This window comes from Haemaphysalis longicornis, unplaced genomic scaffold (genome assembly GCF_048455015.1).
Source record: "Haemaphysalis longicornis isolate Haplotype H1 unplaced genomic scaffold, Haemaphysalis longicornis Haplotype H1 scaffold_13, whole genome shotgun sequence".
NCBI classification, from domain to species: domain Eukaryota; kingdom Metazoa; phylum Arthropoda; class Arachnida; order Ixodida; family Ixodidae; genus Haemaphysalis; species Haemaphysalis longicornis.
In genome coordinates, this window is record NW_027526233.1 from 44,876,538 (window position 1) to 45,020,716 (window position 144,179).

A 144,179-nucleotide genomic window follows, 5' to 3' on the forward strand; every position below is an offset into this window, starting at 1 on the left:
AAGTTCTCTTTTTAAACGAGCAGGTGGAGGTTCGAGACCGACATTGCGATGTTTTTTTAGCTTTATAGGAATTTCTTGGTGATCGTGATTTTGTTAGTTTTTTTTATACTCTGGTTTTTATTATATCAGAAGATCAACGCGCAGTATTTCTAGAATGGGTTGAATTACGTTTAGTATAGAGTGTGATCTGTGTAGTTGGGCTGGGTCAGATTAGGTTTGTTGCAGTTTGGCTAAATTTGGGTAGGTTACAACGCGTTCGGTTAGGTTACGTTAGGTTCGGTGGGGTGATGTTATGTTACGTTGGAACGTACTATTATTCAGGAAATTATAGGCCAGCCAGCTGTTATAAAAACTGCCATGAGAATTCCCCGGTGGATATTCTCACATTTACCGTGAGATAAGACGCAGGCTTATTACAGAAAAGTAATAAAAGCGGTCCAAAAATGACACCCTCAGGAATACCTACGATATTTTTAATGTAACAAATACACCAGATATGGTGACAGTTAAATAACTGAGTATTAATACATAACTGAGTATTAACTCTAAATGAAGGCCATATTTCTATAATATTTTGGCCTTCGAAACAAAATGTGATGTATAACAGATTAAAAACTTTTGTGAAATCAATAAAAAACAAAGCAACAAAATTACACTTATCGAATTCGTCATATCTCGTCAGAGCAACTAAAGAAAGATTGGTTTGATAACATCTCCAAAGACCAAACTCCTGCTTACTTAATAGGTTAAATTTGCAAAGGTGGTTTGAAAGGCATTGTTGCATTCAATTTTAGGTACTTTACTAAAACATTAAAGAACGGAACTGCGATCGCAATTTCCTAGTAATGCTTTGCCACGCTCTCTTAAAAAAGGGTTCATTCTACTTTATTTTCATCTCGAGATGAAAAGACAACTGTTTTGATAACCCAGTTAGCAATCTGAGCAAAAGCGAAATATATAATATCAGAAAGCGCTTTGATGTATAAGGCATGAATGTCATCAAGCCCGGGACCACAGAATCTAACATTCGGCATGGTAGATGGAACTTCCGGCACAGTGGTAGGAAACAGATGAAATTATTTCAGAGTGCGGGGCTGGTTATCGTTTAGCCAAATTATGTTCGCAGCTGCGGGGACAAAAATGCGTCAGTATGAACTTGAATGTAAACTTCTTCAACAGAATTCATCCTGAAAACATTAGCAATGTCTTTGGGGTTCCTTAGTATATATAGTTGCATCTCGACATATTTCCGCAATAAATTGTTGGTGGTGGTCCTCTTCAAAAACGACTTCGTTATACGCCAGTGTTTGGCGGTATCACTATCTCCTTCAGTTTTGCCTTTTAAATAGAATGCACGTGTCGCGTGTTTTTGTACTGTATTGAATCAGTTGCAGTATTTTTTTCAGCGTAGAATGAGCGAGCTGCTAAAAGGCCTGTTTTTACTTTTTTTGGTAAACGTTTTCTTCCTTCTGCTAGCTAATAGTCCTTTTCTGAGCCACAGCCTTCGCGTGTAGGGAAATTAGGTCGGTAATTTGCACCCGAAATTAAAGAAGAAATGCATTCAGTAACAATATTTCTTAACACTCACTGTAAGACGCCTGCAAAACTGAGGAAAAGGTCATTCTTGTGAAATCCCACCCGCACTTGCGTTTGTTTATTTCAGTTCGTGTTAGACAAGAATGCTTGCAGTGTGACATTATAGAAGGAGGCCATAGAGTCAGAGACTGGGCGGGGACCAATTGTTCTTAAGCAAACAAAAACTCAGGTGTAAGCAGACATCTGTATGTCACATGTATCGATATCGAATACCGTATGTGCAAAGCAAGAAACGTCTCTGTTAACAGAACATGGAATAACAAAAATGAAATGCAAAATATTTCTAGCACGCCCGATCACGCTATACATGCAAGAAACACATTACTCAAAAATACATGCATAAAAAATTAGATCCCGTTCTACGCCTGCAAAATCAGCTGACGCAGCGGAGCTGACGCCGGTAGGCTAGGGGCAACATCAATCAAAGGCTCACAACGCCAGTCGCCGCGGTCTGCATGCACTCCATGCTGACCCACGGAGGTCCGGTAGTTTATCGGTGCCTATATGTGAGGCGATATCGCGCCACGTGGCCCAGAGCTCTACCCAAGATCGCGCACCCGAATCCGGTGGCATCGTCTCGGAAGCAGTTAAGGTGGCGCTAAGGTGGCCCAAAGGTGGCGGGCCGGCGGTGGGTGCGCCGAAGGAGCCCAGCCCCTTACCATCGTGTACGGCTGCCTTTCCTTTGATTACGGCAGTGAAGTTATTTATTTATTTATTTATTTATTTGTTTGTGTGTTTATTGATTTATTTATTTATGTGTTTATTTATTTATTTATTTATTTATTTATTTATTTATTTATTTATTTATTTATTTATTTATTTATTTATTTATTTGTTTGTTTGTTTATTTATTTATTCGCATACTGCAGCCCAATTAGGTTAGTCCAGACGTTGTTATGTGCATAGAATACAATCAAACTATTCTGCACAGAACATCACAGACATAATTAACAGCACATAAAACTCACGTACGCTTTCTGAAGTTTAGACACAGCAGGGAACAATAAATACAACACAGACTGTATAAAATCATACAAACATTCACACAGCACAATCAATTTAACTATACAATTTTTTTTTCTAATGACAATGACTTCATTTCGCTTAGTAGCTAATTCTATTACTCAATTGTTCGGGAAGAAAAGCTGTACTTAAATCGGTTGGTATGTGGTTGGAAATGTGCAACGTTGAGCTTGTGGCTTCTTGTAGTAGATTTCAGTTTATTAGGAGTCAAATAATTTTTTCTGATAAGTAGCGCGGATATTTGAACGAATATGCAAAGGTTTGACACATTCGCTATCGCCGCGTTCGGACAGGGGTTTCAATTCTAGTGTAGCAAGGTGGGATTACGGTGACAAGTTCCAATCGAATGGGCGGCAACTGAAACACACTAGTTTCTTTTGAACTGATTCAAGTCTGTTAATTTCAGGTACTGTATAAGGGTTCCAGATGGTGCGGGCGTATTCTAGGATGGGGCGGATCATTCATATATTAGCAATTTTGCTTCAAGTGTAGCTTCGCACAGTATACGATTTGGGTGGACTGCTTGGTTGCATCTATATTCAATGTACTTTGGCCGTTTCATGGTAGGTGTTAAGTTGACACCGAGCTACTTTTATCCAAAATTCCGTTGTAGGGAAGCACCATAACCGAAAAATGTAACAAGGAAACACAACTACACGCGATGAGAAATAAAGTGACAGTTTCCGTAAAGTTTATATTTATTTGCCGTTTGTCGCACCACTTACAAAAGTATGAACAAGAACCATTCAGTCAAATAGGATACTCACTCATGTTAATTACGCTGTTTGAAGTTTTAAGTTTATTTCCAACATTACAGTGTTGGGGGTCCACCAGGCGAAAAAGCGGTCAGTGACCACTTGAAGGGTGCCTGGAAGCCTGTAAACACAGCAGCTGTTTGGCAACGGTAAAAAGCATACACATGCTAATATATACGTGATATTAACATATCTATACAGATGTAAAAGCACACCTATATACGAACAACAATGCATAAGTGTACACACTCTTAGATAATATTAATCATGACATACATTAGGTAACAATAGAAAAAATGCATAGACACGATAAACACAATTCTGAAATATAACAAAACCAGCTGTATAATACACAGTCGTCATCATAAGAACATTTTTGCAGATGAAGGATTTGTACCGTGTTCCCCGCTTCGCTAGCCCGCTCACGGCTCAGCGGAAAGCGCATGCGCGTTCGCTCCTGCTGTGTTTAGCTGCTAAGCGGAACGTCCAAACACCAAACTAAAACTCTCTAATAGAGGAGGCGTCGGCGCGTGAACTCACTAAATGTGAAGTAACAATACGATTGGGGCGAACCGGAACGGGTATGGAAAGAGAAATGGCCCTGCGATCTGAAATGCCCTCGGTAACGTCGCAATCATAGCCGTCATAACCGATGGAGACTAACAAAACCAAAATACGAAACAGCGGCACAGCTTGTGTTTTCATCGGCGATATGTTTTAAACCAAAAGCTTATGAAAAACAGCACCTTGCTTATGTCCACATCATCACCGGCAAGTGACAACGAGGGCCCCGGAATACCGGGACGCGTGATTCCAAATGCTTCGCTGCACAGAGCACCCACTTGGCATGTGTGATGTCACTGCGCGCGCTATTCTTTTGAACGCCTGCTAAAACGAGCCTTCCGTTCGAGCTGTGTGGCCTTGATGTAGAGTACTGAGTTCTGGCACTGGACGCTTGCGTTCGAGTCTCAGCAGGTCTATCTCAGTTTTTTCAGTGGTTACTTTTTCTTTTCTGAATTTTTTTTCTAAACTCAAATGTATGGGTTGTTTTTATTAATAGTGATTTGGTAGGTTTTAGGTCGCTTTAGGTTTGGGGCGCAGGCAATGTGGATCTTAAATTACCGTTCTGCGTCGCACAAACAGACATGTCACGCGGGTGCTCTGTTCAGCGAAGCCTTTGAAAATACGCTACCGGGACCGTTGAAATCGCCGAGGGAGATCAAGCTTGAAAACGACAAAATGCGCTTGTGCGTGAATTTAGTTAATGCAAGGAGCTGAAATTACGCCAAATATATTAGACTTATTTCCTAAAAATTCCTTGCATCCCACGGATTCGGTGTCGGCAAATTATAAAAAACTGAAAACTGCAGGTCAGACCGCAAAACTAATGCAATGGCTCCGCCTCTTCCATGTCGTCGATCTGTTCTATAAACAGTAAAATCTGGGAAAGTTTTTCCGCTGATCTAAGCGTTGGCATGGAACCATGGCACCATTTTGCCGATAATGAAAGTGGGTGGAAACCAGTGAAAGAAATTGGGAAAATTTGTTTATCAAGGTTCTGGCACTGAAGGCCAACCGCAAAAATATTTCAACCTCTTCAAAACGTATATATTTCGTACTGTCCGTTTAAAAGTAATGTGAGATACAGGATATGGCAGGGAAATACGTGTATCCGCGGCACAAACGACCATCAACAATCGGATATTTTTAAACCGGAATTGAGGAGAGCGCCGGAAATTGAGCGAAACAGAAAAAAATTGGCAGTGGCTTAGCTCGGCTATGCCAGGGTATAAGTAGTGTAAGCTAAAGTTCAGCTGGGGTTTCTTAGGTTCCCTGATTGTCCAGGATTAGCTAATTATGCTTCCTGCTGCTAAAACAATTTCCAATCCAATCCAATCCAGTCCTGTCCAGCCCAGTCCAGTCATTGCTCCTCGCGCATGCGCAGCACGGCTCTTCAGGAGCCACGCGAAACGGCTATCAAGCGACTCCTGCATAGTGTCACACTTTGCTACTGCACTACGGAGGCGCAGACGCACGCGACGGCTTCAGTGCGTTTGCCGCCGCTATGACGTCACTCCTCTGGAATCCGAAGACCGTCGAATGTGCAGACCCAATTCTCTGCACACCCATTCTGCAATTGGATTATATTTCAATACACAAAATTCAATTTAATCCAATCCAAGGCAATCTAATCAAACCAAGACAATCTAATCCGATCCAATCCAAACCAATCCAATTCTCCCCGCGCTTGCGCAGAACGGCCGTTTACGGCCCACGTGAAACCGCTCACCCTCGGCCAGTGCAGCTTAGGGCAACGTTACTAGAATAAACTCAGTTTGAAAGCTCCGCCGGAGAGGCGGGCCTTGTGGCGGGCGCAAGAACTAGTGGCGCTGTAGTCGAGTCTTGCGCTACTCTCGGCGCGTCGTCTGCTACTGCGGCGAGCCGCCGCAGCAGCCGTCCGTGGCGGGCCGCCGCCCCGACGTACCGCGGTGGCTTTCTAGTACTGCTATTGCTAAATTTAAACATATATCATCTTCCCGGTCGACAAGCTTAAACTTCTTCATCCTTCCAGTCGACGTTACCGCATCCCATTTGTGCACTGTTTGAGTAGATATGCATACGATCGTCTGTATGCGCATTGACTTGCATGCGTTGCTCATTGGCTGGCTAAGAATCGACGGTGGGCCTATATTGAGCAGTGTAGATTGCGTTTAACTTCCATATACGGGAGTTTCTTGGCGAGTGAGCATTTTCAGCGTAGCTTGGATAAGTACTGAGCTGTCTTATCTCGACGAAAAATGGCCCAACGCGTTTGTAAAAGCCGCGCCTTTATGCCTGTCCAGCAACACGACAGTTTTTTGTGAATCTCGTCAGTGCGAGGTTGCGTTAACCAGCTTCCGATGTAGAGTTCTTACGCTCAACTTTTATATGCGCCGGGCTCGTCTCACCTCCTCCGGCCTCAGCGCTGTTTGTGGTGCATACGAGACATTAGATCACCGAAGATGAAAGTTCGCCTACACTTCTGACGCTCGGTTCATCTCTCGCAGATGCACTCGACTTTTGCAAAATCACGTTAAAGCTTTAATCCACAATTTAAAGGTGCGGATTCTACGCCTAAGTTCATAAGGATCTTTGACCACCTTCTTGATGTTTTGAACTCAAGAAATCCCTCCACCTGATCGTACAAGGCACCTCTGCGAAAGGCGAATGAGGATTCAATGAGGACTTTTTTAAAGGCTGAATTGTACATAACAGGACTTTAACATGCACAAGGAAAATCAGCTATTGAGGGCCCCAAGAAAACCGTATTTTTAGGACTCCCCATACGTATGAAAAGTGTCATGGCAACTTTTGACAGGCTTGTGGAAACAGGGAAGCTGCAGAATTTGCTCACGCACAAGATGTCTCATAACCACCTGAAAGCATTTTTTGGTTGCGTAAAAGGAAAGGGGTGTCAAAAAACAACAACCCCACTACCTTCCAAAGGAGCTGCATAAGGCAGTTGTTTAAGCAATTCCATATTAGCCGTACGCGATTAAATATGATCGAATACGCATTCGAGGGCGTAATGCGTATTCGCTTGAAACATTCCAAAAGTCAGGTACTCGGTGGAAGCAACAAAGGGGTGTATGATTTTTATTCACCCGGAATTAATTCGAAAGGCCGTAGAAGGTGAGAGCAGCCCGGCGCACATAAAAATTCAGCACAGGAACTCTGCACCGGAAGCTGGTTAACGGGACCTCCCACTGATGAGGTTCACAAAAACTGGCGTACTGCCTTGCGGGCCGAACGACCACCCTCACGTGTTTTGCCTGCAGCCAGGCAAAACAAGTGTTGGTTTGCCTGGCGAGCGTCGGCGTCAATTGCGGGCGCCTCCTTCACTCCAGATGGTTTTCATTAAGATCGTCGGTGCAAGTGCGCGTGCTTTGCAGCGACCAACATTACTAGTAACGTTGGCAGCGAGTGTGTACGCTTTGCTCGTCGGTCATTTTTGGAACTTTTTTCGGCCATGCGAAGGAGCTTGCACGAAGACACGTACGTCATGTACAAAGCGTAGTGAGGAGCAAGAGATTCATCACGGTTCGGCATGCCGACTTGCTTTGCGCCGGGGTGCAAGAGCGGCTACCGCAACGGCTACTCCACTTCATGCCACTTATTCGGGCCACCAAAGGACCCTACGGAATTCAAAAGGTTTGGCAAGCTTTACATCGCAAAGATAAAAAGCTAACTGCGAAGTGCAAAGTATGTGACATTCATTTTGAAGATGACGACATTGTAAAGCACTAGCGTCATGTTGTTGCCGGACTAGAAATTTTGATAGCACGCGGAAAGTGGGAGCTCGCGCCCGGTGCCATTCCACGTTTGTTCCCAGTACTTCCACCCAATATATCGAAGCCGAAACTTTCGGGATCAAGCCGCAAATCACGCCAAAAACGCACGATATCCCGCAAAAGTCCAGTGCCTAGCCCTTCGGCGGAGGAGCCGCCGGAAGTAGAACAGCAAGACGAAAGGCAAGCGATTATTAGCAACGCTGCCGTGACTCAGAGTTGCCCTGGCCTCACACTGACAATTGATAAATTGTCAACTGTCACGCTGGCTTCAAAGATGTGGATTTTCGAGAGTTTTTACGACGCGGCAACGAGCAAAAGGTGTGGAATATTTTACACTCGCCGGCTCGTGAATAAAATAAAATATAAAATATAATATAAAGTAAAATAAATATAAAGTCACTATCTTACAAACGTGTTGGGTCGTTTTTGGTCGAGATAAGACAGCTCAGTAGTTATCGGAACTACGCTGAAAATTCTCACTCGCTAAGAAACTCCCGTATATGGAAGTTACACGCAATCTACACAGCTCAAATATAGGCCCACCGTCAAATCAGCCCACCAATGAGCAACGCACGCAAGCCACTGCATACAGACAACCGTATGCATATCTACGTAAACCGTGCGCAAATGTGATGCGGGGTGTCAACTGGAAGGATGACTAATTTTGAAGTTTGTCTACTGAAAGTATGATAAATGTTTAAGTTTGGCCATAGCACTACTAGAAAGCCGCCGCGAGCAACTCTGCGGCGGCCCACCGCGGCACGGCGGCACGCCGCCGCCGCCGCAGTAGCAGACGACGCCCCGAGAGTAGCGCAAGACTTGACTGCAGCGCCGCTAGTTCTCGCGACCGCCGTTTGGCCCACCCTCCTCCGCTGGCGGAGATGCGGAGCTCCGAAACTGAGTTTATTCTAGTAACGTTGGCTTAGGGCCCTATTCTCGACTGCACAAATTGCCGGCAATTCAGGCAATTTTCCGGAAGTCTTTTCTGATTGGCTATCAATTTTGGTCACGTGCTTCCGGTTGACAAAGCCGTTGTGTGTGCTGTAGTCATTTTGACCTTTCATGTTGTTTACGGACACCAGTTCTAAAGTTTGCCTTAAGCACCCCCTCGCCCTCTTTGCAAGTCGCCGCCTTCACGTTTTCCAGAAAAAAGACGCAAGATGCGAAAACGCAAGAAAGAAACAACATCTCGGCCAAGTCATGCCGTTATTCATTCTGTACTGATATGGGTTGGAGCTAAACTCACCAATAAATATCTCTCTCTCTCTCTCTCTCTCTCTCTCTCTCTCTCTCTCTCTCGCTCTTTCTCTGACATTCTTTGCGACGGTCTTCGGTCATATGAGAGAACGCTTTTGTCCGCCCACGACCGAAGCATGCAGCCCTCTGGGGTATATTTTCTTTGTGCGGCGGAATAAAGCATGATTCGGTGCCCTGGCTGTTTTTACACTCCTAGATTGCTGCTACCTGACGTAGCGTTTTGGGGGGATATGTGATGCCATCTATGAAGCGAAAAAGTGCGCATCTGAGTTGGCGCCGACCTACTGAATCCGCTTAAAGACCGCCAGGTGGTCAAAATTAATTTAGAGCCCTTCACTATAGCGCGCCTCATTCCCACTGTAGCTCCGGCGCGTTAAACCTCATAATCAATCAATGAATCAACCAATCAATCAATAGGTCGCATGGGAAGTGGCCATAGAAAGTTCGAGCGTAATGCTTCGCACGGGGCGGGTGACGCCTAGTCACGGCGACTCGATTGAGCCCGGTAGCATATTCGAACATGCGCAGCCGGGCCTATATAGAGTTTCGTAGTAACTATACCAGAGAGGACACTGCGCCTGGTAATCCATGTCATCGGAGGGGGGGGGGGGGGTTATGGGAAGATCCGAACTTTTGGCTTGGGCTTGGAATGGCAATTGGATCCTAAGCGGTTTTTGGGATTTGCTTTCTTCACTATGCATTATTAGCACGTCTTCGAGCTACGACGAAGCCGAAATCCCCCCTGTTTCGAGTAGCTGTGCTCGGTGAAACAGCAGGCAGTGCGTGATCGTACCTCACGGTGGTCATGGCGAAGTCGAAGGACGTATGACTGAGCGGGTAATATTCCGCCGCAAAATTTGTAGCTGACGAGAAAAAGAAACAAAACGTACTTCGACGAAGACAAGATATGAGAGATACGGGCGCCCGTATCCGTTCTATGCTGCCATCGTGCACAACTGTTTAACACCACATTTTCTTTTTTCTTCAAGCATTGGCCAACTCGCTCAGCAGCAAGTTTTGTTAAACTGTAGCAGATCGTCGGTGCACCGGTTCACCACGAAGGCGACGTTCTCATTGGCACGCTGCAAAAACTTTCCAAACTCTTCATAGCAACCTATTATTTGAAAAAGTGGTAAAATAATAAAATAGGAGTCTCTAATGAGTCCCCCCCCCCTATTCACATTGTTCCTAGCTACCACCTTGGCATGCAGAATAGCAGGCACAGGCATTCCGGCAAAAATATGCTTTACGTCATTTCTCCTTAGTTTTAAAACACCCTGTTTTATATTCCACTTGCATAATTGCACACTATTCTTCGCGTTTTTGTGGCGCTTTGATTAAATTAGCGGGCACTAAAACGTTTCAGTCCAGGCCAATAATGAAACTAAGGCGAGCGCATTATGCAATGGTGGCCCATAACACACATACGGCCTTGATGTGAGCCGCATAGACGCTAGCGACAGATTCCTCTCTAGTCTATGCAGAAAGAAACTCTATACAGCCAGGTAAACGCAGCCGCCGTTGTTTTTTTACTCGCTTTGCCCTTTCTCCCAGCTTGGTCACTTACTTTCGCCGTGAGAAGAGCTGTGTGGGGAACAAAACGGCAGATCACTTGGTTCAGAACACTCTGCTTGAGTTTTTCGAGAGTCGTGTTTTTTTATAAGGCAACGTATTTGAACGACTCTACGAAATATCTCAACGCATATTTGAACGGGCAGCCAAAGGCTTGGGTCAGGTCGAATACAAAACATAATTATTGAATAACGAAGCAAGACAAGACGCGGAAAAGTAACATATAAGAATTACGCAGCTGCCGAAAATGAAACAAAATCAGAGTCTACAGGGGCCATGAAGCCGAAGAACTAGTTCAGTTCAGTTCAGTTTTATTCCCTGAAGCATCTGGACGACTTCCTGGCTAAAAGGTGCTCGAGCAGCTTGACAAAGGCGCAGGAAGCCCTTACACTATTTCGTTCTATTTAAGTTCGCCTATTCTGTTAAGTTCGCCCTATTTAAAAGATTTGGTGTCTTATCGTGCCCTGAAGGCTTGTCCAACTGGGAACATTGATTTATCCAGTGACAAATTAAACAATTTAAGCCAAAAATTTAATTCACCCGCTGCATCGCCTGTTTCGTGATGTACACTATGACGCATGCGGAGCCGGTATCTAAAACGAATGTTAGTATAATGACCAAAGCTGCAGAAAACGGCGAAACGCTATCTGTGGCCTTGTTTACCGTCCGTCCATGGCATACGATACCCCTCAGGGCCGCTGCGTGTCCGCACTTGCTGAGTTGTTGACTGACATAGTACCGGATTGCTCTTGTTACGGTTGACCGTAATCGTCCCGTGAATCACTCAATATGCTGGACAAACCTGGAGACGCAAGAACCTTTCGTTGGTGCCACGTGGCCAGGGTTGCGTTAGACAACCCAAAGGCGCCTAAAGGCTGTGTAGCGATGTTCGCCATAGTTGTCGCCGTACGAACAAGTGCTTCTATGTTTACATGTTCGTTTGTAGCTTCCATTATTTGTCTTCCTTTTCATACTGCTACAAACATGCTCTGAATGTAAGCACGAACTAGCTTGTTCTGCAAGCGTATATTCCATTTTTAATTTACGTTGGATTTCGTCGGCCTCAGCAAATCGCAATAAGCCGCCCATAATACGTCATCAGTTCAGCGTTGGAAAGTAGCTGGGGTGTCGCTTGGAAATTCTCTGTTTTTCTCATTATACGGCTTATCTGAGTGCAGTTTGCGTTAAAATGAGCACGCCTTTATTGGGATGCTGCGTGCGTGTCTGGAGCAGCTGCTCGGCCCGTTCCTTGCGTACCAGAGTCTTGAACGTTTTCGAAAGCTCAGTCTTGAATAACTCCCAGGTCGTCAGCGTACGTTCGTGGATCTCGAACCAAATCCATGCGGAGTCTTCAAAGTAGAAACACACTTACGTTAGTGTTTCGTTGTCATCCCATCAGTCAAACGTTCGGACCCCCTCGAGATCCTCCAGCCATTCCTCAGGATCCTCCGTAGGTGACCCGTTAAATGATGGTGGCTCCCGGGGTTGCTGCAGAGCAGCAGTAGTGCTCGCTGCCTTAGTCATGATGGCAGCGTCGTTCATGGTACCAGTCGTGACGTCTTTGACTTCAGTGTACCTGGCAATAGTCGAACCTCTGGCTTTAGGCCTTGCTGTCGGCGGGTGGCACAAGTTGGGCTTCGTTGACGTCTTGAAGGGGGTTTATGGTTCATCTACCCAGAACCTCTACCAGATCTCACAAAGCCAAAGATGACGCTGTTGGTTTGAAGGAAAAACAAGTTTATTGGAGCGAACTTGTGCTCCCCTAACAACTCAAATAATACAAATGTGGCGAAGCAGCAGTCAAAAAATTGACGAGCGCCGGCGAGTGTCGGCGAATTTAATACCACACAGAGTGAATACCACAAGCGAATCCAACGCCACGAAGCCGCGGCTCCACAAACGGTGAAAAAAGACACAATTAAAAGCACTTAATCACTGCATTTATTAATTCAAAGAGACATTCTTTGGTAAGGGTAAATGAATGCACGATCCATGAAAGGTGGTTCTTTGAGTTGTATTGCACTTAATCACTGCCTGTATTAATTCAAAGAGACATTCGTTGCTAAGGTTAAATGAATGCACGATCCTTGAACGGTGGTTCTTTGAGTGTTATTGGTGGAGCACAGGAGTGGGAACTCCTTTTTTATAAAATGAAAGGAAGCTTAAACCCGGTGTTAGACGACCTCACTTCTGCGTCTCTGCCGCCGCCGACGGAGGCGACGAAGTGAGATTCTATGGGTTGGTGTAAGCTTCCTTTAATTTTTCTAACACCTAGCGCATCCGCAAGGCGCGCACACGGCCGCTTCACGTGCCGTGGGCAGAGCGCGGAGCGGCGTGAGAGGTGGCGTGAAGCTATCTCGTGGCATTCAGCGAGAATTCAGGGGGGAAACACGCAGGGGCGCCCGGTGACTGCCCCGTCTATCTCCTACGTCTCCGCTTGGGCTCATTGCTAACTCGGTTAGGCAACGGGCCGTCGTTCCGTTTCTCTATTCTTTCCAGTTAGTATTGCTATCAGTGGCAGTCACTTTTTTATATGTTTGCGGGAGTTTCTGTGTGCACCAACGGTCGCGACAGAACCCTTGGGGGTAGAGGTAAAAAACGTCGCTTTAAAAAAGCGCCAGTCGCTGATATCGTACCCACCAATGAGGTTATAGGTGATGAAGAATGCAAAAAAGGAATCGATGCATTCCTCACGGTTATCTTTTTTGTATGAGCACAATCCCCTTACACCACTGGCACGGCACGCTGCAGGCGGTGGGTTATAATGGGTTGAGAAATCACCACTTATTTGTGGATGCGCCTATGTGTGCGATATGGGCCAATTTATTAGGAAACCTGCGGCGCTCACAGCGGCCTCAGCCTGGGACAGGGTGCCTGTACTCGTGCGAAGCGCTAATCGATAACAACGAGCCTTTCGGCGAAACTCGAACTGCCAACAAAGTGGTCCCGGTCAGGTGCAAAGGGTGACGCCTCTACATGCTTCTTGCTCGGCCTCCCATCGCCGCTGTAATGCGTAGTAAACAAGTGCCAAACGGCCCTCCACGAAAGAGGCAGCCAACCCAACGGTACGCTGTGTTTTAAAACGCGCTGGAGGTCAGCGCATGCCCACAAGTTCTGAGCTTGGAACCCATATAAATGACGTCGCGTATATCGGAGCCTGTTCGCTCAGTATCCGCTATTCTTTCTACTGCGATGTGCCACGTACAGTACCTTCGATGTCAGAGATAACGAATTGCCTTAGCGGGCCGTTAAAACTAAAAGCTAGGATTAACAGCTCAACCTTCACTGCGCCTGCGTCATGATTGTGTCACGTGTGAATGTACTGACCGCTGCGGATGTGCGGATGTGGCTCCCGTGTATTCACAAGTGCATGGAAGAGTCAGCCGCAGCAGCCTGGGAAATTTCAAAGTTTTGCCTTGAAGCACTCGGTCCGGGATGGCGGTAGCATCTTGCGACTGCGACTACTCCCGTCTTCCACACGATATCTGGCTCCGAATCCTTTCTTACGCGGACACCGATGTGCTACTCGCCATGGAAGCCACCGCGTCTTGCTTCACCGACATTGTCAGACATGAACACCTTCTGTCGAACATAGTCTGCGCTCCAAGTTCCGACGATGGGACCTTCCAGCGGTTCTTCACGACTCGCACGACGTGCAATGTGAAGGTTCTGGACGTGTCCAACTGCATTGTTGCCGCACCGGACGTCATATTCTCCTGGGTGAGGACCTGCCACGCACTGGCGGAGCTCCGCTGCGTCAACTGTCCAGTGCCCTACAGTACCTTGCTGATGGCATTAATGGAATGGCTCCCCCAACTTAAGCGCCTAGACTGGTCTTTCTTCGGGAAGAACCTCAGCGACGGCCTCATGCGCCGTTTCACGGCCGCGTACAACGAGAGGGCGGTACCGCAGTTGTGCAGCACGTACGTGGAAGTGGCCTGTCAGGGCGCGGACAACCACGCACTCCTGAGTTTCCTGCTGAGGCGTTGCATTGTGCTTCAGGAGTTGCACCTCCACGGCCTTTACGGCGACTTCACCATAGCCACGGCCACGTGTATCGGCGCTGCGACGTTTCCCACAGCCTCGGATGCGATCTTTGTGTACTCGGCAGAGCTGGACGTGCTACGGGGCGAGCAGCCGTATTTCGCCTCGCGATACCTCCGCTTGTGGCAGCTTCCCTCCAACTGCTCGGACAGAGCCTCTGCGTGTGCGAACCAGGTATGCCTTAGAGCGTCCACTGCCGGCGCCAGTTACTCGCGTTCTCGCGCCAAGTCCGAATCCGTCGAAATACCTCGCTTCAAGCCTGTGGTCGTGACACTAAGCAACGAAGTCGGTGTTCAACATAGATTGTCGGAAGTGGCGCTCGAGATGACTTGGACGCATATCGAGGTGCTCGCACTAGAAATGTTGCCTTATCCCGCGTCGTACACCGCTTCTTACGCCGGCTCCATGTTCAGGACACCCCTCATAATGTTCCTTAATTCCTTCCCAGTTCTCACGGAGCTGAACGTGAACTCGTTTCACTTCGCCGGCGGCATGGACTGCTGCCATGTCTTGGCTGCGATCCCTGTGAGGCTTCGAGCTCTGTCCCTCGCGCCATGCGGCATCAACCGGGCGTATTCTGTAAGAAACTTGGCAAAGGTGTCATCAAAGCTCGAGGAACTGGACGTGCGGGTGAACTGTGATAATGTTAGCCTACACTGCACCTTCTGTTGCCAGCCTTTCCGAGTGCGCGGAGCTGATGCGGCTCTTCTGCAGCAGCGCAGTTTACTCAGACGCTTTACTCTTTTCGGCGTTCTGAAAGTGCGGTCCCTTGAATTCATCGCCAATCTCCGCACGTCAGAGCTGCGGATTTCCTTCATGGCGGATTGGGACACAGTGTCTCTGACATATAACGGTTGCAATGTGCTCAGCTGCAACGACAATTTGCGGTCACTTGTTCTCAGAGACAGCGCGGTGCACCGTGGCCTCGAGTTCTACCAGGAAAAGCTTGACGCCCTCAGCGGCCTACATCACCTCAGCCTCGACCTGAGCACGCCGTCTGAGTGCGACAAAGTCCGGTCGTTTTTTAACCACATGACTGCTCGACTTCCAGTGTTGCAGACACTCCACTTGCACTACGTCGGTGGTGATAACTGCGTACGGACCCTGACTTGGTTGCGGCAACCAGCATGGTACCGGGAACCGAGTGAAGATGATAGACAGCCTGCTGGAGCTCTTCTTGCGGATAGGCCGTGCATCGGCTGTTCGATGGCCACGTTTATTGGCCTGGCCAAGCCTCGACATCACAGGAAGAATTGCTTGTAGGTCTTTTTTGTCGATTATTCTTCAAATCTTAATTTTACATCAGATAGCGCGTACGTACCGTTTTTAGCATCGCATTGACAACTGTGACATACTCGGGCGCTGTAGTTATTAGTAACTCGATTTCGGTGCAATAATCCTTTGTTTAGAAGTGTGCCATTATTTGTTTCGTACATCTGAGGGCCGTCCTTCAGTTTGTGCACGCAGCTTTTGAAGGCGTGGCCAATATGTTCTTGCTACTATCGCAATCATTTTGCCACTTTGTTAGCGGGACGTGTTTTAGTACACATATCTGTGGACAGCGTTTTTACCTTTGAGACTATAGCTTTTATGCTGTAGTGACAATGAGAGCGTTTAATTAGTATGTTTATCTTGTATTGGTGTAGCGCCAAGTGCGTATTATACGGGATGTTCCTGGTAAACGGATAGGCATCGTTTTCCAATCGTTAGCATGTAGTGTAGGTTATCGCTATAACAAAAATGTATTTTGATGTGTCACGTTGCTCTTACATGTGTTTTGTTGGAATAAACAGACTTAAAGGGTTGTTAGTTTACCGTAGTTCTGGAGCGCTAGAAGTGAATAGTGTAAGTATTCCTCACAACTACACAAGAACTCGATTAAGTCCTGCTTTTTTTTTCGTGTTCTGGGAGCGCAAACCTGGTCTTCCGCTTTGCTGTTGGGTGTGAACGCCGAGATAACGCTTAGAAAAGTGCGCGAAAATTTCGTTTCGTGCACCTTTTCAACACGTGTATACGTGTACTATGGATAGTTTAGTGCCCGCAATGGAACAAAGCGATTTATTGATTGACACAAGTGATGAGGCGCGCCGTAGTTGAAGGCTACGGATTAATTTTTACCACCCGGGAATCTTCAACGTGCGTCTAAATCTCCAACACACGGGCGTTTTCGCTTTTCGCCTCCATCAGAAAAGCTGACGCCGTGGCCGGGAAGCGAACCCGCGTCCTTGGCGTCAGCAGCACAGCACCTTAATGGGAGAAAACGAAAACATGGTCTGCGCCGACTGGCCGGCTAGCTTCGCTTGTCGGACTTGCAATGCTCATTGATCAAACCAATGGCAGTTGTATGTCGTTCAATGTGTGGCAGATGTCATTAGTCGGCTGCGCTAATCGCTGCTGTAGCTGTCTGTTTATCCTAAATGCCACTAGCAACGCAGGTATGCGCAATCTTCACTTTAGGTTTGATCTTGTCAGATTGTTTTTAGGAAAGTTACGTTTTTTCTTTTTTTCCGTTGTCTAGCTTTCCGAAATTCTCTTCGAGCAATTATCTCAATTTACGCTTTCTTATCGATTACTTTTTTTTTCGCCAAACGCGTTCTTGTGGAAATGCAAGTCGTTAAATTGTTTTTCGCTGTTTTCGCCATTCTATATTCGTATTTGGAGCGTTTTTGGCGGACATTTTTTTTTTTGCTTAATTTTGCGTTTGGGTGGAGACGTACAGCCGCGGACAATTCAAATACGAGCTGCGGAGCGCCTGGCCGAAGATACCGGTGCCGTCAACTGGCATTGGCCGCGCAAAACGCACGGACATGCGCAGTTGAGATAACGGGAGCGAGGCTGCGTGTCCGATATGTTTCGCTCTGTCCACTTGCATGCTTGCCTTGTCGCCATGCCGCAAGTGAAAGCAATTGTTAGCGATGCGGCGCGAGATAGTATCTTCGGCCACTGTGTGCTCAGCTCACACGAGCGCCTGGTCCCCGTGTGCGCCATCGTCACATTGCCGACACAGCTTTGCATGTGGAATGCAGTAACGTAAGCAAATAAGAATGGACATCTTGGTCAAGTCTAAAGCATGCTCAGTAATACCCGATCCACAAATTTCTACAAGCACTTAGGTGCCTGCCAAAAAAAACGAAATAAATTGGGCCGCCAAAATTGTCGTGCAAGGGCAACGTACCTCTAGAATGGTTAGACGTGCATGTCTACTGAATTTTTGTGAATATTAAAATTCTGCCAGTAATTTCCCGAGACCACACAGTGCGTGCAGTTAATGTAGCATGTGATTGAAGACGAGTTCTGGCGGTATATCTTTGTTTGCTACAAGTACCGAATAAGCCAAGTGGCTCAGTCATGACTCCGCCGAAGAAAGGCGTATTCTTGTTGGCGGCCAGCTCATTGTTCAATTCCCGAGCCACTGCACCACGAACGCAAAACGATGCAGTGCCATCAGAAGTTAGGTGGCATGCATTTATTTTTGCGTCCATTTCTGTGCGCTGGTTTTCTTCAGGAAAGCATGATGAGCTCAACAGTATGCCTTACGAGAGTGTGCATGCGTTTCCCACGCAAGTACTGGCCGCAGCTGCAAGCAATTACGCGCCGCATTGCTCTTAACGCGACCAACACCTTCAGCTGCAGCGGCGGTAGAACTTGCAGTGCTTGCAGCGCTCTTGCGGCATGGCGACAAGGCAAGCATGCGAGCGAGAAGAGCACAACATATCGCAGTGGGACACGCAGCCTCGCTCCCGTCATCTCAACTGCGCATTCCCGTGTGTTTTCCGCGGCCACTGCCAGGTGATGGCACCGGTATCTTCTACCGGGCGCTCCGCAGTTTTTATTTGAATTGTCCATGACTGTACAAGATGGATATTCTTGACTTTGTCGGCTCGTTTTTGGGATCATGTAATTTTATGATTCTTTGAGCTTTGTTGTTTTGCAAAATTCTCTTCGACCAAGTGTTCCCATTTACGTTATTATAACGATAACTGGCGTTTTAACGCCAAACCGGAATTTAGGGGGGAACTGCAGAGCTTTGCACAGTTTTTCTCCGTTTTTTTTTCCCTTTTTGCATTCACATATTGCAGTTCTTGTGGAATTGCTTTTGCGCATTCTTGGGTTTTCGCGGAGATGTATAAGGTTCATATTTTTTACTTCCTCAGATAAGTTTTGTGAAAATGTTATTTTTGCAATGTTTATAATTTTAGTTATTCAAATTTTGTTAGACCAATTATCTGCATTTACGCTATTATAACGATTACTGGTATTTTTTGCCAAATCTGTCGTTTTGTAGAAGTGCAGGGTGGTACGCGGTATTTCGCCATGTTTTTTTTTGTACTTTGAACGTCGTTTTATTGCGTACTGCTTTTGTTCAGTCTGCTTTTGGGTGGAGACCATTCCAACGAGGGCGCCGCCATCTTGCGTGCGCAGCGCCCTCACGTAGCTGGCCGATTCGCTGGCTTGGGCGTTTGCTCTGCGGCGCATGGGCGCTAACGGCGGCGCGGTGAAAGTATATACACTTTACGTGCTACAGAGGTCTGTTCGCCGGGGGTTTATCCATAACATCCGTTATGGATGACTGCCGCGGCACCAGTGAACGCAGGTATTTTTTTTTCTTTGTCCGTGATCTAACAAGAAGTTAAGGAGTACACACAGCACAAGCAGCGCACACGCCAGTACGGACGAACGGCTTCAGTCGCGGCAGCGGCGACACGATACTCCAAGTTTGACTAGAGAAAGAAGGTCATCCCCGGCGGGGAGGCGAGTCGGGGGAGTGGGTCGTCACGCGGTCGTCGCCGTCGTGTGACAAGCGCGTCGGCCGACATCGCGCTGACAACGACACCCCGCCGACTTCTCACTTACGCAGACGGTTGGCCAACGGTCGGCACGGTGTGGCATGGCCGCCGATCGACAGCTCGCCGATACCGTGTTTGCCGACCAAATCGGCCGATGGTCGGTCTAGTGTGACCGCTCCTTTAGAGTGAGGAAGAGCGACCATGAACAAAACTTTTGTCGCTAGGACGCAAGGGAGAATACAGTGAGACCCAGTTAATACATAATCACCCCCTATCTAAAGCTCCATTGCTGCCATCACGTTTGTATTAACGTATTAAGTCTGTGCTGTCAGCGTGCGTACATATTTTAGTGGACCCTCTGACGTGTCGGTGCGGTTTGTTTACGTGCTGCGCGCCGCGCTGTCGTTGGGGGTTGCTTCGGCAGCGGCGAAGTCCGTGCGGCGTCATTTCTTCAAGGTGCCGTAGGATCCTGACGGATGGACGGCGTCGGAAAGCGCGATTCCGCGGGAACTCTTCAAGGTTACGTGGCAGATATACGGCTGTGACATTCATTGATAGCCTTCAGACATCGTCAACTGTTACGAACAGATCCTGAACGGTCAAACAAAGGATACCGTGAGGCAGGTCAACCCTGACCGAGAGTGCGGTGCCCCGTATTTCCCCTAACAGACCTGAGCACCTGTCGAAGCGAAGGTGCCGAAGTCACGCAGAAAACCACCCAAAGGGAGCGTTGCGTCCTGCCAAAGGATGGGCCTTTGTTCGACAAATGACCGTATGGATGGTGTAGAAACCCCCGAGGGTACCATGGAAGGAGCAAAAGACGACGCGCCGAGACCAATCTCAACGCAACCCCAGCCCCACCACCTGGTCGGCGTCAGCAACGACCCGCGCCGCGGTACTGCAGTATATTATCTCTATGTCAGTATATTATCTCTCTGCTGCGAGGTCGCTCTCTTTTCCAACTGACCTTATCTAAAAATGCTGCACGGCACTATTACAACAGTGCGGTAGCGCTAACATCACGCACTTCCGTCGTTCTGAAGTGAACATGATGCCCTTTCCAACTCGCTTGCGGCCACAGAATTTCTAACTAGCTTAAGAAACTTTATGCTTGCGGCTTCTTGTAGCCAGTTCAGTAACAAAGCCTGCCAAGACACATCAAAAGCCAAAATGGCGGTTCCCAAGCGGCTTTGGAGTGTCAGGTTGAGACGCATCATACGGGAACGGGCCCACAGTTGCGATGTTACAACGGGGTTCCCAATCCATTATGCCTATGGAAGCTATGCCGGGATCGATGACCAACAACGTAACAGCCAGGAAAACGCAACAGTGAGGAACGTAACAGCGGTGTACTACTGTATATAAACCTAGGAGTGTCCCCCCGCTACAAAGGGGCAGCCGCCAAGCCACCGTGATCACGATACACCTTGACCAGCCGGTGGCATTCGCGCTTCATGTTGCATGGAGGTTGGGGTCGACGTAAAATTCGGGGCGCGTCAATCTTCGGCGTTCACCAGAAATAATCGCCGTGAGATTGCGCTGCACGGAGGTTGGCCTGCAATAAACTGTTAGGGGCCGGCAAGCCCGTTTTTTAACTCAAATCGGTACTGCACAGCAGAGACTCCCGTCCTCCTTCGTTCTTCATCGGCGTAGCAACAGCTGGTGAGTTCACAAGTAGGCACACGGTTGCATTCGCCGCCAATCGTCGTGAACGTGGTGTATACGCTCCGTGCTCAGGATTGCTGACCATGGCGCCATCCTCAAGCCCTGAAGAGAACTCTGTAACTGACGGTGTTTTTTTTTTCGAAACGCACTTAAATATCATCAAGGCTTCCTATACCTGCATAAATCACAATTTCAGCCAGCGCCGAGATACGGTGGGACCCATAATAGAAAGTTAGATCTTTTCAGTGGAGGGACACGTCAACAGCAAGCTGTGTCTAGTTATCTACCGAAAAGGTGCACAGCACCCGTCAGAGCTCGGCTTCTGTAGTGAACCTGCATCGTGTCTCCAGCGACTGCTGTAGTGCCCTCCCGGAAATCAAATTCTCTGTTCTTGGGGACTGAGAACTCAAGGTCGCGGCCAAAGGACATCCGAGTAAGTCCTAGTCGCAGCCAACCAGAGTGACTTGGGGAAGCGGAAAGCGATGTGCGGGGACCTGTTGTGTTCGAACTTGGCTGTGGGAACATGTTCGTTCTCGCCGACACGCACAACGCGGACCAGCTCAAGGCCAACGCCCTCTGGTTCATTAAGAGAACACTACAGATGTCATGGAGACAGACGGCTGGAAGGCAATATGGTGGGCGACAAACGAGACCTCGTCGCACCAGTCTTGCGTGCACTGGCGGTGCCGCATGCTGCACCAAAGGCTGCATTTGTGAGCAAATGACGATTGACGAAAAGCAGTGGCGAATTGTGGTGCGCCACTCCAGACGGGTCAGTTGTCATGTCTGTGTTATCTGCAACAAGTTCGATTGCCAAAAAAAATTTTAAGAAAATGACATCACCTTTTAACTCTCTTAACTTCAACATTTCAAGCGCATTGTTAAAGCTATTCATACCCTTCCCCAACTAACAAATATAACTGTTATTCAATTCAATGCTATTCACCAGTTCAGTCATGCGCACGCTCAATTTGGTCCTGTTAAGCGTATATATTTGTTGAACAGATATCAGCTCACCATTTTTCTTTCCACCATGTTTTCCGGCACTCATGCGCGTACTGCCACCATTCCACTCAAGTAATAAGAGTGACCATAATAATAATAATAATAGGGTACACGCAATAGTATTTGAAAATGATAGGATCACCACGTCTTCAAACAAGACATATAACGGAAGAAAACACGAGAAATGAAGTTCAAACCGCAGAACAAGAAATAGAAATTTCCTCCTCTCACCTACCAAGCAATGATCATCATAGATCTATAATTACCCAGGGCGAGACAAAGGCGTGCCCCATAGGCGTCCAACTTCAGATATCCACTGCGTACAATGCAATATTTTTTTTCCGAGCTGTCATATCTGAGTATCGGGAATGCGCCCTTACTTGCAGCCTAGTCTTTAGGAAGCCGTTTTGTTACTATGGGGATCAACTGGTTACCTGCTTTCGGTATTCACGCCCTGCCAACTTTACTTCTTTCCCTAATTTTCAGTTAAGACGTCTTCCAACGTATCGGCTGTCGAATCCGTGATGCTGGGTTCATATTACTATTGATGGTATTATGCAAAAATATATAATTTTGATGAGTCGACGTGATTCGTTAGGAGGAGGGAAAAGAAGGTGAAAAATTCACGCTTCTCCACGAAGAAATCATGACGAGTGGGCGGATCACTGGGGGTTGTTCTTACCATAAATCACCCGTGGCATTGCCGACTCACGCATGTAAATGATTGACAACGCGTGTGTATAGTATATACAATTCCAATCCATCCCAATTCGATACAATTAAGTTTAGTCGAATCCAATCCAATGCTCCTCGCATTTGCGCGATACTGTGCACACGTGACGCCAAGCCCCGGAAAAGCGATGTCCTAAGGTGCTTCGCCCCTAACAAACGTGCTATTGAGTCTAACTAAAATTTTAAAAAAGAAAAAATCAGTTCCACTCAACGTGAGAGCATCCAAGGGCGCGGGCAGGGATTCGCCTGAAGGGCTGTGGCGTCCTCTCTTGACTAGCTTCAATAACAGCCTGCCGTTGATACCTAAGCTAGCGAAGAGAGGGGGCCACCGTTCTCAGAGGCCTATGATGAGACTCTAGATTTCGGTTTTGTCAATTTTGTGTAATATTTCAATAATTCATGAGTCATTTTGCTGCTTCGCAATCGAGTGTTACTCCAAACAAAATCGCCGCCGCATGGTGCAGAGTCTGCCCGATTTGCGGTTTCTCAAAGCTAAACAAGTCTATGGGTGCTCTACATCCCGCCACTTTGCTCGGGCAAGCTCCAATAAACATACTGAGTTGAAAAAGATATTTGGGAATCTTTCCGATGGTGGAATACGAAACAGGGTCATGCGCAGAACACCTCGACCACAATAGCTCATTGGTGATTTTAGATAACTGGGGGGTGGGCATAGTGCACTGCTTGAGATCTTCGACTTAGAAACGGGTTTTGGCGACATTTACTGCGGGTTACGGCCGTGACTTAAGCGCTCAAATAATAAAAAATATTGTCTGTATCTAGAGCGCCGTCCGACGGCATTATAAGCAATCCACAAAAGGGACCTCTCCCAGCGTTATGTAAAGAAATGCTGCCTCGAGTACTACTTTGGTCTCCCTTGCGTTACGTAATATTACCTAACCTGACATAAGAAAACTAAGAGAAATCGAGAATTTAAAGCACCAAACACTAACCTACACAGGAGTATGGTAGCCACCATAACAGGAGGAGGAATAGGCGTTTATTAGAGTCATGGCCTCCGCAGTCAGCTGCCGGCGCGCCGTTGCTCCGTCCATCCATTCCAATCGCTCGGAGAGAACGCAATTCCGAAGTGGCTGTTCCGCTGTTTTCCGCCGCGCCGCGGGGCGCGGTGCAGATGGATCACATGAGCAGCCGTGTACGCTCTACAGCACCCTCGAAATGGCTTTTGACAGCTGTTACACTTGGCGCGGGAAAAAATAAACGGCCGCAGCTCCCATAGGAACCAAGAGCAATATATAGCACATGGTGATCGATGCATTTATGTGAGCAACAATGGCAACCAGACGGTTTTATTTCACTAGCACGGTGCCCCGCTATCCTCTCGACCAAACCGGCAGAGACTTTCCTATAACGCCACAGTTCAGAAATTTCCCGCGATTAAATGACGTTCACCTCACTAATCGAATTTGTTATTTCTTACGCTGGCGCACGGTCCTAATGCAGTTCTGCAAAGACGAGGCTATTTATTCGAGAGTAGGCTGCGATTGCCTCGTCCCCACGACACGCGGCCCTGCTCTATTTCAGCCTTTGAGTCGATGTTTGTAGGAGGTAACACCTGCTGTCTTGTTCATACACGTGCTACACTAGCGTTTCGGAGGCCTCTCAATCGAAGGGCATTTGGCTCGAACGACACCTTTCAGCTGCTACACGACGTGTTTCAAAGGCATCTGACTGAAATCAGACCTTTCCTATTCTCAAAAACTTTTGAAACTTTCAGTGAAAAAGCTAGTTTTAATATTTTTGCTAGTTTGGTTTTTATTTCTCTGTCTAGAATTATAAAGTATCTTTGTACTCTGCATACCAGCGCCGCGAAAAATAAAATCTACGACGGGGTCGGAAGCCTTGTTGCCATTTTCTTTTGCGTGTTCCTGTAGGTTCAGTGTTGTCAAGTCTTGTTGCCCCTGTTATTGTTTTTAAAATTGATGACATCATCGTACATAATTTATTCCGTTTAATATAAGTTTTCTAGCTTTATATCCATGATTGCAGGGGCTGAGATATCACGTGCGTCGCTATAACCAGCAGAAAAACGAAAGCGTGCGTGCGAACCGCGCCAGTTTTGGAGCGTAGCAGCAACGCACGTGTTGGTAGATTTCTAGGAAAGCCGCATTGGAGACCGGCTGCGTACGAAAAGTGGCGTGTAAAACAAAATGGTTGACGGCATCTGGGTGGCTGGTTTGAGACAGACGCGGGTGCAATTCCAATCGAAAATCGATAATTTATTACAGCTGAGTACCCGCCGATTTCGCAGTATTAGCGATTATACTGTATATTCAGTTATTCGCGTTATTATATCAATTCTTCCTTTCAAGACACGGGCGGTACAGGATTAACCAATGCGCTCTTTATGGTGGCAAAAAAAGTATGGGATTACTCGTAAAAATGTCGAATTATTTATTAACCAGCACTACTGTCAGCTGTTGTTGCATGTATGGCCTTCTCATTCATTATCAGGGCCACTGCGTCCTGCAAGCGCCTTCACAATTTTTGTAGTGTACCTCTGCTTACCATGTATTTTATCTTAGATACTGGCAAAAAGGCCGAGCAACTGGGCCCCACCCTGTCCGGCGAATATTCTTCACAAGACTTCAGAAGTGCCTCGCAAGGCTGATAAGCAATAATCCTAGCTTAGTTTGCGAAAACCCCATTACTTCCGTGCCATGAATAATTGGAAGAAGTCATAGGAGCATGGAATCATAAATTAGTAGTACGTTTTCAGTGACTAAATTTCTATGCTCAATGTTTAGCAATGACTGAAAGAAGTAGATGCACTGGAGTTGTTCAAGCATGTTGTAGTCAAAAGATATTGCGATGAGGTTTCACATTTCTTGCGCAAGAAAGATAACATGCACGAGAAGGTGTAGCGCTTTCATAAATATCAAATGGGTTGTGCAGGCCTGCTCATTACATACAATTGCTAAGCCACATTGGTTGGTATCAAATTATGGTGAGTAAGAGATCAAGCACTGGAATTTTAGGGCACCGAAATAGGTTACAGCTGTTTATTTCACATACTCAATACCGCGAGTTCTTTTGCTGGGTAGCATTTACATACTTGTTCACAAACAAAAACACGGAGCGATACTCCAGAAAGCAGTACTTTGCACCTGAGCCGCTTTAGGTGCGATTAACATATGAGCAACAAAGCTATACTCACAGAATTATGTACACAAAGTGATCAAAGGTGATATTACAATATTACATAGGAAATTCCTCAAGAGTGCGTGAAATCACACAGCAATAAACACTACATAAAAAAATATCAAAAGCCTGTGCGACTACATTGAAACGATGCAAACAGTCAGCAACAAAGCAATACACACAAACAGTAAAGAAGAAAGTGATCAAAAAGCATTGTCAACAGTAGGCAACCAGGCAGTACACACAAAACACTAAACAACAAAGAGGTAAAAACCCTTATACAAAAAACCACAAAACATTGCACGAAACCACCCTTCAAAATGCCCTACATGAAAAAAATATCACAAGGCTGTACAACTGAGAATGCAAGCAGTATTAAGGAGCACTGTTACCATAGTTGACACTCGAGACAGTTCAGGTAGGCATGATCTTACTCTCTTCCTAGTTCCGTCTCGGGGAAACTCCGAATGCACTTGATGGGTATCACTCAATTCGTTACGTTTTGTACTGCAATATGCTAAAGCCTTTGTGACACATTGTTCTTGTTTTTATACTCGTATCATCTATGGCATGGGGCATGGAGGGACAGACACGGGTACTCAGGATGGTGACGACGCTCTGCTGACCACGCCGCCAGGCTACGATCCAGAGATAGTTGTTGATGAGGTTGATTACAGTGACCTGGACCCACCGGACAACATTCCTGGCAGCAGTGACGAATCAGCTGTTGCAGAGGTACCAGCTGTTCAACTGGTACAATTGCAGGTCCACCAACAAACGCACCCAGCAGCCATGCAACACCGCTAGTGCAGCTGCCCAGGCAAAAGCGCAAAACCTCCTCTGCTGTACATTTTGGAGCTCTTCTCGACGGGCACGGTTACTCAGTAAAAACCTCAAAGCTGCGAGGACCAGAGTGTTCGAGCTGTGCGAGCCGCAGCTCAAAATTCAGGAGAAGTTGTACAACTCCATTTCGAGGTATTTTGACCGGCACTAAGGAGAAAATAAGCGTTGCTTCCCTGTGTGTTGTAGAACTCAACAACGGTCACCCTCACTGAATTGCCAGTGGCCTGCACAGCAGGTGTATAGCGTGCAGGCTGATCATACAGTGCTTCGCGTGCCTGAAATTCGGCACACCACTGAGGCAAAACGGTATTAATAACAATGCAGCATGCATGAATGGAAAAGCCTGGCATGGTCTAAGTCACACTCTATGCGTCTTAGCCAGAACCGAAGAACTCTATGCGTCTTCGCCAGAACCGAAACCTTGTCTTCGTCCAACGAATTGTATTTTCAACTATGCGTCTGGTCTTTACGAGCTCGCAGTTCAACCTTCTCTGCTCGGCATCCAGCTGGCTCCTGTAGCTGAAGGAATTGATAAGGTTAGGCGCGAGGGGAAAGGCTTGATCCCACAGCATCAGGAGAGGCACAACCGTGCCGCTGATGTTGACTAGTGGCGTCTGGAACAGTGGCCGGCTAACATGGCAAGCCAGGTCCGATCGCAGGTACAAGAACGAATCGTGGCACTGGCCTGGTGAGTCCACCTTCACGAACCTGAACCGGTATGGGTGGTCCACGGGGGCCAGCAGGATCGTAAATAAAGTTATGTCTATAGCGAGCTCGCTGCGTGCAAGTGGTCATGAGTCGTGTATGCGCATTCCTTATATATTTGACTGAAAAAATGCGGCTTAAAGCCGCCTTGTTTAGCGCTTAATAATAACAGCGAACCATCTGGCACTTGGCTGTGAGAAAAACTGCGTACGTTGGCAAAGCATTGCACGCGCTAAAGAGCTGCTCAGCAACTCTTACCCTAAATAAGTATCTTGGGGAAAAATACTGAATTCGGCCGCTAGGATGGCTCTGTTATTAGCGGAGTTTTATTTACTTTTCCTAGTTAGTTCAGAGTGAAGTAGTAAACGTTGCAGAATTTCCCACTTGTGCCCGTCTACGAAGGAAATATGGGTGGAGGAAACGGCTATAACTCTTGTTTTATCAAACCTATCTCAAAGCAAATAATATGAAGGTCGGCAGCTCAGATGATTGAATTATTACGCCGAGTTTCTTATGCTCGTTACATTTAGTTTGGGGTGAAGTTGCAAACGTTATACAGAATTCCCCTCTGCTGTCAATCCATGGCTATCTCCGTACAAAGGATATATGTTAACAGAAAACGGATGTAACTCCGCTTTCACTGATACGATGCCTACACAGATTATAGAAGTATTCGTCGCTAAGACCACTGTACCATAACGCTGAGCTTCACCCACTTGTAACACTTAGTTAAGAGTGCTGTTGTAAGCGTTATAGAATTCCCGACTTCTGCCAGTACACGTCCGTCTATACGCATGGGAGTATGGCTACAGGAAACGGATGAAACTCTTCTTTCTTTGAAACTATGCTAAACAAATCGTATGGCGATTGGCTGCTAAGAAAATTGTATCATTACGCCGAATTTCATAGACTTGCCGCAATTATTTCAGAGTGCAGTTGAAAACGTTACGGAATTCCCGTCTTTTGTCAGCCTGCAGTCTTTCTACGAAGGGAGTATAGTTGCAGAAAACGACTGCAGCTCATTTTTTACGTAAACCGCCCCGAAACAGATTACACGACAATTAGTTGATAAATAATTCCAAGGAAGTTACGTCTGCCGGTTCATTCAATATAGTAAGTGGGTGGATAACTAGTTATTCAGCAATACAGTTTCGCCAGTTTTCAACCTTCAAAGGGCTATAACTTTTCTATTCCTTTCGGTGTGGCAATTAAAAAGGTGAAAAGCATAATTTAAAGCCCACATCTATGACGCAGGATATAAATAAAACTGAGCATATAACAACTCACTAGGGATAAACTTGCGGTGTATCAATGCACCTCGCGGCTTTTAAATGACGCCAACACATTTTGGTGCTCGCTTCTTCGGGGCTTGTAATAATGTTTTGTGCGCATGGACTACCAGATAAAAAATAAATTCTTTACGATGAGCATCACACGAGGTTGACGGGCTGATCGAGCGCTCACGCCTCCAAATGCGGGAAACCGGAGATCGTAAATCTCGAGTGCTTTGCGTTTATGTTTCGTACCAATCTCATTACTTAATTCTGATGCACAACGCATTCGAGATGAAGGCACCAGTAGTGGTTCCCCGGATGGCCCTATCCACCACTTTTTGCTGGTCTTGAGTGCGTGAGCTGGTCAGCTGGTCCTCCCACTGCTCCAGTGTTGGGTTTGGTTGGGGCGTTAATGATGGTGATTGTCGGAACTCCCAGGCCATATGGTAGAGGGTGTAGGGTGTGGGGAAGTGTTGACAAGTCAGAGTGTATGTTGTTGGGTAGATGGCATGGAGTAGTGTTCCCTGGGGGTACGTGTTAGTTTACAGCTGTCTGAGGGTAATGGCGTCCTCTCTGGTCATGTTGGGGTGTGGTGGGGGGTAAATGCGGCGCAGCAGTCAATAATGTGCGAGGAAATCTGTGTATCTTCTTGGAATGTCATCGCTGGAGGTCATGAATCTGTCTGCCAACGAGGGGAAGGCCTGGAAGGTATGCTCGCGGGCAGCGGCGCGTGTCCCTTCATTCCCCTCGAGGGATGCGTGGCCTGGGGTCCAGACTATGCGGAGTTCGGGTGGGCTTTGTTGATTGTTCAGGATGCGGATGGCTTGACAAGAAACGCGACCTGGTTGGTAATTGCGGCAGGCGGTTTTGGAGTCTGTGATGACCGTGAGGTAGTCTGAGCCCGTCGTAGCAGCGAAGGCGATGGTAATTTCCTCTGCAGACTCTGTGTGAGGGACTGGGATTGTGGCCGACGTGAGTTCTGTGCCATGGTTGTTGACAACGCTGATGGCATGCGCAGACTTTCGAGGGTACCTTGCAGCATCTGTATAGCGGACCGCTGGTTTGTTGTCTCCGTAGGATTTTCTGAGTGTGATGACCCTGGCCTTTCTTTCTTCGGTATGCATTGAATACGGGATGCATATTTCTGGGGATTGGAGCAACGGTAATAAGTTAGCGTAGAACCAGGGGGATACGCTGTTCACTATATGCTGTCTCCTGTGCATCGTAACCAAGCCGACGTAGGGTATGACGACCCGTTTTGGTGAGTTTAAGTCTGTCGAGTTGGCTGATTTTGTGAGATTCAGCGAGTTCCTCCCAGGTGTTGTGGAGAACACGTTTCATTAGCTTGTCGGTAGAAGTTGTCGGAGGTAGACCAAATGCAAGCTTGTAGGCCTTCCGGATAAGGACATTCAGTTTGTCGCGCTCGCTATTCTTGAGACTGAGGTATGGAGTGCCGTAAGTAAACCTACTGATGATTAGGGCTTGGGTCAAGCGTATTATGTGGTGCGCTTTGAGACCATGACGTCTGTTGCTTACGCGGCGAATGTGATAGGTGACTTGAATTACTTTTTCTTGAACGTTTTGGATGGTTGTGAGGCCTGCTCCGTCTCTCTGTAATTTTAAGCCGAGAATTCGTAGGGTATTAACCAGAGGTATGGGGTTACCATTGACTGAGAGTTCAAGGTCGGGTATGGGGGCGGGTGGGCGACCTCTGCTGCGTTTTTTGAGCAGTAAAAGTTTCGATTGGTCAGCGGCACAGGAAAGCCCGCGAACCCGGAGGTATTCTTTCGTAATGTTTATTGCTGTTTGGAGTTCGTCTTGTTGTCCTCCTACTGAGCATGTACGCGTCCAGATAGTGATGTCGTCTGCGTACAGCGCATGACTGATGCCTGGTATCTTGTTCAGGAGTGGCGATAGCCCTCGCATTGCCACGTTAAAAAGCAGTGGAGAAATGACAGAACCTTGGGGGGTGCCTTTTGGTGGTGTTTTAGAGTTGCCGTGCGGAGTTGTCCCACTGCAATTGTGGCCGTGCGGTCGGTGAGAAAGTCGCGCACATAACGGTAGACTTTCTCTCCGCAGTGGGTAGATTGCAGGCCTTCGAGTATAGCTTGATGGGTGACATTGTCAAACGCGCTTTTGACGTCAAGTGCGAGAATGGCGCTGTTGTATATGTTTGGCTTTCGCCCAGGACTTTCAACACAGGACATCCATTTTCAAATTAAAGAAGAATTATTGGATAACCTCAGCAGCCAACTGAAGGGGCAATTTTATATTTTTCGAATCTACGCTCCCCCTGCCTTTGGGTATCGCGATCGTGGAAAAGGGGGTGCTTATTGAGTAATTACGGTAATTATCAACACAAAGAGCCATCGTAGGTAAATATTAGACAGGTCGACAAAATCAATAATAGTTAGAATGATTGTAAGCACAAAGAACTTTTCAAAAAATCCCACCATCTCCACAAAGTGAGTGATGATGAGTGGGGCGAAGCTCCAAAGATTATCGGTAAAACCGTGAAACAATCGCCCACACATCAATAAAGACTCGACACGTTGTTATGGTGGGATTTTATATACACTTATAGACACGTTGTTTATTGTTTACATAACGATTTAATGATGTACACTTATATACACACAAGATGTAATCATGTACATATCGATGAAATTATATACGAGGACTACATTGCTGATTACAAAGCTGTGGTACGCGTTTTCCTTTGAAGATTACAATTGCGCGCGCCCTAGTATGCAGCGGAGCAACGGAGACGGAGGAGCACAGGTGTGTGTCGCAACGCCTTCTAGAGTTCCTGTATATCAAGGGGAGCTATATAGAGGAACTCTACCGCCTTCAGCGGCGGCGCACCATCTAGCGGGCGACCTATGAACTATTGCACAGCTGCTCCTGTAGCGGTCGCTTCGAGATCTAGTGGACATGGCGCGCCCATGGGCTTGCCCCGAGCAAGAGGAGCTTCGCGCCTAAAAGCTTTTGACGCACGAAGACACTCTGTGGGATCTGAACTTCGCCCCTAAAAGATTTTCACGCACGTAAACACTCTGTGGCTTCGCTGCCCATTACCATCACACACAACTCTAGTTTAGAAGACTACCCAGAGAAACGGCGTTACTGATAAAAACAAGGCCAAAACGGCCGACAGAACTACCGTATATACAAAAAACATTTCTAAAAATCGCCTTATTCATGTCAACGTGTCTAGGCAAGGAACTAGGTATTTCCATATTATTTAAAACAGCAAATACACCAACAAGCATATCAATGTCCTTTTAATTTCGAATGCGGTTACGCTTACTTGTTAGAAAAAATATTGCAAGAAAGACTGAAAAATTCTTCACTTTTCAAGGAATACGGCTCCGAAAGTAGCGTTTGTTGCGCGGACGTGGGTACGCAAAGCCATGTCACCGCCTTCTTCATCTCGTGTCTAGTGTTTGCTGTGGTGTTTCTTGAGCAGTCGGCAGCTCGCTTTTTATGTATTCACGACGTGGGACCGTTCGTCCAACAGATGTTACGTAGGCTTCTCTTAGGAAAAGGAACAGTAAGAGTTGCTGTGCAGCCTGTGCTCTTTCTTCCGTTACAGAGAGGCTGAATGGGACTCGGATAGAGGAGTTTATCGAGGTGTGTCATTAGGCCCAAACCCGTCCGAGGAAAACCAACTTTCCCACGATTGCCAGTAGATCTCAATCTATTGTAGGTCATCTCGGAAGAAATGAAACTCAATTTTGCAACTACAACCAGAAGCCGAGTTTCATTTACTTGTCATAAGTACCATGAAGGTGTAAAGGATTAGAAAATTACCGCGGCTGTAAATATAATACATGCGTAAACGGGAGGATTATAATTACAAGTAACTTTTATAACATGTTTTATCAGCATGATCCCGAAGCAAATCATGAGACTTTTCACTGCTAAAATGACGACCCCGCCGAGATAACTTTATTGCAGCAAATATTGGGGATAATACGAGCTCTCGTACCAATATTTCAGATAACATCTAGCCGGCTTTTTCAGTCATTCCAGCAACATCATGACGGCGCCGTGAGAAAGGCGGCCAACGCTTGTTTGCAATGATAAAAGTCAGGCCTTTCAAGTTTTATTAGCTCCCTAACCAAAACCTCTGCCGATTAAAAAAAAAATCAAGACTGCCGGGCTCTGTTTCTTGCACTAGTTAGGACTGCGCCCTAGAGAACCCCATTTTGTGTCTTGCACTCGTTTGATTTCGCTACCCACCACATTCTGAGCGTTGATTGGGTGCGAGGGCTGAGGTCCTGCAAGCAATGCCAGGTCTGCCCCTCGGTTAGGTATCCGAGTTTCACTCCGCTTAATTCAAGGCGAGGCCAGTATTTCTACACCAGCGGCTAAAACGTTTTCGCTTGTAGACTAGCCGTGATGAGTCCTCGAGACCGGAACTTTAGGCACGAAAACTACAGGTTTTAGGCGCCTATAATAGGCATTGAGAAGTGTCATTTAGGCATATATAGGCACCAAATACTCCCTTTTATATATAGGCCAAATTTCTTTTGCTTTAGAAGTATATTTTAGCACTAATTTTTTGCTTGCAGTGAAACCGTGGACACATAATTTGCTGCGGGAAAGTAATCTAATTTTCTTCTCTAATTTTCTTTTCTAATCTAAAATACGCAGCAGAAGAGCTATTATTTTAAAATTTACGTGACATACACGGTGATTCAACAAGAACAGAAAAGATCGAAAGCCTTGAAAAACCACAGAAATCTCAATGACTTGCTTCTTGAGGTTGTACCCACTTTCAGTCGGTAATTGTGTGGGAAAAACGTCCACTGAATTTGGGGGAACGTTCTTGTACTTCGGGACTTTCCATGATTTAATTCCATCTGGAATATAACACTTTTTGCTACTCAGAACATTCGGCAGTTATTTCAGAACCTGGAATCCAGCAATTTTATGTCAGGCAGAATTAATCAACCGGTCCTTCGGGGATGCTGGCGGATCTGTCCTGCACCTCCCCGATTAACTTGTCATTCTTAGACAGAGTGGCGCCAAATCTCCCAGCTGCTGAAAATCTTTCTGGTAAGAATTCGAAATAAGCACACGAATGCGCTGTGTCACGTTGAAGTGTAACGTGGGGCAAATACTTTGGGCTGCGACGCATTTGTCCATTGAAAAGCTGTTGATAAAACCGGAGTGTTTATGGTATAGTTTTCCGCCCTTAGCCGAGTTGTTAAGGGGGAACGACGGGCTCCGGTAGAAGACGCGCAATCGGTAACTGACGCCTGGCGACACAACTTGGCTTCGAATAAAGATCTTTACTGCAGGTATTGATTCGTTGACGGAGCAGGACGAGCTCCTCAGCTCTTCGCAGCACAGATGAATCCCATGGACAGTACACGGAAGTGCAATAATTCTGTAGAAATTACTGAGCTATTCTGTTCTACAGAAGCGGATGACTTGTGAAGCTGCAGGAATAGCACCATTCACTCACAAAGCGCTATATACCAATTATCGACATCACACAGCACGCACGATTCTTTGGAACTAATTCCCTTAATGCGAGGTTCCCAATGCCCTTAAAGGTCACCCGGCCGTGGCAGATGATGGGTGTCACGACTACACTACTTGTAAAGTGCTGAGATCCCCGTTTCTAAGCTCCGTTTCTTGTTCCGTCTTCGCGCTACGCGTACTGCATCGTGCCAGCCGCCGGTTTTCCCGTGATCGGCGGCTGACAGTGCCCGTGTTCGTGGCATCACCTTAAAACTTTGGTGTCTCAGATCTTCCCGTGGTATCCCCCAGAAGGCGTCTTGGAGCTTGAGCGGCATGTACGCGGCTGTGCCGCGTTCGTTTTTTGTTTGCTGTCTTTTTATTCCGTTAGCAATAGATAGGGCACGTCGGCAGAAGTTTGATTGATTGATTGATTGATTGATTGATTGATTGATTGATTGATTGATTGATTGATTGATTGATTGATTGATTGATTGATTGATTGATTGATTGATTGATTGTAGGGTTTAACGCCCCGACGCAACGCAGGCGATGAGGCGCGCCGTAGTGGAGGTCTCCGGATTAATTTTGACCACCTGGGGATCTTTATCGTGCGCCGAAATCTCGTACACACGGGCGTTTTTTGCTTTTCGCCTCCATCAGAAAAGCGACCGCCGCGGCCGGGAATCGAACCCCCGACCTCGTGCTCAGCAGCGCAACGCCTTAGCCACTGAGTCGGCAGAAGTTTTCCCTGTTGGTCCGTGGGCACAGCACGTCATAAGGACATCGAACAAAAGAGTTTGCGCGGAACATGGCGACGTCAGTGAGCTTGGCTGCGGTGTCGCTGGGAACGGGTTTCTGGCGGCTCGGCCGAGGTTGCGGGTTCGAGGTGCTGGCAGCTTGGGCACGGTGTGGGCTTCTCGCCGTGTTTGGCACGACACGCAGATTTTTCTCGTAAGCGGCGTGGCATGCTCAAGCAAGAACAGTGCCTGCAGAACATCAATTCAAAAATCTAAGGAAGGCATATATAACACAAAAAAGGCATTTTTAGGCAACAAAAAATCCCATATATTCAAAATAGGCCCGAAGAAGCTCATATAGTCAAAATAGGCACTATAGGCACAATTACTATTGCTGAAATGCTCCCCTTCCCTTAGTTCGTGCTTATAAGTTAAATAGGCTTGATACGGACAAGAGGAAAAACAGACATTTTGCCTGAAGTTCCGGTCTCTAGTGATGACTGTCACTTATGAAGTGTTATAATGGTTCTTATGGCGGTATACATTCTTAGCGTCTGGTTGTTATTTAACAAAGCACGACCGAGTCTAACTTGTTTTCTAGTACCCGCCGTGGTGGCTGAGTGGCGAAGGCGTTGTTGTGCTGAGCACGAGGATGCAGGTTCGATTCCCTGCCGCGCGGCCACTTTTCTGATGGAGGCGAAAATCAAAAACGCGCGTGTCCACCAAATTTCGGTGCACAATAAAGATTCCCAACTGGTCTAATTTTTTCCGGAGCCCTCCACTACGGAGCGCCTCATCGCCTACGTTGCGTCGGCGCGTTAAACCCTACAATAGAAGAATTGATCAACTTCTATAGGCCTTATGCCAAATCTGCTGCCCTCTCGCGGCCACCGCGAGCGCGACCGCCATGTTTAAGGGCTCAACTGGAAAGCGGGGCATCGAACTGCAGCGCGTTCCCGGCGATCTATCGTTTCCTGTCGTCCAGGATGCCTACATACTGTTGTGTGCCATGTTGCACACAAAGTGGGAACAAGGATGCTCAAGGGGCAAAGGTAAGAATGCTATAGAAGTCAAATTATTAATGTTTATTGCGTGCCGCGCGCGCGTGTGTGCGTGCCGCGCGTGCGTGTCGCGCGCGCAGCGAATCGTATACCCGTGTAAAATTCGTTCATGTAACAAAGACAACAACAAATTATGTCCGTGTGATATGAAAAGGGTTACCAAAGAACTGCCTGCTTGTCTCAATATGCCAGAATTACCTCGCGCTAACGCAGCGGCGATTGCGGACTAAACTACTTCGGTGATCGGCGCGAACGCGACCTCGCGCTAACGCAGCGGCGATTGCGGACTACTACTTCGTTGATCGGCGCGAACGCGATAGAAGCTATAAAAAGAATTACAGCGAATGCTGAATGGAACGGCCAGCGCTCGTGCGTGTAATACTGATAAATCAGCGTTCGTGCGTGCTGGTCCGGTGTTTGAAATTATTTGATCCCTTGGAAGGCAGGAGTGTCAACTGGCTTGATCATAGAGGGTGCAACCGCTGTGTTTACATGCTTTGCGAGTTCAAGGCGAACGTCGCTGCTACAGTTCATGTCCGGACGTACTTTATGTACTGTTTGAAAGATTCCGTTTTTTACATTCTCACAACGAAGAGAAGTTTGCACGCGATGTAAGCATTCTGCATTCACACCAAATGCAGGGCAAAATGAGTTCGAGTGGTCGCGTGAACAAACTCCGTGCCGAACACGAACCATCGCTTGATCCGCGATTTTTCTTGCCATGAATGACGATTATCTGGCCAAAAGCACACGCAAAAAAAAACGCTGCGCAAAAAAAGATACATGGAAAAAGACGCAGTTTAGGTACATTTATTGTATGCCTTAGTTCTGCAATTAGCGCAATAAATGATTATTGAGCATTTTCAGTGCATAATTGAGGAGGTAAAACGAAGGGGAGGAGGGGGTAGCTGTTTCGTAGACATTGTTCTCTGGGGTGTACCACCGTTGTACCCTCTCATTTTATCAAGTATTTCTTTGCTACCTTCCATAGGTAAACCTATCGTATCGTACTTGCGATTACAAGCTAGCACGCACTTTCAGTACGGAAAACAAGCTAAAGAGGTTGTTTTTTCCCTCCATGGCAATCATCACATCATCTCATTTTTGCAGGTGTCATTCCACTGCATTCCTGATGGTGCAGAAGCTCCGGTAGCAGGCACAACGCACAGCAACAGCAGGACCAGCGACACTGAAACCAAACAACAGACCCGTGAAATTCAATACAGGCACAGAAACATTACCTGTTCAAGAACTAGACTAGTGCTTACAAATAAGAGAGGGGGAGAAAGCCATCATTTAGACCTAAATTTGAATACGGTGTGACGTGGCCTTTAATGCATACTCTTGGGAATAAACAGGACGGCTGGTAGTTGAAGCATTTATGACGATTATAAAAATAATTCAAGATGATTTACGTAGTGTGCAACTAGAGCACCATGGTCTTTGACCATGTTAGAGACTACAGTACCTGCCCTGCATAACAAGACAGTTCTTAAACACTCCATAAGTAGTATACACGTTAACAAGTGTGGGTAAAATAAATTAACAGAGTATTCACACAGACAAAATAAATGAAACGAGTGCCACAAGCAAAGGTGACGAACATATGACAGCCTTTTTAATGACCCTCGCACAAACAATGCGCTTGCGCATGATGCGTTCAGGTGTGCTTTCACGCCATAGAAACGGCAACCCGCAGTCCATAGCGTTAATCCTATAAAAATTAATCACCAACTGTGTTCGATCGTTTGTTTCATTATCGTGGCAAGAATTCCTTAGTATTTATTTTTCATTGAAAACGCTTCCATCAATCGAAAAGTTACTCTGCACCGGGCTGCAGCATTGCAGTGCTATTTGATTTCTTAAAAACGGGATTTTTTTTTGCGAGCGACCCAGGATTGCTGTTACAAAAACAAGCGCAAAGTTGAATCGCGGAAGAGCGAGATTCGTCAATGTTTTTTCGCTTTCATAAGGACGATTTACCGCACTGTTTGTTGCAAAACACGATACCCCAGCACTACGTGAACAAACAAGAGCCGTGAGCCAAATATTTATTGCATAAAATAAACGCACAAGAAGTGAAACGGAACACGCGGCTGCCCGAGCGACTGATTTTTGAAAACTTCGATTTGCGTGCGGCACCATTGATGGCTCGGTAGGCTTTAGAATCTAATTCATTCTAGGCACCATTAAAGAACTTCTGCGCAAACTCAAAAGTACATACAAATAACAGCAAACCAAGAGTACTAACCCGGCGCACCGTTTAGTCTTCATCGTCGGCAGGCAAACGTACGATTCGGTGGCGAACATGTAACTGCGCTCCTGGTGCCGTTGCGATTGCGTTTTGGACGCGTAATATGTCTCCGCGATGCCGGACGGGAACCAGGGCAACGCAGACAAGTCCACACACCATTCATCAGTCATTACGTGCGACAACACAGCATGAGACGTGCAGCGAGTCACCAAGAAGCGATAACACGCACGCGCAGCACCTTGTAGCACACGTATTCCCGACCGGCGCTATCCTTAAACGTCGAAGCGAGGGTTCGATTCGGCTGCGACAGAGGGCAGCACTTTTGCATAAGGCCTATTCGGAAATAAAAGAACGCTGGCGCTTTAGGTAATCCGCCTCACAGAAGCATGAGGCGCCCTCTGCGCTTCATGGCGTGGACACGATGTGGTCACGCTAGAAATTAAATTTCAACGAAGGGAATAGATGCGCCGCCAGTTTTCTGGCCTAGCGGAAACTGGTCTAAGAGAGAAGCCAAAAATTAGGTAAAATAAAGGTAGTGCAGATAAGAGAAAAGTAGATAAAGCTAAATATGATATTAAGATAAAGATAAACATTGAGCCGAAAAAATGACGTAAAATACAGGTAGATTGGGTATTCTAAGTTCAGAGAGCCGCAATTGACTGCTGTTGCTCTGGTCCTAGGTATCACGCATTCGTGAGTCCGAGCTTGAGCGGGACAGCCCACACTCCCACTGCTCCGGGGTGGGGGAAGAAAGGCAGTTTGGTGATCCGAGCGTACGCATTCGAATTGGTACAGCGTATTGGTAGTATAGCAGCTTGGGAAGTCGTAAGGGCATGGGTGCATATGTGATGAAGTATAAGGTGTTGCAATATGTTTGCGTCTGGAGTATACGTCATAGTCGGGCGTCGCAAGTGCTGAGAAAGGAGTGAGGAGTGGGCAATGGCGGGGCTTCTGGTGATGTGGAGGCTGAAGGGGGGTGGGGCAACTCGCCGACACCCGTTGGGAATGCCCGGCATGACCTGGGGTTCACAAGATTTGTATCTGGGACCGAGTCTTCATGGAAAGATGTGATATTCTTACTGTTACAAAGTTCCGGCAAGCATGCTGCGAGTCTGTAGGTATGGTTATACGTATTGCTTTGGGGAGGGTGGTGGCGGCGAGATCTATATGACTGTGTTTTAGGCGGTAGTGGTGTTTGTATCGGCGGTGGAGGCGGATTCGAGGATGTTGCTTTGGGAATTGCGGGAAACCATTGCGTGGCCGCGCCAGCTGGTTTAGGAGACGAACGCGTGCTTGTGTTGGACCGACGTGTAAGTAGGGCGCATATTGCATGGGATAGAACAGGCCTTAATGTGGGTGTTGACACGGGGGGACATGCACACTCATGCGTCCAATGAAGTAAGAACTAAATCACAGAGGTTTGTCGAAAGACAGCGGACCCTGGCGGGATGTCTCCCTCGACCCCAACGGACGACTTGCTGACCGACTTCCTGTGCTTCTAGGAGTTGAGACAGCGAATTGCGGAGGCCGAGTCGGAGTAGGTGCGTAGTAGGGGGTAATGCCGAGAGCACCAGAGAAATTATTGATGAAAGTGAGAGATAAACAATTGAAGGCGGCTCACGTTAATTAGTAAGACATGAAGGTATCGAAGCTGTGCGCAATAGTTGCGTCTTCTCTCCTTTTAGCATCACGGCGTTGATTAAGCCTCGCCGCTGTGCGAGGGCCTACAGCGTGATGTTCGTCTTCCTCCATCCCACACGGCTTGCGGCGCACGTGGACTCGTGGCCTTCATTAGTGACGCGCGCTTATCGCCGCAGCGGAGCCTCCTCGCCTTCCTTACTTATCTCTCTGCTGCCGCCTATCTCTCCCCGTTATTGGGCCGCTACTTCGTGCTAGGTGCTTGCGTTTGGGTATGTGGTTTGCCCTGTAGCGCTTAAGGGCAAAACTGGCCACACCGCGAATACTGCCCAAGGATAGCCTAGTGTAGGTTGGCGCTACAAAATACGCCCACCTTCGCAGTTGATATACTAAGCCTGAGGAAACAGCGCAGCTGTTGGTCGTCACTATTTTGAAGTGGAATTTCTTAGGTCAGCCCCCTTCTTGCGGCTAAGCCCCTTGGGGGCGGGCGCTTCTCGCATAGTGATGTAATGTGCGCAGAAGCGTGGTTCTTCGGGGCCCGGCATTTTCATGGTTTAATGTTTTGTGCAATCAAATAAAACTTTTCGACTCAACGTATGTCGATGGTAAACATAGAAAGCAATCATGTTCCATTCTGTCGCCGTCACCGCGCAAGATGATGATACTCAAGTTTAATAAAAGTAAGCTAATAAAATCTATAACAGGTACAACACAAAACATACATGTATTCGTCATCTTTCTCTGTGTCTCCAGCTGCGACGAAAAAAAGGCGCCAAGTATCACTCCTAGCGCTAACGTTTTACCCAAGTCAACATTACCAGACCTAAATTTCCATCAGTAGTTGACAATGTGCTAATTACCGTCTTTTAATGAGGTAGTCGGCTAAAAAAATGACCATGATCACCCTACAGTGTGCGGTGTAGTGCACAATCTCTCTATTGGCGGTGAGCGCGAACACAGGCGGCGCTGCGAAATGCGCCCCGGTGACGTCAGCTTAGGGATTCTCGCATTTGTCGTCTGCTTCACTCAGGATCGCTCTCCCTGCTGTTTCTTTGCACTCAGTCAACGTCTGATGCTTGATCGCACGAGAATTGGCGTGTGGGTCACTTATTATCATAATAATAGGCTTAAAATCGCATACTCTAGCAAATGGTGTCAATTAAAGTACAGTTTTGGATACCGCTGCGGGAGAAACATTGCCAGCGCCACCCCATTCCTTGCGAAGCCGGTCCTGTGCGGAGCGCGAAGAGTCGGAGCTAGGCGTCAGCTTCTCCTGTAAACATTCGAACAAAACGAACAGTCAGCTGCTAATAACCGACAACAGCGAAAATGGAAGAGCAAAACAAATTCTAGGCCTTCAGGGCTGTCGGCTTTGGCAGAAGGCATCACGATTCCCGGTAGTCATATGTAAGGAAAAACAGTTTTTGCAACCTTGCCGAACGCTCGAACGCGTTTTGTCACATCACTTTACGTTGTCAAGGCATGAAAGTTTGCCGACATGCACTACAGACTGCAAAAACTGTAGGTTGAGTTCCAAATAACCCAGTGTGTATATACGCGCGTGCTGATTCTATACCAGGCATCTAACCAGTATAGAGGTTTATTCAGCAAAACGAGTCACGTCTTCGTTAAATTTATAGTAACACATATATGTTTGTTAAGACCTGGAGGGATATTTCGGAACATTTTGCACAGCCATATCTTCCCGATATTCGGATATGCGTTATAGGAAAACTGCTCTTAAGAGGAGGCGGAGGAGTAAGGGCAGGAGGGGAAATCTTTGTTTAACAATTAAATCGATCTGTTTAGTGGGCCGGGTCCTCAGTCCAGGACAAGAGAGTAAAAGAAATTTTCTTTAAATCATAGAACGCCATCCCGAGTAGAATATGATTTGTTGTTCGCGCCTGGAAGGGTTGAAAAGCAATAAAGAGCTGCTTGGAATTCTTCTTCGGTTCCGAGTCTTGTAATATATGCAAGTATACTATTTATTACGTTAGTTAGCGAGAATATCGTGCCTTCAACACCGTAATCATGTCATCATTGTTCGAGTTGAGAGTCAGTTCGTTATGATAACGATGTAATTACGATACAAATTCGGAGCACAAAAGCCGCCTTCGAGTACTGTGGACCACGTTGTGTAGTGCGCGATCGTGGTGGCGTAGCTCAAACCTTATAATTGTGTTTGCATCTGAATAAACAAAGCACGCTGCGGATATGCACCTTCTTGCACGCAGCCGTAATGAAAGCCAATTTGTGAAGAAGGGAATGTATGCCATACAAAATGAAGGAAATATCCGCACGACCTTTGTGACGCTCCCAAACATCCCGAAACCTCCTAATAAGAAGTTGGTGACGGCGCAGAAAAATTAATGCGTTGGGCAGAAAAAAAAAGCAAGAAACATTAATCCGATACAAGACAACAACGAAATAAACAGAAGAAAGCCGCTTTTGTTTCCTGCTATGCGATGAGCGCGTAGAGGCCCTGCTTGATAGGTAGTATTAGACTGTTGAGTCTTCATAGGAGCATCTCAAAAATACTGCAGAGAAGTCTACGCATTTTGAATACTTATCGAGAAGCTCTGATCGCTGATCCTCGCGAATAAGCAAGAAAGGACGAGTTACACACGATCTTCTGACCGACACTCTGAAGAAAGTTGTTCTCCATCTCTTCGTGTGTTGCAAACTTGTGGAGGATACAATTTCAAATTATTCAGATGCGTCAGAAGCTGGCACAATAACTGAGTCGCTAAAAATCACCTTTTTAACGCACTACAGCAACGAAGCGGGCGATTTCTAGCCCAGGCACTGTTTCCCCTAATAAGCGGAGTGTAGCAGACGACAGCGGCGCGAATCCCTAAGCTGACGTCAGAGCCAGGGGGCGCCACTCAAAGATCTTACAGCCAATAACAGCACCCGCTGGGTGCTGTTATAGAGAATAATTTTGTGGCTATAATACTTGAGATTATTTTAAAATGTACGTCCAACACTTGTAAGAATAGCTCCCTAAATTGGTGGCCATTTTTCTGGTGGAGGGAGAAAGGGAAAATGCCCATGTGTGGAGATTTCACTGCACAATAAATATCCCAAAGTTGCCAAAGCTAATCCAGAGCCCTCCTCTGCGGTGCACTTCATATCCCATGTGCAGCTTTGTGTATTAACAGCCAGAAATTTATGATCAATTTAAATTGATTTTGATGTTTCTAAATGCAACTATTCTCAGTTTAAGCTGCCTTATTTAGTAAAATATTTTCTAACAATTGCATACCTACCAAAGGTTTACAGAAAAGCTTTCATTGGTTATGCACCTTTTCATCAAAACAAAAATGTCATTAAAAAAAGCAGAAAAACCTAAATATAGAAAGTAGCAACACTAAAGCTGCTGATAAAAAAGATGCTGAATGTTTTATCGCTAATAATTTGCTGGTTTTACTTCTAGTCAACTCTAAAAAGGGCTATAGACGGGTTTGCGCTTCCCATGAAGCACCTCGTAATACTAGACGAAACTAATGGGCACTGACGGTTGGCTTTTCATTTTCAACATTGAAAAATGACCCCATATCCACCAGCAGGAATAATGCAAGGCACCATGCACAAACTAGACTCATGATAAAATACTGCTATAGCAACAATGTCATCATATTTCAACCATGGGCTTCACCATGGAACACATATGGAGCTCATATGCATTGTTTTGTGATGTTTACAGTTCTTGGTATTGCTATGTGGGGTCATTTTTCATGAAGCAAAAAGAATAATGCAAAATAAAATAAGTGGCAGTGGGGATCCAACTTGTATGGTAGAATAAAGCCACAGTAGGGAGGGAAGTATACATATTGCATTTGGTCTACCCTAATATTGAGCTTTTCTGCTCACCTCAAGAATAAGGCACAAAACATTGCGGGCAGCTACCGTGATTGAAAGTTTGATGCAATGCTGAGAATCCAGGGGTTTTAAGGTTCAAAGAACTTTTGTGCAGTTGATGTGCTGCACGCCTACTTGCTTTCACTGCATAACACGTTTATGTTCTGCAGTGAATCTCGAAGGATGGGCGCTGCAGTTCATCAAAATGAACATATAATTGAATTTTTAACAACGTTTTGAATAATCAACAACCTCTAATGAAACAAAACATCTGTTCTGAGATGTGGCCCTAATATTAGAGTTTATAAATGGATGCTTTAAAAATCGGTGGGACAAAAATTCAAGTATATTATCAGCTGTCGTTGAGCAACAATGGAATGTCTCATAGAACGGAGCTTGGAAAGCACGAATGTTTCATACCGTAATTGTGTGTCATACTGTGCCATATGTGGCTGCACACCTAGCGCCATTTGTGAACCGAGGATGACGCACCCTTTTTGTACCCTTTTAGGAGGGTGCTTTTCCAGGAAAAGCTCCTACAGATTGGGGCGCTAAGTAAGCACCCTATAATATTTTAGGCAGACAAAGGTGTTATAAGGCACCCGTCGTCTGGGTGCATCACAAAGGGTGCTCCTGCGGCGACAGAATCCAAGCACCCTAAACGGTGTAAAATATTCTGTTATGAGGGTGCTCCTGCGGCGACAAGCTGAACGCACCCTTTTGGGAGTAAAAATGTTTAGTGTGTGGTTACGTCGGGCTCCGCAAGATGGCGGTACTTGTCCGTGCTAAGCGCAGGTTATGGTTAAAAATGTAAGAAACAGCGCTAAAGGACAGGACGTAGATTAGACGACAAACACGCGGCGCTGACTAACAACCAGGTTTTATTGCTTGCAGGCGGCTTATATACACATCTACACAGCAATGGAAAGGGAAAAAGGAAAATACAGATAGCAAGGGAGGAGGAAAATACACAAGTTATTGTCACATGGTCATCGATAAGTAAGGCCCAGTTATACATTTGAAAGATACGCGATTTCATTTTCATACATTTAAACATTTTTAAACATGCACCATTTACATTTTTAAACATGCACCATTACATTTTTAAACATGCACCAACCAGCCCACTTGCTCCCCGTTCTAAGATGCAGGATATGGGTTGGACATTCCAAGCTCTAGCCCGCCGATACGCAAAGTAATGCCTCTAGTCCAATGCGAGTGCTTTTAATAACAACTTTGATGACACCACTGCTGAGAATCGGTTGAAACAAAGCAGGCGGCGCACTTCGGTGTTATATTTTTCTTCGGCGTGCGGCCGCAGTGGCACGAGCCGCGCCATGTCCGTGGCGTGATCAGCCATGTTCGTGGCAATTTCAGTGTTGCAAAACGAAGAAATTGACAGCTGAACTTTTCAATGAATACCGGCTGTACGATGGGTCAAAATAAATGTTCTTTATAGTTCAGACTGCTGTGTCCACCTGACTGCATTCGGAGGGAAGGAAGTTCATAATTGCTTGTATTTGATATTTGGTGTGTGCCTGGCTGTAAAGTTTAAAGTGAAGTTGCCAAAATGTTCATTAATAGAGACCTCAATCATAGTTTATGTTTGTGAATTAGTTTTAGTCTCAGGATTCATGCACAGAATTTTGCATATGTTCTTGTTTCTTTTTTTATGTTGCTACATTTACTGTCGATTGTAAAAGTTTGTTCGGAAAACATGATTTCTTTCGGCTTGACCCTCAAGATTTTTGACACAAATGAAATTGTGCAATTTATGGTCAATTGAACTTATAAATGTGGTTATCTGCCTTTTAAAAAGTTGTGACGACAAATACCAATACAAGTTTACTACGGGTGCACATCACATGGGATATTGTTTTTGGAAGCCACCACCAGAAAACATGATTGCAATTGTAGTGGGGGTCCAGTTCTGTCTAGTTGTATCCCTTGAATGCTAATGTGTAGCGAGCACACTGATAACTGTTTTCAGTGGTCCCTCTAGTGCACCAATGTTGTAATCGTCATGTGCAAGAAATTGTAAAGTTCTATTATTTCTTCTTTTTTCGTTCAGACTAGTACGTTTTTTCTTTCTTAGACGCCACGTTTGACGCCACGAGGGATCAATGTATGTATAACTTAAAATTGTGCCATTAGTCATAAATTGTTGCATTTCATTTACTTACAGAGCCTCCAGACATACACCTGTCACCATGAATTGCATTAGGACACCATGGTTCGTAAGCCTCCAAGGCCCTGGTGATGACACGCGCAGCACCATGGTATTGCGCATGCCATCACCTTAAAAAAACAGTGTGAGGATGCTCAACACCCTTTTTAAGGGTGTTGAGCATCCTCAACACCCTTTGTTAAAGGTGTTGTTGAGCTGAACACCTTTTTTTGTTCTTACACCCTTTTTTCGTCCCTACACCCTTTTTTGCGAGAACACCTTTTAAGGGTGTTAGCCATAGGACAAGGTTTTTACACCCTTTTCGGCCAAAAAGGGTGTAAAAAAGTTGAAGTGAGGTACGGCTGCGTGCAACAAGGTGCATATCCGCAGCGTGCTTTGTTTATTCACATGCAAATACAATTGAAGGTTTGTGCTCCGCCACCGCGATCGCGCCTATGACAACGCTGTCCACAGTACTCGAAGGCGGCTTTTGTGCCCCGAATTTCTATCGTAACCATTATTATCATAACGAACTGACTCTCAACCCGAACAATGATGGCATGATTACGGTGTTGAAGGCATCATATACTGGCTAACTAATGCAATAAATAGTATACCTGCATATATTACAAGAATCGAAACCGATTAATATCTCCAAGCAGATCTTTATTGCTTTCCAACCCTTCCAGGCGCAAAGAACAAATCCTATTCTACTCGGGATGGCGTTCTATGAATTGAAGAAAAATATTTTTAATCTGTTGTCCTGGACTGAGCACCCGGCTCACTAACCAGCTCAGTTTCATTGTTAAATCAAGTTTTCTCCTCAACCTCCTACTCCTCCTCCTCTTGAGTGCAGTTTTCCTATAACGCATATCCGAATATCGGGAAGAATTGGCTGTGGAAAATGTACCCAAATATCACTCCAGGGCTGAACAAACGGAGTGCTATTTTATCTTTAATGTAGACGTGACTCGTTTTGTTCAATTAACCTCCTATTGGTTAGAAGCCTGTTATAAAACCAGCACTCGCCTGTACACACAGTGGGTTATATGGACCTCAACCTCCAGTTTTTGCAGCCTATAGTACATGTCGGCAAACTTTCATGCCATGACAACGTAAAGTGATGTGATACAATACTTTCGAGCATTCGACAAGGTCGCAAAAACTGTTTTACCTTACATATGATAACCGCGAAACGTAATGCCTTGTGCCAACGCCGATATCCCTGAAGGCCTAAAATTTGTTTTGGTCTTCCACTTTCGCTGTTGGCGGTTACTAGTAGCTGGCTGTTTGCTTTGTTCGAAAGATTGCCTAATACAGAAGCTGACGCCTAATTCCGACTCGTTGCGCTTCGCACAGGGCCGGATTCGCAAGGAAGGGGGCGACGCCAGCAGTTCTTATTCCGTAGCGGTATCCAAAACTATACTTTAACTCACACCTTGAGCTATGCTGTATGCGATTTTAGGTCTGTTATAAAGATGAAAAGTTACGCACGAGCAAAATCTGGTGCGGACAACCATCAGACGTTGACCGAGCGCAAAGAAACAGCAGGGAGAGCGAGCCCGAGTGAAGCAGACGACAAATGCGAGATTCCCTAAGCTGACGCCACGGAGGCGCGCTTCGCAGCGCCGCCCGTGTTCGCGCTCACCGCCAAAGGGACTCGCGCCGCTGTCGTTTGCTACGCTCCGCTTGCGATTGGCAGCAGTGCCTGCGCTAGAAATCGCTAACTTTGATGCTTTATTGCATTAAAAAGCCTATTTAGTAGTTAGGTTATTTGTGCCAGCTTCTGACAGATCTGAATAATTTCAAGCTGTATCCCCCACAAGTTTGCAACACACAAAGAGAAAGAGAACAACTTTCTTCAGAGAATCGGTCAGAAGATCGTGTGTAACTCCTCCTTTCTAGCTTATTCATGAGGTTCAGCGCTGAGAACTTCTCGATAAGTATTCAAAATACGTAGGCTTCCTTCAGTATCTTTGAGATGCTCTTATGAAGGCTTAAGAATCTAATGCTACGTACCAAGCAGCGGGCCCCAACACGCGCATCGCACAGAAGGAAATAAAGCGGCTGTCTTCTATGTCTTTCGTTGTTGTCGCCTTGTATCAGATGAATATATATATTTTTTTTTGCTGTGCCCAACGCAATAATTTTTCTGCACCGTCACAAACATCTTATTAGTGGGTTTGGGGATGTTTGGGAGGCTCACAAGCTTCGTGTGGGTTTTCTTCAGGCTGTATGGCATACGTTCCCTTCTTCACAAATTGGCTTTCGTTATGGCTGCGTGCAAGAAGATGCATATCCGCAGCGTGCGTTGTTTATTCACGTGCAAATACAAGGAGAAGGTTCGTGCTACGCCACCGCGATCGCGCCCCAGACAATCTTGTCCAGAGTACTCAAAGGTGGCTTTTGTTATTCGAATTTCTCTTCTATCCATCGTTATCATAACGAACTGACTCTCAACCCGAACAATTATGACATGATTACGGCGTTGAAGGCATTATACACTCGCTAACGAAAGTAATAAATAGTATATGTGCTTTTGTTGCAAGCATAGAAATAATATACTGACTCTAGAGGGAAAGCGCGCCGCTGAGCCAATGCATTGGAAGCGTACGACACACAAAGGCAGACATGATACAACGATTTGAAGGTTGCCAGCTGAACTTTTGCTTACTAAAAACGGTGAAAGCGATGGGTTGTAATCTGGTAACGTTCGACTGTGTCGTTTCCGCGTCCGGCTAGCGAAGCATGCCGGGATTAATTGTAACATGGCGGACCGCAGGCCAGGCGGATTTTGTGCAGGCGGCGTCGACAGCATTGCGTGGTTTTATCTCCTGTGGGTAGGTAACCGACGTGTTCTCGGTTCAGCGTGTGACTTATATGTACTGAGACTATTTGAGCAAGATGTGGCAACGCTCACACAACACTTGCCGCAAGCTCGAATGCGACTGATCGCATGCGCGAGGACGCCAAAGAATCAGCTGATCCGTACTGGGGCAACTGGGGCGCACAGAAAAATGAATCTCTGTCACGATCTCCAAGCATTTTTGCGCTGTACCGCTTTATTTGCAATTCTGTGACATTTTGCGCGTCGCTCAATGCTTTTCAAATGAAGTAAAGTGAACTGTGACTTTAGCTTAATATGGAGCCTTTATTGACACCAAGAAAAAAAAAACGTTATCGCATGGGCCAACGCTGATATTGCCGGTGAGTCGCGGTCCCTTTGAAGCGCAGGAACGAAAGAGCGCGGTCGATCGCAGGCCAACGGAGTGGCAGAATGCATGCCAAAGGAGTATGCGAAATACAGTCAGCGGCGTGTCACGTTTTCCTTTCAGTCTGTGTTCGTCAAGTTCTAGCTGCTTTCCACCACTTCAAAGGGAAAGCTTGCCGGACTGAATGGGCACTAATCTGCTGCACAGAGCCCGCGGGGAGAGAACATTGACTTATTGTCTTATTGTGACTGATTTTGAAAGAACCCGCATTTCGTTACCTATTTTTTCGTTCTACCTTTACGAACGTTTGCCCAGAACATCGAAGCACGGAGAGCTGTAAGAAGTTCCATGAATAAAACAACTGGAACGGAATGATTATAAAATCTCTTTTTATTTCTTTTCCAACGGGAACGATCGCTGCCACTCCGTAGCCTGTAGTGAACTTGCGGTAGTCAAGGTCAGATCGGAATCGCTGTTCCGGCGTCAGTGCAGGGGCAATAGATAGGGTGCTTAACGTGAAGAAACGAATGACAGCCTCGCGAGCGCCCGGGAAGGCACTTGCTCAGCGCGTGCATCCGAGTTGTACCAGTTGTACACGTTTTGCACGCACGCAGATCTGAGCTGGAGACTGCACACACACACTTCGCAAGTCAGGCGCAAGGGCCTCGGCCCTTCCTAGCAAACTTAAAAAAAAATCAAAACCAAAACTGAACTACGCACTTACTCTTTGTTCGCGAATTCAAGCTTATTACAGTAAAAGTTCTTTTATAGAGCTAGTTTAATTACTGAGGCAATTATTTCTAACTATTTTGCTTAAAGGAGTACTGACACGAAATTTTTATGTTACGTTTTTTTCGCTGCTATGCGTGCCTACCAGCCCACGAATCATAGAATGACAGATTAGACGGTCGAGCGCAGCGTAAACATTCATTTACGGCGTCGTTTATTCGTGCCAGTTTCGGTTTCGACAAAAAAACGCCGAGCGGCCGCCATGACAGCATGCATCACATGGCGTCATCATTCTTGCCGTATCGCTGCCTCTCTGGAAGCGCGCGCGAGTGAGCGCACGCGCGCGCCCAGACCGGCCGAGGTCTTCGCCCTCCCCACAGGCCCGGGCAGCATGACGTCAGTCCCAAAACCATGACATGTACACACGCCCGAGCAGCGAGCGCCAACCACAGCCAGCGCGTCGGCTTCGTCACGGGAGCCCCGACGTCGGCAGTTAGGGGCACGTAGCAGATGATGTCACGTCGGCCCGCTCTGGGCTTTCTCGTGCGGGCGAAGATTAAAATGGATTTTAAATATGTTTCGCTGAATGGTTGCTGTTGAAACTTGCTGGGAGATATCTCCTAATAAAAAGGAAGCGTTTTACATAGTTATCTCAGCTTTGAAATTTCGTGTCAGTACTCCTTTAAGTTCTTTGTTTTAGTTAAACAATTACGGAACAACTGTTTAGAAGACTGAATAAAATTGATCTGGCAACCATGAGAATTTTATCATGTCAGCGCCCACGATTCGTACGGTCTCGCAGCTCGCTTTACCCCCCTGGTTGCAAGAATCGAATCCGATGGATATTTCCAAGCAGCTCTTAATTGTTTTCCAACCGATCCAGGCGTAATTTCAAATCATTTTCTACTTGGGATGGCGTTCTATGAATTAAATAGAAAATTACTCTCACTGTGTTGTCCTGGAGTGAGGACCCGGCTGGCCCACTAATAAGCTCGACTTTACGATTAAATAAAGTTTTCTCCACCTCCTCGCACTCCTCCTCCTCTTGAGCGCAGTTTTCCTCTGACGCACATCTGACTATTGGGGCGATATGGCGGTGAGAAATGAAAAGGAAATATCACCCCAGGTCTGAACAAAAATAGTGTTACTGTATCTTTACCGTAGACGTAACTCGTTTTGTTCAATAAACCTCCGCACTGGTTAGAAGCCTGGTATAAAACGAGCATGCGCCTATGTACACAGTATATAGGTTATTTGGAACTCAACCTACATTTGTTTGCGCCCCATAGTGTATGTTGGCATACTTTCATGCCATGACAACGAAAAGTGATATGGTACGATACTTTTAAGCGTTCGTAAAGGTTGCAAAAACTATTTTACGTTACAAATGATTACGGGAACCGTAATGCCTTATGCCAAAACCGACCGTCCCCGAAGGCGGTCGGTTTTGGTCTTGTATTTTCTCTGTTCTCAGTTACTAGCAGCTGGCTGTTACCTTTGTTCGAAAGATTGCTTAATACAGAAGCTGACACTCAGCTCCGACTCTTCGCGCTCCGCACAGGACCGGCTTCGCAAGGAATGGGGCGACGCCGGCAATGTTTCTTTCGTAGCGGTATCCAAAGCTATACTTCAACTCACGCCTTGAGCTAGTGTATGCAATTTTAAGTCAATTATTATGATAAAAATTTACGCACGCGTAAAATCTGGTGCGGACAAGCACCAGACGCGAACCGAGTGCCGAGAAACCGCAGGAAGAGCGAGCCCGACTGAAGCAGACGACAAACGTGAGAATCCGTAAGCTGACGTCACGGAGGCGCGCTTCGCAGCGCCGCCCGGTGTAGAGCTCACCGCCAATAGATGTGATTGTATATACACTTATAGACACGATGTTTATTATTTACATATCGATGCACTGATGTACACTTATATACACACAAGATGTAATCATTTATATATCGTTGAAATTATATACAAGGATTACATTGCTGATTACAAAGCGCTGGTACGCGTTTTCCTTTGAAGAATACAATCGCGCGCGCCCGAGTATGCAGCGGCGCAACAGAGACAGAGGAGCACAGGCGTGTGCCGAGCCACGGTGTGCCGAGCCTCCTTGAGCGGCGGCGCACCTTCTAGCGGGCGACCTATGAAATATTGGACAGCTGCGCCTCTAGCGGTCGCCTCGAGAACTAGTGGACACGGCGCGCCGATGGACTTGCTGTGCTTGCCCCGAGAAAGAGGAGCTACGCCCCTAAACGATTTTCACGCACGAAAACAGCCTTTGCCACATCACTGCCTGAAACCTCTCAACGATCAGCTCCAAGTTAAAAGGCTACCCAAAGGAAAGAGCACTAACGTTCTGACCAGGCTTAAAACGGCCAACATAACTCGCATAAATGCAAGAGATATTTCCAAAAATCGCCTTATTCATGCCAACGTGGTTAAATTAGAAACTAGGTATTTCCATAATATTTAAAACCGCGAAAACACCAACAAGCTTTTTAACGTTCTTTTAATTTGGAGTACGGATACACGTAGTTTTTACAAAAATATCGCAAGAAAGACTAAAAAAAAATATTGACTGTTCAAGGAATACGGCTCCGAGAGTGGCGTTTTGCGTCGCGGACGTGGGTACGCCAAGCCAATTTCGCCGCCTTCATCTCGTGTGTAGTGTTTGCTGTGGTGTTTCCTCAACGGTCGCAGCTCGCTTTCCATGTATTCACGACGTGGGACCTTTCGTCCAATGTTACGTAGGCTTTTCTTAGGAAAAGGCACAGTAAGTGTTGCTGTGTAGCCTGTGCTGTTCCTTGCGTTACAGAGAGGCTGAATGGGACTCGGATTGAGGAGTTTCTCGGGGTGTGTCATTAGGCCCAAACCCGTGCGAGGAAAACCAACTTTCCCGCGATTGCCAGTAGATCTCAATATATTGTAGGTTATCACGGAAGAAATTATACTTAATTTTGCCACCACGACCGGAAGCCGAGTTTCATGTACTTGTCATAAGTACCATTAAGGTGTAAATGATTAAAAAATTACCACGGCTGTAAATACAATACATGCGTGAACTGGGGGATTATAAGTGCAAGTAACTTTTATAACATGTTTTCTCACCATGATCACGAAACAAACCATGAGACTTTTCCCGCGTAAAACGACGACCCAGCCTAGAGAACTTTACTGTAGCAAATATTGGGGATAATAGGATCTCTCGTACCAATATTTCAGATGATGTCTAGCCGGCTTTTTTAGTCATTTCAGCAACATAATGAAGGTGCCGTGAGAAAGGCAGCCAACGCTTGTCTGCAATGATAAAAGTCTAGGCCTTTGAAGTTTTATTAGCTCCCTGACCAAAACCTCTGCCGATTGAAAACAAATCAAGATTTCCGGGCTTTGTTTTTTGCACTAGTTAGGACTGCGCCTTAGAGAACGCCATTTTGTGTCTTGCGCTCGCTTGATTTAACTCCCCACCACATTCTGAGCGTTGATTAAGTGCGAGGGCTAACGTCTAGTAAGCAATGCCAGGTCTGCCCCTCGGTTAGGTATCCAAATATCCCTCCGCTAACTCAAGGCGAGGCCAGTATTTGCACACCAGCGGCTAAAACGCTTTCGCTCGTAGAGTAGCCGTGATGCGTCCTAGAGACCGGAACATTAGGCGCGAAAACTGCAGGTTTTAGGCGCCTTTAATAGGCATTGAGAAGTGCCATTTAGGTATATATAGGCACCAAATACTCCATTTTAGTCGTATATAGGACAAATTTCTTTTAGCTTTAAAGTATATTTTAGCACTAATTTTTTACTTGCAGTGAAACCGCGGACACATAATTTGCTGCGGGAAAGTAATCTAATTTTCTTCCGTAAAATAAGCAGCAGAAGAGCTATTCTTTTACGTGATAAATTTACGTGACATTCACGGTGATTCAACACCAACAGAAAAGATCGAAAGCCATGAAAAACCACACGAATCTCAATGACTTGCTACTTGAGGTTGTACCTACATTCAGTCGGTAGTTGTGTGTAATAAACGTCCACTGAACTTGCGGGAACGTTCTTGTACTTCGGGACTTTCAGTGATTTAATTCCATCTCGAATATAACAATGTTTGCTGTTCAGAACATTAGGCAGTTATTTTAGAACGCGGAATCTAGAAATTTTATGTCAGGCATATTTAATCAACCGGTCCTTCGGTGATGGAGGCGGATCTGTCCTGCACCTCCCAGATTAACTCAGCATTCTTAGACAGACTGGCGCCAAATCTTCCAGCTGCTTGAAAGCTTCTGCTAAGAACGCGAAATAAGCACACGAATGCGCTGTGTCACGTTGAAGTGTAGCGTGGGGCAAATATTTTGGGATGCGACGCATTTTTCCATTCCATAGCTGTTGATAAAACCGGAGTGTTTATGGTATAGTTTTCCGCCCTTAGCCGAGTTGTTAAGGGGTAACGACGCGATCCGGTCGAAGAGGCGCAATCGGTAACTGGTGCCTGACGACACAACTTCGCTTCGAATAAAGATCTTGTCTGCAGGTATTGATGCGTCGACGAAGCAGAACGAGCTCCTCAGCTCTTTACAGCACGGATGAATCCCATGGATAGTACACGGAAGTGCAATATTTCTGCAGAAATTACTGAGCTATTCTGTTCTGCAGAAGTGGATGACTTGTGAAGCTGCAGGAATAACACCATTCACTCACTATGCGCTATATACCGATTATCAACATTACACAGCACGCGCAATTCTTTGGAACTAATTCCTTTAATGCGAGGTTCCCAATGCAGATGACACCCATCATCTGCCGCGGCCAGGTTACCCTGCCGTGGCAGATGATGGGTGTCACGACTACACTACTTGTAAAGTGCTGAGATCCCCATTCCTAAGCTCCGTTTCTTGTTCCTTCTTCGTGCTACGCGTTCTGCATCGTGCCAGCCGCCGGTTTTCCCGTGATCGGAGGCTGAGAGTGCCCTTGTTCGTGGCAACACCTCAAACTTTGGTGTCTCAGATCTTCCCGTGGTTCCCCCAGAAGGCGTCTTTGAGCTTGAGCGGCTTGGACGCGGCTGAGCCGCGTTCGTTTTTTGTTTGCTGTCTTTTTATTCCGTTAGCAATAGATAGGGCACTTCGGCAGAAGTTTTCCCTGTTCGTCCGCGGGCACAGCACGTTATAAGGACATAGAAAAAAGAGTTTGCGCGGACCGTGGTGATGTCGGTGAGCTTAGCTGCGGTGTCACTGCGCACGGGTTTCTGGCGGCTCGGCCGAGGTTGCGAGTTCGAGGGTGGTGGCGGCTTGGGCACAGTGTGGGCTTCTCGCCGTGTTTGGCCCGACATGCGGATTTTTCTCGCAAACGGCGTGTCATTCTCAAGCGAGAAAAGTGCCTGCAGAATATCGACTCAAAAAATATAAGGAAAGCATATATAACACAAAAAAGGAATTTTTAGGCGCCCAAAAATAAGATATATTCAAAATAGGCACGAAAAACATCATATAGTCAAAATAGGCACTATAGGCACAGTTACTATTGCTAAAATGCTCCCCTTCGCCCAGTTCGTGCTTATAAGTTAAATAGGCTTGATACGGACAAGAGGAAAAACAGACATTTTGCCTGAAGTTCCGGTCTCTAGTGATGACTGTCACTTATGAAATGTTATAATGGTTCTTATGACGGAATATATTCTTAGCGTGTGGTTGTTATTGAACAACGGACAATCGAGTCCAACTTGTTTTCTAGTACCCGCCGTGGTGGCTGAGTTTCGAAGGCGTTGTGCTGCTGAGCACGAGGATGCAGGTTCGATTCCCTGTCGCGCGACCACTTTTCTGATGGAGGCGAAAATAAAAAACGCGCGTGTCCACCAAATTTCGGTGCAGGTTAAAGATTCCCAAGTGGTCTAAATTATTCCGGAGCCCTCCACTACGGCGCGCCTCATCGCCTACGTTGCGTCGGCGCGTTAAACCCTACAATAAAAGAATTGATCAACTTGTATTCGGAAATCAATGAACGCTGTCACTTTCGGTTACGCAATCCGCCTCACAGAAGCATGAGGCGCCCTCTGCGCTTCATAGCGTGGACACGATGTGATCACGCTAGAAATTAAATTTCAGCGAAGGGAATAGATGCGTGGCCAGTCTTCTGGCCTAGCGTAAAGTGGTCTAACAGAGAAGGCAAAAAATAAGTAAAATAAAAATAGATGAAGGTAAAGGTTGAGCAGATAAGATAAAGGTAGATAAAGCTAAAGATGAGATTAAGAGAAAGAGGAAAGTTGAGCCGAAAAAACGAAGTAAAATAAGGTAGATTGGGTCTTCTAAGCTCAGAGAGCCGCAAGTGACTGCTGTTGCTCTGGTCCTAGATATCGGGCATTCGTGAGTCCGAGCTTAAGCGGGACAGCCCCCACTCCCACTGCTCCGGGGTGGGGGAAGAAAGGGAGTTGGGCGATCCGAGCGTACCCATTTGAGTTGGTACATCACATTGGTAGTATAGCAGCTTGGGAAGTCGTAAGGGCATGAGTGCATATGTGATGAAGTATAAGGTGTTGCAATATGTTTGCTTCTGGAGTATACGTAATAGTAGGGCGTCGCAAGTGTTGAGAAAGGAGTGAGGAGGTAAGCAATGGCGGGGGCTCCTGGTACTGTGGAGGTGGAAGGGGGTGGTGCAAATCGCCGACACCCGTTGGTAATGCCCGGCATGACCTGGGGTTGACAAGATTTGTGTCTGGGGCAGAGTTTTCTGGGAAATATGTGAAATTCTTACTGTCATAAAGTTCCGGCAAGCCTGCTGCGAGTCTGTAGGTATGGTTATACGTATTGCTTTGGGGAGGGTGGTGGCGGCGAGATCTATATGGCTGTCTTTTAGGCGGTAGTGGTGTTGGTATTGGCGGTGGAGGCGGATTCGAGGATGTTGCTTTGGGAATTGCGGGAAACCATTGCGTGGCCGCGCTAGCTGGTTTAGGAGACGAACGCGTGCTTGTGTTCGATCGACGTGTAAGTAGGGCGCATATTGCGTGGGATAGGTCAGGCCTTAATGTGGTTGTTGACATGTGGGGACATGCATTCTCATGCGTGCAACGGAGTAAGAACTAAATCACAGAGGTGGGTCGAAAGACAGCGGCCCCTGGCGGGATGTCTCCCTCGTCCCCACCGGACGACTTGCTGACCGACTTGCTGTGCTTCTAGGAGTTGAGACAACAAATTGCGGAGGCCGAGTCGGAGTAGGTGCGTAGTAGGGGGGAATGCCGAGAGCACCAGAAAAATTATTGATGAAAGTGACAGATAAAAAATGAAGGCGGCTCACGTTAATTAGTAAGACATGAAGGTATCCAAGCTATGCGCAATAGTAGCGTTTTCCGTCCTTTTAGCATCACGGCGTTCATTAAGCCTCGCCGCTGTGCAAGGGCCTACAGCGTGATGTTCGTCTTCCTCCATCTCACACGGTTTGCGACGCCCGTGGCCTCGTGGCCTTCCTTCGTGGCGCGCGCTTATCGCCGCTGCGGGGCCTCCTCGCCTTCCTTACTTATCTCTCTGCTGCCGCCTATCTCTCCTCGTTATTGGGCCGCTGCTACTTCATGCTAGGTGCTTGCGGAAGGGTATGTGGTTTGCCCTGTAGCGCTTAAGGGCAAAACTGGTCACACCGTTAATACCGCCCAAGGATAGCCTAGTGTAGGTTGGCGCTACAAAATACGCCCATCTTTGCAGTTGATATACTAAGCCTGAGGAAACAGCGCAGCTGTTGGTCGTCAGTATTTTGAAGTTACATTTCTTAGGTCTGCCCCCTTCTTGGGGCGAAGCCCCTTGGCAGCGGGGGCTTCGCGCATAGTGATGTAATGTGCGCAGAAGCGTGGTTCTTGGTGGCCCGGCGTTTTCATGGTTTAATGTTTTGTGCATTCAAATAAAACTTTTCAACTCAACGTATAGCTGTCGCCGTTGCTTCTTCATGGCCATGTGGATGGTTAACAGACAAAGCAATCATGTTCAATGCTGTCGCCGTCACCGCGCATGATGATGACACTCAAATTTAATAAAAGTAAGCTAATAAAATCTATACCAGGTACAACACAAAACATACATGTATTCGTTATCTTTCTCTGTGTCTCCAGCTGCGACGAAAAAAAGGCGCCAAGTATCACTCCTAGCGCTAACGTTTTACCCAAGTCAACATTACCAGACCTAAATTTCCATCAGTAGTTGACAATGTGCAAATTACCATCTTTGGGATGAGGTAGTTAGGAAAAAAATGACCATGAACGCCCTATCTCTATCGTAAAGCACTAACTGTATTTACTCGCATAATGATCGTACTCGCGTAATGATCGCACGCTGAAGTTCGTCGCCAAAATACGGCTTTGTTTATTTCCTGCGCAATTATCGCACCCTGAAATTGCCGCAGCCATATGTGGTATGTGTGCCAAGTCTATCTGACGATGTTTGTGCTTACCTATGTTCCCTGCTCTTTGAAAGCGGAATTCGGTACGTTATTGCCGTAGACTTGCCGGTATTAGCGTTATTCGCAAGCATGAGTTCATTCTCACTAAATGCCCATAACGTACCCACAAGAAAAAGAAAAGAACGCGCTTAACTTGCTACGGCAGCGTCTTGGGCCCATTCTGTCGTCAACAATAATAAAGTAAGAAATATCAAAATTTATACCAAAATCAACATAGTAGCGTGTTACATTTACGTTACAGAGCGATTTAAAAATTCAAACTGACTCTCATGTAAACGAATATGAAAGGCGCGTAAATATAACACGCGCTTTCATCCACACAGTCTGTTTCATGCCTGTCATGTTTTGGAAATTATACGCTGGATTGTGACGTATGTATGATGTCTGGTCGCATGGGTTTAGGGTGTAGTATTTAAGTGTGTGTCTGTTCTAATAAAAATTACTTGTGAGTCAGCGCTGTGATTTGTTGTTTCTTTCGCTAGTGTCCGTGTTTAGGTGCGCTACCTTCAAGATGTCCCATAAGAAATACATGCAAACGATGCCTAGTCTGGTAACACCTATACGCCCAAACGATATTTTACAACGCACATCCGAGGAGTGTTTAGGGGAACTCAAAGGGCCATCAAAAGGAGGATGATAAGTGTAACGTTTTGTGATTGGAAACGTGCGTTATGACTAAAAAAGAAGGTCGTGTAGTTGAAACCAGCAAGTGTCGTCTAAGAAAGTGAGTTTTCTGCCGTTCCGCCGCGTATCTCCTTTCTTCCGTCCCCTCTTGCCCCTCCAGCTTGCTCCATCCCTTTTGCTACGCGTAGGATGATTGCACTGACGCAATGATGATGATTGCACGGTATGCTCAAATAAATTAAAGTATCCCGCGTTCGCACTGTTCTTGCACCCTCTGTTGGGATAGCGTGAGTTTATCTCGCATATCGGCTGCGCCGTTTAGATGGCGTTGTTTGTTTTTTCTTTAAACATTGTAAATCCCGCCTTTCCCCACAAAGTGTGTTACGCACTAAGTAAGGATTGGTCCTGTCGTTTATGTACCTATTTTTGGCTGCCAGTTTGCCTGACGTTGATTTCGCGCTAAGTAAACCGGCATGTATGAGCCAGGGCAGTAGTTGTTTTGCAAAGAAGCAAAGAGCCGCACAAATAGTATTTTGCCAGCGGGAAGTCATGGCAACGACCGACAGATCGACAGCCATCCCAAAATTTCAGCGTAAGGTCAAAGTCTATACTATGTAATATCCCTCGCTGATTTTCACCCCAGTACCATGTAGCACAGCAAACACGCTATGCTCGTCTATTGCAATGGACATGTGCGACCAAATGTTTCATTTTGTCCATCACAAAACGCTTCTTTTTCTCCTGGCTTAACCTTTAAGAAAGAATATAATAATAACCAATGCAATAAGCCCGCTTAATAAATACGACATGGGTTGCCAATAATAACAATAGTTCGAATCATTGAAATCGAAATCACACTGGAAAATTAAAACAGTTCCACTCAACCTGAAAGCTCTCGAAGTGCAGAGGAGTGATTGGCCAGAGAAGTTGTGGCGCCGTTATTCGCGGATTGCTAACACCGCTCACGCTCTTCCCTTCCCTATCGCACTCCTCTCTTGATGAATTTAACAGAGGTTTGTCCAACGCAACTGAAATTTCCCGTGTTCACAGTGCTAGCGCTGCCTCTACCTGCAGTAGCAGGAGCGGGAGTTCCGTTCTTTTTGTGCTTGCGTTGGTCTCACACATTCCGGAGCCTTAAAGCGCAGTTTTGAAAGGGTGATTTCCGGGGCTACTTTCCAGCATAGTGTTATAAGTAACCAACCCAATGAGCGTTCCTAACTACAAGGAAGGAGGGGGGCTCCCGGGTAACTACGGAAATTTCGACTCAAATGTACCTGCATCTTTCGCTGCGCTAAATAATGGGGAGATGTAGGACAAATGCCGGAGGCTAAGGAGTTTCGAACGGTAATGGCTAGGTTAACCTCTTGTGTCTCAAAGCTTCTGTTAGGGTTCTCTACGCCGTTTGATTGTGGAGGTGGCTAGACAGCGTAACAGTGAACGAGCTGCAACGATAAGGCAGGCCCCTAAAGTGATGTGCCCTTAAAATGTCGCTCCGGCAGAACACCACGCTCACCAGGCACTGTGTCAGATCACGACAGCGTTGAACATTTCCGAACAGTTTGCTGCAACCGTACGCATGATACCAGCCCTAAACACTGAATAGTCTGCCGTTTGTGGCCTGCTAAGACCAGTACCTTGTGTATAACAACATTCCTAAAAGTTGCCTGATTCATGCAAACATTTTCGCACTTAAAGAAGTTTTTGCCTTTTTTGTTTTCAAAAGTTGCGACAGACACCGCAAGATATGCAGTGCTCCTTTGACTTAAAATACGGATAGAACTAGATGTCGTGAAAATACTGCCACAACAACCTTTGCAACAAGAACAACAACCTGCAAAAAATCCTTTACAGACACACTAATGCGGTCCCGGGGCTAGCGTTTCACCTGGTGAATGCGAGCACGCAGACGTCTTTTGCCAGTCCTGTTTTTCTCACGCCTAGCGTGACTGGTGTTTTTCCGTCGTGATTGGCAGCTCTCGGTTTTGATGTTTCCACAGTGCGGCTGGAGAACTTTCGCCCTGAGACGTTTGTGTAGACTCCTCTTCGGTCAAAGGGGAAGTGGGAGTTACAGTCAAACCGGGTTATACGCCTCGAGCTTCGCGATCGCTGCGCCGCCTGCCGCCGCTTCTTCGCGGCGTTGACGGGATTTGCGCTGCGTGACTGATAGGGGATCGTGCAGTGTTTCGGTTTTATTTCGCTTCTTTTCGCCTCTCCGCGCCCTAAAAAAACTTGTTATCGTGACGATTATAGGCAAAGAGTACGTTTAGGTCACTTAAAAAGCAGCTGCGTCTTCGTAGAGTATGCGATCGCCTGCAAGAGCTAACCGGGGACGCGGTTCTGCGCGCTTCCTCACCGCTCTTCCGTGCGTCGGCGACGGCAGCAACATATCACCCATGTCACCTCCAAAACATCAGGCACAAATGAATTCTACTGACGCCTCGTTTAGACCTGATACTGGCACAATGAGAGGTTGGCTTTATTTTGCAGCGTGGACAACGAATGCGGCTTCGTTTCGCATATATACGCCGCAGAAAAATATGTTTCGGGGATGTGATTACCCAATCCCGGACAATAACTTATGCCTTTTATAGGAATATAAACCATGCGAAAATGTAAAGTATATTCCAAGCCTGTGCGTCGTTAAATATGTGCCCACACACGCCCTATAGCAAGAACCAAGGAAATGAAACCACAGAAAAATAAATGCTGTGCCAATGCGGAATTTAGAAACATATAGTTCTAACGGAAACGAAAAAAAAAAACAGTGCAGCTTATGGCATGCTAAAGACGTTCGTCTAAACTTAAGCCAGGTAGGTTTTACTAGACCTTCTATACGCGAAATGCACTGCTATTTCGCGAGAAATCGGTGGCGGGGGGGGAAAGAGGGGTGGGGGAGGGGGACGCCGTGTACGAATGCGGAGCGGAATCAAGCAATGAACGTTTTAGTAATCCCACACATAAATCTCGCGTTCACTTTCCTTTTGTTTTTCTACTTCAACGAAGAGCTGATCGTACGGCGGACGCATTTTTGGAAGTATACAGGGTAGGCTAATCAGCAATTAAGCGATGAAATGTGTCGTTGGAAGAGTGTGGTATGTGATAAGGCCCTCTGATTTCAGTTTCTGGTTTATTCTGCAGGCTCCCTGTGCCATATGACGATATTTGGAAGAAACATTTAGTCGCGGACGCGGATTATATTGTAAGCCCGTCTTCGCGCTGCTCGCAGAGGATATATGTAGCAAATGAAGGTCTGCGGGCGCGCACCTCACGACAAGACGACTCTGTCATGTGCTGATCCCCAAATATAATTATGTATTGTCCATCGTACTTTTGTTGAATATTCCCGAAATTAACACAGACTGGCTTGTAAATGATGGTGATCAATATCTGAGGTATAATATTGGCAAACGTAACTGGTGTGCTGTCTGGTATGAGTGCTCCGCTGATTAAGTAAGCGCACAAAACCGATTTAAATCGTAGTGGATAGCCGTAGCATGAACATCTGAAGAACCGGTGGTTACGGAGACACGGCTAGTAAATTCAGGTCAGTGTAACTACAATCAGCTCCATCATACGCCGGTTCCGCGACGCTGGACTGTGACACACACCTGGCGGTTATACAGACCGAATATACCACACTAAGATCGCGTCGGAAACATTTACACTCTCGTAAACACACCCCATTTGCGAACATAGTGACTGCTCCACACAAACATGAATTTCAAACGCCCACAAACGGTAAATCTCAGTCGTGAACGTGCCGCAAAAGCAGCGGCGGCACTGGGGAGCGGGGCGCGGACTCCCGCGCCTGCTTTCGAAACGGGCCGCTAGAGGGATTTCAGTGGCGCCCCTACAGGCCGCGCTCGAGGCGTATAGCGAACTGCACTTTGCGTAACGATTACTTCCATATATCGAATAGATCGGTATAGCCGAACCCGCCTATAACCAGTTCGCAATACGCGAGAATCCCCTTGCCATCCCCGCACGCAGAAACGAACAAAATAAAGAATGTCATTACATACACAAAACCATCGATTTATTGCAAATAATAAAGCTACGTTACGACTTAACGCTTTAACTGCCTACTTCCAAAAAACGGTGATTTTTGTTTTCCCTTTTATTTTGACAGCGTCAACTAGCACAGCATTCTTTACACGAGACATTGTTTGCACCAGTTCCAGTCCGTGTCCTTCAATATCGAAGAAGTATTGGCGGAGGAACATCGACTGCCGAAAGCACTTATTTAAGCGTCGGACGGCTTTCACTCGCGACATCCTCTGCCTCCTCGGTGCTTTTCATCAGCATTACGACGGTGCTACTGACGGTGCCCGCATCTGAGGGGCTTACAGTGACGGTAACGTCGTCGTCGACACTCAGAAAATTTTCGAAGGACCCTTCTTTAGGCACAGCATCGGGACGGTTGGCGAGCTGCCAACTGGTCCGGACTCGCTGACTGGGCGGGTTCCGTTGTGAGTTCCGCGCGTCGGAAACAGATACGGAAAGTGTGGGGCGTCATGTCACTTCATACGAGGCGCAATGTCTCAGTCGCGGCCTTCGCTCAGTGTTCGCGGCCAATCAACATTTCAATCACCGCTCCGAGACCATGCATTTCGGCAGCCATTCTAGGCACGCCGAGTTCGATATATCAGATGCGAAGTTCGTTATAAGGAATATGTTTCGCGTGTATTTCCGTGGCTGATTTATTTTTGTTCGATATATAGCATAATTCGCTCTATCCTTTATCGTTATAGTCGGGTTAGACTGTACTGTGCTGTTCTTTGTGGTACAGATAAGCTGGATAGGCCTCGGATGGGTGATTTTCTTTACGTCCCTCCGTCTCCCAAAAAGGTGGCGGAAAGCCAACTTTTCGGGGATTACCAGCAGCCCTCAATCGATTGTAGGTATCGTGGAAGAACTGATAACGAATTTTGCCCTTCGACGGGAAGCTGAGTTTTTTTTACTCTTCATGAGTACCATGGTGGTGTGAAGATGAAGAAATTACCCTCCGCAGTATTTATAGGTGCGTGAACGGAAGGAGTATACTTACAATTATCTGGTGTGACTAATGCGTTATCGGTACAATCAAGAAAGACATAATGTGACGTTTCAATGCACAGACGAACGCCTAGCCGCGGGAACTTCATCGCAGCAAATATTCTGTATAATTCTATCACTAGTATAATTAACGTACCTAATTCAGATAACATGTAGTCGGATTTGTAAACCATTCTGGCAGCTGCTCTGCTATGATAAAATTCTAGACCTTCCACATTTTACTGCCTCATTAACCAACCGCATGCCAAGTGCAAAAAAGAAACTGCCGGAATTTGCTTCCGGCTCTCGTTAGCACTGCGCCCTATAGTTAGTCAGCTTAACTCTGCAGCGGCTTTTCAAGATCAAAGGGATTTTGTTTTGATCCGCAACCAATGGCGTCTTGCCGTTTGTGTGACGCCTGCGACGTACGTTTGAGAGAACTACTTCCAATATGGCCGCGCTCGGTTGCCGGTCGCTGCTGCGCCATCGAGCGACAACGAGGTTGCCGAGAACCAAAAGCTCTGTATGCGATTTGTGTTACGCATGTGCTGTAGTGCATCAAGAAGCCGCTTATCGTCATCTGTCCCGGGTGCGTCTTGCCGCGTCGTGGTTTGTACGTACGTAAGGAAATCGTGGTGGCACTGGTGGGCTGTGTTTACGCCGAACGTCGTCACCGAACTCGATCTGAGAACGGCGAAGCGTCGAAGCTGCATCTGTTGCTGGTGTGATTTTGGAAATCGTGTCGGTGTAACGCAACCTCTGTGAAGAAATAATACGATTTGTTTTCGGCTGCGGCAGTAGCGGTGACAAGTTGCAAGCGTTTTCGTTTGTTGCTGTGAGCGTAGGCTGCGCCCGATGTTGAGCGCAGGCCTACCTGGTGTCCGTCTGGCCCGACGCGGATTGTGCAAAGGTGTGTGGCATGTTTTTTGGCTGGATACGGCCGCTGGCACAGCCTTACACGTTATTAAGACGATTGCCAAATCTTACAGAATAAGATATCTTTCCTTACTGATTCGCGAATTGCTTTAGCTTGCCGGGGTACGAACGGAGCAGCGGTGTGGCGTTTGTTTTTTCGTGGCGTAAACAGTGTGATTAAAGAAATATTGCAGGGATTCGCGAAGAATTAAACGTTCGTGCACAATTATCCGAGACTGGGTAGCTTTAACAAAATCGGTATGAACCTACCTTCGTGCGAGAGACGGGTGCCTATGGCGTTCTCTTTATGCCAATGGGCACATTATCGAACATACAAAAGTGTGAACGAGTGCGAGTATTGTTGAGGTAATCAAATGTGGTAGCGCTTCGTTTCTTGACTGTCATTGGTTGGTCGTAATCACCAGTAGCATTTTTAAAATGTATAATAGGGGTAAATAAACATCGAAACTGTATGATTGCAGGATTTCGAACCACGCCGTTGAAGAAAGCCGGAAGTGTATGGCCCCGCGACATGACCACGTATTTGTTTATACATTGCCAAAAATACACATGCGCGCAGCTTTTTATTATGCCTGGTAAGCTTATGGTGCATATGTTCCCATCGCTACACGAAGCGGCATCAGAGAAACTGACTACGCGTGTACTGAGGCGGCGTTTTTTGTGTGCAGTGTGGAATTTCTCAGAGGTGTTGTGAGCTGTTAAAGTTGTTTTGGAATATCTGAATGCGTTTCGTAGGAATGAACCAACAGTTAATCTTCCCTTTATTTTCATGCAAAGTTTGTGTGATGGGTTTTCTGAGTTATAAAAATTTGTCTATTGCAGCTGTGTTTCTTAGTGATAGCTGTAGTTTAATGATTACATTCTGGTGCTTGTGCAGTTTAGGTTTCAACAAAACGGTTACAGAGTGTATTGGCAGACATTCAGATTTCCAGTGTCTCTGTTATGATAGACTTTTGTTATCATACAGAGTGAAGGACATGTTTGACGTCTTCCCATGTAGCATACTTTAATTTAGATTCAACCCCCTTTCCCACTTTTAGATGTTTTTATTGTTCCAGATACTCTGACAAGAGTTGGAGAGCCTTCAAACAGTGACTGAAGGTGGGTGGTGGTTCAAGTTGAAGAGCTGCAGTAGTAATTGCTAACACTCTTGTATCAGGTAGAAATAGGCTATGTCACCCCTTCAGAATGCAATTTTCATACTTTTCAAGCATGCACTTTTGCTTCTGGTTATACAGCTGCAGGAATAATAAAAAACAGCAAGGCGGCATATCAAAATAGTTTGTGTTCAGGCCTCCATCGTGTCATGTCGCTGCTGTTTAAGCACACTGTTGCTTCCTGCTGTTTAAGACGCGGTAAAAATTTGAAAAACTTGCTCAGCAGGTCACAATCGTTTTACGTCACTTCTTCAAGATGACATGTAACTCCTTTGCAAGCTTTCACTGTTGCTTCTGACTAGAAAGCTATGGTAAGAAGTGAAAGCTCTAATAAAATATGAAGAAATGTGTTTATGTCATGCCTTCAAGCTGTGATGTCACTGCTTTTTATGCAAAGATTGTAACTTCTAGCCATGAAGTTGCGGTGAGAGTTGAAGACCCATAGTAGGTTAGAATAAATTCATGCCACGCTTTCAGGCTATGAAGTCGCTGCTTCTCTCAGGCATACATTGTAGTTTCTGGCCATGAAGGTGTGGTGAGAGTTGAAGATACTTATGTAGTATGTTAGAATGAATTCATGCCACACCTTCACGCTGGGAAGTCACTGCTTTTCACGTACACACTGTTGCTTTTGGCTTTAAAGCTGAATTAGGCATTGAAAACACTGGTGCAGCAAATCAAAATAGACTCAACTTCGGGCTTTCAGGGTGCCACTTTGCTGCTGGCGGCTGGAAAGTGTGGTAAAAATAGAAAATGCTTGTGCAGCAGCCCAGGACACCCTGACAAGAGGCAGTGAGAATTAAATGTTTCTTCTCCCTGTTCCAGTTCGGTGCTCTGATTGGTTGCAGAAGTGGACAAAATGGAAATGCTTGCATGGAGATGTCGGTACATTTTAAATAAGTATCTTAGATCTCATGTTCATACTCATATTATTGGGCCCGTTGAGTGTAGTTGTCTAAATAGGTACAGTAAGAATTCAAGGCACTTGTATAGCCGTTCGTACAATTTTTGTGTGGGGCAGCCAGTGTTCGATGTCACTGTTTGGTGTACATAGAGGAAGATTATTGGCTTTGGGAATATTATCAGAAACGAAAATGCTTCCACAAAAGCTTGACATGGCTGCAAAGGAACTACATGTTGAACCGAATATTTTATGGATGCTATTTCAAAAGCCTCATCAGAAATAAAAAAATCTTCACATTAGGCTGCTGCATATCAGTGTAAAGCCAATGAAAGTTTAATGTAGCACAACTTGGAAAGTAGAACTTCGGAAGGATACATTTGTAGGTCACTATTCACTTTTTGATAAAAGCTCACAGTACTTTTTAGGCGGCTGCTAGTGCTTAAGGGTGTTTTTCTATCAATTTTCACCGCCAGTCAGGGTTCTCTGCCTTATCCTTCCACTGTAAACTGCGGGGTTTTGATATGACACTAAAGAAACGGCGGCAGCTGTTTTATTACATCGCCGGGAAACACCTCGGAAATCGTCGCCTGGATTTAGAGCATGACACAGTATACTGTCAATCTAACTGACGCGGTATACGTCAGTTAACTGACGTAGAGCGTCTTGCCACAAGCGTATCTCGCGAAGTACAAGTGATAAGACTTGTAACGTTTCACATCCCGCAGTTCTCTGCTCGCGCCATACGGTGTTGTCGTCTCGTTTAAGCGGAATAAAATAACGCTTGTTCCTTCGCACCTACAGCTGATTTTGCAAGGCAGGACACCTTATGCGGCATCGCGGCCTCCACCGTTGCGTGCTTCGCCACGATAGGTGTTTGCAGGGCGTCACTACGTTCGAAACGGTCGCATAGAACAGTAAGTGGCCCATTGATATCGTGGCCGATTTCTGAAAGACACTGATTAATTTTTGCCACTGGTTTCCTTTTCACCCTTGGCTTACCCAGTCCGTGCACCGCATCCAGCCATTGCGGCGACTAACCGCCCCTTTCTTCCGCCCTGCGTTTACAACACTTGATTTAACGGTGATGATGGCTGTGGAAGATATTGTACCGACTACATTTCTTGACAATGAGTGAACAGTCAAAGTGAAGAAATTGTCGCACTGCGACGAGCCCGACGAAATATAACGAGGACCATTATGTTATGTTTCTCCTCCAAGGTGATGATGCTTATTGGCTTCCCCTTTGTAACGGGGTGGTGTTGCACAGCGGCCTTAGTCGCAACGCTACTGTACAATCACCTCGCCAAAAAAATACAAACAAAATAAATAAAAAGCAATGTCAAAATAAAAAGCAAATACCTTTACGACGTTTTTGTGCTAGTCTGACTTCTTTGTTCGCATGTCTTCCCATATTGTTCTCTGCTCTTTTCCCACCAACATTCTAACCTTCTTTTACTAACCTCTACTGCTGTCCAGTTCACTTTTCTGCTAGCCTTAAAGCGAAGGGCTTCCGGAAGCTGGATGGCTCCACCACTGATGACTGGACGGATATATTTGCACTCCGTTACAATATGTTGCATGGTTTCTGGCTCATTTCCGCAGCCTTCGCATAGTTCTCCCTGTACCGGCTCGCGGATAAACGTTTTTGTCCGCAAGCAACCCGCTCGGTCTTCAAAAAGCAATGCGCTCCCTTTGGTATTATCGAATAATTTTTCCCTTGTGATCTCCTGGTTCCCGATCCTGTAGATATTTAAGGACTTCTTCGCATCCATCCTCTTTTTCCAGGTCGTTGTTTCGGTTTCTTTCACTTCATTGTTATTGTCTTGGTCGTTTCCACTGCACTTCCAGGTTTCATATACTTTGTCCTGAGCCTTCTGATTCTTTTCCTCCATTGTGTGTCCACGCTTTTCATGTAAAGATACCGTAACACTTTGGCCGCCCATCTCTGATCATCCATATTTCTAAGTGGTTCTTAAAAGCATATTTTGCTCTGTGCTTCTCTCACTTCAAAGGATGCCCATCCCATGTCTCCCTGCACTGCCTAATTTGTTGTTTTACTGTGTGCTCCTAATTCCAATCGACCTACGGCCCTTTGATTTACTTCTAGCCCTGACTGAATCTCTGAGTCGACACACACTACTGCGTTTGAAAAGGTGAGTTCTGGTACCATTACCCCCTTCCAGATTCCTCTCACTACTTCATATCTGTTATATCCCCACAGTGCTCTGTGATTCATGATAGAGGCGTTTCTTCTGTCTGTCATTCTTAAATGCTCTTCATGAGTTTTTAGATACACCTGACCTTCGTTTAACCATATGCCCAGATATTTGTATTCCGTTATCCGCGGTATTGCTGCTTTTTGAACGAATACCGATTCGTTACGTGCGTTGTCATTGAAAAGTAGAACTCCCGACTTTGCTGTGCTAAACTCTAAGACCAGTTCAGTGGCTTCTCCCCCTCAGATATCTGTGAGCTGTTGCAGACACTGTTTGCTATCTGCTAGTAGTACTATGTCATCTGCATATATCAGTCCCGGGATATGTTGTTCCACTTCCTGTCCTGTGCGGCTACAACATACATTGAAACCTATTTTACTGCCTTCAGGCTTTCTTTCTAGTCTAGCCATGTACAGCATGAACTGCAATGGTGGCAGAGGACAACCCTGCTTTAAAACTCTATTTGTGACTACCCGTTCCGTGCACTTTTGGTCCTTCTAGGTAATTTGCACCTCGCTCTCTTTATAAATTCCCTGCAACAGCTGTATAAAGTGCTGGCCTAATCCCTCCCGCTCAAGTATGCTCTATAGAAGTTCTCTATCTACGTTGTCGTAGGCTCCCTTTATATCGAGAAGTGCTATCCAAAGTGGTCGCTCATGAGCCATTGATACCTCTATGCATTGGGTTAAGACAAATAAATTGTCCTCTAGGCGTCTGTCTCGTCTGAAACCATTTTGTAGTTCTCCCAGTATGCCGTTCCCCTCTATCCACGCCTGTAGTTCCGCTTTTATAGCTTGCATTGCCAGCCTGTATACAACTGAGCTAACTGTAATAGGCCTGTACGAATGGGCATCAGCCCTGTCTCCTTTACCTTTATATGTCATCTTCATCCTGCTCTTACGCCAATTGTCCGGTACTTGCTTAGTTTTTATGACTTAGTTTTTGGCTTATTCGATTGCTCGAATCGTTTGTGCCTTGCCTTTTGGACCCAGTAGTTTCAACAGCCGTATAGGAATTTCATCCATCCCTGTTGCCGTATTAGCTGGAATATTTTTTTCGGCTTCTTTCCAGTTTAGAATCTTCAACTTTAGCTCTTTATCTGTGCGCACTTCGCTTTCCCCACTCCCTGAATGCTGTAGCCTTCTCTTCGTTCTTCTGAACCTCTCTTGTATCAGTGAGCGCATGTGAAAAACCGCTTCTTCCCCTTTTAGTACCTGGCCTTCGCCGTTTATGACATGACGTTGTACGTGTTCGGTCTTTTTTCTTAGTTCCTTGACATGATTCCAAAACTTTCTCGGCGCGCCTTTATTCTTTGCCCGTATATTCGAGACCCATCGCTCATTTTCTCGTTTAAGTTTTTGCTGTACAAGTTTTTGTACTTCCAGCTTCTCAAGGCGGCACCTATTCCACTTCAAAGTTATTTCCTCTGTTTGCATTCCCACTCGCTTGGTCTCCCTGTGCTCTCTCGAGGCTTGCTGCCTTTGTGTTATACCTTCCTTGTATTTCTTGTTCCACAAGCTTCTAGGTTTTCTTTTTCCTTTCCAGTAGTTGCGTTCTATCGCGTTCCTTATTTTTCCTTGTATGAAACCAATCAGTTCGCTGTATTCCCAATCTTTCGTAGGTTGTCTCTCGATTTCCGTCTCCAGGCTTTTGGCAATATCAGCCATTTGCTGATCGTTTAATTTCAAGTCATGTACCACCGTTTTCTGGTTTTGACCTTCCATTTTTCCAAAAGTCAATGTTACCGTTTATGGTCACTTCCTAAGCTGTGGGCACCTATTTCATCTATTTCTATTAGAGTCAACCTTTCATAAACTCCTTCTGAAAGGAGGCTGTAGTCTATACTGGACTGCTTTTCCCCTCGTTCCCAAGTAAGTTGCCCCTCATATTTATTCTCTCTGTTTACTACAATGAGATTATGTTCTTCAAACATATCTAGTAGGAGTTCGCCGTTGCGGTCTGTGTATCCGTCCAGGGTCTCAATGTAGGCATTCATGTCTCCCAATAAAATCACTTCTCCCTATCACTTCTCCCGACTAGAATCACTTCTCCCAAGCAGACGACGGCTAAGCGACGTGCAGCGGTCGGAATTCGAAATATTCAGAACCAAAAATCGTGTGCGCGTTGTGTATATGTTTATTTCTGTTGTATAACAGTGAAACAATCACAGATGATAATAATAACAATAATAATAAACTTTATGATTCATATACAATGTACAATACAGGCCTGCCTAAGCCACAACATGGGCTTGTAGGGCAGCGCCCGGCAGCTGGGGAGCATCTAGGAATAGTATTAACATACAAAAAAAAATTAGTTGAGCATTTGTAGAAGCTGCGACTTGATTTGTTTGCGGGTAATGTCAGAAAAAAAGACATCAGGCAACTCGTTCATAGTGCGCGGGACATAGAAGGAACGAGCATGTTCCCCGAAATAAGTGCGAACACGTGGAATAACAAAACGATCACGTGGGCGCAAGTCACGAGCAGGAGTGTATGTGTGACAGAATTCTTTTGTGTACAGATATTTCAAAACAACAGTCTCCTTAAACAATGAGTCAAAGGAGTGCATTCTCAAACAGGCAAAGACGCTCAGGTTTTCATCCCTTGACATACCATACATAACTGAGCGAAGAATTCCTTCCAACATAGCATTAATTTTCTTACGCCAGAAAGCAGTACAAAAATAAAAACAGCAAATGCCGTAACGGAGTACACTGTAAGCTAGGGCATGCGCAATCTTCTAACAGTGATCGGACATAGAAACTTAAGTGAATAAAGCAAGCAAGAAATTTTACGGATGTGCCCACAAATGTAGGCCATATGATTGTTCCAGGACATATTCGAGTCAAAAAGAATACCTAAATATTTAGCATTTGTCTGGTACTCTATCGGAAGGCAGGAACAATTACTACAACATCGAGGAGAATGGAGGTAAAATGGACGAAAAACAGGAATACGTTTTAAAGGATTGTGGAAGCATACTAGTTTTGTTTTAGCAGTGTTGACCGAAATCAAGTTGCTGCAAAACCACTTCATTACATTATCAGCATCAGTCCTCAACGCATCTACCGCCTGATCATAATCACCGTTACGCGAAACTAATAACTTATCGTCTGCATACTGAAAGACACGGCTGTGTTGAGCGGCATCAGAGAGGTCATTAACGTAAAGGTTAAACAAAAGGGGGGCCCAAATAGAACCCTGCGGTACACCACTCATTAGTTTAATGTTCTTGCTTTCAATGCTGCCTATCGCAACAACCTGGGTTCGGTCACACAAATAGTTTCTAAAAAAGGACAAGCAAGGGCCGCGAAATCCATACTCACACAGTTTACAGAGGAGCACTTCATGACTGATAGAATCAAACGCTTTCGAAACGTCTAAAAATAAACCGCAGACAAACTCGTTGTTATCAATTGTATTGTTCAGGTAATCGGACAGATCTTCCAAAGCCAACTGAGTGCCGCGCCCTGTGATGAAACCGTACTGTGTTGTTGATAACACATTATGTTGCTTAAGGAAGCTCAGAATGATAAAGTAGACATGTTTTTCAATTAACAAGGCAATACACGAAAGTATAGAAATAGCGCGGTAGTTTGATACAGAGTTGCGTTCCCCATCCTTGTAGAGCGGGAATACGAGAGCTTGTTTTAGTTTTGGCGGAAAGGACTGTGTTGAAATGACGTTGTTAACAATGACCAGTAAAACGCATTTCAAGGTATTGAAGTTCCTGCAGAGGACATCAACCGTAATACCATCCATACCAGCGCATTTCCGTCGCTTCATACTAAATAAAATATAGCGAATGTCTTCTTCTGTACACTCGGGCAGAAAGGCAGAGTTAACTACTGGACTCACTTTAGATAGAAAAAAGCCAAAGGGGAGGAATTGCTTGCAGCCGAAGCAAACTGAGTGTTGAATTGGTCTGCTAACGTTACGGAAGGGGCACCAAAATTTCTAGCAATGGTTTCGTGCGTGTTTTTTGACTGACGACCTCTAAGCTGATTTATAACGGACCAGGTTTTGCCCGGGTTAGACCGGGATTCTGAAAATCTCCGATGGAAGTGTTGACGTTTTTCCAATCTAATTAAAGTAGTAACTCTATTGCGGGCAATTTTATAAGCGACACGCAATTTGTCGTTTTTAGGGGAGCGTCGACATAATACCCAAGCCATCTCTTTATCTGCAATAGCTGAGAGAATGCTGCGATTCATCCAAGGGCAATCAGTCTTCCTCTGTTTTAACAGTACCGTTTTTTTTTTGCACGAGTTTACCATTTCCCCATAGATAGTTACAAAAGAATCATAGGCAGAGCATTCAGGAACCTCTGAAAGGAACGTTTCCCAGTCATATTCTTTGAGCAACAAGTCCAGCTTCCGATTGTCAACAATTTCAATTTCTGATCCTGCCCTGCTGTGGTGTACTGATTGCAGTGAACGCGAAATAAAACGGCACCCTACGAAGAAATGATCGGACAACTTGTGCTCTACAACAAAAGGAATTACGTCATCGTTTTCAGCTCGAACGTTTACGTGATCCAAGCACGATGGCACCAAAGATGCTCCCAGATACTCAACACGCGTCGGACAACTTATCATTGCCTCGATGCCAGCGTCCGCAAGTGTATTGAAGTATTCCACTACAACGGGCTTTTGGTTTTTTATTAGGTCAATGTTGATGTCGCCTATCATGCATATATGTCCCCGCGGAAAAGGAAGCATGCGCAGTTCTTCCACAAAATGTTTAGCGTTTAGGTGCGGAGGCCTGTAAATAGCAAGCAGAGTGACCGCAAAAGACTGGTTGCAAATGCGAATTGCCAACGACTCGGCATTTGTGAAACCGATATCTACCACAGACGAAATCCAGTCATTTTTAATGAAAACCGCAATACCACCACCCACTTTATCCTTGCGAGTGAAGAAATGTTCATGGTAGTCATGAAGAGAAAATTTACTAGTAAGCTCTTCAGGAATGTTAATTTCAGTCAACACGAAAACATCAGCTAAGTCACGAATTACAGTCACATGTGCACAAAATTCATCCCAGTGTCGACGAATGCTCCTCACATTAAATTGAAAAATAGTGAAGCAACTCGCAGTTCTAACAAAATCGTTGCGCAAGGAAAGAAAGTCCCTAAACTGAATGTTGAAACTGTTTAAGAGAAAAGAAAAAAAAAACGACGCAGAGCAGATTACTAATTAATGAGAGACAAATCAGAAGCGGTTACTATGCGAACACACCGGTCGCCCTCTTTTTTCCTGATGTAAATCCTGCCGTTCTTCACCCAGACAAAATTGTAGCTGGCTTCCTTAGCTCTGTGTCGTGTCATCCAGAAGAGCTCCCTGTTGGCTTTCGTGAGGTTCTCGGAAAAGTATATTTGCGGAAGCTTGTCCGTTTGTATCAAGTGTCGTAGCTTACCGCCCGCATCCAACCATTCGTCTCGCACACCAATTGAAGCGAACCTAACAATTATTGGCGCGAGTCTGTCACTACACACAGGCAAGCGGTGAGCAGCAACTACTTGAGTGGCGTTGAAAGAGACGATTTCAAGCTTAGCTGCAAGGTCTGAGACTGTGTTTGTAAGGTCCTCATCAGGGGTACAAGGCACACCATGTATCTCTAGATTGGCAGATCTGCTATACTGTTGCGCGTCATTTAGCTCACACTGCAGTTCCTGGATAGCCAATGATTGCTCAGAGACCTAAACCTCAAGCGCGCACACTTTGGACGATAAGTCGGTTACAACTGCCTCCCGAGCATCATGATCAACAGCTAGACAATCATATTTCTGCGACAGTGTATTCACTGAACTCTGGACTTCAGCACAATTGCCTTCACTGCACCAATCTCGGGCTTCAAGCCAAGCATGATTTGAGACAAAGAGTCCACCTTCAGTATGAAAGTATCTAGTTTAGCTAGTTTTTCATTAATGGCTTCAAGTTGAGAAGATGCCAATTCCGTATCTGTCTGGGATGAATTTCCCGATCGGCATGCTCTGCACCTCCATTTTTCACGTCTGTTGGGCCCCATAGAACCAAAGGTTGCCTCTGCAATATCCGAGCACTCTGGCCCAAGATGATACAGTGACGCGCAGACGCAGCATTCCATAATCGGCTATCGTCGGATACCGAATCACAACAGTGAGCGCATTGTTTGGAAGTCATTGCACTGGACAAAAAAAAAAGAACACAGACACACTCAAGTTTGCAGTTGGTGGCAAAAAAAAAAATTCTTTGAGCTAGGAATCGAGCTCACCTGCAGCGACAGAATAAAAAACGTTGAGAGCTGGTCCCAGATGCGCCGCCAACTGCGATGGCCGCAGGAGAGCACCGTCCTTATAACCTGTCAGAGGGGCGATCCCAGACTGCAACGGGCGAACAGACTGCAACGCCCTACGACGTGACTTTCGATCATGTAGTTGTCGAAAATCCGGGCATCTTCACTGACGGAGATAACCGGTGGTAGCAGAAGCAACACGTGGCAGCGCTCGTACTTCCAAGTTTCTTGCTATCGGTGATCTGCAGCGACAGAATAAAAAACGTTGAGAGCTGGTCCCAGATGCGCCGCCAACTGCGATGGCCGCAGGAGAGCACCGTCCTTATAAACTGTCAGAGGGGCGATCCCAGACTGCAACGGGCGAACAGACTGCAACGCCCTACGACGTGACTTTCGATCATGTAGTTGTCGAAAATCCGGGCATCTTCACTGACGGAGATAACCGGTGGTAGCAGAAGCAACACGTGGCAGCGCTCGTACTTCCAAGTTTCTTGCTATCGGTGATCTGCAGCGACAGAATAAAAAACGTTGAGAGCTGGTCCCAGATGCGCCGCCAACTGCGATGGCCGCAGGAGAGCACCGTCCTTATAAACTGTCAGAGGGGCGATCCCAGACTGCAACGGGCGAACAGACTGCAACGCCCTACGACGTGACTTTCGATCATGTAGTTGTCGAAAATCCGGGCATCTTCACTGACGGAGATAACCGGTGGTAGCAGAAGCAACACGTGGCAGCGCTCGTACTTCCAAGTTTCTTGCTATCGGTGATCTGCAGCGACAGAATAAAAAACGTTGAGAGCTGGTCCCAGATGCGCCGCCAACTGCGATGGCCGCAGGAGAGCACCGTCCTTATAAACTGTCAGAGGGGCGATCCCAGACTGCAACGGGCGAACAGACTGCAACGCCCTACGACGTGACTTTCGATCATGTAGTTGTCGAAAATCCGGGCATCTTCACTGACGGAGATAACCGGTGGTAGCAGAAGCAACACGTGGCAGCGCTCGTACTTCCAAGTTTCTTGCTATCGGTGATCTGCAGCGACAGAATAAAAAACGTTGAGAGCTGGTCCCAGATGCGCCGCCAACTGCGATGGCCGCAGGAGAGCACCGTCCTTATAAACTGTCAGAGGGGCGATCCCAGACTGCAACGGGCGAACAGACTGCAACGCCCTACGACGTGACTTTCGATCATGTAGTTGTCGAAAATCCGGGCATCTTCACTAAAGGAGATAACCGGTGGTAGCAGAAGCAACACGTGGCAGCGCTCGTACTTCCAAGTTTCTTGCTATCGGTGATCTGCAGCGACAGAATAAAAAACGTTGAGAGCTGGTCCCAGATGCGCCGCCAACTGCGATGGCCGCAGGAGAGCACCGTCCTTATAAACTGTCAGAGGGGCGATCCCAGACTGCAACGGGCGAACAGACTGCAACGCCCTACGACGTGACTTTCGATCATGTAGTTGTCGAAAATCCGGGCATCTTCACTGACGGAGATAACCGGTGGTAGCAGAAGCAACACGTGGCAGCGCTCGTACTTCCAAGTTTCTTGCTATCGGTGATCTGCAGCGACAGAATAAAAAACGTTGAGAGCTGGTCCCAGATGCGCCGCCAACTGCGTTGATTTAGATAGCGTTGATTTAGGTATAAAATACACCGGGAATAGTTTCTACCAACAATAACCTTTGTTTCAGTAAGTAATTTTTTTTCTTCTGAGCCAGTTTTTAAGGAGGACCACTTTTTCTTTTTTTCAATGAAAATCATTCATTCTTCGGATTAAACATATATAAACGACTTCATAATCAGATGGCTATACTGTTAGCCGCTCATAGTAGTGATCATGGGTATAAACAGCTGCAATATAACGAACTATTTTTTCTAACCGTGGAGGGTCAGGTAGCGGCCGCACAACGCTTGTGGGCGGAGCTCCTGCTGCACTCTTACCCTTTCACCAACTATAGTCAATCGTATTTTGTATCTTGCACTCACTTGACTTCGCCCTCCACACTACGTTTTTCAGCGTGGATTGAGGGCCAGGGCTGCGTTCTAGCAAGAGTTTCCGAATTTCCCCCTCCGGTAGGTATCCGAGTACAACTCCCACTTCGGAACTCAATTGGAACTCGATATTCTAACACCGGCGGTTTTAAAATGCTATTGCGTACAGAACACCCGTGGTCAATATCAGTTATGAAATGCTGTAATAGTTACATATGACGGAACGAATTTTTAACGTGTGGTTGTCCATTTAACAAGGCAAACCAAGTCTAACTTGTATTTAGATATAAAAGAACGCTGCTACTTTTGGTTGTACAATTTGTCTCATATAAGCCTGGGGTGTCCTCTGCACCGCATAGCGCGGACATTTAGCGACCACGCAAGAAGGTAGTTTTGAGCGAAACCTAACGATCTGGTCTGGTTGAGCGATCTGGTCTATCCGCAAGTGGTCGTAGAGGGAAGAAAACAAAAATCCCCCGCACCTCCCCGAAGGGAATCGGGCAGAAATGCGAATGCATTGGGTGCACCGATGAGTGTGTTGCGAGTAATGGCGTAATTAATGACGAGAGTGTGAACGTAATCATTTATTCATCAGCACCTGTTCGTGTTATCATTGTACCTGACGGCCACAATCACTGCCTTGTGATCGCTAAAGTGCACGGTCAAAGGGTCTTTGAGAAGCATACGCGCGTCACAGTTTCGCGTAAAGAACAGATCAATGCAACTCCCGTGAATGGTAGTGGGGCACGTGTCGAAGCCGGCAGAGAGACAATGAATAGAGTGCCTGGTCTGCATGTACTCGACCAGCCACTCGCCAGTCTTCTTGCTCGCGTCAACGTTGAGTCGCCAACCAAGACTATGGGGTCAGAGTGGTTGGAACGCACGCGCACACTTTCCATAGCCGCGTCCAGCTGCGCGGCAACGGCGTCTCGAGCGAGGTTGGGCGCGAGGTACACGGTCACCACAAAGACTCCGTCTCCGGTGTAGGCAAGGGTGTACAAGTCCTTGTACGGAGACGTGTCTCGAATGGGAGACGTGTCAACGGCGTGCGATATCAAGTTCCCATGCACGTTAGACACGAGACTAACACCGCATTACTCGCCGTCCTTGCCGCTTCGAGCAAACTAGTACAGCTCGCTTCAAGCGCATGCGTTCGGCATTCAGCTCGGAGAGATAACACCTGCGGGCGCACGCCGACGAAGCACGACAACCCCCGACTAAGAAATGCATTCGCATTTACGACGACGACGACGACGAAGGCAGAACTACGAGGCGCGCGCTTACGTGCGCTCGCGCTGGAGGAATGCAGGCGCGCGCCGCTCGATGGACGCAAGACAACCCCCGAATAATAAATGCATTCGCATTTAATAAACGTTATCGGTCTGACAAAAATAAATAAATAAATCTTGGGTGGCCTCTTCTAAGTTCAGAGAGCCGAAACTGACTGCTCTCGCTCTCGCACTATCGATCAGTCCTTCCTGAGTTCGAGCTGAGAGCTAGTGAGGCCGCATTCCCACTGCTCCTGAGGGGGCGGAAAGGGGTGGTTTTTGGTATGGGAGCACACCCATGCGTGATGGCACATCGTTTAAGAGGAATAGAAGGTTGGACAGTTGGAAGGGTGCGTAGTGGGGATATCTGATAAAGGATAGGGAATTGAAATATGCTTGCCTCTGGACTCTGCGCTGTAGTCGGGCGATGCAATGGTTTAGGGTGGGGAGGGTAGGTGGGTAATGGCGGCATGGCTGACAGTAGTGGTGCAGTATATTGGTACAGCGACGGGGACTCAGAAAATTGGAGGGGGTGGGTGCATGGCGACCACCACCGATGGTCAAGCCTGTCAACCTGGGGTACCAACGATTTTAGGGGCGAAGCTCCTTAGGGCGTGGGTCTGTCCATCCTCGACGTATGTATGTAGCCACCTCTAGTTTAGTTCTTGGATTGTTTACTAGATGGCGTGGCTACCTCTAGTTTAGTTCTTGGATTGTTTACTAGATGGCGGTACTTGTATATGATGAAAAGATGCGCTTGGATTGTTTACTAGATGGCGTGGCTACCTCTAGTTTAGTTCTTGGATTGTTTACTAGATGGCGGGGAGCGTTGTAATAAAATCCGTTCGCTGTTGGCGCGCGCTCGGAGTCGCCCGATGGATAAGGCTGCAGATGTGCGAGCCCGCGAGGCAGAAGCGCTCCGTGAAGCTGCGCGACGCCGCCGCCAAGATCCTGCCGTACGAGAGCGGGAGGCCGAAGCGTGTCGTCTGGCTGCGCGACGCCGCCGCCAAGATCCCAGCGTTCGAGAACGAGAGGCCCAAGCGTCACGGCAACGGCGCGAGGACCCTGCCGTACGCGAAGCGGCACGGCTGCGGCGCCAAGAGGATCTCCAAAACGTCAGAGAACGGGAAGCGGCGAGAAAGTGCGCGTATCGGCAGGCAGACCCCGATGCAGTGAGAGCTCGTGAGGCGTCTGCAAAACGCATCAGGCGAGCTCAGCCCCAAGGTGCCGACGCGCCGTTTAAGCGAGACTTTCTAGACGTTACGTTCAGACACAGATGTAGTGGGCGAACTCTCACTGAAGAGTCACGGTTTTACCGATGATTTCCCCTCAGGAGCTTCGCCCACTCATCATCATTCACCCCGTGGATATGCTGTGAACTTTTTATTCGGGTCAGGGGATTGATAGTCAGGAGAGGCTTGGGGACTGGAGTGAAAATGCGTGCAGTCAGAAAGTTTCCGCAAGCTTGCTGCGAGTCTTTAAGAATGGTTACATAGCCGGGTGGGGCTGGCTTGGAGGCGAAGGCTGCGGCTATCTCTTCGGCGTTATTGGTGTAGTTATCAGCGATGGAGGTGGATGTCAGGATGTAGCCTTGAGAATTCAGGGCAACCATTGCATCGGCGCCATGGTGCGAAGAGGTGCCGATGGCTGCGTATCGGCTATCGGGGCTGTTCGAGTATCCTTTCTCTAGGAGACGGATGCGTGTTTGTCTTGGACGGACGTTTCAAGTAGGACACATATGGCGCGGAGTAATCCATACCTTGATGTGGGTTTCGATATGGGGGACATACACTCAAGTACCTCCATTGAAGTAAGAACAAAACCAGGGAGGTGTACCAAAACCGTGCGGCCCGTGGGGGGATGTATCCCTCACCCACACAGGCCGACTTGCTGGCTGACTTGCTGTGTTTCTAGACGTTCAGGCAGTGAATTGTGGAGGCCGATTTGAAATAGGTGCGCGGGACGGGTGAATGGAGAGAGTACAGGAGAGAGAGAGAGAGAGAGAAATAACTTTATTCACATAAAGGGTTAGGGCGCGGTGGGCACGACCCGAAGGGTCGCGACGACTTCAGCCGCTCGAGTCACGAGCTCCTTCTGGAGCTGGGGGTCCGAGCGGCCCAACGCCTCCATCCACTGGTCAGGAGAATTAATTAAAGGGAATGGGTCCTCATCACAAGCCCACATTTGGTGTTGGACCGTGGCTTTTTCACCGCAGCGGGGGCAGAGCGAGGATGGGTAGAGGGAGGGGTGGACATGATGGAGGACGGCTCTGCACGGTAGAGATTCCGTTTGGAGTTGACGCCAGAGGCGTTCCTCCTCCAGAGTGAGGGATGAGTGAGCGGGTGGAAGCTTGCGGCGGGAGAGGCGGTAATGCTGTGTGACCTCTCGGAATGTGAGGAGACTGTCCCTGGTCGATCTGGCTCCGTGGAGGGAAGAGTCCACATCGTACGCCCGGAAGACAAGTGCTCGGGCTGCCGTGTGGGCCGTCTCTATCCCTCCTATGCCCGTGTGAGCCGGGAACCATTGGAGTTCGACCGCGTCGGATGGCGAATTTAGACCGAGAATTTTGTGTGCCGGGGCAGAAATGAGCCCTTTGGCAAAGTTTTGGACGGCCGTTTTCGAATCCGAAAATACAATTCCAGGGGTGGGCCTTTGGGTTATTGCTAGTGCGATTGCCGCCTGTTCCGCGACATGCGGGTGACGGGTGTGAATGGTGAGGGTTGCAAGAGGAGGAGATGACGTGGAGTAAATTACAGCAATGGCAAATGCATCTTTATGCCGATATTCTGCGGCATCGACATAGAGTGTCGCTCGGGAAGGGGGAAATTTTTTATCCAGTGTCGTGGCTCGATGAATCCGCCTGTCAATATGAAATTTTGGGTGCATGTTTTTGGGAATCGGTCGAACGATGATATGATTTCTGATTGATGATTTGATGCAGCACACAGACTCGGGGCTTTGAGCTGGTCCGATCCCGAGTTTCTGCAAGAGGTGTCCGCCCGCGGAGCAGCGCCCTAGGTAGTTGACTTGGCCAGTGCGGTGGCCTTCGATTAGTTCTGCTGCCGTATTGTATGTCCCTGTTGCCTCTAATCTGGCAGTGGATGCGTTCGGTGGTAACTGCAAGGCGGCTCTGTAGGCTTTGCGGATGAGACCATCTACTTTCTTCATTTCGCTGTCGTTGAGGGGAAGATAGGGAAGAGCATACGTTAGTCGGCTGAGAACAAACGCTTGTACAAGTCTCAAGCGGTCTTGTTCTTTCAGGCCGTGCCCTCGAGCAACGATCCTACGGAGCAGGCCAATTATTTGGGTAACATGCGCCGAGAACGTTTTGATTACATCCGTATTTCTCCGATTACTTTGTAGCAGTAGGCCTAGAATTTTGAGGTTCGTGACCCGCGGTACAGGCTTCCCGTCCACTAAAATATGGATGGAAGCCTCTCGCGAAGGTCCAGATCTTTTTGCTGGCAAGACACGCATCTCTGATTTGGTGGGAGAGCATTGCAGGCCCGCTACTCGGGCTCCTTGCACGACGGCTGTAGCGCCAGCTTGCAGGGTTTCTTCTATGTATGCATCACTTCCTCGAGTGACCCATAGGGTTATATCGCCTGCATACATGCTGTATTGAAGACCGAGCACTCGATCCAGAGCACAGGCTATGTGTGACACTGCTAGATTAAAGAGTAAGGGGGATATGACCGACCCCTGCGGTGTGCCGCATGACGGTAGTTGTATTTCAGGAGATTGCAAGTCACCCAGTGTCAGCGTGGCTGTTCTGTGAGATATGAAGGCGCGAACATAGTTGTACGTCCGTACGCCTGGCCCTATGCGTTCTACGCCTGCCAGGATGGCTGAGTGAAATACCTTATCAAATGCTTTTGTCAGGTCCAAGGCTAAAATGGCTGCGGAGTCACGTGAGCGAGGGTTCTTCAGCAAATCCCAGTATAGCCTCAGGTGGACATCGTTTGTCGCAAGCCCTGCCCTGAAGCCATACATGTTGGGCGACAGCAATTCTTTTTCTTCTATAAGCCTGTTTATTCGTGCCATAACTATTCGTTCCATTATTTTTCCAATACATGACGTTAGCGATATCGGCCTGAGATTTTCTGTCGAAAGCTGTTTGCCCGGCTTAGGGATTAGAGTAACATTCGCATGACGGAACTCTCGAGGAAGAGTGCCCTCTTTCCAATGCTTGTTAAAGAACTTGGTGAGATAAGATATCGAACCATCGTCGAGGTTTCTAAGCATCTTATTCGTGACTAGGTCTTTCCCTGGGGCGGAAGACGTTCTCACGTCCTGCAGCGCTCCCCTGACCTCTGCCTCTGTGATATCCTCGTCCAAGGAGGGGTTAGGCGGCCCGGAGTAGTCCGGGTGCTGTTGTTGTTCCCCATCTGGTACATATCTATTGATGAGGTCTCGAAGTGACTGGTCCGGATCGGTCGCAAGCTGTCTGGTAAGTCGGGTAATTTGGTTCGCCTGCTCCTTTTTAGAACGTGATGGGTCGAGTAGGTGTCTTAGGAGGCACCAAGTCCTCTTCATGCTCATAGCGCCTTGTAACCGATCGCACAGCTCTTCCCATCCTGATCTCCTTAGTTTGTTTGCATAACATTCGATTTCCTTAGCTAGGATGGCTGTTCGCTTTCTTAGGCGCCTGTTATGCTTTTGAGTGCGCCATCGCCTCTTAAGGCCTTTGAGGGCTTCCCACATATGCTGCAATTTAGAGTCGACGTGTGGCGTCGGTATTTCGGGATCTAATTCTTTTTGGTGATTCCGTACATCGCCCAGGAGCTGTTCCGTCCATTGAGCTAGGTCAAGCGTTGGGGAGGAAGGCAGGTCCCCAGCTTGTCGTGCCTCCCGCAAAGCGTGCCCATCTGTGATGACAGTCTGCATACGCTTTGGTGGTGTGGGGTGTTTGAGTGTCGTGTGTAGCTGTATTATGTAATGATTACTGCCGAGGGTGTAGTCTATCCTACTCCATTCTGCATGGCCCACTCTATAGGTAAGGGTGAGGTCCGGGGTGGTGTCCCGTTGTACACTCGTTCCCTCCCTAGTTGGTAGATCCGGTGGAGTTTCGAGTGTCAGCTTCTGAGATTGAATCAGATCCCAGAGCAGCCTGCCCTTTTTGCTGTCCGTAGGATAACCCCATGCAGTGTGTGGAGCGTTAAAGTCTCCAGTAATGATGAGGGGTGAGCCTGGAGCGGCTTGTTTAGCGGCCAGGATTAATGACCGAAAATTATGTGTGTGTTGCTTGGGGCTACTGTAAATGTTTAGTAAATGAATAACCTGTTCTGTCCTACACTTCGGGTAGACCGTTACAAAGTCATGGGGGATGCAGCAGCTATCAAAGTGTGTGTGTTGTGCTGATATGTTTCTCTGTACTAGAACTGCAGTGTCGTGTTGTGTTTGCAAGGACTGATAACCTAGACATCTGACACGCTTTCCGGGTTCCTGCAGCGAAATTATATCCGGGGGATTCTCAACCTCTTCTAGCAATAGCTGCAGTTCCGCTCGTTTCCGAGCGAAGCCCCGACAGTTCCACTGCCAGATCACGAGTCCTTAGAGGCCTTCATCGGTCATACCATTAATTTGGACGTTTTTGGGAATTATTTGTGCGGCCAGGTCTCTGACACTTGACAGCATCTCCCGAGTAATGTTCTCAAATCGGGCCTGCATTTCGGCCTGGGCGCTCAGGATGCTGTGTACTGTTTGGGTGTATTCAAGCTTTTGCTCGGCTAGCACCCTTTCTATACCCTGCAGGCGCTCCTCCGAGGGTGACTAGGGGAAGAGATGACTCTTCCCATTGGGTGGGTTTGGTGCTCTCCGCCTGGGCGGGGGCTCCTCTCGCTGCTTAGTTCGTAACTGCGTGATCTCCTTTTTGAGGGCGGCATTCTCAGCTCGTAGCACGGCTATTTCGAGGCGCATGGCTTGCAAGTCGCGTGCTATGTCAGATGAGAGGGAAGGGGTGGGTCGGATGGAGTTGGGTGATGAGAGGGGGGATGATGGAATGCAGGTGGGGGTCCTGACCAAGTGAGTAGAGGCGTTGGGACCGCTCACCTGTTGCTGTGGAGGTCTGCCGTCTTGTCGGAGGGCGGCCTTGTAGCTGATATTGAGTTCCGTGCCGTGCTGGTTTCGGGGTGGGTGCTGCCCCGCCTTGTGCTCGTTGCCCTCGGGAAGCTTGTTTCGGTCCTTGGCGTTGCGGGCCTGGCGCTCCAGTTGGTCGGTGCGGGTTCCGTGATGGAGTCCAGGGAAATCGGCGGGCCGGTCGTACGGAGCCTTGAGCAATTTTCCTTCTTCCGAGACCACCTGGGCATATGAGGGGGCTCGCTTGCGTGGTTGAAAGCGTCTTGGGCAGTCGGCGGAGCCCGTGGGGTGAGGGCCCTCGCACACTATACACCGCGGGGTGCACGTGTGGTCATCAGAGGGATTCGTGCCGCAGCTGGCGCATCTCTTGGGCTCTGTTATGTTCGGGCACACATCTTGCCGGTGCCCGGCTTGCGAGCACACCGCACATGCCTCCGTCTTGCGGCGAAAGGGCTTGCACCGGTACGTCGCTGCCCTGTATTTCACCCAGAAGGGTACCCGGTGGCCGTCGAACAAGATTTGTACCATGTTAGAACTGTTCAAACGTTTGGCATCTAGGATTGATAAGTCCGAGTTGTAATCAAAAATGCTGTCGCGCACTTGTTCCGGGGTGTCTTCCTGTGGAATGTTGAAGATGATTCCCATGCTGGTATTCGCTGGAGCGGACACGTGAGCGACTGTTTCATATCGCTGACCGCGAAGCCCGAGACATTTAATCCCGGCGTATCTGGTGGCACGGTCTTCGGAAGGTGTGCTAATAAGCAGGTAATTAGCCACAAGGTGTATCCGGATTTGGTCCTCACGGTTGGGCGCCACTCCCGCTTGGGCCAGGATTGCGTCGGCTAAGGTGGCTTGTGCTATAGACGAGAGCGCAAGTCCTCCTCGAGGGCGCAGGACGATTTTTACATCAGAAGATGGCAGAGGCGAAGCCGGTGGCGGGCGACGCGGGGAACGCTTCTTGTTTTGCTTTGGCGCACGTGCAGAGCTCGAGGTGTTCGTGCCTCCAGTCGAGGCACGTGCTTGATCGCGCAGGGCGTGTTGCCGGTGGCGAATCGTAGCCCACCCGGGCTGCTGCAGCTCCTCGGGGTCGATGTCCTCCCCTTCCACGATGCTTTCCATTCCGTGTATTGGCTCGCGCGGCCACTTGCAGATGTTGTGCCGGCTGTGATAGCGACTTCCCTAGGCCTGGTAGGCCTAGCGAAGCTGATGGCGTGGCAGATCTATGAATCGCTGTAGCTGACCGTTGGCGTGGTCCACGGCTGCGATGTTGGTGTCCTCGGTGTCCGTGTGACTTGCCGGTTCTCGTGGTGCACAAAATGGCAACGTCCAAATAAATTAAACAGCAAGAAAGGGGTCCAAAAGCGGAGCCGACCTCACTCGGAGCCGTTGAGAGCCGAATACGCACGAGACGTCAGAGTACAGGAGGAATTGTTGAAAACAGTGACACATAAAAAATTCGGCAACCATCACAGTTGAGATGCGAAGCATGACGAAAGAGCGCTGGTGTTCGTCACTAGCTTTGACATGGCTTTTCTTGCAAGTGCTAACTTTAAAAAAAGATAGTTAAAAGCGAAGCTTCTCCGGTGCAAACTGTGTCTTAATTACGGTCCACAATCCGCTCTCCTTAAGCACACATCCAAACTGCCAAAGCCTGCAGCGAAGTCCACGTCAACTAAGTCAAAATACAAAGCAAACGCCAGAGCTACAAAGCCGAAGGAAAAGCTGGGTGCCCAAATGCAAAGATAGCGCAAATAGATATACGGCGGTTTAATAGCGCTGTGGACGCATGTTCAATTCCTACCTCGGGAAGGGGTGTTTTATTCAGGTGCGCACTCCCCACACGTGCTCGTGATTTATACTGGCCTCCTCTCCTCGTTCCCTCACCGCTTGGCTTGGAAGCGGGCTCAGCGATGCGAGGCACGGATTTAATTCCCGCTTAAACAGCTCCGCGTATAAAAGACAGATCATACACAAGTATTAGGAATTTCAGGGGAACACTTAAAATAGTCACTGTCCACATAGCAGGGGCCACATCTAGGGGACATGCAAAAAAACCTTTTCAGGGCTTGACAAAAGGCTCTGAGCATACGTGTCGCATTGCAAAAGCCTCAAATTTTATTTTTATTTGAGGAACTTTTAATGTCTCATGGTAGGTCCACCTTCTTCGTGTCAAGAGAAATGTCACAGGGCTGTAATCATCCCATCGTAATGGTTGCAGTGATTCCAGCTGGTGGTTCTTTCAGCTGCATGGAGCGTCACCATTCCTCGTAGCAGTGCGGCATTTCAACCTTCCTAAGTGTGTTCTCATAAGCCATACTTCCATGATAGACCACATTTCACAGGTGTTACTCAGATAGATGCTTCATAGTTCGTAGGGTTAAAGACATCACCGGCAGTTTAAACGTGTCCTGTGGAACTATTATGTCTTCTAATTACAATTGCCACTACCCATTTTCTGGTGCACTGTTTCCTTCTCTCTTCTACTGCGGCTGACAGCCTTGGCACATGACCATTTTTGATCCTGGATATACCCTTTCCGCGCAAGCGTACTTTACTACTTTTGCAATTATCAAGCTAGGAATACCACAGGAGTCATCCAAATGTGCGATTGTGTCCTCTCATTACCATTGTCATAATTATTCTTCCTTAAAGCCGACGGCATCGTCAAATAGGGGCGATCAATGTATGGAAGCTGTGGCGTGTGCCAGACTGCTTACTTGCGTAATTCACGCCCTAAAACAAAGGAGCAAAACCGAAGTAACAGACGCAAGCACGGTGTAGCGAAACAGAAACAGGTTTATCTAATTCCTTCCAAACAAAAAAGAGAGCCGAGAGAAGACACGCAAATACGATGTAGCACTGAAGAAGTTGTTAATATGTCCACCACCAGGCTTTCATCTTGAAGGCAGGCAACCCGACTTGAGCCCCTTGTCTTCCTTGGGCATTGTCGATTGCTCTTTGCACGCATATCTGAACACTGAGTGGTACTAGTGCTGCCCACCGAACTAACCGTGTTACCGTGTTCGCACAGTATACATGTTCAGTCTGGTCACCGGCAGTATACAATGGTACCTGCTTCGTGGTTTCCTACGTAGTCCTTAACTGTGGTACTTAGTTGCTGAGGTCTACAGTGAAAGCCATAGCTGTCTAGTGACTGCCCCGCGAGTGAGAGCCTAACCAAAGGAAATGATAGCACTCTCGCTCCAATGTTTGCATCATTGCGCAAAATATTCCGCATAAATAGTGAGCGCCTTGCACTATATTTTATTAACCTCACCAGCTATATTCGTCACCAAGCTTGATATCGGTCTAGTGTGTGAGCACCACTAATCTTTGTAACGCAACCATTAGAGAAAAACTTTTCAATTGTTATTTTTAAAACACGGTTTCGCGGCTCCTCCCAGGCGTTCTACTGGGTAAAATTTAGGCCGGCCGGCCGGCCGGCCTGCTTGCGTGGCTACAGCGAATGTCACAAGAGGTAGGCGAAAGCAGGGTGATGTCCTATAAATACAATTCGACCCGCTTTGCGATTGGTATGCCAAGACTAAGGCAACAGCTGAGCAGGTGGTCTTCCCTTCCTTTGACTTGGATTTTTTACGTGCCACGTGCATTTATTTTTGCCCGATTGAAGGAGGAGGAATGCAAGTTTTCTGGCCTATGATTTTCCTCGTCTTCCTTTTGTTGCGGCAAGTTTTGAGCAACGCCCGGCACGGCTCCCCAACCGAACGTCGGAGCCGCGACGCGCCGTCTTCACACCTGTCGTGGGCTCCTTTCCTCCTGTCCACTTTCCCTTACACATCTTGGCCTAGCCTTTTCCTTTTCTTCGCCTTACTGTGCCGATTTTTGAGCGACGACCGGCATGTCTGGTACTCAAGCGTAAACAGCTCCGCTGTTAAAAAAAATTACCTCTATAAATTTGCAGGATGTAACGCCAGATCGACCAAAGTATTTCGCATATGGTGGTTGGAGAAATTTCCAAATTAATGGTTTGCGCGCGTGTTATCTTGGTTACCTATTTTACACATCTTCTAAGGTTACCGCTGGATGTATTTTTTAATATATTCGGAACATAAAACTTCCTTCAAAGCTGGGTTCCGGTTTGGTGCCATTTCATGGGATCATTTCGATAAGCGAAATTGGCGCAGCTTGCACTAATGGGGCAAGGCTGTTGAAACAGCAGAGATGGTGACCCCTGTCCCTTCGTCAAAGACCCGGTTCTTGCACCTCTCGTGGATTTTCGAAATTGCCGCTGAAGGTTCTTTATTACTGGCAGTTCAGGATCGTTTAGCCCGCAGCCTTTTACACCTTTCACAAAGTGACCGCGTTAGCACGCGCTAGATTCCACGGCAAGCACCTTTGCGAAGTCAGCGTCTGTATCGCGATCTGGACGTTTGTGTGCCCGCTTCAGTTCCAAACGCAGGTGAACTGGTGAGTAGAAGAGCACGCGAGAGATCACGTCACGAATGCTTCGCAGAGTGTTTCGAAGGTCGAGCTGGCCGACGCCGGCCGTTCCTTCGCACGCTCACTTGTGCTCGGCATTTCGTTTTGGAATTTTTTCCAGTCACGTGATCCGGCCGAACGAGAAGCTTAAACATCTCTGCTGTTGAAAAAAATGAGAAGCAAGTGTATGCAGCGCAAAACTCTTCTAAAAGTATCGTCGAACGCCGAATGGTCATCCAGAAGTGCATATACTTTGATTCACAAATATGTATCTCGTATATAATGAACTTGTCCGGTCCGCAGAGCTGGTTGAAGATAAAGAAACTGTGTGTATCGATCTTGTAGGTTTAGTCCCTGTCACCCAAAGTGGTCTTTGGTCTTTGTTAAAAATGGTGTTTGTTAGGTGCGGTGGTGTTAAAATCAATGCAACAAAATCTTCTGCCGTGTAGGTATCTTGGGATGAACGTGTGCCCATGGAGCGCTTACAGTAGGAGCGATGCATGAGCTGTCGGCACGGGACTTCGAGATCCACGCAACGAAGCTAATCTGATAACGTTGGGACCACGTTTACATTGTGCACGCAAGTAAAGCCCTACCGTAAGATGCTTCATTCTAGTTTACTCCGCATTTAGCGACTGGCATCAATACACAGAATCGGCAACTTCTACGTGCCAATTCCCGGCACCTTAAGAAAAAGGAGAAACGTAATCAACAAGCAAAAAGACCAGCAACCGTACAACAAACCGTACAAGGCTCTAAAAGGTCTTCAATGAGTTCCAGTGCTCATATTTTTCTACAATCGCGCCTATACAATCCCGCTTTATTCAACATCATGTCTATTGTCTGTGTTAATTTTATCAGCAGCAAAATTTCATTTCAGTATTTACAACGTGCTTATGCACTGTATAAGTACTCGGGCATCTAAATAAGCAAGCAATAAGAAGCTCAAATAAATGAGACAAAAGAAAACCTCCAAATTTCGGCTTAAATTTTACAGTGACTGTAAAAATCTGCTAAAATCAGTAGTTCAAATAAAAGGCAGTCTGTGTCTGTAAAAAGTATGCACAGGTTGTCACAGAATTGAGAAATAATTTAGTGGCCGATGTCTCTGACGGGAGGAGTGACAAACAACTCCCCCCTGGATACGAATAGAGGATGTGGTTCGGACCTGCCAACCGGCGATAGGTCCACGCCTGATTGGCCGCTGGCGTCAGGCACGAGACGGGGCACGGGATAACAGCCTCAAAACTAGGCAGATTTACTTTATCCACATACACAGGAATTCTAGAACAGACAGACAGAAGGTTTGACAACTTAATAACACACTGCAGTTGACACCCGTAGGGGTCAGAGCTGCCAAGAGACCGACATTGAGCACATTGATGAGAATGAATGAGACGGTACTCGCCATTACGAGCCCAAGAAGGAGGCGACAGTAAATGAAGCGGATAGTAGAGTGTACAGTAGGAGGGGTCGGTGGCTTCCCCCAACTGTTAACAAAGGCCCGCGAAGAACACATACAGCGTGGTGCACTGAAGGAGGCGGATAAGAAGCCCGTGCAGTGCACTTAGAGAAATACCGAGTAGAAAGAGTCCGAAGAAGGGTGGAGAAGGGGAGAACATCTTAGCTGCGGTCCGGCTGATGGTCTCGCCGGGGTGACGGAGGCTGTCGGTCGTCTGTGGTGGGGCACCGCTCATCCGCGACGCAATTTGGGCGAACCTCGGCCGCGCAGTTTCACCTGCCGGTTTACGCGTGCGCAGGTTTGTAGTGAAGAATAGTGGGAAGGAGGAGGGGGCGGGCACGCGCAGCCATGGGTTTCTTGCCCGCCCTGATGGATGGAATGTCCGTTGTGCTGGTGTGAGGTTTAAACGCGGACGTTAAACGGCCCAATGGGAACTGTCCGGAGCCCTTAGTGGTACAGCGGATTGGGTTTGTATGTTAAGCTATGTTCAGACTACCGACGCAAAAGCCGCATCGTGATCTATGGACGAAAAAAATGGCATGTCACGCAGTTCATTTGGCTGAGACGTGAAATGACGTCATTCTTTAAAGTTATTACGACAGTTGTGGCAACAGTCTGAACCCGGCGTTACACAAAGAGTAAGATGGTTACGACGCGGGAGGGACACAGGCAGGACCATGTTTATCTGCAAGAACAAAGCTTGGATCCTTCAGAGGTTCATTCAGCTAATTGGCTAGGAAGGATGCTCCATCGCAAATTACGACAAACGTGTTTTGTTTCGTGCACTCCGTGGACTGCATCCAGCTTTGCAGGTCATCCTTCACACAGTGGAAGGGCGCTCATTTTTTAATCGAAATTCAGTGCAGATGAGGTTGACAGAAAACAAAAGGACTATGCTGCACTTCAAAATAATTAACACAGAATAAAGCTTCTTCTCACCACAACGAAGCATGTAAAGTTGAGCAGCTTTATGCGGCAAAAATGGTTTAATATACCAAGTAATTCGGAGTACGAGGAACTGCCTACAAGAAACATGGTAAACCTTTCGCCAGTTCGTACCTTTCGTGTCTTTCGTTACGTGTGTACTCTTCATGCAAGTACCAAGAATTTTATCACGGGAGCTGATAGGCACACTTAGCTGCCAATTGTTGCAGGGGTCCAAGCTGAACGGAGATGCATGCCTTCTGTGAACGAAAAGTTCGACATCCTTCTGAAGTGCAGCCGTACAGTAACAAAGGAAAACTGCACACCTTTGTGGGAAACTTGGAAGTAAGGAAATGAGAAAAATTTGTCCTTCGGAATTGTTGTCAAACATTTTCATCGCAGAAGCTTGCTCCGTCTTGGGTGTTACCCCGTTTGTCCTAGATGAGTTTTGTAGTAGAAATTGTACATTTTTGTCTAGTGGGTTTCACAAAGCGATCAGGGTGATAAGCAAAAGCACATCAAGCACCTCAATAAGAAACGCTTCCCGTGGTCGTAATGGAACCAGCATCCCTTGCATTATGAAACCATTGTCCATCAGACTGCGCCATTCTGACACGGTCGAAGCAGTTTAGATTTCGGACTTTGACTCAAGTTGCAAGAGTGAAAGCTTCGAGTTAAGGGGGCACATCGGTCTTTGATCAAAAACATTATTTTTACAGGTATGACAATAAATTTTGGGGGACATGTAGTTTTTCATTCTGAATATAGCTATCAAATTTGTTTCTGTGTAATGCGATTATATTCAAATTTATTTGGATTTTTATGTTTGATTTTACGACAGCCTTTATAAAAAAAACTGCTGGAGGGACGCTGCTGAACAAAGTACCAGTGAACTGTGCACAAGTCAAGGAGTGCAATAATACTAACATTATCATTCTGTAGCAGGGGTTACAACCATTTGAAGTTTGGGCCTAGAAGGTGGGAACCAGAAAAACTGGTGTTGCCGTCCAGGCCCAAACTCCAAACAGCTGTTACTTCTGCTACAGACCATATATTATGATAATGTTAGTCTTATGGCAGTCAGTCCTTGATTTGTGCACAGTTCATCGGTACATTGTTCAGCTGCATCCCTCCAGCAGTTTTTTTACACGCTCTCTCTTTACCTTCTCCTTTTTTTACTGCTTTTCATCTTTTTTCCCATTGTTCTCCTTCCCCACGTGTAGGAAAGCAAACTAGGCCACAGCCTGGTTGACATTCCTGCCTTTCCTTTACTTTTATTCCTTCCTTCCTTCCTTACAAAGGCTGTCAAAAAATCAAACATAAAAATCCAAATAAGTTCGAATATAGTTGTTTTACACAGAAAGAAATTTCATATCTACAGTGTCAATAAAAAATTACACCTATCCCTCGATTTTTATCGTCCTAACTTTAAAACCCATGTTTTTTTGGTTTAAGACGAGTGTGCCCCCTTAAAAAAATAATTTGATTTTTGGTAGACAGCTCGGTAAAAGACCTCCTAAAAGCAAAGATTGAGGTGTGTTTCCACCATACTACTCTAGGGTGTTGGTGGCAACAGTTAAATTTCGCCTCTCCATCTTCTTGGTGAACTGATGGAGACGAAATAGTGATGTTCTTTTGATGCGCGAGCCGAGAGGACCATCTCGACTCGCTCCGATGACCGACGACCGATGCTTGGAGCGGGTGAGGGATGAGGACTGCCTTCCTTGCTGGATATTAGGTTTATTTACATTATTTACATTACTCCAACTTTACATCAGGTCAGAGTGACGGTTACATTGTCACTCTGACAGCAGCAGCCTGTTCGGCCGAGATCTATACTCTTAGATCCCCTCTCGACCGACCCCGACAAAACCCAACACTCCGGTTTTGATAGCAAAAACCCCGCCTCCAAAAAGGGGGCGTTCAAGAAAGAGAGAAAAACCTTTCAAAACAATTATTACGAACCATTGATTGGCCACAGGAACCAGCCAATCACACACATGTCCCCACCTGCGGTCACGTGACCTAACACTCTCTCTTACACACTCATAGTGCGTTTCCTACGCACGCTGTTGCACCCGGCCAGAAAATACAGGCCATCTGCGGCCTAAAGTGAACCATCCATTACGTTCAGCGGGCGGCATCTGCACAAACAACAGCCAAGCCGAGGGCCCGGGGCGGTCCTCGCGCGGCTGACCTCCCTCCGCGCGGCGCCTCCCGCGCGGCGGGACAATAGGGTTGCTAATTCCCTCCCAGACGAAGGGGCGCCGCCGGCCACCCAAACAGACCACGTGGAGAGACGCTGCCAGCCGAGGCGACCATCGTCGAGGCGAACGACCCGTCGACGAAGAGCGCCCACCGCCGAAGCCGAAGATTTTCCAAACTTACACCGCGCGCGCTTTCAACACTAAGAGATACGATCATCTGGCCTCCCGTCAGCTTGTTATGCCGAATGACCCTGCCACCTTCGACGCGACAGACGTACTTAGGCCAAGCGCCCCCGTCTTTTGACACACAATGGGACGGGCACAAAACACGCTCTCCGCGGCTCCGAACTTGGCGTCTGTGCGGCTACATGAAAGGGACACGGAATAGCCGCAACCAGCGTACGCGACGCCGAACATGAGCCACCGGCGGCTTTCCTTAATTAAATGAGGAGCCCGAACATAACAGCAACTGCCCGGGATGAACCTATTTTAAACTTTATTTCAGAAAAAGAGTGAAGGTCAATCCCCTTTAACGGTGGGGTGCTACATGAATGGTTCAGTGAGAAACTCTATGTTTTTAGCCACTAGATCCAAATGTCATGTCTTCATCTTCTCTTTAAGGGGTTTTGGCACCTCCCCTTAAGGGTAATTGACCTTGACTTGCGACAGCCACGCAGCACTTTTTCCATTTGTAACATCCTGCCGATTTGCAGCCCCACTTCCAGTTTGGTTCCTCCTACTGTGCACTGTGGAGTACAGACTACTGGGTGGTAGTAGTGTCGCCAGCAAGCAGTCCTCTAGCTCCCACGTTGCTGTTCATCTATTCCATCCAGCCACACGTCAAAGTACAGTGGCTACTAAGACTCCGAACCCTTAATTTCGTCCATTTGCCTTATTCTCCCTCCCTGTTCGGCTGTGTGGGATAGTTCAGACGCTACTGCTGTGCTCCTCTACTGCTCCCTTTCCTGTCCAGACAGTGCCTCACCAGATTTCCTTCTCTGCAATAGGCATGTGCAAATCTGTGGCTGTTGTCAGTTTCATCATTGCTCCTTGCTCTCCGTTACTTGTTCTTACATGTGTTCATTAATTGACATAATTACAAGTAAAAAAACATGCACCCCTTTGTCTTACGACAACAATGGTTAACTCGGTTTTCTCGTGAGGGATTCCTTGCTTTATTGTCATCTGAGCTTAAACATTGACTCGTTGAGCTATCACTTTGACTTGCACGCAGTTTGGACTTTTGTTCGCAGTGGCTTTGAAACTTCGCCACTTGATTTTGCATGACGAAAGCTTCGCATTCAACTGCCGTCGTCGTTAGATTGCGAGGTACACTATTTTTGTTTAATTTCAGGACCCTCACACCGCAGAAACGAATCAGGACCCTCAGGAATCAGGACCCTCACACCGCGAGGGTCCTGATTCGTTTCTGACTACAGAAAGCGTTTTATTTTCTGCACTTCTTCACCCACGATCACTATCATTGTCAGAGAAAGTTGGCTTTTCTGCAATGCCTTTTTGGCATGGCATATTCCACTGGTGAGACATAAAAAGTTTTGCTTTAAAATCAGGGGTCTTCCAAGACTTTTGGTCCAGTGAGTAGCAATCTGCACCTATTTAGAGCCATACAATACTGAGCAAGCACCCTTTGGTCCTTCCTGTCTTGTGCTAGCAGTCTCGTCATCTAACACATAAAGGTGCTCTCGACTTTTGTCCACACTTTTCACTTATCCCACAAACTGACCCAAACTCTTTTGTTGATTTCCAGTTGTGCACGTCACATTTGCATTCAGGGTCACCTTGGGGCAAATAAGTGCCTGTTTGTATTTTTATCAAGTGGTATTAGCCACAAAGCATGCTTTGCACTCTTGCGTGAGCAGCGTTATGGGGCCTTGTTGCATGTCCAGCAAGTGATGTGATCCCATGTCAATAAACATTCTTCAGTGTTTGTGACGACTTTGGTGTTTTCTTGGCTTCACTTTCACATAGTAAGAGTTCCTATCCATCAAGAAGCATACACTTAGAATTGCTAGGTATTCTTTTTTTTTCTTGGAGGTGACATTTACAGTTTCCTTGGCAACACAGCATAACATCAAAACAAACAAAACCAACTAAAATGGCAAATTTGGCGTATTTTTTTTTAAATAATAAACAGTGCAAAAACAACAAAGCACGGGAGAGAGAGAGAGAGCACGAAAAGTGACAGCACTGCCTGTTTGTACTGTTTTGTTGTTTTCGTGCTAAAAATTTTCAAATAAATAAATATGCAAGTAATGCAGATAAAGAAGGGTAACTTTTTATTCGAGCTCGTTCCTTGGACATACAAGTACATTTCTTGAATCAATTGCTGGAATCCTAGATGCAATTTTCGATATTAGGCAAGCACTGGATTCTCGAAGGGACACAACAGTAAGTTGGTTCAATTCTTATTTGCAGTTGCATAGTGCAGTTTTACCCGTACAAAACATTTTGGCCAGTCCAAAGCATTGGTTTAGGTAGAACAAAAAAAATGCCTGTGTGCCAAGTTTTCGAAGCATGTCAAAAGATTCATAGGTGGCCTGACTTAACCTATAGCCCTCCACTGCAGTACACCTCATAGTTGGCCCAAGCTATGCCGAGCTTTGCCATGTGAAACCTAAAAAGTCGAATTTTGACGTTTCCAGCTATGCTGTGCAAAGTATAAGCCAAGCATAATTTACTCTTCAGTATTTTGGCTCTATCCAGGTTTTCTGTTTATTACACCACAATCAAAGTGCGCAGTCAGTGTTGAATTGATGAGAGTCAACCCATTCAGGTTGAAAGCACGAAATGCTCTCCAACAGAAATGGCAGTCTTCACATGTGATCAAATACATAGTCCTTTAACACTAAGCAAGGGCAATGCAGAATGCCAGGAGTGTAAAATATACTCGACGAGGTGCAGTTGGCCAGTGTGTAATTTAAGCAGCATTGTTTTAAGACAAACGGGGATTGGTGAAACAGCCGCGAGCTTCTGACAGCAGCTATCATCGTGACTGGCCAATTCACCTGAGTGGGGATGTTATGGCTATGTGTTGTAGCTTGAGCGTGTGACCTAATGAATCGCCAAGAAATTTCAAACTCATAGTATCTCGGGTTGCTTGTACCTCTGGACGTTTTTTCAGTTAAAGGTCACAATGCGCTCCCTGGGTCCACCTTTAGTCAGCTAGAGCCACTGAGCTATAGTGGTGTCAAGGATGTAATGCTGGATTTGCACTAGGGACGTCCTGGGTTTGGTTCCCATGCGGTTTCAACTCTTCCCAAAGTTGTTTTGAACTCAATTCACTCTGCACTGCCGGCCAATTTAGGAGCTGTTGTGCTAGCACAGACAGTGGATAGTGGCTGCTTAGTCAATGGGCCACATATTGCTTTCGCGTTGATAAGGTAGCGTTTTCAAGATTATGTGTTATGGTCGGCTACAGTTGCTACATTTAGGGTGCTTAAATCCGACCATGTGCAAGTTGCAGGCCTGTGATAAATAGGTACAGGTGATTATCTAGATGCACAAAACTGCGCTTACTGTCAAGGCATGCCGTGAATTTGTTGGTGGAATGGACATTTACAAACATGCATTGGCATGGTTTACACTGCAGCATAAAAATTGAGGCTCCCTATATGACGACACAAAAGGTGCATTGTACGATTGGACTACGGTAGCGTTGTCTATGGGTCAGCCACTAAAACATTCCTCAGAATGCTGGACCCTGTGCCTCATCTAGGGCTCCGTTTGGCGTGTGGTGCCTTCTGGACTAGTCCAGTTGAAAACATGTATGTGGAGTGCAACAAATGGAACCTACAACGCCAGCGAGCATACACAGATCTCCTTTATGCTTTTAAAATTTCATCCATGCCTCGCCATCCTTTTAAATCAGTTTTTCATGACACATCGATGACTGAACTCCTTTAAAATCAAACATCGTTCTCTGCGCCCTTCTCTTACAGAATTAGAGAGGAAGCGTCAGAGCTTGCTGTCTCCTTTTTAGATACAATCCAAAGTTCTCTAACATATTTTATAGCAATATGGCATCTCCGCCCTGTATCATGCGACACATCTTTCACACACGTAGATAAAAACCGAGCTCCCACATGTGCAAATCTGCAGCACTTCTTGTATTTGCAGCAGAAGCATCAGTGTTCTGAATTTTATACGGATAACATGACAATTCCAACAGGGACAAGACCACTTTGTTTTGGGGAGCTTTACCCAAAAAGACCATGGCACTTGGCAACGAAAAGAGCCCCAGCAGAAAACAGAGCAAGGCCTCACGGCTTGTAGAGGATGCCCTCATGGTAGAATGAATGATCCAGCAGTAACTGCCTGACATCATGTGATTTCGATTGCTGAGGCGTCTTCGCCGCTGTGTTGGCATTGAAGGAAGGCGACAGGAAAGTGTCCACAAAGTCGTGCGCCAAGGCTACTATTCCTGTTGACAATGTCCAGACAAAAGCCAAAATTACTACTAAACTAGTTTTCTGCACAACAAAGAAGTCACTTTATTGCTATGCCAGAGTTAATAACTTGCCCTTAAATAATCCACGCACAACGTATCTTCATTACAAATGGGTTGGGTGCATCAAATTATTTGTTATACAGAACCTTTTTTACTGCACTAAGCAGTGCGAACTCGCAGGAAGCAGTTTTATTTCGTGTAAAGTATTTCCAACAGCAACGCAATCACTTTGTTCTCTGTCTACCTTACTCATACTATCAATTCTTAAATTTATACCAGCAAATAGATAACAAATAGAAGGAAGAACACAATTCTGCACACGAGATATCCCCAGCTGTTCATTGCTTTGATACTCGCAGAAAGACTTGTAACGGTAAAGCTGGCATAGATCCGTAGATCGTTTGGTTTTGTTTTCACTGGCAGGCATTTCCAGTACACACGCTGCTGTCTTCATGGCTATCTACTGCCACGTTAGTGTAAACACTCGCTTTAAATGTACGCACAGCGTGAGAACGCAATGGTGGATCTAAAGTATACCATAAATTACAAGCCAGGCAAGTGCGGGAACCCGTTAGGTTGTGACAAGTGGCCTGCGAACATTAGTTCCCACTGGAATGGCAGGATGAGTGCTGCAGGCAGGCTAGGGGCACCGCGACTGCAGTCAAAAGATGCTGCAAGAGAAAGAAATGGAACATGAGGAATGAAACACCGTTGGTTACAACGCCCTCACGAACCACACGCACACACGAAAACCTTCCCAACAGCGTCCTGTCACGCTCCTACTGCAAGTTCATTTTCGCTACAACACGGTTAGCACAAGGCACATTGTCTAGAAAAAGCCTCGAGGCTAACAAGTGATTTTAATGACGCCACATTAAAGAAGAGACAAAGAAACGCCATGGGCGAGACGGGTTTGCATGCGAGCGAGTTTCCGCGCCGTGCAACAAACCGTCAACAGCTCGTGATCGCCGACAGAGGCGAACAGAGCAGCATAAACAGTGACAATGACGCAAGACGGTGAGAACGTGACGTTAAGAATTTCGTAAACGTCGCTAATATAACTGCAGCGAGCAGAAAGCAATTGAGCTTTTCAGTAGGTGGTATGCGAACTGATTGCAAACCCGCCAAAAAGGAGCGCTCACCTGAGTCGGCCGATGGTGGACAGTTGAACGCCCACGGCTGATTGCACAGCCGTAGAGCCACAAGACGCTGGAGCTGTTGAACGACGATTGACAGGGCGACAACCACCATTCACACTTGCGTTGACAGCGAAAGTCCAACGCGGCTACTTGAGTCTCTACGGCGCGCACGCCGTGTAGGCAGCACTCGGAAAAATGTAAACATACCGCGCGGGAGCGCTGGGCACAAACGTCACGTCACTTCCGCCTAGCGCTCATCCTCACCCGCCGAAACGGTCGGTTAATTCCTCCCCTGAAGGGCAGGTGGCGGAGTATGCCCAGAATATTTGTACCCCTTTTAACGTAGTGGGGAGAAAATAAATTAAACATCAGTGTATAGTTATTTATTGTTTATTGCTGTGCATTGTTAACGTATTTCTGAAAAAGGCATGAGTGAGCAATCTAGCGTTGATGATCTGCTGGTGGAAGTGGAATATTAAGTGTAACTATAACACTTTAGTGGAACTTCGATTTTTGTGATATAATCTTTCTAGCTCGGTTCGGATTGACTCAATCTTGTTAATCAAACAGTGACGCTACGAGTACCGGATGTCGGACGCAAACTTGAGGTGGGATTGAACATTAGTTACGTAAGCCAGTATGCAAGTGATAGAAAGAACATGATGCAAATTTCGACCCAAGCATCCTAATGACCTAATATACAAGTTGGTCCGCATGATGTTCTTGGTAATAGCATGTACTACATCGATAAATTCTGCATTCCTTGTTAACACTGGTGATTTACCTTCAATCGCGCTGCGGCCACCTGACGTGATGCTAGTCAGGAGAAACGGTATGTTGTGCACTTCTGCTGAATGGCGCTAACCATATAACCCAGTTGACAACGTTAAGCTTTATATTTTTAGTGTGGTGGAATTGTCAATAAATCGCTTTTATTAGCAGTGGTAACTGCACTTAAAAATGGAAGAATACACCTTCGGTCCTTGGGCCAGATTTGGCTGGAGATTCCGCCACCAAGCGAACGCATGGCGAAGCTTGTAGAGGAGACATTGGGGATGATATTGTCAAAGAAACTCGCAACGACCCGGAGAATATAATCGAATCCTCCGATTTTGGGCTGACACTAGAGCGGCAAAAAAACAAATATACAGTTTGACCTCGGCATGCACTGGCATTGATACCCTTGGTACCGGCTGTAGAAACTACACTTAGAGGGTCCGGCAACGCGGATGAGCACGGACTGATGCAGAGATGCGTACCTATAACGAAGACGAAGGTCCGTTCGACACTTACCATGAGTGGCCCAGAATCAGCTTACTCCAAAGTCAGCTTGCTCTGTCGGCATGGTTTACAGGCGGTGGTTGTAGTCAGTCGGGTGAAGTAACGGGGGCCAGAGCGTGCACTTGACTAGAGTAAAAGAAATTGATTACAGAAGATATTGACTACAGCACTGCACGTGCCCGGGTGGACCGGACAGCCAGGTCCGTGCCGGTCTGGTGTCAGGGAAGAAAAGAAAAATCGTTTCAATGCCGAGGGCTCCGGCCGAACTCGGGATCCAAGCCATGAGCCCGGTCTGCGATGGGCATTGAGGCCGTTGGTCCCAGCCGTTTGTTTCCCACAAGAAGTGTAAAATAGAGCATTGACAAAAATGCTCTGAGTTTATTTTCAGACGTTTTTTGACGTTTGTTGTAAGGATTGATTTAAAAATGCGTTTTTCTACTGCAACAAGAGTTTGTATTTAGAGTATAACATACCAAAAATACGATTAGAAGTAACGCTGCAGCGGCATAACAGAATTATCAGGCAACCTGGGTCTATGGACATTTTTGGGTACAGGTGTGTTTCCATGACGCACCCATCAAAACGACGCTGTCGTAGTTAGGAATAAATTTAGCGTGCATATCAAACAGGCTTGCTGAGCAACGATGGCCAGTAATATACTTCCATGCACGTACAGGTACAGCCTATTTAATCGGAACACAGATCTTACATATAGATAATTTTTTTGTCTGGAAACTGACTGGCTTCATTGGTGTGTGTTTAATGAAGTCCTCCCTAACAGAAAGAGCTTCAGGTAAATCAGTAACGGCTGACAGAAAGCCAGATAGACAAATTATTTAAAAGATTCACAAATTCTTGCCTTTTTTTCTGCTCGTGAATTCAAATGAGTCATCAAAAATTTTAGCATTCCAAATTGTGCCCCAGACCACCAAGTCATGTAGCCGGGAATTTCTTTGTAAAAGTTGACGGTACCCCCGATGCAAGAATATAATTACGCTGCTGTACTGTGGACCGAACCGGCAGAGCCTAAAAAACGTGCACTACATAACCTATTTTTTTTTTTATTTCAATCGACTTTTGGTGTACACAACAGATGCTCGGTCTGATTACCCACTTCGAAAACAATAATAAAATTACAGTAAACATCGCCGCCAGCATCTGAACACAGGTCCGGTCATGCCACTCGGACCCTCCCTATGCTTATAGAACTGGGCCGGTGCCAAGCGTGGTCTTCAGACGACTGGCGTGGCCGTTCCCTGGTGTGCTCCCTTAAGGAGACAGAGGACAGGGCAGGGCGCGGGTAAGGTGTTACTGGCCCGGATCAGGTTTGGGCTTTATAAAACGTGCTCTGGCTCAGCCCGCATGCTTCATTCGGTCTCGTGCAGTGCTTTATTATAGATGGCCGGCTGTTTCGCAGTACGGCCGCAGAAGCACGAGGCCATCATCGAATATCTCTAACCATAGGGCAATTACGTTTTTCCATTTTCACTCCTGGCCGCACACCCTCAAGAAAGATTTGCGTTTTGGACAATGTCCTCCCATCTCCTCCCTGCTCGCCGCGTAGCGTAATAAACTACGTGGGGCGAATTTAGGGTGCGAAGTGTGGGCGAATTACCTCCAGAAATAGCGACAGATGAAACTATGCGCACAGTTCTCGAGGCAATGTATTTTGGCCTCCATGGGAAGAAAATATTTGCCGTCAATTCAAAAGTGCAGAAAACCCACAGAAAAAATTGGCCGCGTAGCTGCTCCTTTCGTTGGAAATACCGACAAGAGACGATACTCTTTTTCGACATTTGCCAAGTAAATGCCTCCCTTCGCTTTCCCGCTCAGCTCCCATGCTGTTCCGCTTCCGCCGCACCCCTCCCAAGGTAAACAGGCTAAAGGTTTTCTCAAATCAATTTAAATTTACCGCGTTTCACTTCTCTTGACGGGGTGCCTCGATGCCAGTGCTAGCGTACGGCGGAAACGCGCGTGAATCGAGACGCCCTGCTTCAGCATTTATAGAGCCATGTTCTCCTTCTCCGAGGTAGTTCCAAGCAGCACGTGGAACGTATCTAGTGGACCCTTTCTTAACTGTTGCCACCTGATTGCATAAAATGCCACCACAAGCTACAGTGGCGCCGCCGAAAGCAGGCGACAGAGTGAATTTTTTTCGGCAGTGCATGTAGTATTTCAATTCGCAAAAAACAAGCATCAAGATGTTGTTTCTAAAGCACAGAGTAAATGTGACTTATGTAACATTTTTTAATCGCACATTTGCGTAATGCCTTGTTCTCGTTCTGCGATGTGGACATGTATGAACTTAAAAACCAGTCTTGGACATTTAAATGTCGGTGGGAGTATATAAGACTACTACGCACATTTCGTTTTACTTTTGCCGGGTGGCTGAGTCGAGTCACAGACAGACCGACAGACAGGCACACCAAATTTGTGGGTTTAAGTAGCCCAATCAAGACTGCCGTCTTTTAAAAAAAATGTGCCACTGAGTTTGACCCCGGCTGATATCAGGGTAGGTGACGGCTGTTGTGCTCCCCTGACTGTTTATTATTTGTAGTCTACGTCCCATTACATAATGTGGCGATGTAGTTTGGTTGTGTATTAAGCAGGACAGGTTTGATGATTGATGAAGACTGGGGCAGCTAAAAGGAGAAGACAACGTCACTCCGACTCGGCTAGGCTGGCCTGAACTTCTGTACATTAGGTTCTGGCACTTACATCTCCTACGTCGTAAATATCGTTTAAATAAAAAAGCTTACCTCGTAGCAATATGCATGGAAATGAATGGGGTTAAACTGGCACAGCACAATACAGGGAACAAAAATTACTTCTTCTTGAGCTGAGCAGGGTGGCTCAAAATGCCCGCACATGATTCAAATACCTACGTGTTTTGCGAGTTCAGTCGGACAATACATCTCCTAATCCCTACTGTAGTGCCAAAGGCTATGCTAGGTTTGAGTGCAAACGTTCTCACCTGTTCCAAAACATTGTTGGAAATGTACTGCCGAGTACACCAATGTACTGGGAGACATTATCCTAGCTAAGCCAGCTGAGTGTACCATAGCATAAGAGGTTTCAGTCTATGTATCATATTTATCAATTCTGTAACTGTTACAGGAGCAGGAGTAAGAATACACTTTATTAGTGGATTAATCATAGAAACGTCCCGACCTAGAATTTCAGGGTAGCATCGCCTAATACATCGAATTGGTTCATTTTCAAGTGCACCGCAAGAATTTGTTTTATCCCCAATTTTCGCTTCAAGTTGCAATGTGTGGTAGTCTGCGAGCTTGCGGTGCAAAGTCTCGTCGGATAGCTGTCGCTGCCCAGTTAAGTAGTCATTCTTTTTCACAATCACTAGATCCCCGCCATTGTCTGGAGGTTTTCTTACGAAGGCAGTATCCTCACTGGCTATTCAGTGCTTCACGGTCGTCCTTGGTGAGGTTGGCGCGGTCGGAAAACCATCTCTCCCACTCGCCCATTATGTCTTTTTGCACGGTTGGAATGTATAGATCCAAGTTCTTATCCCGTCGCTCATTTGGTGTCCACGTTGTAACTGAAAGGGCAGGAAGTAATGTTTTGCTTTAAGTCAGCGCTTCTGAAAGTATATCCGTAGGCGCAGGTTTCTCGCGTTGGCGAGGTTCTGATATAGGTTGAATTTATTATTGTTTCCCGAGGAAAGACGGAAGTTTAGGTCCCTTGGCAGTAATTTTACTTCCACTTGAGATGTTCGACATGTTAGAGCGCGGGTGTATCGGCTCATCCTGATAGGGGTGCTTATTTCGGATCTTCAACACGCTAGAGCACCAAAGGCTACTTTTTGAGCCGAACACACTCTACAGTCACGCCAGGCCCTTCACCTCGGCAATCGCCGTCGGATGTCCGGCGTTCTTGGAAATCGAAGCTTTTTTCGTATTTCGCTTTTTTTTTCCTTTTGTTTTTCGGAGTTTTCCAGTTTTTTGTATCCTTTATATTTCCAGTTCAAGTTGTTCCAGATTACAGAGAACTGCTTGCTTGCGCTTTACTAGTTCAGTTGATTTGAGCTCCTCGGCCTTCCGTATACTGTGCTCTATTACCAATTTTGTCAGGCTCACAGACGCGTCATTTATATTTTTGTTGCAACTCCTTCTGCTCGGTGTCACTTAAAGCAGACGGTCAGAGTTCTCCTTTACAATAACATAATAGTTTAAATCCGCGCAAGCGTCTTCAAACAATTATGATATTACAAAAAGGGAACCTTAACTGCGATTTCTCCAATGTCGTACACCTGCTGTAGTGCACCCTCTGCAGCAAACCGTACATCGGCCAACACCCTTCAGTTTGAAGTTTACCAATCACCGCTTCCATGTGAAAACCTACCCCTAATTGCCTCTATTAGGGCATGGGAACACTCATGGTCATTCATGTGAATAGCTGAAGACCGCAGGATTCGGACAAAACGGTCCCGGACAAAATGGTGCCAAGTGAAAATCCGCACAATGCGGTTCCAAGTGTAACGCGTGAAGAAAAGGCCGCAAGCGAGCTTGAAATGTGGAATACATTTTCGTGCACATTATCGCAATTAATCACTTCGCTCACATTAGTTGGTGACGGATGGCGTTTTCTTGTATTTATTCTTTATTACTGACAATAATATTATTATTTTATTTCTTTTTTTGGAAGCCGCCTTAGGAGGATGCGGCCCGTTCGCCACATGCCCTTTTTGACATAGGTCTGTTGGTGTGAAAGGACGGGAGGCATGTCAACGAAGATTCAGCAAGAGAGTGAAAGTTGGAAGCGACGCAGCTGATGTTGCAGAAGAGGGTGCTGATATCACAGAGTAAACAACTCAAGTATACAGGAGAAAATATTGTCCTGCCCTCCTGTTTGAGCCGGCTTATTTCTCTTACTCATTTGCTGGAATTCTTACTTTACTTCATTCAGCTTGACAAAGTAACAGTGTTGTATAAAACAGGGTTCATTTGTGCATATTATTTCACTGTTTATTTTGGCTTAGACTCAATAAACACGGAAAGCGCTGGTGGTTATCTTTTGCACAACCGTTAGTCCTATAATCATACTAATTTTAACGAGCACAGGCGGCATTTAGCCGCAGGGAAAAGCAAGTTCGGAAGACGAAAGTTTACAATTTTTTTACTAAATATTGTAGAAGTGCTATTATGAGCCAATGGGTGTTCAATTATGAGGGTTATTCACCAGAACTAACAAAACTGCTGTACTGTTTATACAAAATATCTTTTGCAGCAATAGTACATGCCCGCACACAGTAACCAAAAATGAGCGACGTCAGATCGCGGCTCATTGTACCTCACTGAAGACTGCATTTTTATTTCTTAAAACGAAAAAAATCAAAATAACAAGTAAATCAAAACCAGTTTTGTTTTCGGACTCCTATGAGGAAGTGTCCTATGAGTCCTAATAGTCTAATACAAATCAGCCTGTTACAAAACCCCATGTGACAGCGGGCCTACACCAGCATGAAATGATGCAGTAGGTGCGTAACTATTGCCTTTTCATCTTAATGTAACTTCATTCCACCTCCTCAAACTTCAAAAATATTGCGAAACATTCGCAAGATTCTGCTATTTAAATCACTCACATAAAAGGAAACCGCTACAGATATGGACAACTTCGTACGGTATCAGAGGATTGCCTTCGGACCATTTTGGCTGGGTTTCCACTTGTGACCACATTGTCCGGGAACATTTTGTCCGGGCCAATTTTGTTCTACACCCGAAGGCCACAGTTCTCGAGTCTTGTAAAATTTATCTTGTTTGCGATAACTGACAGTCCTATCTTACCTAGAAGTTTACGTCAGCGTCGTTCGGCATCAATACATGTATGGGAAACTAACGTATATTTTCTCTGATTAAAATTTCTGCTTTCTCGTTCTCCTTTCTCTATGTACCTTTTATTCATCAGCTTCAAATCTCGATCTGACAGTACAGTGCAATACCTTTTTTTAGTTCACTCGATAATCAAGTACAAACAATCGGTGACACCCAGTGGACGATTTTAGATGCGAGCTAGCACCGCGTTTTTTAGCAAAGTATCTTCACTAAACCAATCAATCAATCAATGCATCAATGAATGAATGAATGAATGAATCAATCAATCAATCAATCAATCAATCAATAAATCAATAAATCAATCATCAATCAATCAATCAATCAATCAATCAATCAAACATTCAACCAAACACTCAACGAGTCAATCAACCAATCAATCAATCAATCCTTTATTCGAAGAAACCAAAATAAATAGTGTGCTACAGGAACAGAGACTAAAGGCTAAATCGCCTGATGAGGACTCTGTCCCTCTGCGGTGACCATGACCAGCCGGTCTGGACAATGTTATCTCGGAAGAAGGCTTACGTACCATGGTTACCTTTCATATTCTCACATTCTACCATATTTGAGCACACGAGCATGAGTGAGTGCTTTCCTCTCCTATACCTTCATTTTATTCCCTTTTTGTAATATTCATTCTGCCCCGGATTTCCCTGAGCCCGCCATGTGGAGGGCAGATGAGTTCCTCAGGTGGGCGTTATGTGCCGCTTCCACCTGTTTTCGGTTATCTTTTTATTCCGGACCTCTTTGCCCGCGTACGCATGACAGTAGGACCAAAACCGTTTTCTTCCTGATGCATGTAACTATGGGCAGATGTGCGCCATGTACGTGCATTACTACGTCTTCTTTCTGACAACGCTCTTGTCCCTATTTCTAGCGGTCACTGAAACGACCCATTAACTTTTTGAGTTGACTTTATTTGTTCTTTTTTCCTTTTCTTCTGTCAAGCTTGAGGCACGTAATCTTGATTTTTTCCCTTTTTCTCTTCCACTTCTCTAATTTTTTAGCCACCCTCCAAACCTGATTTGAATGTACGAACATAATCCCTTCCAATGCCCTGCCCTCCCCCTTGCTCAGTTTGGTATACATAACACTGAACTCAGCTCACCTGTACTCTGTATAAAGGTACACTCTGTTCCAGAAACGTCAGTACACTTTATATTTAATGTTTTTGCGTTAATTTCTGTGTTTCCCTACCTTCTTTTCTCTGGCCGTTTGTGAGATTGTCATTTCTCTCTCTCTCTCTCTCTCTCTGTATTGATATATATATGTGTGTGTGTGTCTGTGTGTGTGTGTACGTGTATTTATATATATTTAAAATCTCTACTAGGTTGAAGGCGCACATAATTATTCTCGACCTAAAAGGTTCTCACAAATTGAAAGACTGCAAAGGCGGTTTATTACGCTTTTGTCGACGTGTGCTTCCTGTGAAAATTGAAAATTCCCAAGCAGTTTTGATTGTATCGTATGGGCAGAGCAGGTAGCAGACATTTTATGCTATGTGTTCGCGAAACACCAGTAGACGCTCCCTGAACTGTGGCCGGACAGCCGTCATCCAGTAGCTCGCGCGTTCTCGTAATTTATATGCTTCTCATCAGTCAACAGTACAATTAACATTTTCTAATCATACTTAATCTGTGCGGGTTGTGGGCTAATCACTAGTGCTACTATACAATGCAGGTATCTGCTATGTCGGTATGTGGCTGGTGGGGCGACGATATTGATAACAACGGCAAAGTATATTAAGAGGTAATACGTACGAAGCGGGGAGATTTACGCAGGCTACGTGAGAAGCACACACAAAAAAGGCACCGAGAGGAAACAGATATATCATTCCATTGTGCTTGAAAGAGGCAATTGGATATTATGAATTCTGCTAACATGGCAACGTTTAAAGAGCCTTCTGAAAATGTAATACTCTTATTGTTCAATGGTTTCTGTAAGGCGTTCCATTCTTTTAATAATAATAGAACGGTAAACATTGAAACCACCCTGTTCTTGCAAAAAGAGGCTATACATTATAACTTTGATCGATACGTATGTAATATGTTGCACAGGAACAATGCGCGGAGCCGAAAATCGCGCAGTCACCCAGAATATAGAGAGTGGAAAAAGAGACTACCGGAATACTTACGCCTGCCGCCATGGTTTTAAAGATTAAGGGTGCGCCGTGGAAAGAAAAGCTCTTAAAGTATGAGCACTAAAATTAAGAACATTGATGCCCTATTCTTAACTGATTTGGGTCTTTGTTGACGTGTACTGTTCAGTGGGGGGGGGGGGGGGGGAATGATACGTCACCTAAACTGATCTGATATAGGGTATGTAGGCTTCGTAATTGTTTCGCATTTGGATATTGATCGCAAGCGCTGATGGGCGCCCACTTGTGACTGGCGTTTTGGAGACATATTCTGTTTGTGTGTGATATACAGAACCTGTTATGTCGGAACAATATCAATTGCTTGCTATGAGCGGCGTGTTACTGAGCACAGAGAAAAAATATATTTTGTTTTGCTATGCACAATCCCATCTGCAATAAACGATACTATTCCAAAAGATTTACAAGCTCGTCTTTCGAAACATTTGAATCATTGCGAGTACCTACTTACTATAAATAGAGCAATTTTCTTCAATGATTCATACAGTTGAAACAATACTTCTCGCTATATCATATGAACAGATAATATTAAAACCGGGCATAAGGATTTACCGAGTTCTTGACCCAACAACTTTTACACGCACTCACCAAATGGCGCAGAACCTTTAGCGGCTTGACATCGGGAATTGATAAAAAACACACTGTATTTGCCCTTCGACAATTACACAGGAGCACCCCGCACCCTCCCGAGGCCTTCAGGCACAATACTCAGATTAACGTTCTGAGATTCAGGCTCGGACAAACAGTCATAAACGTCGTCCTTGCTCCTAGGGTTATTGCGGCCATACAGAGAGATACCAGGCGAGATCACAATACGTGTGTGCTAGAAGGTCAGAACAAAGCACACCGTTTTCTACATTATACACAAAAAAAACCTCGTGTAAAGACGCTTGGGTCACCTGCCATGCCAAGTGTTTAAAAAACGCTACTTAGATGCTTTCGCAAACAATAACCCCTATAAAGGTGAGGAAAATCCAATTCATAAAAGAAACTACAATGGAACTCGCTATATGCACAAGAATAGAAGCACAAATAAGAGCCTAAAACCACAATGCAAAAGAAGATAAATGCAAGACAAAAACGAACTTCTCTACGTTGACTTCTTTCTCTTACCTGAATAAATTTAGCAATACGAAAGTCACAGCCGACAGTACGCGTCTTTGTTTCCTCTGGCAGTCGGCAAAATTGATTACTAATGTATGACGGGTATTTCTCCCCGTCGATGTGATTTATTAAGTTTTGTTTGAAGCACCACAGCGGCAAATTTCTCGACCTCTCACCTTTTGTGTGAACCTAATTGCTCAGTGATGATGTTCAACAGAAGCAATGTACGCCCTGTGGCTGCTAAAACGTATCACAAAAAGTATTTCGATGTGTTTTAGTTCATGCCCTTCTAGCCATGCATTAAAAAGGACAAGTAAATGAGAAAAAATTTCCCCGCATTTACCCGAGGGGAAGAATGTGAAAGTGCGAATGAAGGAGTTGAATTTGCGCGGTTCGGTAATGTTCGCGAAAGAGAGATCACACACACACACACAACTACAAAGAAAGAAAGATGCATTTATTCACAGACACCTATTTGTGTTGTCGTTGTACTTGATTGCTAGAGCGGATCTCAGCTTTGAAATTTCGTGTCAGTACTCCTTTAAGCGGGTGCATTAGCCCTTCTCACGCCCGATTCCTGGCCAATCCCCCACGTGGGTATGTGCCATGTCAGCGGCCAGGCAGCGCGCGCCCATCTCCCCCCGTTGCCAAGGAAGACGAGGAGATTCCTGGCCAATCCCCCACGTGGGTATGTGCTATGTCAGCGGCCAGGCTGCGCGCGCCCATCTCCACGTGCGTGGACATCGCCGGTGGACGCAGGTTCAGGGTCGCTTAAGAAGTGCATTGCACTTAATAATGTGAATGATCCTCGAATTGGATTGGAAAAACTTTTATTGGGCCAGCGGTTAAAGCCTTACACTAATCCTCGAAACTTCTGTCAGAAATGTCCAGTAGAACCATCAACAGATGAAACACAGTCGTCTCTCGAAATGGAGTGGTGTAATTTCGTGTTTCGCAAGATATACGCCCTGAGAAGGAGCAACTGTATTTCCCGAGGACTTGACGACTCCTCTAATGCTTTTATTGCAATCTTAGGCATCTTCCTCACGATATTCTCGGCCAGTTTTATCAGATTGAAAACAGATAATATTATGTGTTCCAAAAACACGAGGAAGCTGTAGCTGCTGCTCAGTGGCGATAATGAGTGCAGCGGATGGGGAAACAACAAGAACCGACAACAAGATTTAGATGCAGCTTCGGTATCTATCTATGTTTCTGTACACACACACACGTACATGTATATATATATATATATATATATATATATATATACATATCAAGGTTGCAGTCGTCATTGCCAGTGCTATTCGGCTTTTTTTCGAAATATATAATAGGGCCGAATGACGTGTGCTTGTCACGTTTCTTTGATTCATTGATAAATAAGCGAAAATATAAGTCGAGAAAAAATCCGCCGTTTTCCGGGAGCGGGACTCGAACCCACATCTCCGCATAACCGGTGCGGTGCGTTAACCAATTACGCTATCCCCACAGCGGCTTCTCTCTCGACTTTAAAGCGGGGGTTTATATTTACAAGAGCTCTGAGGCCGGTCAACTCTTGTAAATATAAACCCCCGCTTTAAAGTCGAGAGAGAAGCCGCTGTGGGGATAGCGTAATTGGTTAACGCACCGCACCGGTTATGCGGAGATGTGGGTTCGAGTCCCGCTCCCGGAAAACGGCGGATTTTTTCTCGACTTATATTTTCGCTTATTTATCAATGAATCAAAGAAACGTGACAAGCACACGTCATTCGGCCCTATTATATATTTCGAAAAAAAGCCGAATAGCACTGGCAATGACGACTGCAACCTTGATATGTATCTTTACCGAGTCCCTCGTCCCGTATCTCTCTGTTCTGCTACATGCATTACGAGGCACTGGCTCCAGCAGTTCGGATATGCCAATTGCTAACCCCGACCTCCGACCACGTTCTACGTGGCGGCCGCTGGGAAAGAAGACGTTCTACGTCTCCCGCGGTAGTCGAGGGGCGGCGCTAGTTGACCGGCCTCAGAGCTCTTGTAAATATAAACCCCCGCTTTAAAGTCGAGAGAGAAGCCGCTGTGGGGATAGCGTAATTGGTTAACGCACCGCACTGGTTATGCGGAGATGTGGGTTCGAGTCCCGCTCCCGGAAAACGGCGGATTTTTTCTCGACTTATATTTTCGCTTATTTATCAATGAATCAAAGAAACGTGACAAGCACACGTCATTCGGCCCTATTATATATTTCGAAAAAAAGCCGAATAGCACTGGCAATGACGACTGCAACCTTGATATGTATCTTTACCGAGTCCCTCGTCCCGTATCTCTCTGTTCTGCTACATGCATTACGAGGCACTGGCTCCAGCAGTTCGGATATGCCAATTGCTAACCCCGACCTCCGACCACGTTCTACGTGGCGGCCGCTGGGAAAGAAGACGTTCTACGTCTCCCGCGGTAGTCGAGGGGCGGCGCTAGTTGACCGGCCTCAGAGCTCTTGTAAATATAAACCCCCGCTTTAAAGTCGAGAGAGAAGCCGCTGTGGGGATAGCGTAATTGGTTAACGCACCGCACCGGTTATGCGGAGATGTGGGTTCGAGTCCCGCTCCCGGAAAACGGCGGATTTTTTCTCGACTTATATTTTCGCTTATTTATCAATGAATCAAAGAAACGTGACAAGCACACGTCATTCGGCCCTATTATATATTTCGAAAAAAAGCCGAATAGCACTGGCAATGACGACTGCAACCTTGATATGTATCTTTACCGAGTCCCTCGTCCCGTATCTCTCTGTTCTGCTACATGCATTACGAGGCACTGGCTCCAGCAGTTCGGATATGCCAATTGCTAACCCCGACCTCCGACCACGTTCTACGTGGCGGCCGCTGGGAAAGAAGACGTTCTACGTCTCCCGCGGTAGTCGAGGGGCGGCGCTAGTTGACCGGCCTCAGAGCTCTTGTAAATATAAACCCCCGCTTTAAAGTCGAGAGAGAAGCCGCTGTGGGGATAGCGTAATTGGTTAACGCACCGCACCGGTTATGCGGAGATGTGGGTTCGAGTCCCGCTCCCGGAAAACGGCGGATTTTTTCTCGACTTATATTTTCGCTTATTTATCAATGAATCAAAGAAACGTGACAAGCACACGTCATTCGGCCCTATTATATATTTCGAAAAAAAGCCGAATAGCACTGGCAATGACGACTGCAACCTTGATATGTATCTTTACCGAGTCCCTCGTCCCGTATCTCTCTGTTCTGCTACATGCATTACGAGGCACTGGCTCCAGCAGTTCGGATATGCCAATTGCTAACCCCGACCTCCGACCACGTTCTACGTGGCGGCCGCTGGGAAAGAAGACGTTCTACGTCTCCCGCGGTAGTCGAGGGGCGGCGCTAGTTGACCGGCCTCAGAGCTCTTGTAAATATAAACCCCCGCTTTAAAGTCGAGAGAGAAGCCGCTGTGGGGATAGCGTAATTGGTTAACGCACCGCACCGGTTATGCGGAGATGTGGGTTCGAGTCCCGCTCCCGGAAAACGGCGGATTTTTTCTCGACTTATATTTTCGCTTATTTATCAATGAATCAAAGAAACGTGACAAGCACACGTCATTCGGCCCTATTATATATTTCGAAAAAAAGCCGAATAGCACTGGCAATGACGACTGCAACCTTGATATGTATCTTTACCGAGTCCCTCGTCCCGTATCTCTCTGTTCTGCTACATGCATTACGAGGCACTGGCTCCAGCAGTTCGGATATGCCAATTGCTAACCCCGACCTCCGACCACGTTCTACGTGGCGGCCGCTGGGAAAGAAGACGTTCTACGTCTCCCGCGGTAGTCGAGGGGCGGCGCTAGTTGACCGGCCTCAGAGCTCTTGTAAATATAAACCCCCGCTTTAAAGTCGAGAGAGAAGCCGCTGTGGGGATAGCGTAATTGGTTAACGCACCGCACCGGTTATGCGGAGATGTGGGTTCGAGTCCCGCTCCCGGAAAACGGCGGATTTTTTCTCGACTTATATTTTCGCTTATTTATCAATGAATCAAAGAAACGTGACAAGCACACGTCATTCGGCCCTATTATATATTTCGAAAAAAAGCCGAATAGCACTGGCAATGACGACTGCAACCTTGATATGTATCTTTACCGAGTCCCTCGTCCCGTATCTCTCTGTTCTGCTACATGCATTACGAGGCACTGGCTCCAGCAGTTCGGATATGCCAATTGCTAACCCCGACCTCCGACCACGTTCTACGTGGCGGCCGCTGGGAAAGAAGACGTTCTACGTCTCCCGCGGTAGTCGAGGGGCGGCGCTAGTTGACCGGCCTCAGAGCTCTTGTAAATATAAACCCCCGCTTTAAAGTCGAGAGAGAAGCCGCTGTGGGGATAGCGTAATTGGTTAACGCACCGCACCGGTTATGCGGAGATGTGGGTTCGAGTCCCGCTCCCGGAAAACGGCGGATTTTTTCTCGACTTATATTTTCGCTTATTTATCAATGAATCAAAGAAACGTGACAAGCACACGTCATTCGGCCCTATTATATATTTCGAAAAAAAGCCGGATAGCACTGGCAATGACGACTGCAACCTTGATATGTATCTTTACCGAGTCCCTCGTCCCGTATCTCTCTGTTCTGCTACATGCATTACGAGGCACTGGCTCCAGCAGTTCGGATATGCCAATTGCTAACCCCGACCTCCGACCACGTTCTACGTGGCGGCCGCTGGGAAAGAAGACGTTCTACGTCTCCCGCGGTAGTCGAGGGGCGGCGCTAGTTGACCGGCCTCAGAGCTCTTGTAAATATAAACCCCCGCTTTAAAGTCGAGAGAGAAGCCGCTGTGGGGATAGCGTAATTGGTTAACGCACCGCACCGGTTATGCGGAGATGTGGGCTCGAGTCCCGCTCCCGGAAAACGGCGGATTTTTTCTCGACTTATATTTTCGCTTATTTATCAATGAATCAAAGAAACGTGACAAGCACACGTCATTCGGCCCTATTATATATTTCGAAAAAAAGCCGAATAGCACTGGCAATGACGACTGCAACCTTGATATGTATCTTTACCGAGTCCCTCGTCCCGTATCTCTCTGTTCTGCTATATATATATATATATATATATATATATAAAGAGACAGGGTCAAAGAAGTCATGACAAGAAAGATAACAGAAGGCAGGTGCACGCTCATGATGCGTACCTGGAGGTGTACACGTCTGGTGGGCCCATGGTACCAGTTCAGGGAACGCCGAGGCGGCCAGCAACGAATATTAGAAAACAGTAATACAAAAAAGGAAGGGGAGAGGAAAGCAATCACACACGCTCGCGTGCACATATTGATTACAAGGAGCCAGTGTCAAAGCCAACAATGGTACCGCAGCCTCCTTTAAATTTCTGTTTTATTTTTCGTTCTGTTTCTTCTTTTTTTCAGTTCTTGTTTTTTCGTGTTCGTTCCGCGTGACTGTGAGTTTTTTGCGGATGTCAAATGCGTGCATCGGCATATCTTGTTTTGACCCTTGGTTCACCCCTGTTGCCCCTGGGGAAAAGGGGAATTACCTTGTCAAATTTTTTTCGTTCTGCTTCTTTTCTTTTTAAGTTCTTTTTTCTTATGTTCGTACCGCGTGACTGTAATTTCTTGTTATCCTTTTTTCTTTCTTCTACTTCACTCATTTTTCCGCCGCCCACCAACCATGATCGCATTCTACAAACTCTCCCTTCCCTTGCCCTGCCCTCACCATTGCTACATTTTCTGTATATTTAAACCCTTAAACCAACCTAATCTGTACTCTGAAGAAAAGAAGTCCTGTTCCGGAAACGTAAGTAAACTGTTATCTTTTAATGTTTTTCTAGAGTGTCTCTGTCTCTACTTACCTTATATATACGGGGTGATCAAGGTTAAGTCGACAGACTTTTTTAAAAATAGGCGCTCAGATTTACGCGAAGACGACCTGTACAGTGAGGGTATGCGATCAGGAGGACACATAAATAGGAGGTAATTATTGATTTCGGAGTCTTAATTGCCCAAAATTGAAGAATAAATTTTTTAGTAGCTATAGTACCCAGGCATGTTTGTGATGGAAAGTTAGACGCAATCATTTTTTTACGCTGTTTCAATTGGGAGAATTCTTCTTGCGCATCCGTAGTCCTAGATATGAAACGGCGAAGTTTAATTGCTGTTCACATGATTACGCATGCAAGACAGTCTGCATCGGCGCAAAGCTCCTCCCTTGTGTGGCGTGCCTGCTGTGTACGGTGTTTGGATTGACAAAGGAGTGGAGGCAATAAAAAAGTGATAACTTGCACCCATTCATTCTTGGCTGGCGTTATCGCAATTTGCAGTACTCGGAACCGCTGTCGAAACACACAACAAAAGGTTGGATCTATGCGCTTGTCTTGACTTCTAGCATGCGTAATCATGCAAACGGCAATTAAACTTCACAGTTCGATTGTTCAGACTACGGTTGCACTACAAGAATATTGCCAATTCTTGACTGCCAACCTTTATTCTACATATATATATATATATATATATATATATATATATATATATATATATATATATATATATATATATATATATATATATATATATATATATATATATATATACAAAGTAAGAAACCTCGGTAACAGCAACAGCGGAGGGTTTATTTCGACATTTCGACTTCGGGTCAAGTCTTCTACAGGAATGATGGCTTCGGGTGCTTCGGAAGAGAGTGTATATGTCGAAAGGGGAAAGCGGGTTTAGGAATGGCCAACGATACCACACACAAACATACGTGAATAACACAAACACGAAGCGGGAATCTTCCTTATTGGAAGAATGAACAAAAAATGAACAAAAAATGAACAACGAAGAGAGAGACACCAAGATAGTTGGAGAGAAAAAAAAGGAAGAAAGGGAGATGAAAGAGCACTGAACAGGAATTCGAGTGGTGGCGGAAACGCGAAAAGCTCAACAGCGTCCGAAAGTGGGGTTGTAGAACAAAGGAGAGAAGGCAATACATCTTCCGCCGCTAGCCGTCACTATGCTAACGCCCAGACGCTCGGAGGGATCGCGTTTCCGTTGATTGAAAGCGAGTGTCCTGCCATATGTTCGGAAAGTGCGAACAAGGCATTTTACAGCCCGTTTATGGGCCCGTTCCCGGTGCTGAGACAATTAAAGGACGTTTTGTGGTCGTGCAGAAGGAAACGGTCCGTCACCATTCCACCGTTCCCTCGCCGGACGGACGCCTTCCGAGAACGGGGCGCTAGGCCGAGTTTTCAGGTCTTTGTTAAGAGCTGCCACTTTGCAGTTCAGCGACAACCCGTGCGTCGTTGGTGTCTCCCCTCCGCTGAGTGGGGGATGGGGGGGGAAACAGCCAAACCAGAACGCAAGCTGCTCAACGAGATGGGGGGGGGGGGAGGGGAACGGAGAAAATAAACCCGATGGTTCGGTAGCCGGGCTTAGAAGACGACTGTAGGTGCAAGGGAGGGAAAAATAGATTTGCAAGCAGTCAAAAATGTAACCAGTCCGGGGGGGCGATTAGTGATAACAGCGGCAAAGATATGTGCGCTCGAGTAATAACGCAGACCCCAGAATTGTATTGCTTATCTTCCGGGTTATGCACCATATCCAAACGTTTAAATCCCCCAACCAATTTTCGAACATGTGTTTTGGGGTGAAGGTAAACAGAAGTTATTGCTGAAACAGCACCGGCACTAAGCAATATTGCTTTATTGTAAGATTCTGACGGAGATTTAGAAAAGGTATCCAAAGTTATAACACGATATTATAAAAGGGAGAATAAAAAAAAAGAAAGGATAGGAGTGAACACGAAGAGCGGAAAAGGAGAGAAGGAATAAAAATGAAAACAAAAACGGAAAGACATCAGAAATGTGGGAAAAATCTACTGAATAAACGCTCACGTGCATGTGATTTGGAGAATCCGGTTCCGGCTACATACACAGCGCCACTGATACGGTTAGGTAGATGAGAATGTTTTAATCGCTGCAAGTGTGCCTGGGTCCTCATTTATACCTTTTGTGATTGTATTGAATCGGTATATGAGGTATGATTCACGTTGTTCTCGTTCCCGGTTTGACCTGAACACCGTCTCTAAGAGCGTGACGCTTAGTTTATCGAAAGAATGATCTGGAAGGCTGAGGTGTCTGGAGAGGGGCAGGGTCGGGCGCGTTTTGGCGTGCGCTTTGTGATTATTGAACCGGAGCCTGAAAGAGGTCCCTGTTTGCCCTATATATTGCATTCAACACACATTGCATTCAATCAAATAAATCACATTGGAAGTGTCGCACGTCATGTTCCCGCGAATTTTTAAAGAGTACTCTGAGTTGGAGCTTTGAGCAGTGCTTGTCTGTTGCATTGCCTTGCAGACAAGGCACCGCGGTTTCAGGCATGGCCGGCCTTCATTATGCGCGGACAATGAATTTGTCCTTGCGTTCACGAGTGTGTCTTTGATGTTCCGGGATCGTCGGTAGACGACGCCTGCAACGGACGGAAACGCCCGTTTGAGGCGTTCACTTTGTTCGAGAATGTTGTAGGGCCGCTTAAAGATGTTTTTAACGTTAGGAAAGTTGGTGCTGTACGTTAAGCACAGGTCTGTTTGTTGTAAGTCGCGTTGTGGGGGACGGTTCGCAATTAGGTCCACGCGGTTGAGTGCTTCGGCCTTTTTTATGGCGGCATCAGTTACACGCGCTGGGTACCCCTGCCCCTTCAGCGTGGTTTTTAAATTTTTGGCGTTGGTAGTGAAATCTTCCGATTTTGAGCAGATTCGTTTGAAACGGTAGGCCTGGCTATACGGAATGCTATTCTTACAGTGACGTGGGTGATTGCTTTGGTAATGCAGATATTGCTGGCGATCCATTAGCTTCCGATACAGCTTTGTCGTGAGTTTACCGTCTTCAATTGTCACGGTCACATCCAGGAAGTTTATGCTCTCTTGAGAGTAGGTGTGAGTAAAATTGATGATCGGGTGCGCAGAATTGTACACCGTTGAGCAGCTTGCGTTCTGGTTTGGCTGTTTCCCCCCATCCCCCACTCAGCTGAGGGGAGACGCCGACGACGGACGGGTTGTCGCTGAACTGCAAAGTGGCAGCTCTTAACAAAGACCTGAAAACTCGGCCTAGCGCCCCGTTCTCGGAAGGCGTCCGTCCGGCGAGGGAACGGTGGAATGGTGGCGGACCGTTTCCTTCTGCACGACCACAAAACGTCCTTTAATAGTCTCAGCTCCGGGAACGGGCCCATAAACGGGCTGTAAAATGCTTTGTTCGCACTTTCCGAACATATGGCGGGACACTCGCTTTCAATCAACGGAAACGCGATCCCTCCGAGCGTCTGGGCGTTAGCATAGTGACGGCTAGCGGCGGAAGATATATTGCCTTCTCTCCTTTGTTCTACAACCCCACTTTCGGACGCTGTTGAGCTTTTCGCGTTTCCACCACCACTCAAATTCCTGTTCAGTGCTCTTTCATGTCCCTTTCTTCCTTTTAGGGGCGAAGCTCCTAAAGCCATGGGTCTGTACATCCCTTGTGTCTCGTGGTACGTGACCGCAGCATGCTTTCGGAGATGTCGCAAAGTGGGCCGCGTTGCACGCGTAAGAACCGGCTGCAACCGGCAGCGCAAACTCGGCACCGGGAGCGCGAGCTTGTCTATGTTCGCCAACGGAGGCGCGAGCGCACGTGCACTGCGAGGGGGAGATCACGCAAGAGATCACGCCACGAACGCAGGCAGTCGTTCTCGGAGATCGAACGAGACGCAAGGACCTTTGCTCGTTTCCTCTCGTCTTGTTCGGGCACAAGTTCGCCCTAAATAAAAGTTCTTTCTTTACCGTTGTGTCCCATTCTACGTGACAAATTGTGGTGGAGGTGCGGGGTAGTCCTCGATGGCGCGGGTTCTTTCACCAGGTCTGGGCCTGGGAGCATTGACTCCGAAAATAAAAGTTGATTTGTACAATGTACGCACACAGTCTTACGTCTTTCTTAACGATGTAATGGGCGAACTTTCACGGGAGAGTTACGGTTACCGATGATCTCCCCCTCTCGAGCTTCGCCCCACTTATCATCATTCATTCCGTGGATATGGCGTGATTTTTTTTTTCTCTCCAACTATCTTGGCGTCTCTCTCTTCGTTGTTCATTTTTTGTTCATTTTTTGTTCATTCTTCCAATAAGGAAGATTCCCCCTTCGTGTTTGTGTTGTTCACGTATGTTTGTGTGTGGTATCGTTGGCCATTCCTACACCCGCTTTCCACTTTCGACATATATGCTCTCTTCCGAAGCAACCGAAGCCATCATTCCTGTAGAAGACTTATCTCGAAGTCGAAACGTCGAAATAAACCATCCGCTGTTGCTGTTACCGAGGTTTTTTACTTTGTGTTCACCACGCCTTCGGCCCCATCGCCAGCATGCCAGTAATATATATATATATATATATATATATATATATATATATATATATATATATATATATATATATATATATATATATATATATATATATATATATATATATATATATAAATATATATATATATATATATATATATATATATATATATATATATATATATATAGAAGAAAAGAAAAACTTCGAACAAGGTAAAAGCACGATTGTGGCCTACGTTTCACCAAAGAGAACTTGGTTTCCTCAGGGAATATATATATATATATATATATATATATATATATATATATATATATATATATATATATATATATAGAATCAGAAAAAGATATGAGGGGCTCGTTGAAAATAACACAGACATAAGAGTTGGCAGCCAAGAAAACCTCGGAAAGCAAAGGAGAGTATGTGGCAGGTCATCGATTGGCGTATTCAAGGGGTGTTTAGGCTATTACTACACCAGGGTGGTCAATTCTGCCCTGCTGAAGGAGTGTCTACTTCAATGCTAAAGCAGGTAAGAATCAGGCTGGAGACAAGGCAGTTGGGAACTATGGTCTGGGCTGCGGAAATATCAGCTGGGACCTACTAGTCGAGTTAACTGAACAGAATTATGTACTCATCAATAACACTTTCTTCTGCAAACTGAAGAGCCGGGAGGAGACCGGGAGGAGCCTGAACGGGGCGCATAAAAATGCAAGAGTGCTCATATTATGCGATAACCCTGCCGTCTTGCAGAATGTGAAAGTGCTCGTTAGAGTAATGTGTAGTGACCACCCGTAATTGTAAATCTCAAATTAGGCGAGATATCAGAGATTTAAGGAGGGACCGTAACAAGCTAGAACAGAAGAATCCGATCAATGAGCGGAAAGCAAGACGTAAAGTGGAAAAATCTAGGCTGGGGCTGCTGAACCGTTATTCAGCTCTTACCGAGGAAGCAGAGTTTAGGACACAGGAAGCCAGCGACAATCTTACACGCGTTATCACAGAGTGTGCAGTAGAAGTCGGAGGCCCGATGGCGTCATCGATAGCGTAACCGAGTAGGCGTAGCCACGTCTTCAGGAACATCTTCAGCAGGTCCCCAAGGCAACGCTCATGGGACTATATTGACGCTGAATTCGACCACTCTCGTCACCCATTGTCCCTTCCACCCTGGAGCGCCATGTGATTGGCATCCCTCGGCGTCGCCCTACACCTCGGCGGCAGGTGAGAGCACGCGAGTAAAACGTTCGTACCACCCAGAACGACAACACGGAGAACGACGTCGATTATCTTCACGGACACCGCCGTGTGCGGCAATGAGGCGCGATCCCGCGGAAATATTCGGACGCCCCCTTGCTTACCGGTTTCCACAAGATTTCGAATACATAGGGCATAGGTAAAGAAGCCGCACTCATGGGTGGCCTGGGTGCTAAGCGCTCCATCCGCGACCATCGTGGCTTTCTCTCATCCCGGAAACTTCACATCATTACGGATACTGACGTCGCCGTGAAAGACTTGAACAGAACATTTTCACCTAATTATGCGTCCCCGATTATACTATATGCCATCTGAGACTATTAAGTGGAAGGCACCGCCTTCCGCATCCGCTTGTTCAAGGGACCCACACCTGGGGCACATGGCAACCCCACGGCTCACACCGCCGACCGAAAAAGATGACACACCTCCGGTGATTTCCAATACCCCGTTGAAACACCTACCACGGCTAGACTAACAACTTTACCTGAGGACATTTAGGGCAAAGAGTCGCAAGCGGCTGCAAGATACCACTCTGGTGGGGTGTACTAGGCCCACTCACGCGCTCGGGAGAGGTGATACCTAATAAGATATATGCTAACACGGCCCTACCCCTCATATAGTTCATAAATAGACCCCCGGAGCCAGCTATCACATCCAACGACGCCGGTATTGTGGCGAGATCTGCATCGCTAACATAAATCATTTGATATGGCACTGTACATGCTTCACAGCTTGGCGTGAGGCACTATTAATCCTCGGTTTCCAACCCGCAGATGAAAAAGCGCATCGGTAACGCACTCGAGTGGACCCCTCAGCGCTACAGAAAATATTTAAATACTTACTGACCCGTGGTCTCTACAAGATGGTGTGATAACGTGGACCGACTCGTATCATAAACATTGCAACGCTCTCCTTATGAAATCTAAGATATATATCTTTACACAACCATAGGCTTTAAAATGCCATCAGCCATTTCAGGTGATTCAACCATGCACAATTATATATTTTTTTATTATTCCCCCTCTTTCGGTGCCCCTCTCCTTCCACAACAAAGCATAAATGCTCCGTCCGAGAATGAAGCTATTCCTCCTCCTTCACAGCTGATTCTACGTCGTCGTCGAAAATGTCTATGGCCTCATCACAGCTTGTGCTTGGCGCGTAGGCGTGTACTATGTTTAACATGTATCGTTTGTTTAGCTTAAGTAGAACGGATGCGACTATTTCGTTAATGCTCAAGAATTCTTCCACGTTTCCTACGGTTCTTAATAGACTAAGAATGCCACCACGTGTTCATTCTTCTTTTCGAGCCCTCTTTAGCACAAATATTCCGGCTAGTCGTCTCCATGAAGCCCTCTTCTCTTCTTCTAACTTCGCTTAACCCTATGATATCCTATCCAATGTGTGACAGTTCCTCTAGTAACACAGCTTGGCTTTCCTCGTTCGACATGGTTTGTGCGTTGAATGTTACCAGGGTCAAGTTCTAAATGCAGCCTTTCCGGACCCAGGGATTACACCCCGCTGCTGTATCGCTTGCTCGACCGCAACCGTGATCGGATGTTCTACAGCTGCTGGTGACTGAGGGCCGAAATCAGCAAATATTCATATGCCTACGACAAACTAATATGAATAGTAAACAAAAGTACTTCCTAAATAATTACATGGCATCTATTACGGAAAGGGATTTCTGCACACACTATTCGGCCGGTATGGCTATCGTCACACGGAAATGCTTAGCATGCTAAGTTGATCATTACAGTGCTCTTGAAGATGTTGCAATCGGTAGAAATATATTTAGTAGGTTAATAACGGTATGCGTCATTTATGTTCCTCCTAATTTAGCCCTCGAGCTCTATGTTTTAAACACTGGTGCATGAGCAGCCAGTACTATACATTATTCAATGTATGAAGACGTCAATGCAAATAATGCACCCTGGGGTTGCTTCTGCACGCACGGGTTCCCGATGTCGCCTGATTAAAAAACTCTTAACTTCATGCGGACAATGTTTTTGCAATAAATTAGAATGGGCATAATCTGAGCTAGTTGGATCAAATTTGAAATAATACTGTTCAGCCTAAATTTAACTGCGTACGCAGACAATGACAACAAACGCTTGTCATTGACAATGGCAATGAATAGACAATGACAAGTCAGCGCTTGTGCTTCGTTTCTTCTCATTGTCTGCGTACCCAATTAAATTTAAGCTGATCAGTATTAATTTTGCAATAAAAACTGCCTACATACAATTATATAAAAAAACTACGAGTTGCACTTGCTGGTATAGTTTGGTATGGTCGGTACTGCTTGTTCTGGTTTTGATTTGCGGGGCACCATCATATGACCACAATATAGCAAACAACACTTACTCCCTACGTGACTTGGCTATATGATCTGCAGTTCCTTTCCATATTTTTAATGAGGCGTGGACCCGAACTGATTTGGCAGTGACTGCGTTCTTCCCAAATTAACAAACCTAGGCAAAGGCTCTAATAAGTGTACTTCCCATGATAGCTTTAATTAAACAAGGGCGACCCGGAACACATCTACAAAAACAGCTAAACTGCATCACGCATATACAAACATGCACATAGGTAAACCAGCCGAAACCGTAACGGCCAACATCGTCCGCACCGCGTAACAGAAATTTACCGCTCTTACGGTCCTCTGCGCATCCCAAGGAAGCCTTGGTGGAAGGAGGACTGTAGCCGCACTCGTGACGCACAGAACAAAGCTCAGGGAATCCTTTCGCCTACACCTCTATTGAGTAACCATATCTCCATCAAAACAGCAAAGAAAATAGTGTTAATTGTGAGGCAAACGAGATTTTGGCTCTCCTCATACCATCAGTAAATTCGTACACGGGCACACGAATACAAAACCCAAAGGACAACAGACACGTAGACTGTCATCAGTGAGTACAATAGCGGGCACACTCGAATATTTGTCTAACATAATCGCACAAAACTTGCAACACGTGTCTGGTTTGTCACACTACACCAAAATTTTCACGAAACATAAGACACCCGAAGAAAAACAGTTCGTACGCGACAACAAATCAAACACGTCTTAATACTTCCTACTTCAACTTCATGAGCTTTTGGCTGCTCGGAAGAAAACCCGCGAGGGGGCCGCAGCGCTCACATGCGTTCAATGTCGGCTCTGTGTTTTCCGCTTCCAAGTCCGGGAATGCGTTACCCACAACAACGTGAGTGGTACGAAAGGATACAGCAAGGTGCACGGACCCCCTGAACACCAACCGTTGACCTTTCGGACCATTGGATGCCGAGATATTGCTTCTCATAGACTGTGCCACGTTTTCCAGTGAGCTAAGCCTAACAGGCCTAGCGCGCCTTTGAACTTAGCCGGCTACGCCGGCATGCCGACTGCAGCTTTCTGCAGTGGCCCAATGGAAAGCATCGTCGAAGGAGAAGACATCGACCCGGCGGAGCTGGCCCACCCTGACTGGGCTACCGTTCTCCGAAAGCAACAAGCCCTCCAAGCACAACAAACTGCAATGCAGGCAAGTGCGAACCGTGTTACCACCAATTCCCCACAACACCAACGGCGTAGACCAGCCCGGCGCAAACCACCGGCTCAACCACTGCCTGAAAATGATATCAAAATAATCCTTCGCCCGCATGGCGGTCTTGCGCTAACGACAGTTGCTCTAGCTACATTGGCAGATACCATTCAAAGGCACGCGGGCCTTGATCCATGTAGCTACGACCAGGTCCGCATACAGTCAAGAGCCAACTTTGCCATCGTTAGCACGCCCTCCGAAGAACGCGCTAGGAAGTACGAGAAGATCGCTTCCCTCGCGCTGAAAGGGCAGAAGTATGAGGTCTCTACACACGTAGCGGCCCCAGCCAACGCGGTAACCTGGGTGATCTTCAATATCCGCGAAGACGACACGCCGGAACAAGTACTTAACAGTATTGGCCAGTACAAACCTGACCTCCGAATACTGGATGCCAAACGCCTTAACACCTCTAATATCGCCCAAATTCTCTTCGATGGCATCAAAGTTCCCTACTGGGTCCGCGACCGGGCGGCAACGTATCGATGCAAACCGTTTCGCAGAAAGTCCGAAGCTTGCCCGGCATGCTGGCAGCCAGGTCATCGCCGAAACGTGTGCCCCAACGGCCGGGCTCCTCCACGCTGTCCCACCTGCGGAACCATCAATGCCCCTGAGAACCACAAATGTGTACCTCGGTGCATCATGTGTGAAGGCCCTCATCTCACTGGAACTGTGGACGGCCCAAAACGTTATCAACCGCGTCGCCTTCCCTTCACCTACGCACAGGCGGCGGCAATGCACAACGCAGTACCTACTCAGGACGCCTTCCCTCCTCTTCCAGGCAAGACACATCAGGCTCCTACCGACGTCTCTCCCCGAAAGCGGAATGCAACCATGGGCACTTCACAACGAGAACTGCCCCAACAAGAACACACCGAAAGAAAACAGGTGAGCTACCCGCGCACGCCTCCCAGTAGCTCACCACCGTTTCAAATTCCCATCCACCCCGCACTGCATTCCGGCCCTCATTCTGACCTTCTCAAAGAGCTTCGAGCGATCCGCGCGGAAATCACCCTGTTGCGCCAGGAGAATGCAGCGCTCAAACGCGAAAATGCAGCCTTGAAGAAACAGACTACTGCTAGCATACCAGAACCTACCCCTCAAAGTGAACCGACAGGAACAGCTGCTCACGCAAGTTCCAGTCGACCACCACGTACCAAAAGGAAAGCAGTGTTTAACGAGATTGCTCCACTATCTCCCATACATGTCGAGGATCGCATAGCCGCTGTAGAAGACGCCTGCAAAAGGGCTGGGGCCGAACAGAAGCAGGAATACATTCAACTTCACCAAATTCTCCTAAATAATCAGAACACAATTCCGGCTACCCTTCAGGAACTTGAAGCCGAAATGCACAATTCCATGCAACAGTTTGCCAACGTCGGTGCACCTGCCAATAGCGCACCCCCATCATTACCCTTCCTTAATGGTCAAGCTCAATGAAATGATTACAATCTGGCAGTGGAACTGCAGGGGATACACCAGAAAATAACCAAACCTACAAATGCTCCTATCGAACACATTGGATAGCACTTTAGTAATTGCTTTTCAAGAACCAGGCCTTAATGTCAAACTCTTAGGATATCAAACATTTCACCGTCCCGATAACCCATTCACAGCCACCCTTGTGCATAGAAACATGCCTGCAGAATGTGTGCATTTCGACAGCATAGAGATACCCCACGATATTGTCGTGCTATATCCACCTAAACGCACTGCTCCCCGAATGTACGTACTAAACGTATACACCAGCCCTCGTGCTCATACACACAATTTCTCTCAGCTCTTTAATCTAGCAACGCAGACAGCGGGTCCCCACCCTCTAGCCATCCTGGGAGACTTCAACGCTCCCCACACGGCCACGGCCTGGGGTTACACCAGAATTACGCGAAAAGGTCGCCTCCTATGGAAGCTGGCGCAGACCCAACGGCTCACGATTGAGTCCGATCCGTATATCCCCACGAGAATTGGAAATAGCGCGCAGAAAGACACTTCCCCGGGAAATAGCTGGTGTGTTCTCCCGAAAGCCGGGGATCCAGAAGGTGCAGAGATTACTCTTAATGGCGTATAAACTCCTGGAAAAAATGAGCCCAAATATCTAGGGGTAATGTTCGAAGAAAAACTCACGTCTATACAGGGCATTATAAGGACCATGGAACATTTTTTACAACCTACTTCTAAATAATAAATGTTTTCAGCTCGTAGTCAACAAACACATACAGTAGTTAGAAATTGGTCACGCAATTCGTCAGCAAAAGGTACGGCTGAATGCCTATCAGATAACTGAATCCTGCCCAAAAGAGGTTTCTCTTTTTAATAAGTGTTGGCGTTATTTGAGCGTTGGTATTATGCTGTTACGGCAGTGTAGCTCATTATGCCGGTTCGTTTGCGCTGCTGCAATAACCGTCTTTATTTTCACATTAGAAGATTATTATGTTTGGATTTTACTGGCGCAAGGCCAACTATGACAAAGAGCGCCAAAAACAGATGGTCAGCTACCACCGATTAAAATTGAATGATAAAATTGAATAGCGACAGTGGTAGAAATAAGAAAACGCAATGAAGATGGTTGGTGTAGAGGGCCAGGTTGTGATTATGCATGATACGATATAAGATTCAGAAATTTAACTTCTGACAAATACTTAAAAACAGGTTTGAAAGGAAACACTGATTCATCGCCTAAGAAGTGCGATGGGTGGAGTGGGATTTGTCGTCTATAGATCTCTGGAAAGTGAGGTTGTCGTGTAGTGTGGAGTGCATTGAATATGATTAATATGGGAACTACGGATACGCCCTCTCCACACTTACCGCACAGGGGCCTCGAAGACCCAGTGAGCAAGTGTGAATATGTTACGTAAGTGTGGCCTATCCGTAGCCTGGCTTGGGCTATTTTCGTGTGTCTGTCTTGTTTGTCTATTATGTATCGACCTAAGTGTTGCTTTATAGTGTGGAGTTTTTTCTCTGTTTCTGTGACCCATGTTTCGTGCCAAGATTTCCGCAAAGCTGTCCGTACCACTGGCTTCAGGTCGAGGTAGGGAACACCCGGTACATATATGCTAGCGCGAAGAGCAGCCACAGCGGCACTCTGGTCAGCAATTTTGTTTCCCAGAATACCACTGTGACCTGGAATCCAGCAAACAATTCTTTTTTAGTTTCGAGCGATCAGCAGAGGTTAGAGCGTTGATTAACCGCTTGAGGACGATGCTTTTCGTAGGTTTGAAGTAATGTAAGGCTGTTACCACACTTAATGAGTCTGTAAAGATGATGCATTGTTCTGTTCTGGTGTGTGTAATGTGTTGTACTGCTAATAAGATATCATGCACTTCTGCCGAAAAAATGCTGCTATTTCTGTGTAATGTCTTCGTACTGAAAAAGTTGGGCCCGTGTGCAGTACATGTGACGGCTGAAGAAGACTTTGAAGCATCGGTGTAGAAGGTGGTGTGCGGGTATTTGTGATGTAACTGTAGGAAGTCCTGTAGTATAAGTTCTCTGGGCCCATTTCGTTTGTCGATATGTTTAAGTGAAATATGACACAAAATTGCTGACCTCTCCCAAGGCGAAACGAGGTCGTCTCGGGAATGTGTATTGCCTACTCTCACGCAAAACGTTCTCTCTGACATGTAGCTTGCAAGCGTATTTTAAAAACATCTTGCCTGACAAACCAAAACACTCAAGGTCGCAAAATATTTCTTAACGCTATGCAGCATCATATGATTTTCAATATCGAAGAATACTGTCATACAATACTGTTTATGAAAAAATGCATCTTTGATGTAGGATAATAAGGCAATGAGTTGATCATTTGTAGATCCCCCCCCCCATCGAAGCCTGCCTGGCAGCTCTCGAAAAGTCCGTCGTACTCCATAAAGTACACAAGTCTTCTGTTAAACATTTTCTCGATGAGCTGGCTCAGGCAGCTTGTCAGGGCGATAACTGGCGGAAGAGGATGGGTGCTTCCCCTTCTTCAGAAAAGCGATCCCCATAACCTCGCTCCAAGACCTCGGAATGCGCCAGATAACCATATTTTGTTGTAAAGGTGAAGGAGTGTTACAAGAGTGTCTGTGTGTAGGTGTCGTATCATTGTATGTGTTATGTTGTCTAGGCCCAGAGCTGAAGGCTTACAGCCGCTCAGAGCAGCCCTCAGCTCATGAAGCGAGAACTCAGTTATACCATGTGTCTGACCTGTTGTTATCAGATAGAGGTTTCTTTTCGGCGGCGGTTTTATGTTTCAGGAAAGCCTTTGTCTAATGTGCGGAACTGCACACGTGTTGGAAGTGTTGTGCGAGTGTGTTAGCCTGGACTTTCAGTGTGTCCCTTTTTGTACTAACCAGGGGCAGGCTGTGTGTCTGATCTCTTTTGAGTTTACGTATTCGTGTCCAGACTTTGTGTGTGTCCGTGTACACGTTTATGGGTGTGAGGAAGGCGTGCCAACTCTCTCACTTTTCGTCACGGCGCAGGCGCTTCCCTCAGGCCTGCGATCGTTTGAAAGATATCAGGTTATCTGAAGTGGGGTTTCGACGAAGGATACTCCACGCCTTGTTCTGGGCTTCTCGTGCCTGCCTACAGTCCTGGTTCCACCAGGGCCTCTTTTTGTTGCGCGGTGCACCGGAGATTTGGGGAATTAATTTTTCGGTGGCGTCCAACATGTGCGCCGTTAGAAATTTGGTTGCCTCCTCTATGTGTAGGTGTGTTATAAATGCGCGGTGTAGTTAATATGTTCCTCTGAATGTATTCCAATTGGCCCTCACTTCATTGAATTTTTAGTGGGAAGGGGAACTGTTTCGGCCTCTATAACGCAGTGAGGAAGGGGAGTTGTCACTACCGTACGGGTTGGTGTCCACATCCCATTTAAGAGATAAGAAGAGAACTGCTGACCCAACAGATAAATCTATGTGTGAGCCAGTGTTGTGTGCTGTGCTATGGTGCATAGGCTGTTACTTGTTAAATAGGTATGCTCCTGATGACGTTAAGACCCTTTCAATGAGGCGACTCCGCACATCTGTGCGATAAGAGCCCCAGAGTTAGTTGCGTGCATTCAGTTCACCTAACAATATCCATGGCTCAGGTAACTGATCTATCAGTGTTTAAAAATCACCACTTTTTATCGAATAATCACGAGGGGTGTGTACGGAGCATATTGTTACCAGCCTGCGAACGATTATCGTCCGAATTTCAACAACCTCCAGGACAGTGCTCAGAGGGACTTGATGACATGCTAAGGATTTTTGGGCGATTATGGCCAAACCACCAGAAGAAGTTGGGCACCCCCCCTGTCCTTTCTGAAAACGAGATAATTGCTGAGGAAGTTGGTATGCTTCCTGTTTAAATGTGTTTTTTGTAAGCACATAGCACTTGTTTGGCTGGCATGCAGTAACTCGTATACATCATCAAGATTTGTAAGGAGGTCTCTGCAATTCTATTGGATGATAAAATTTATCCTCCCATTATAGCCGTTTAAGAGCTATTGGAATGTGTGTATGTGCGTGTGTGTGTGCGTATGTGTGTGCGTGTGTGTGCGTGTGTGTGTGTGTTTGTGTGTGTGTGCGTGTGCGTGTGCGTGTGTGTGTGTGCGTGTGCGTGTGTGTGTGTGTGTGTGTGTGGTTGTGGTGTGTGTGTGTGTGTGTGTGTGTGTGTGTGTGTGTGTGTGTGTGTGTGTGTGTGTGTGTGTGTGTGTGTGTGTGTGTGTGTGTGTGTGTGTGTGTGTGTGTGTGTGTGTGTGTGTGTGTGTGTGTGTGTGTGTGTGTGTGTGTGTGTGTGTGTGTGTGTGTGTGTGTGTGTGTGTGTGTGTGTGTGTGTGTGTGTGTGTGTGTGTGTGTGTGTGTGTGTGTGTGTGTGTGTGTGTGTGTGTGTGTGTGTGTGTGTGTGTGTGTGTGTGTGTGTGTGTGTGTGTGTGTGTGTGTGTGTGTGTGTGTGTGTGTGTGTGTGTGTGTGTGTGTGTGTGTGTGTGTGTGTGTGTGTGTGTGTGTGTGTGTGTGTGTGTGTGTGTGTGTGTGTGTGTGTGTGTGTGTGTGTGTGTGTGTGTGTGTGTGTGTGTGTGTGTGTGTGTGTGTGTGTGTGTGTGTGTGTGTGTGTGTGTGTGTGTGTGTGTGTGTGTGTGTGTGTGTGTGTGTGTGTGTGTGTGTGTGTGTGTGTGTGTGTGTGTGTGTGTGTGTGTGTGTGTGTGTGTGTGTGTGTGTGTGTGTGTGTGTGTGTGTGTGTGTGTGTGTGTGTGTGTGTGTGTGTGTGTGTGTGTGTGTGTGTGTGTGTGTGTGTGTGTGTGTGTGTGTGTGTGTGTGTGTGTGTGTGTGTGTGTGTGTGTGTGTGTGTGTGTGTGTGTGTGTGTGTGTGTGTGTGTGTGTGTGTGTGTGTGTGTGTGTGTGTGTGTGTGTGTGTGTGTGTGTGTGTGTGTGTGTGTGTGTGTGTGTGTGTGTGTGTTCATTCTTTGTATCTCGGCGCCTGTACTCTGGGAGGGGGCTTTTGGGCCTTTCTGTTGGCTTGGACGTGAGAGGCCATTCCTTGCGCTGCGGTGCAAGTAGGTACGGCCCGAAGTCCATCTCGTCTCTAGATGTCTTGTGGGTGTCCGGCAGACTGGCTCCCTGGACCTAGATGTAGCACCTTTTCGGGTGCTCTTCTCTACAACTACCGCTGCCGAGGGCGTCGTAAGCGCTATGGTCAAGGCAAGTGTTGGGGCGAGGTTTGAAGACGGCGCGGTTCCCTCCGTCTCCATTTCATCAAGGCTTTCCGGTGTGCTGGAGACCTGTGAGGCAGGAACGAGAGTGACTCACTCCAATGCGTGTGGGTGGCCACCTCAAGCACTGCCGGTGCAACAAGGGCTGTGGTGACGGGTGTGGCTGCCACAGGCAGCCTAGCGGGGGGCGGGAGCGGGAGCAAGTCAGCTGAGCTGTATTGCGTCGCCACCGAAACCAGGCGCCGCTCCGCCTCTCGGCTACCAGCGTCGGCGTACCTTCCGGAGCTTAAGAGTGGAAACCTCGTCCGGGCCTTCGGAAAGCTGATGTTTTCATTGACCTTCAATGTGATGATTTGTTTTTCCTATTTAAAACGATCGTAAATAGGCTGCGGAAGGTCCATGGCAGTTAGGGCAGGTGAAGTGGCTGGTATCGCAGTTGTCTGTAAGATTGTCAGGTTGACCACACTTTGCGCATTTTGGTGTTCCCCGGCAAGAATTCGTAACGTGCCCATACCGCGGGCATTCGTAGCAGCGGCGTGTATTTGGCACGTACGGGCGCGTTGGACAACGCAGGTACCCCGGCGTCACGGTTTCTGGTAGTGGGGTTCTGTCAAAGGTCACAAGTACGTGCTCAGTTTTGATCTCTTTGCCATCTCGTCCATTTGTGATGCGCCCGACTGCGGTCGCCCCTTGGTCACTCAGTCCTTCAAGGATGTCGGTTTCGGTTTCGTTGATTAGTTCGAGTTCGGATATGACGCCTTGAAAAGAGTTTAGGGTTCTGTGAGGTGTGATTGCAATTTCTAGGCCATGGATGTTAGTTTGTTAAAGGAGCTTATTTGCTGCTCTTTGTGGCTGAATTCAATCAGCACATCTCCAGAAGTAAGTTTTTTCGCCTTGTAGTTTTTCTCAGCAACACTTTCAAGCAACTTTGAAACAGGGAAGACTGATTTTCCACCTACAGGGGTTTTATTGTCAAGAAATTCATAATGTGGAAGCGGAGGTCAATGTTCATTCCTTCGGTCATTCCTTCGGAGGTCAATGTTCAGAAGAAATTTCTAAGTTACTTCGGAGCGGGGCCTTTTCAGGGCCCGATCATTTTGCTTGGGGGTTTAGAGAATACCATATGCTATACTATAAAAGCAGGGGACGGCGGTTCTTTCTTCTAAACCCTTACCCTGCTAGCTTGAGAGATCCCGGAGCTCCCTGCCTCGTAAACAGACAGGGCGCCCATCCGCCGGAGCTCTACTTAGGCTCCGACGGCCACCGTTTGAGGTTTTTACCCTTCACCTTGCAAATCATGGCCACTGTTGGTTCCAGCTTATGTTTGGGGGCTCGGGGTCAACGTTGTCGCCAATACCGTCACCAAAAATACTGAAGGTGCCCCGTGCGGGAAAAATGCCACACTGGCAACGAGAAACAGAAGGTGGACAACCCTATTGCGACGAGCATCACTGTGTGTTCGTGATAACTGTGGATTTCGCAAAGCTTCCTAACGCGAAGGGAACAGTGACAGCTTAAATCGGAAGTATTGCAGCGTCTCTTTGAAAAGGTCCGTACAAATGGCTAAAATATCAATATTCTGAAGTCTCCTTACACCTATCCAATCCAATACCCCTAATTCCGCGACGCAGTCTGGCAACATCAGAGAAAAAAAGAAATGGCTTCGCAAAACAGGTCCGCCGTCGCAGTTTTGCTTGCTGCCGTACTAAGATTCCTATTGAGGCATTTTCCTTGGCGAGGAAGAGTGCATGATTCCAGCCGACGACCGTATCGTAATCGCGCCCGTCAAAGATCGAGCGATGAAGACAGCTCAGATCGTCGTTACGCGCCTGTAAATGTCCGGAGTGACCGAGGGACTGCTTCACATTTCGCCTAAGATAGGCTGCCTCTTTATCGATCCAAAAATTGTGGAAGGGCAGAGCTCGTGCGCAGCAGGGCTGCCAGAGGACTGCAGGCACCTTTCTGCGGCTCTCATCCACTGCGACAGATACGTCGTGCAGTATTAATTACCACTGTTCGGGCTCTGATAGAGATCAGCCGTAGCCTCACAAATAATGATCTCGTGTTAGCGTAAACTGCAGAAAAAATAAACGAGTTGGAAGAAACAGAGCAATAAGAACGCTTTCGGGTTTTTATTTGTTGCCTTTACACTCGTATTTATGACGTCATGTGCGCTCAGAAGAGGAGCACTCGCATTAAGCTAGAACCTACACAACAGCGGGCTCGAAAACAAATGTGCAACGCGTGTTCGCTTATATTTTGGCAGATTTTAGATTGCGTGCTGTATTGTGTGCTGTCGAACGGCGTCAGTTATGTAGTGGGCTCCACCGCCCTTCCGGAGGCTGTACTGGGATTGTGGCGAAAAACAGAACGCCGTATAATCGAAGTAAGCGCAAACTGCAGCTCGCGACTTTCTGTAGTATCTACAAGAAGGAAAGTTGGTTCTTCATCACCAGCGGTGAAATCAACGACAAATGGCTTAGAATTTAAACAGCGTTCATGTCACATTGCACTAACAATGACTTCAGTAAGTTTGGTGCATGGTGTGGCACCGCGTGTAGTTCCGCTCGCTTTTTTGCTTACTGCTATGCCTGTTTTCGTTTTGATCGGTACCACCATTCTAATTTATGTCGAAATATGGTCACTTTGAATAGATTGAAACGAATACGTTCTCGCTATACAACTGCGATACACTAGCATGTAAAAGGAATTAGTTTTATTCTCGTATTTTAGCAAAGTTTACTTGACTTTCGTTACTTCTCTGTGTTGTATAATTCAGCCACACATACGGGTCGCGGCCGTATTTCCATAGAATAAAAAGTTTGTATGCGTAACATCGCGTTATCAGTACTCTTTCCGCAACCTAGCCGCCTTTTTACCTCTGCATATCTACAACGGAGCTGAAAGTAAACATCCTGCGACACTTAAATCAGCAAGTTGATCTACCGCTTTGCCAGGGGCGTTTCGACGTAAGCTGTTACATTGACTTCTTATTTTTGATATCGGGTTTAGGTCTGATGCTGCAACAGCGGTGAAAGCCCGATGCCTCTGCTGAGAAACTTATGTCCGATTCACTGATGAACGGCAAGTGGACTATTCCCGGTTAATAATACAACTTTGAGTCAACATGGTTTATTAGACCAGGGCTTTCAGTCTTACAAGTGCGTAAGCGTTGAGTTAACAGAAGTCGAATGGGGCTATTCAAGAATACGTAATTTCTCTAAAAGTAACGGACACTTAAGTACAACTTGGCATGAGTTAATCAGTGTTTCAACAGTTGTTCAGGCATGGGCTGAACAGGCTTGGACTGTTTTTGGCAACTGGCTTTATTCCCTCATATAGACCGCAAACAGACACCAGCTACTAGTGATGGCAATCCGGTGAAGGAAGTATATTCGAACGATGTAAGGTGTAGACAAATTTGTTTAAAAATGCTCCATGTGTAACTTGAACAGCCTTGTCAATTTTTACACGAACTTGAGACGCCAGTTGTGCATGGGAAGTAGCAGTGCCTTGAAAAACAAGGAGGAGAAAGAAAGAGAAGAACATAAAATTGGCTCCAATCCACGCTGTGAAGTCGGTTTGAAGCAAAGCTTTAAACGACGACCACAGCAATGTTCCATGTGACGTCACTTGAATTCACACTCCGGCTCTACAAAGAGTGAAAGCAGTGGTTGTGCCAGCCGTTACCTTGAATTCGCGGGGTGGCATTCCGATTGCAGGAGCAGCGTCGGACACGGCCGTGCTACAGCGGCGGACGCAGCCGCTGGAGCCCGGCACTGATTCGGGAGAAACCAAAAGGAGGGGAACGTCTTCCGAAGGGTGAGATAGCGGAACCTAGCCATCCTCATGGGCTAGGTTGGGGCTACACCACCGCGCGACACAAGCGCAGAGACCGAAACAATTCGGCATGTGAGCTCAGTGACTCCTGTTTGTACCGATTTAAACTAGTTAGTGTTGTAAGTGTTGGAATTGTGAGATAGCTGAGGAAACTTTTATAAGTGCTATTTATCAGAACCCTCCCCCCCCAACCTACCATCATCCTCCTTATGGAGAGCAGTAAAATACCTATAAGGGCGTCAGACAAGAAGACACTCTCTCTCCAATGGTATTCACAGCATCTTTACAAGAACTAGTCAGAACGTTGAATTGGGAACAGGTGGGGTTAAGGCTTAATGGAGAATACCTGAGTAACCCCAGATTTGGCGATGACGTTGCCTTGCTATGTAACTCGGGGGACGAATTGCAAAGCATGCTTTCTGCACTGGACGAACAGAGTAGAGGCGTGGGCCTGAAAATAAATATGCAGAAAACTAAAGTATAGATCAATAACCTCAGGACAGCACCGCAGTTTGGGATAGGGGCAAGGTAGTGGAAGTGGTAAAAAATATATCTACTTAGCCCAAGTTGTTACCCCGTATCCCAGCCATGAGGCAGAGATTAGAAGGATCAGAATGGGGTGGAGTGCATACGGGCAGACATTCTCAGATAATGAATAGCAGCCCATCATTGTCCCTGAAGAAGAAAGTGTATGACAGCTGCATCTTACCGGTACTCATCTAGGGGGCAGAAACTTGGAGGCTCACTAAAAGGATTCAACTTAAATTGACAATGCCTTAGCGGGCAACGGAGCGGAAAATGACAGGTGTAACATTAAGGGACAAGAAGTGAGCGGAGTGGGTCATAGAACAAACGCGTGTTAAGGATATATTAGTAGAAATAAGAAGCAATGGACGTGGGCAGGGCATGTAACGCGACGACAAGATAACCGTTGGTCATTAAGGGTAACAGAGTGGATCCCTAGAGAAGGCAAGCTTTGCAGGGGGTGGCAGTAAGTGAGACGGGCAGAGAAGATCAAGAAGTTTGCAGGGAAAACTTGGTCACAGTTGGCGCAGGACCGGGCTAATTTGAGAATAATCGGAGAGGCCTTTGCCCGGCAGTGGGCGTGCATAGGCTGGCGATCATTCGAACCAGTTGCTCCTTTCGCTTTTGCAATACCTCCTAAAACACAAGAAAGATGGTACTTACCAATTTGAAAATAGTCCCATTCCTGGCAAGCAGTGCGCAAAAGATAGCGTTTCTATAGCGGCCAGATGTCTGTATGTGGTGTGTACATTTTGTTTTCGCGCGGTGCAAGCGAATCCCTAACGTATATTTGCCATACGACCACTTTGTCGGGTGCACATTATCCAGAAAGTGCTGTAGAAAACGTCAATCAAGCCGTGCGAAGGAACCGCGCAATAGACGCAAAGCTGCGCGAAAACAGACCCAAAACAACCGTAGCTAAAGCAGGCGACAAAGCCGCCGACGCGCCCACCGACGCGCCCGTCGGCGGCGGTGACTACATGTCGTCGCCGCGCCCTCTACTGTGTGCTCCGTGAGTGAATTCTCCGTGCTCCGTGAAGGACCCGTTGGCTGGTAGAGGTAGAAAGCAGTGTTGTGCGAAACGGCGTTGCAAGGTACGCTTTTCTTGTAACTAGTTCCTTTCTGGAGGAACGGAGGAACGCCAGCGTTCCAATGTGGGTCCATGGAACTGTAACGGTAACTCGGTAGGTTTTTGAAGTAACGGCAGGAACGGCATTCCTTCTGCAAGCGTTGGATCGCTAGGAATTGTCTGTTTTTGATGGCAGGGTTCGAGTACAAAAATCCACATGTAGATACTGTGTTTCTCTTTCTATAAGCTGGCTTATTTGCCCGCCCTTCAGCGGAATCTGGTTCTTCGAAGGTGAAAGGCAGAAGAATAAGAACGCAGCGGGTCGCTGCTTGTGCTTACTTTCATGCCGGTTGAACTTACGCGGCATTCGACGGCTCAACAGCGCAGCCGCGAGAATTCTTTTCACCTTTCATCGTTTGTCTGGAGATTCTAGTATGCGTGCCTGGTCGATATAATTGTTTCCTGCCGGGGAAAGGTTCCTAAGTCCGAGCGGCACTGCAGGTACCTTGTGAAACCACCGCATATTGTCAGGGGTAATTACCGCATTAGTGCAGGCGGGGCGCGGGGGCATTGTTGTCGAGGGAGGTGCTCTCGCTGTGAGGTCATTCGAAGGTTCAGCGGGATTGCAGGCTCACCGGGCCACCGGGAATTGTTCGGGATTGCTGATTGAACCCTCAAAGCAAAGCGCAAAATTGTGGTCGCCAGTTGGGTCATGACAAGGTTTAAACTATCATAAATCCCAGACACTTGTATGCGAGGCAAGTCGACGAACGACATAAAGACAGAGCTGGCTGCAGGGACCGGGCCATCCGACGCAGATTTTGCCACCTTGTCCGAGCCCGATGCTTTTTTCTTTGGGAAGAAAACTCTTCCATCCGAGGCACAGCATGAGCTGTCGCGGTACCTGCCGTTACCAGTTGACTACCAGCTGTCACAGACGAAGAACTTAGAGGGACTGAACCAACGTTCTTGCAAGTACAACACGTCAGTACCTTTACCCGCTTCCGTTGAACGGATCTCTAACATTGCCAACGAAGTGTGTACGAAAAAAAAAATTCCCCGCATTTCCCCGAGGGGAAGAATGTGAAAGTGCGAATGCACGAGTTGAATTTGCGTGGTTCGGTAATGTTCGCGAAAGAGAGATCACAGACACACACACAACTACAAAGAAAGAAAGATGCATTTATTCACACACACCTATTTGTGTTGTCGTTGTACTTGATTGCTAGAAGCATCGCTTTGTGGTCCGTGAAATGGACCACAATGGATCCCCCTGGCCAATCCCCCATCTCCCCCCGTTGCTAGGGTAGACGAGGAGCGCGCGCACCCGCAGCTGTTGCTATGCGGATGACGGCGGCGGACGATTCAGGCTCGCTTAAGAAGTGCATTCGCACTTAAAACGGATTCGTCTGTCTGACTCCAACATCCAGATGCAACTTTTGCTGAATTCAAACAAGCGACTCTATTTAGTTTCAACTATACATTCGAGCATTTTTTCCCACTACCTAATTGTTCTCAAATTTTTTTCCTTCATTCCATATTTTTTAGCCTTGTGCCACATCCAATAACTTTGTTATGTAGTTATCTTTTTTATGCTTTAAGAGCCAAAGAAGCTGTCATTTTTACCACGGCGTGAGTTTCTTTGTTTTCCCATTACTTTTTATTTATTGATTGTTATTTTTTTACTTTATAGTGTGGCACTTTTTGACCGACTATTTTTATTATAGTGCAAATCTTTTTACGTGCGTGATTGTGCTCCGTGTTATTTGCTGTGATTTTCCCACATGCGCATTTCTAACTACCACAGCTTATTGGTGCGTCACGTCCACATACTTGGCAATCTTTGGTTCTGTCCTTTATCAACTACTCTGATTGTATTCGGCATACTTTGTAATTCTTGTGCGTAGATTCCGCGCGTGACTACGCTGTTGGCTTGTATTTTTTTTTCTTGTTATCTTCTCCCGACCTAAACTTGGATTGCGAACCTCGTAGCGAATTCTTGTTCTGCTGTGTTTTGTTACTCGCCAATTTGTGCTGTATGATCCAAAAAGCTTCACCTTAGTAACCCGTTTTATAAATTCCCTGAAAAGAACCTGTATGGTATTTTAAATACTGTAATATTGTTCCAGATGTAAATCCATATTTATTAAAACCCTATGTATTGTTCCTTTCGATGCGGTTTCTTATGCAAGGCATGTAATTACGTTCCGGCATGTGAGTAACTTTTTATTTGCATATCTGAAGCGCATTAACCTTAGTGCGCATTTGTAAGACCGAAGTAAGAAGTGTCACATGTCTTGCACCTATAATAGACGAGCACCGAAATCGCAGTTAGAAATGTCAAAAATTTGTCCAGTGCTCCCCGAAAAGAAACGTCCAGGAGCGTTTTCTTGTGTTAATATTCCCATAAAATACGCACCTCGATGTGAGTTTTAAATTTCCCGGTTAATTTTGCCTCAGGAATCCGACACCATATTTTCAGATAAAAAATGAAACGTAACGTAACTGTAACGACACGTTCCAATGTTCGAAGTGGAACTGGAACGCGTTCATTCCGCAATAAAGGAACTTGCAACGCAACTCGTTTCGAAATTGAGAAGGAACGAGGAACGAGATTTCGTTCCGGTTTTATGGGAACGTGTACAACACCCGTAGAAAGCTTTGCTCTAAAACGAAAAAGGAAGTTGTGGTGCCAGCTGAGGAATACTGTTTTTCTTGTCAGGAAACTGGAACTAAGAAGCTATGCATTTTACTGTGACCATGAAGTTGACATAACGCTTTGTTTAATCGAAAGATTCAGTACTCCACATCTTGCTGCAATTTCTGTCAATGGGAATTTTGCCATCATCACTTAAGAATAAATGCTTCATCGAGAGTATTTTAAATGATCCGCGTACTCCACCTTAATATGATGTTGCAAGGGCCCTGTGACAGATCTGAAGGAGCTACTACATAATAGCAGTCATAACAGTTACTGGGCGTACCCTAATAAAAAAAACCGGAAGATTGGCAGCACTCATCAGGCTTAAAAATCTGCAAGTCTTTTAATGTGTTACTTCCCAATGTTGTAGCAATGAGCTTTCTTGGATGGATGAACTGCCTGGATTATTTGAGCATGTCTCAACCATCAGTACCATTTTAAGACAACAGAAGGTGCAATTTGCTCATTTTGGTAATTCAGAAGTTTTTGCGGTGCAACGGAATAGACATTACCTTCGTAACACGTGGAACCCAGGTGCGAGCTCAGCCAGGGAACGCGGTTTTCATTTCAGAGCCTCTGTTTGGGTGCGTGACACCGTCACCCCGGATGAGCTACAAATACAAGCCGGGACCCTGCAGTCTTCCCCAATTAAAACTACATGACAGAAGCCCAGTTGACAACTATTTGTTACAACGAGTCTTATCATATTATGTATAAAGCATATTGACGAAGTGGCTGGCATAGCCAAACATTGGATAAGTGCCTGTCTAGTATTTTTTGCGACAACCGTCGGTAGCTTATTAGGAGAGGGCCTTCTTTTATCGGCTTGTATGTGGGTATCGCGATATGTCTGTATCTAATATTATATTATGTGTTACACTTGCCGAGCAGATAAACAAAAGTGCTCTTGGAAGCTCAAAAATTTTGGGTTTCGGATTCAGGTCCCCTTGCTTCTCAGCAGCAAACGTGGCCGCTCAGCCACATTCTTTTGCAAATTACCTGTTAAAATTTCAATTTTTTGTGCATTTCCCCCTCTTTTAGGGCAAGTGCGGCTGAATAAATATTCATTGTGTGTGGTATATTTTACTATATTCACTGTAAATGGAAACACCAATGCAAGAATACCTGCTGTTGCTGCTTCAAACCCGTGCTGACAGAGGTGACATATTCACACAGACAACAAAATAATGGCAACCTCTTACTTGGAGGTCTGAACGGCCTTGTGCCCCAGATTCATTCACGCATATATCGACGCGGCACGTTTCCGTGCCCCGTATTCTTCGACTCATTTTAAAGCACCAAGTAGGGCGGGTGCTGAACAAGATTTTGCCCCCGGATAAACGTCACAATGCCACAGAAGTATGTTAGCAGATGTTACTGTTGGTGATATTGCCATCGAGTAATTGCCTAAATTTACCTGCCGCGGTGGATCAATGGCTAAGGCGCTGTGCTGCTGAGCACGGGGCCGCGAATTCAATTCCCGGCTGCGGCGAGACCACTTTTCTCATGGAGGCGACAAGCAAAAGCGCTCGTGTGTACGAGATTTCGGTGCGCGATAAGGATCGCCAGGTAGTCAAAATTAATCCGGAGCCCTCCAGTACGGCGCGCCTCATCGCCTAGGTTGCCTCGGTGCGTCAAAACCCTACAATTAATATTGTGTAATTCGTCTTCTCTTTTCTTCGTCCTGTGACATGTTCGCTAGAAGTATGACTTGTTAGTCACCGGCGAGCCCCCCTTTCCGCTGTAATCAGAAAAATCGGACAACAGGGTAGCAGCAGTGCTGCGGAATGGGGAGCCCCATTCCTTTCCTATTCATGGTGGCTGAATCGGGTTACATGCGAAAGAAACATGGTGCAGGCGTTATGAAGCGCGTTCTAAATTGAAAAAATAAGCTTCCTTGTCGGAAATGTTGAGGCATCGAACATGCTTAGTGAGATTTGGTGCGGAGAAAATTTATAAAACCATCGGGCAGCCAAGCCTTCTCGTTTCCGATGAGAATGCGTGAGCATCACTGCTGTTTGAGCCATCTCTCCGAGTTTCGTCGGTAAGTTTTGTGTCCCTGAATTCTCTGCTGCTCAGTTTACAGTTGCGAATGGTGTGATGTCGTGGAACATACAAAACCCATAATAGACCATACAGTGACCTGTTCATAATTTTTAATTTTCCTTTGCGTTTTTTTAGTCTATCTGATGTTTTGCATGCTTGTCCTATACAGAAGGCTTTTTCACAACCGCGATTCTGCCACTGGTAGCGGAAATTATTCATTGAAGTAACTCAAAATTTCTGCGCTACAATCACAGAATGTTTGCATCATACAAGCACGTCGCAGTTGGACGGCAGCGATTCATTTTCTGTCTAGGTAAGAATCCGTGCAGTCGTCATTGGCTGGGTGGGTGCAACGTAATGCTGAATTTTAGTAAGAAAAAAAAAGACGCTTCTAAACAGTAATAAACCCACATTGGAGTCAGTCATAGACAGGACATAGGACTTTAGAACATCCCTTCAGAAAATATTCGCATTTTTAGACGGCGCACCGAGGACAGTGTCGGTGCCCTTGGTGGCAACACATCAATAGCAGAGTTAGGAGCGATATTGGAGGAGCATCATGTAGGAAAGAATCTGAAAAATACCTCAGCAAAGATAGGAACCTATTGCTAAGCGGAAGAACATTTATGTAGAATGTTTATGTACTTTAAAGGTACCCACAGCGTGGAAAAAAAAGCCAACAGGGTTTAAATTCGCAAGAACAGGGATGGCAAATATTTTACGCAGTAGAGACCAATCAGACTGCGGTTGATTGTAAACAATCAGTTTACCAAGGTAAAAGTTAACCTTAAACACTACAGGATATATTTACAGCAACCTAATCAACATACGAGGTTTAGAAAAGGATACTCTACCGTAAATCACATCCATGTAATCAACAAAGTAATAGACAAAGGCGCACAGTTTAATAAACCGCTGTATAGAGCATTTAAAGACAATAATATGCGCTTAATTAATAAACACCGCCACAGGGACGGACGCTTTAAATAACCAAGGAATATAGAAGACGTACCTACGACTAGTAGACGACTTATATAGTAAATGCAGTCCCCAAATAATACTTCACAAGGAACGCTGAAAATTACCTATCCCAAAGGGAGCGCTACAAAAAGATACCATCGCTGCCAAAATTGTTCACAGCAGGTCCGGAGAGTGCATTCAGAAAACTCTAATGGGAAACCTTAGGTTGACGGATAAACCGGGAAATATTTGAGCCCCTTGAGATTTCCAGGCGACATAGTCTTGCTCTGTGAATCAGCAGAACAGCTCATAAAACAATTGACGAACTACAATCACAGTGCCTCACAATGAGGCTAAAGATACATGCAAATAAATCTTAAGGAAGTATGAATAAATATGGTGAACGTGTTCTTTCCAGCATTGACAATTAAAAAGTAAAATAAATTAAATATAACTTCCTTGGCCAGATGGTCAGTGCTCAGTGGTCAGTGAAAGATGGTCAGTGAAAGAAATCGGGCGTAGAATAGGGATGGCTTGGGGTGCACTCGACAACCAATTGAAACTAATAAAAAGTGAGCTACCGCTTTCTTTAGAAAAAACTGGATTCTATCAATTCCTCCTGCCGATGATGACATATCATGCGTAAACTGGGCGCATTACTTAGCCAACTTAAATCCGCCCAAAGTTCAATGAAAAAAAAATTCCCGCGCCTTCCCGCGAGGGGAACACGAGTAAATGCAGAGCATTGGGGGTCGTTAACGCCGCGTAAAGTCGCGTTAGGGTGAGTAGTTGGGTCGTAGTTGCGTTGGTGTTGGTTTGGGGTAGAGAGAGGAGAGTAAAGTCGCGTTAGGGTGGAGCAAGCGTCAACCAAGGAAGGAAGGAGCAACGCAGTGACTGAAGCACGACCGACCGGTAGCCGCTTTATATTTGCAGCGCGCGCAGTAGAGGGAGAGGAGAGTACGGGGGGGAGAGCGCGCATGCGCAAGTAGAGCGCGCCCTTCCATGCCCCACCGCGCTGCTATCACGCACCTGTTACGCCGAGACCGCGGCGGAGCGAACGGGCTGACTACGACGCATGCGCGCGCCAGCTGCTGTTGAGAGAGTGGAGGGAAGGAGGAGAGGCGCACCTGCTGCGGACGCGGAACTGTGGACGCCGTCCGACGCAGTAAGAGGCGAGGCTAAGAAATGCTCTGCATTTAAAACAATGATAGCAGTAACGCATAGGGACAGGAAACAAGCAACCTGGATTATGGACCACACTCGAGTAAATGATATTATATTTCAAATTAGGAAAAAAAGTGTACTTGGGCTGGCCGTGTAGTACCACAACGTGATATCAGGTGGACGACAAAAACAACCGAAAGACCATCGAGAGAT

General features: G+C 46.6%; 1 protein-coding gene across 1 annotated transcript; it reads left to right on the forward strand.

The window, feature by feature from the left end:
- The first annotated feature begins 13,693 nt into the window (after window positions 1–13,693).
- On the forward strand, window positions 13,694–84,488 carry LOC144163806 (uncharacterized). The gene is made up of 2 exons (XM_077694515.1): window positions 13,694–15,579; window positions 84,467–84,488. The coding sequence occupies exons 1-2, from the start codon at window positions 13,970–13,972 to the stop codon at window positions 84,486–84,488; spliced, it is 1,632 nt and encodes a 543-aa protein (XP_077550641.1). The 5' UTR covers window positions 13,694–13,969.
- Window positions 84,489–144,179: the final 59,691 nt, after the last annotated feature.

What these genes read in the sequence shown, in the direction of transcription:
- LOC144163806 (XM_077694515.1), top strand. Translation starts at nt 13,970, where the DNA reads ATGGCGGTAGCATCTTGCGACTGCGACTACTCCCGTCTTCCACACGAT. An exon ending in GACCTGAGCACGCCGTCTGA is followed by an intron (nt 15,580 to 84,466) that starts GTGCGACAAAGT and finishes TATACCCTGCAG; the next exon opens with GCGCTCCTCCGAGGGTGACT.